The sequence below is a fragment of the Panulirus ornatus genome, chromosome 51, assembly GCF_036320965.1.
Source record: "Panulirus ornatus isolate Po-2019 chromosome 51, ASM3632096v1, whole genome shotgun sequence".
NCBI lineage: Eukaryota > Metazoa > Arthropoda > Malacostraca > Decapoda > Palinuridae > Panulirus > Panulirus ornatus.
The window spans coordinates 9,284,473-9,391,972 of NC_092274.1; the positions used below are offsets into that span (position 1 = coordinate 9,284,473).

General features: G+C 42.1%; 1 protein-coding gene across 3 annotated transcripts; it reads right to left on the reverse strand.

Moving 5' to 3' along the window:
* Positions 1-5,308: 5,308 nt before the first annotated feature.
* SerRS-m (Seryl-tRNA synthetase, mitochondrial) lies at positions 5,309-91,860 on the reverse strand. 3 transcript variants are annotated; one of them, XM_071692007.1, is made up of 7 exons: positions 91,648-91,850; positions 78,144-78,302; positions 76,846-77,398; positions 55,774-55,888; positions 51,108-51,289; positions 20,093-20,225; positions 5,309-5,518 (listed from the first exon to the last, which is right to left on the reverse strand). In XM_071692007.1, the coding sequence occupies exons 3-7, from the start codon at positions 77,388-77,390 to the stop codon at positions 5,324-5,326; spliced, it is 1,170 nt and encodes a 389-aa protein (XP_071548108.1). In that variant the 5' UTR covers positions 77,391-77,398; positions 78,144-78,302; positions 91,648-91,850; the 3' UTR covers positions 5,309-5,323. The 3 variants fall into 3 exon arrangements, with proteins under 3 accessions (XP_071548108.1, XP_071548107.1, XP_071548109.1); XM_071692006.1 differs by lacking the exon at positions 78,144-78,302 and having other exon boundaries at positions 91,648-91,860; XM_071692008.1 differs by lacking the exon at positions 78,144-78,302 and having other exon boundaries at positions 91,757-91,839.
* Between the last annotated feature and the right edge of the window lie 15,640 nt (positions 91,861-107,500).

The window sequence follows — 107,500 nt, forward strand, 5'->3', positions numbered from 1 at the left end:
AGGCCCAAATCACTCAAAAACTTTTTTACTCCATCTTCCACCTAAAATTTGGTTTCCTGCTTCTCCTCGTTCCCTCCACCTCTGACACATATATCCTCTTTGTCAGTCTTTCCTCACTCATTCTCCCCATATGTCCAAACCATTTCGACACGCTCTCTTCTGCTCTCTTAATCACACTCTATTTCCAAACATCTCTCTCACCTTTCCATTACTCAATCAAACCACCTCACACCACATATTGCCCTCAAACATTTCATTTCCAACACATCCACCCTCCTCTGCACAACCCTATCTATAGCCCATCTCTTGCAGCCATAAAATATTGTTGGAACTACTATTCCTTCAAACCTACCCATTTTTGCTCTCCAAGATAATACTCTCTCCTTCCACACATTTTTCATTGCTCCCAGAAACTTTGTTCCCTCCCCCACCCTGTGAGTCACTTCCACTTCCATGGTTCCACTCACTACTAAGTCCACTCCCAGACATCTAAAACACTTCACTTCCTCCAATTTTTCTCCATTCAAACTTACATCCCAATTAACGTCCCTCAACCCTACTGAACCTAATAACCTTGCTCTTATTCACATTTATTTGCAACTTTCTCCTTTCACATACTTTACCAAACTAAGTCATCAACTTCTACAGTTTCACACTCGAATCAGCCACCAGAGCTGTATCATCGGCGAATAACAACTGGCTCACTTCCTAGGCCCTCTCATCCTAAACAGACTGCATACGCACCCTTCTCTCCAAAACTCTTGTATTTACCTCCCTAACTACCCCACCCATAAACAAATCAATCAAACAACAATGGGGACATCCCACACCCTTGCTGCAGACCGACATTCACTGGGAACCAATCACTCTCCTCTCTTCCTACTCGTGCACATGCCTTACATCCTAGGTAAAAACTTTTCATTGCTTCTAGCAACTTACCTCCCACACCATATATTCTCAAGACCTTCCACAAAGCATCTCTATCAACCCTATCATATGCCTTCTCCAGATCCATAAATGCTACATACATGTCCATCTGTTTTTCTAAGTATTTCTCACACACATTCTTCACAGCAAACACCTGATCCACACATACTCTATCACTTCTGAAACCACATACTGCTCTTCCCCAATCTGATGCTCTGTACATACCTTCACCCTCTCAACCAATACCCTCCCATAGAATTTCCAAGGAATACTCAACAAAGTTATGCCTCTGTAGTTTGAACACTCACCTTTATCCCCTTAGTCTTTGTACAATGACACTATGCATGCATTGCGCCAATCCTCAGTTACTTCACAATGATCCATACATACACTGAATATCCTTACCAACCAATCAAAAACACAGTCACCTCCTTCCTTAAAAATTCTACTGCAATACCATCTAAACCTGCTGCCTTGGCGGGGTAGCACTAGCAAAGGACAACAAAGGCCACGTTCATCCACACTCAGATTCTAGCTGTCATGTGTAATGCACCGAAACCACAGCTACCTTTCCACATCCAGGCCCCCAAAAAACTCTCCATGGTTTACCCCAGACGCTTCACATGTCCTGGTTCAATCCGTTGACAGTATGTCGACCCCGGTATACCACATCGTTCCAATTCACTCTATTCCTTATGCGCCTTTCACACTCCTGTATCTTCAGGCCCTGATCACTCAAAATCTTTTTCACTCTATCCTTCCACCTCCAATTTGGTCTCCCACTTCTCCTTGTTCCCTCCACCTCTGACACATATACCCTCTTTGTCAATCTTTCCTCACTCATTTTCTCCATGTGACCAAACTATTTCAATACACCCTCTTCTGCTCTCTCAACCACACTCTTTCTATTACCACACATCTCTCTTACCCTTTCATTACTTACCCGATCAAACCACCTCACACCACATATTGTCCTCAAACATCTCATTTCCAACACATCCACCCTCCTCTACACACCCCTATCTATCACACATGCCTCACAACCATATAACATTGTTGGAACCACTATTCCTTCAAACGTACCAATTTTTGCTTTCCGGGAAAACGTTCTAATCCCCCAAACATTTTTCAACGCTCCTAGAACCTTTGCCCCCTCCCCCACCCTGTGACTCACTTCCACTTCCATAGTTCCATCCGCTGCCAAATCCACTCCCAGATATCTAAAACGCTTCACTTCCTCCAGTTTTTCTCCATTCAAACTTACATCCCAACTGACTTGTCCCTCAACCCTACTGAACCTAATAGCCTTGCTCTTATTCACATTTATTCTCAGCTGTCTTCCTTCACACACTTTACCAAACTCATTCATCAGGTTCTGCAGTCCCTCATCCGAATCAGCCACCAGTGCTGTATCATCAGCAAACAACTGACTCACTTCCCAAGCTCTCTCATCCACAACAGACTGCACACCTGCCCCTCTCTCCAAAACTCTTTCATTCACCTCCCTAACAATCCCATCCATAAACAAATTAAACAACCATGGAGACATCAGCACCCCTGCCGCAAACCGACATTCACTGGGAACCAATTACTTTCCTCTCTTCCTACTTGTACACATGCCTTACATCCTTGATAAAAGCTCTTCACAGCTTCTAGCAACTCACCTCCCATACTATATGCTCTTAATACCTTCCACAGGGCACCTCTATCATCTCTTGTCATATGCCTTCTCCAGATCCATAAATGTTACATACAAATCCATCTGCTTTTCTAAGTATTTCTCACATACATTCTTCAAAGCAGACACCTGATCCACACATCCTCTACCACTTCTAAAGCCACACTGCTCCTCCCCAATCTGATGCTCTGTACATGCCTTGACCCTAGAGGATGTGTGGATCAGGTGTATGCTTTGAAGAATATATGCGAGAAATACTTAAAAAACAAATGGATTTGTATGTAGCATTTATGGATCTGGAGAAGGCATATGATAGAGTTGATAGAGAAGCTCTGTGGAAGGTATTAAGAATATATGGTGTGGGAGGCAAGTTGTTAGAAGCAGTGAAAAGTTTTTATCGAGGACGTAAGGCATGTGTACGTGTAGGAAGAGAGGAAAGTGATTGGTTCTCAGTGAATGTAGGTTTGCGGCAGGGGTGTGTGATGTCTCCATGGTTGTTTAATTTGTTTATGGATGGTGTTGTTAGGGAGGTGAATGCAAGAGTTTTGGAAAGAGGGGCAAGTATGCAGTCTGTTGTGGATGACAGAGCTTGGGAAGTGAGTCAGTTGTTGTTCGCTGATGATACAGCGCTGGTGGCTGATTCATGTGAGAAACTGCAGAAGCTGGTGACTGAGTTTGGTAAAGTGTGTGAAAGAAGAAAGTTAAGAGGAAATGTGAATAAGAGCAAGGTAATTAGGTACAGTAGGGTTGAGGGTCAAGTCAATTGGGAGGTAAGTTTGAATGGAGAAAAGCTGGAGGAAGTGAAGTGTTTTAGATATCTGGGAGTGGATCTGGCAGCGGATGGAACCATGGAAGCGGAAGTGAATCATAGGGTGGGGGAGGGGGCGAAAATTCTGGGAGCCTTGAAGAATGTTTGGAAGTTGAGAACATTATCTCGGAAAGCAAAAATGGGTATGTTTGAAGGAATAGTGGTTCCAACAATGTTGTATGGTTGCTAGGCATGGGCTATGGATAGAGTTGTGCGCAGAAGGGTGGATGTGCTGGAAATGAGATGTTTGAGGACAATATGTGGTGTGAGGTGGTTTGATCGAGTAAGTAATGTAAGGGTGAGAGAGATGTGTGGAAATAAAAAGAGTGTGGTTGAGAGAGCAGAAGAGGGTGTTTTGAAATGGTTTGGTCACATGGAGAGAATGAGTGGGGAAAGATTGACCAAGATGATATATGTGTCAGAGGTGGAGGGAACGAGGAGAAGTGGGAGACCAAATTGGAGGTGGAAAGATGGAGTGAAAAAGATTTTGAGTGATCGGGGCCTGAACATGCAGGAGGGTGAAAGGCGTGCAAGGAATAGAGTGAACTGGAACGATGTGGTATACCGGGGTCGACGTGCTGTCAATGGATTGAACCAGGGCATGTGAAGCGTCTGGGGTAAACCATGCAAAGTGTGTGGGGCCTGGATGTGGAAAGGGAGCTGTGGTTTTGGTGCATTATTACATGACAGCTAGAGACTGAGTGTGAACGAATGGGGCCTTTGGTGTTTTTCCTAGCGCTACCTCGCACATGAGGGGGGAGGGGGTTGTTATTCCATGTGTGGCGAGATGGCGATGGGAACAAATAAAGGCAGACAGTATGAATTATGTACATGTGTATTTATGTATATGTCTGTGTGTGTATATATATGTGTACATTGAGATGTATAGGTATCTATATTGTGCATGGGTGGACATGTATGTATATACATGTGTATGTGGGCAGGTTGGGCCATTCTTTCGTCTGTTTCCTTGCGCTACCTTCGCTAACGCGGGAGACAGCAACAAAGCAAAATAATAATGAAAAATCTCTTTTTAAATCTGGTATTCCCAATCATCAGTCTTTTTTCAGCACACAAATCCACAAGCTCTTCACCATTTCCATTCACAACAATAAATACCCCATGTACACTAATTATACCCTCAACTGCCAAATTACTCACCTTCACATTTAAATTACTCACTCCTAAAACCCAGTCTCATGCATCAAAGCAGCTGACACACTCACTCAGCAGCTCCCAAAACAATTGCCCCTCAAGATCTTTCTTCTCATGACCAGGTGCATAAGCACCAATAATCATCCATCTTTCTCCATCCACTTTCAGTATTACTCACATCAATCTAGAATTAGCTTTCTTACACTCTATCACATACTCCCACAACTGCTTCAGGAGTAGTGCTACTCCTTCTTTACCTCTTGTCCTCTCACCAACCACTGATTTTACTCCCAAAACTTTCCCAAACCACTCTTCCCCTTTACCCTTGAACTTCATTTCACTCACAGCCAGAACATCCAGGTTTCTTTCTCAAACATACTACCTATCTCTCCTTTCTTCTCATTTTGGTTAAATCCACACACATTCAGACATCCTAATCTGAGCCTTCGATGAGGATGAGCACTCCCCGCTTGACTCCTTCTGTATCCCTTTTTAGAAATTGAAATACAAGGAGGGACAAGCATTACATAATAAAAGCTTCTCATGTGTTCTACATTTACATGCTTCTCATTCAACAGAGTTTTCATGAGATTCCAACCTTTCTCTCTTGCATGACTGTATACAACTTAATCTCATTACAAACCTTACTGATCATCATTCCTAAAGACCTAAATTCACTAATATATTTTTCAATGATATTCAATATTCTAGATTTGTCTAAATAATTTTCAAATTCTAAATATGAACTTGAATAACTATGAAATAAATTTTACAAACCTCTGAATCCCTTCTTGATTCCTGTAGGTGATGTTTAGCCTACGAGCTTGGTAGTCTGTACAGTTGGATGCTGATGAAATTTCGCCATACATGTCCCTCCCTGGCATCCAGGCTTCCATGTCTGTCTTAGTATAGGCTGGTGCCCCAAGATCATGAAGAGGCATGTCTAATATCTGTAAATTAATACAATACAGAGTAACATATATTTCTGAGACATAAAACTGCTTTACTGATGACTTTCCCTTCATCAAAATACTTTATAATAGCTTACACTGTAAAATATACAGTTTTATCATTTCTTCCTATTCTGTCTGTATATGTTCTACATGCCTTTTTCTGTTACAGAGAAGGAATGTTCTTGTTCCTCCAAACACTAGTTTCTGCATTTCTCAAAAAAAGACATCCCTCTTACATTCACTCCCTAAATTTGTTTGTCCATCTTACCTTTGTTCTTCTTCCATTTAGTTTTCCAAATTTCTCATCTACTGTAACCCCTTAGTAATACAGTTCATGTCTACTTTCTTTCGACATCAATACTAACTTTCTAGACATCAATAATGACTTTATCAACTAATCTCTTCAAATCATAACTCTTCCAATGATTTCTTCATTTCCTACCTTACTGTTCATTCATGTAATTCCACATAAACTTCTTAAAAATCAATTCGCATTCTGCTTTTCCTGACCAAAGTTTCATCATCATACATTACTTTGGGTGACCACATCTGAAAGCTCACATCTTTTTTTCTACTACTTGTTTTTCTGGCTCTCCAAATATATGTTTATTTTCAATTTCAAGTAATGATATCTAGGTTATCATCCAACATCCTTGCTGAATGAACTACCAATAAGTGTAAATTCTGAATTCTTGTAGCCTGACCAACTTCCATCCATTTCATCATATTTCATCTACTTAACTTTTCTCAAAAAGAAATTATCCTGCTTTCCTTGCAACCTTATTCAATTTTCTTCTATGCACACCCTCATATTTCTTGACTACTGCTTTCAACTTGTAAATATCAACATTATCAAAATTATAACAAGCACATGGTAACATCTTTGAATTTCATTAAGTCCATACTACTTTCATAGCTCTCCGTCACTAAATTCATACCCTTCTCTCACTTTAGCATCCTTAGACTTGATACTCAACATTCGTACTCTTTTAAAGCTCCATTCTGGGGCACTTTATTCACAAGTCTGAAGCACTTGGCCAAAAACTTGAGCTTAGGTTCTATATATTGCCTATAACTTGATCTTGGTTGAAAAAGTCTTGAGATAATTTATCAGAAAGATTTGTAATGCATACTGAATAACCTGAAAAATGTTCAGTACCATACACAATCAAAGCTCCAGTGATGTTCTATAAGGACTAGTACCCTGAGGGATAATAAATATTTCTCCTGGGGAGACATCCTCTGTCTCGGTTTCCCCACTGCAGTGGTTTCCAACACATTGTCCATGGACCCCCAGGGGTTACGTGAAGCCTCATTAGGAGGTATGTCAGGTACATTTTGTGGAGCAAAAGGTATGTTGCTATTGGGCTGTTTTGTTTAAGCAGAACACTGCTCTATCACAAGAGGTTTGCTCAAAACTGCAAGATGTATCAATCTTCTTTCTACACTTAGTCACTGTTTCTCACGTCAGCAAAGGTAGCACTAGGAAACAGATGTATATATACATATAAGTACATACACATATATACATATATATATGTTGAGTATTCCTGGTAAATAATATGGGAGGGTATTGATTGAGAGGGTGAAGGCATGTACAGAGCATCAGATTGGGGAAGAGCAGTGTGGTTTCAGAAGTGGTAGAGGATGTGTGGATAAGGTGTTTGCTTTGAAGAATGTATGTGAGAAATACTTAGAAAAGCAAATGGATTTGTATGTAGCATTTATGGATCTGGAGAAGGCATATGATAGAGTTGATAGAGATGCTCTGTGGAAGGTATTAAGAATATATGGTGTGGGAGGAAAGTTGTTAGAAGCAGTGAAAAGTTTTTATCGAGGAAGTAAGGCATGTGTACGTGTAGGAAAAGAGGAAAGTGATTGGTTCTCAGTGAATGTAGGTTTGCGGCAGGGGTGTGTGATGTCTCCATGGTTGTTTAATTTGTTTATGGATGGGGTTGCTAGGGAGGTGAATGCAAGAGTTTTGGAAAGAGGGGCAAGTATGAAGTCTGTTGTGGATGAGAGAGCTTGGGAAGTGAGTCAGTTGTTGTTCGCTGATGATACAGCGCTGGTGGCTGATTCATGTGAGAAACTGCAGAAGCTGGTGACTGAGTTTGGTAAAGTGTGTGAAAGAAGAAAGTTAAGAGTAAATGTGAATAAGAGCAAGGTTATTAGGTACAGTAGGGTTGAGGGTCAAGTCAATTGGGAGGTAAGTTTGAATAAAGAAAAAATGGAGGAAGTAAAGCGTTTTAGATATCTGGGAGTGGATCTGGCAGCGGATGTAACCATGGAAGCAGAAGTGAATCATATGGTGGGGGAGGGGGCGAAAATCCCGGGAGCCTTGAAGAATGTGTGGAAGTCGAGAACATTATCTCGGAAAGCAAAAATGGGTATGTTTGAAGGAATAGTGGTTCCAACAATGTTGTATGGTTGCGAGGCGTGGGCTATGGATAGAGTTGGGCGAAGGAGGGTGGATGTGCTGGAAATGAGATGTTTGAGGACAATATGTGGTGTGAGGTGTTTTGATCGAGTAAGTAATGTATGGGTAAGAGAGATGTGTGGAAATAAAAAGAGCGTGGTTGAGAGAGCAGAAGAGGGTGTTTTGAAATGGTTTGGGCACATGGAGAGAATGAGTGAGGAAAGATTGACCAAGAGGATATATGTGTCGGAGGTGGAGGGAACGAGGAGAAGTGGGAGACCAAAAGGGAGGTGGAAAGATGGAGTGAAAAAGATTTTGTGTGATCGGGGCCTGAACATGCAGGAGGGTGAAAGGGGGGCAAGGAATAGAGTGAATTGGATCGATGTGGTATACCGGGGTTGACGTGCTGTCAGTGGATTGAATCAGGGTATGTGAAGCGTCTGGGGTAAACCATGGAAAGTTGTGTGGGGCCTGGATGTGGAAAGGGAGCTGTGGTTTCGGGCATTATTGCATGACAGCTAGAGACTGAGTGTGAACGAATGGGGCCTTTGTTGTATTTTCCTAGTGCTACCTCGCACACATGAGGGGGTAGGGGGATGGTATTCCGTGTGTGGTGAGGTGGCGATGGGAATGAATAAAGGCAGACAGTGTGAATTGTGTGCATAGGGTATACATGTATGTGTCTGTGTGTGTATATATATGTGTACATTGAGATGTATAGGTATGTATAATTGCGTGTGTGGACATGTATGTATATACATTGTGTATGGGGGTGGGTTGGGCCATTTCTTTCATCTGTTTCCTTGCGCTACCTCGGAAACGCGGGAGACAGCGACAAAGCAAAATAAATAATTAAAAAATATATATATATATATATATATATATATATATATATATATATATATATATATATATATATATATATATTATCCCTGGGGATAGGGGAGAAAGAATACTTCCCACGTATTCCCTGCGTGTCGTAGAAGGTGACTAAAACGGGAGGGAGCAGGTGGCTGGAAATCCTCCCCTCTCGTTTTTTTTTTTTTATTTATTTTTTTTCCAAAAGAAGGAACAGAGAAGGGGGCCAGGTGAGGATTTTCCCTCTAAGGCCCAGTCCTCTGTTCTTAACGCTACCTCGCAAACGCGGGAAATGGCAAATCGTATGAAAAAAAATATATATATATATATATATATATATATATATATATATATATATATATATATATATATACAGAGTCCATCTTGTCAGATTTCCTGATTATAAGTAAAGAACTTGCATTCTACTTATATTTTATCCCTGGGGATAGGGGAGAAAGAATACTTCCCACGTATTCCCTGCGTGTCGTAGAAGGCAACTAAAAGGGGAGGGAGCGGGTGGCTGGAGATACTCCCCTCTCGTTTTTTTTTTTTTTTTTTTAATTTTCCAAAAGAAGGAACAGAGAAGGGGGCCAGGTGAGGATTTCCCTCTAAGGCCCAGTCCTCTGTTCATAGCGCTACCTCGCTAATGTGGGAAATGGCGAATAGTACGAAAGAAAGAAAAATATATATATATCCCTGGGGATAGGGGAGAAAGAATACTTCCCACGTATTCCCTGCGTGTCGTAGAAGGCGACTTAAAGGGGAGGGAGCGGGGGGCTGGAAATCTTCCCCTCTCGTTTTTTTTTTAATTTTCCAAAACAAGGAACAGAGAAGGGGGCCAGGTGAGGATATTCCCTCCAAGGCCCAGTCCTCTGTTCTTAACGCTACCTCGCTAACGCGGGAAATGGCGAATAGTTTGAAAGAAAAATGAAAAATATATATATATATATATATATATATATATATATATATATATATATATATATATATATTTTTTTTTTTTTTTTTTTTTGCTTTGTCGCTGTCTCCCGCGTTTGCGAGGTAGCGCAAGGAAACAGACGAAAGAAATGGCCCAACCCACCCCCATACACATGTATATACATACGTCCACACACACAAATATACATACCTGCACAGCTTTCCATGGTTTACACCAGACGCTTCACATGCCTTCATTCAATCCACTGACAGCACGTCAACCCCGGTATACCACATCGCTCCAATTCACTCTATTCCTTGCCCTCCTTTCACCCTCCTGCATGTTCAGGCCCCGATCACACAAAATCTTTTTCACTCCATCTTTCCACCTCCAATTTGGTCTCCCTCTTCTCCTCGTTCCCTCGACCTCCGACACATATATCCTCTTGGTCAATCTTTCCTCACTCATTCTCTCCATGTGACCAAACCATTTCAAAATACCCTCTTCTGCTCTCTCAACCACGCTCTTTTTATTTCCACACATCTCTCTTACCCTTACGTTACTTACTCGATCAAACCACCTCACACCACACATTCTCCTCAAACATCTCATTTCCAGCACATCCATCCTCCTGCGCAAAACTCTATCCATAGTCCACGCCTCGCAACCATACAACATTGTTGGAACCACTATTCCTTGCCAGATCCACTCCCAGATATCTAAAACACTTCACTTCCTCCAGTTTTTCTCCATTCAAACTCACCTCCCAATTTGTATGTAGCATTTATGGATCTGGAGAAGGCATATGATAGAGTTGATAGAGATGCTCTGTGGAAGGTATTAAGAATATATGGTGTGGGAGGCAAATTGTTAGAAGCAGTGAAAAGTTTTTATCGAGGATGTAAGGCATGTGTACGTGTAGGAAGAGAGGAAAGTGATTGGTTCTCAGTGAATGTAGGTTTGCGGCAGGGGTGTGTGATGTCTCCATGGTTGTTTAATTTGTTTATGGATGGGGTTGTTAGGGAGGTAAATGCAAGAGTTTTGGAAAGAGGGGCAAGGATGAAGTCTGTTGTGGATGAGAGAGCTTGGGAAGTGAGTCAGTTGTTGTTCGCTGATGATACAGCATTGGTGGCTGATTCATGTGAGAAACTGCAGAAGCTGGTGACTGAGTTTGGTAAAGTGTGTGAAAGAAGAAAGTTAAGAGTAAATGTGAATAAGAGCAAGGTTATTAGGTACAGTAGGGTTGAGGGTCAAGTCATATATATATATATATACATATATATATATATATATATATATATATATATATATATATATATATATATATATATATATATATATATATATATATCCTCTACCACTTCTGAAACCACACTGCTCTTCCCCAATCTGATGCTCTGTACATGCCTTCACCCTCTCAATCAATACCCTCCCATATAATTTACCAGGAATACTCAACAAACTTATACCTCTGTAATTTGAGCACTCACTCTTATCCCCTTTGCCTTTGTACAATGGCACTATGCACGCATTCTGCCAATCCTCAGGCACCTCACCATGAGTCATACATACATTAAATAACCTTACCAACCAGTCAACAATACAGTCACCCCCTTTTTTAATAAATTCCACTGCAATACCATCAAAACTTGCTGCCTTGCCGGCTTTCATCTTCCGCAAAGCTTTCACTACCTCTTCTCTGTTTACCAAATCATTTTCCCTAACCCTCGCACTTTGCACACCACCTCGACCAAAACACCCTATATCTGCCACTCTATCATCAAACACATTCAACAAACCTTCGAAATACTCACTCCATCTCCTTCTCACATCACCACTACTTGTTATCACCTCCCCATTTGCGCCCTTCACTGAAGTTCCCATTTGCTCCCTTGTCTTACGCACCTTATTTACCTCCTTCCAGAACATCTTTTTATTCTCCCTAAAATTTAATGATACTCTCTCACCCCAACTCTCATTTGCCCTTTTTTTCACCTCATGCACCTTTCTCTTGACCTCCTGTCTCTTTCTTTTATACATCTCCCACTCAATTGCATTTTTTCCCTGCAAAAATCGTCCAAATGCCTCTCTCTTCTCTTTCACTAATACTCTTACTTCTTCATCCCACCACTCACTATCCTTTCTAATCAACCCACCTCCCACTCTTCTCATGCCACAAGCATCTTTTGCGCAATCCATCACTGATTCCCTAAATACATCCCATTCATGTGTGGATCAGGTGTTTGCTTTGAAGAATGTATGTGAGAAATACTTAGAAAAGCAAATGGATTTGTATGTAGCATTTATGGATCTGGAGAAGGCATATGATAGAGTTGATAGAGATGCTCTGTGGAAGGTATTAAGAATATATGGTGTGGGAGGAAAGTTGTTAGAAGCAGTGAAAAGTTTTTATCGAGGATGTAAGGCATGTGTACGTGTAGGAAGGGAGGAAAGTGATTGGTTCTCAGTGAATGTAGGTTTGCGGCAGGGGTGTGTGATGTCTCCCTGGTTGTTTAATTTGTTTATGGATGGGGTTGTTAGGGAGGTAAATGCAAGAGTTTTGGAAAGAGGGGCAAGTATGAAGTCTGTTGGGGATGAGAGAGCTTGGGAAGCGAGTCAGTTGTTGTTCGCTGATGACACAGCGCTGGTGGCTGATTCATGTGAGAAACTGCAGAAGCTGGTGACTGAGTTTGGTAAAGTGTGTGGAAGAAGAAAGTTAAGAGTAAATGTGAATAAGAGCAAGGTTATTAGGTACAGTAGGGTTGAGGGTCAAATCAATTGGGAGGTGAGTTTGAATGGAGAAAAACTGGAGGAAGTGAAGTGTTTTAGATATCTGGGAGTGGATCTGGCAGTGGATGGAACTATGGAAGCGGAAGTGGATCATAGGGTGGGGGAGGGGGCGAAAATTCTGGGGGCCTTGAAGAATGTGTGGAAGTCGAGAACATTATCTCGGAAAGCAAAAATGGGTATGTTTGAAGGAATAGTGGTTCCAACAATGTTGTATGGTTGCGAGGCGTGGGCTATGGATAGAGTTGTGCGCAGGAGGATGGATGTGCTGGAAATGAGATGTTTGAGGACAATGTGTGGTGTGAGGTGGTTTGATCGAGTCAGTAACGTAAGGGTAAGAGAGATGTGTGGAAATAAAAAGAGCGTGGTTGAGAGAGCAGAAGAGGGTGTTTTGAAGTGGTCTGGGCACATGGAGAGGATGAGTGAGGAAAGATTGACCAAGAGGATATATGTGTCGGAGGTGGAGGGAACAAGGAGAAGAGGGAGACCAAATTGGAGGTGGAAAGATGGAGTGAAAAAGATTTTGTGTGATCGGGGCCTGAACATGCAGGAGGGTGAAAGGAGGGCAAGGAATAGAGTGAATTGGAGCGATGTGGTATACCAGGGCTGACGTGCTGTCAGTGGATTGAATCAAGGCATGTGAAGCGTCTGGGGTAAACCATGGAAAGCTGTGTAGGTATGTATATTTGCATGTGTGGATGTATGTATATACATGTGTATGGGGGGGGGTTGGGCCATTTCTTTCGTCTGTTTCCTTGCGCTACCTCGCAAACGCGGGAGACAGCGACAAAGTATAAAAAAAAAAAAAAATATATATATATATATATATATATTGTTATGAACACGTGTGTTTGTGTCCACATGGTTTGTATATGTGTCTTGGTGTATCTCTGTGTATGGCGTGCCTGGGTGTAGGGAGCGGTTGCTATCAGCTCGGATCTCACCCTCCCTGACCGTGTCGATTGCCTTGGTAATTATGTTTTGACCCAGATCTTGACCTGTCCTCTAGCACCCAAACGTTAGGTCAACGGCATCAGGTCCAACCATGGGAACAGCTACGGTATGTCGTCACGTGCGTTCGCTGCCGGCATGGACAAAGGACAGAGGATTTTGAATGCACGCCACATATGTAGGCCGGACCTTAGGCCTCCTTCAGCCAATCACGTCGAGAAGAGGGTGTGACAACCAGTCTCTTGATCTATCAAGGGCAATTGTGTCATTGTGACCTATAGTAGAACTAGGTGGCGGGTCGAGGCATGGCCAGCTGTTCCTGCCTTGCTGGTCATTCAGATAAAAGCTCAGACAATCGTCTGAGACTTTGATTCCTTCAGCAGTCTCGAGCCCAGCAAGGTAATGTAGGCTTTCCCTGTCTTGAACCCCGTAGCCACCGCTGCCCTAGGTTGTAAGATGTTACTGTGTCAAGTCAAGCTTAACTAAGTGTAACGATATGTTTACTGAGTCACGTCAGATCAGCTAAGTGTACCGATTATGTTTACTGTGTCACGTCAAGTTTCACTAAGTGAATGATATGTTTACTGTGTCACGTCAAGCTTAACTAAGTATAACAATGATGTTACTGTTTCACGTCAGAATCTAACTAAATGTAATGCTATCGAACAAAGTGTCAAAGGAAAGAGATCTCCTGGTTTGAAATCTTATCTGGAAATTTAACTCGTGTTCAATGTTAAACTCATATTCAGTGTTAACTTAAATGATTCATGCCTGAGTTATGTGTTCACCTTATACATTTGAATTCTTTTCATTGTAAGTAATTCTAACCTTGGTGTTTGTTTTAACCCTATAACGTTAAGATAGCATTATCCTGAGTTGTGCTATATTACAAATCTACCGTCCTTGCAAACACGAGGACCAGTATAGTATTTGTAACAAATATATGTTACTGGCGACCTTGCTCCAATAAGTACTGAGTTCGTAACAATATATATATATATATATATATATATATATATATATATATATATATATATATATATATATATATATATATATATATATATATATATCTTTCTTTTTCTTTCAAACTACTCGCCATTTCCCGCATTTGCGAGGTAGCGTTAAGAACAGAGGACTGGGCCTTTGAGGGAATACCCTCACCTGGCCCAATTCTCTGTTCCCTCTTTTGGAAAATTAAAAAAAAACGAGAGGGGAGGATTTCCAGCCCCCCGCTCCCTCCCCTTTTAGTCGCCTTCTACGACACGCAGGGAATACGTGGGAAGTATGCTTTCTCCCCTATCCCCTATATATATATATATATATATATATATATATATATATATATATAACCCTTCTGTTTCTAAAAGGGGAAACAGAAGGAGTCACGCGGGGAGTGCTCATCCTCCTTGAAGGCTCAGATTGGGGTGTCTAAATGTGTGTGGATGTAACCAAGATGAGAAAAAAGGAGAGATAGGTAGTATGTTTGAGGAAAGGAACCTGGATGTTTTGGCTCTGAGTGAAATGAAGCTCAAGGGTAAAGGGGAAGAGTGGTTTGGGAATGTCCTGGGAGTAAAGTCAAGGGTTAGTGAGAGGAAAAGAGCAAGGGAAGGAATAGCACTACTCCTGAAACAGGAGAGGTGGGAGTATGTGATAGAGTGTATGAAAGTAAACTGTAGATTTATATGGGTAAAACTGAAAGAGGATGGAGAGAGATGGGTGATTGATTATTGGTGCATATGCACCTGGGCATGAGAAGAAAGATCATGAGAGGCAAATGTTTTGGGAGCAGCTGAGTGAGTGTGATGCAAAGGTGAGTAATGTGGCAGTTGAGGGAATAATTGGTGTACATGGGGTGTTCAGTGTTGTAAATGGAAATGGTGAAGAGCTTGTAGATGTATGCGCTGAAAAAGGACTGGTGATTGGGAATACCTGGTTTAAAACGAGAGATATACATAAGTATATGTTTGCAAGTAGGAGAAATGGCCAGAGAGTGTTACTGGATTACGTGTTAATTGATAGACGCACGAAAGAGAGACTTTTGGATGTTAATGTGCTGAGAGGTGCAACTGGAGGGATGTCTGATCATTATCTTGTGGAGGTGAAGGTGAAGATTTGTAGAGGTTTTCAGAAAAGAGAGCATGTTGGGGTGATAAGAGTGGTGAGAGTAAGTGAGCTTGGGAAGGAGACTTGTGTGAGGAAGTACCAGAAGAGACTGAGTACAGAATGGAAGAAGGTGAGAACAAAGGACGTAAGGGGAGTGGAAGAGGAATGGGATGTATTTAGGGAAGTAGTGATGGCTTGCGCAAAAGATGCTTGTGGCATGAGAAGCGTGGGAGGTGGGCAGATTAGAAAGGGTAGTGAGTGGTGGGATGAAGAAGTAAGATTATTAGTGAAAGAGAAGAGAGACATATTTGGATGATTTTTGCAGGGAAATAATGCAAATGACTGGGAGATGTATAAAAGAAAGAGGCAGGAGGTCAAGAGAAAGGTGCAAGAGGTGAAAAAGAGGGCAAGTGAGAGTTGGGGTGAGAGTATCATTAAATCTTAGTGAGGATAAAAAGATGTTTTGGAAGGAGGTAAATAAAGTGCGTAAGACAAGGGAACAAATGGGAACTTCAGTGAAGGTGGCTAACGGGGAGGTTACAACAAGTAGTGGTGATGTGAGGAGATGGAGTAAGTATTTTGAAGGTTTGTTGAATGTGTTTGATGAAAGAATGGCAGATATAGGGTGTTTTGGTCGAGGTGGTGTGCAAAGTGAGAGGGTTGGGGAAATGATTTGGTAAACAGAGAAGAGGTAGTAAAAGCTTTGCGGAAGATGAAAGCAGGCAAGGCAGCGAGTTTGGATGGTATTGCAGTGGAATTTATTAAAAAGTGGGTGACTGTATTGTTGGCTGGTTGGTAAAGTTATCTAATGTATGTATGACTCATGGTGAGGTGCCTGAGGATTGGCGGAATGCTTGCATAGAGCCATTGTACAAAGGCAAAGGGGATAAAAGTGAGTGCTCAAATTACAGAGGTATAAGTTTGTTGAGTATTCCTGGTAAATTATATGGGAGGGTATTGATTGAGAGGGTGAGGGCATGTACAGAGCATCAGATTGGGGAAGAGCAGTGTGGTTTCAGAAGTGGTAGAGGATGTGTGGATCAGGTGTTTGCTTTGAAGAATGTATATGAGAAATACTTAGAAAAGCAAATGGATTTGTATGTAGCATTTATGGATCTGGAGAAGGCATATGATAGAGTTGATAGAGATGCTCTGTGGAAGGTATTAAGAGTATATGGTGTGGGAGGCAAGTTGTTAGAAGCAGTGAAAAGTTTTTATCGAGGATGTAAGGCATGTGTACGTGTAGGAAGAGAGGAAAGTGATTGGTTCTCAGTGAATGTAGGTTTGCGGCAGGGGTGTGTGATGTCCCCATGGTTGTTTAATTTGTTTATGGATGGTGTTGTTAGGGAGGTGAATGCAAGAGTTTTGGAAAGAGAGGCAAGTATGCAGTCTGTTGTGGATGAGAGAGCTTGGGAAGTGAGTCAGTTGTTTGCTGATGATACAGCGCTGGTGGCTGATTCGTGTGAGAAACTGCAGAAGCTGGTGACTGAGTTTGGTAAAGTGTGTGAAAGAAGTAAGCTGAGAGCAAATGTGAATAAGAGCAAGGTTATTAGGTACAGTAGGGTTGAGGAACAAGTCAATTGGGAGGTAAGTTTGAATGGAGAAAAACTGGAGGAAGTGAAGTGTTTTAGATATCTGGGAGTGGATTTGGCAGCAGATGGAACCATGGAAGCGGAAGTGAATCATAGTGTGGGGGAGGGGGTGAAAGTTATGGGAGTGTTGAAAAATGTGTGGAAGTCGAGAACATTATCTCGGAGAGCAAAACTGGGTATGTTTGAAGGAATAGCGGTTCCAACAATATTATATGGTTGCAAGGCATGGGCTTTGGACAGAGTTGTGTGGAGGAGGGTGGATGTGCTGGAAATGAGATGTTTGAGGACAATATGTTGTGTGAGGTGGTTTGATCGAGTAAGTAATAATAGGGTAAGAGAGATGTGTGGTAATAAAAAGAGTGTGGTTGAGAGAGCAGAAGAGGGTGTTTTGAAATGGTTTGGTCACATGGAGAGAATGAGTGAGGAAAGATTGACAAAGAGGATATATGTGTCAGAGGTGGAGGGAACGAGGAGAAGCGGGAGACCAAACTGGATATGGAAAGATGAAGTGAAAAAGATTTTGAGTGATCAGGGCCTGAACATACAGGTGGGTGAAAGACGTGCAAGGAATAAGTGAATTGGAAAGATGTGGTATACCGCGGTCGACGTGCTGTCAATGGATTGAACCAGGGCATGTGAAGCGTCTGGGGTAAACCATGGAAAGTTCTGTGGGGCCTGGATGTGGAAAGGGAGCTGTGGTTTCAGTGCATTATTACATGACGAAGGCAAGCAAGTATGAATATGTACATGAGTATATATGTCTGTGTATGTGTATATGTATGTATATGTTGACATGTATATGTGTGTATATGGGCGTTTATGTATATACATATGTGTATACGAGTGGATGGTCCATTCTTCATCTGTTTTCTTATCCTACCTCGCTGACATAGGAAACAGTGATTATAATAATAGGGGAGAAAGAATACTTCCCACGTATTCCCTGCATGTCGTAGAAGGCGACTAAAAGGGGAGGGAGCGGGTGGCTGGAAATCCTCCCCTTTCTTTTTTTCTTTTAATTTTCCAAAAGAAGGAACAGAGAAGGGGGTCAGGTGAGGGTATTCCCTCTAAGGCCCAGTTCTCTGTTCTTAACGCTACCTCGCTAATGCAGGAAATGGCAAATAGTATGAAAAAAAAAGAAAAATAATAATAATAATAATAATAATAATAATAATAATTATTTTTTTTTTTTTATTATACTTTGTCGCTGTCTCCCGCGTTTGCGAGGCAGCGCAAGGAAACAGATGAAAGAAATGGCCCAACCCCCCCCCCATACACATGTATATACATACGTCCACACACGCAAATATACATACCTACACAGCTTTCCATGGTTTACCCCAGACGCTTCACATGCCCTGCTTCAATCCACTGACAGCACGTCAACCCCGGTATACCACATCGCTCCAATTCACTCTATTCCTTGCCCTCCTTTCACCCTCCTGCATGTTCAGGCCCCGATCACACAAAATCTTTTTCACTCCATCTTTCCACCTCCAATTTGGTCTCCCACTTCTCCTTGTTCCCTCCACCTCCGACACATATAACCTCTTGGTCAATCTTTCCTCACTCATCCTCTCCATGTGCCCAAACCACTTCAAAACACCCTCTTCTGCTCTCTCAACCACGCTCTTTTTATTTCCACACATCTCTCTTACCCTTACGTTACTCACTCGATCAAACCACCTCACACAACACATTGTCCTCAAACATCTCATTTCCAGCACATCCATCCTCCTGCGCACAACTCTATCCATAGCCCACGCCTCGCAACCATACAACATTGTTGGAACCACTATTCCTTCAAACATACCCATTTTTGCTTTCCGAGATAATGTTCTTGACTTCCACACATTCTTCAAGGCCCCCAGGATTTTCGCCCCCTCCCCCACCCTATGATCCACTTCCGCTTCCATGGTTCCATCCGCTGCCAGATCCACTCCCAGATATCTAAAACACTTCACTTCCTCCAGTTTTTCTCCATTCAAACTTACCTCCCAATTGACTTGACCCTCAACCCTACTGTACCTAATAACCTTGCTCTTATTCACATTTACTCTTAACTTTCTTCTTTCACACACTTTACAAAATTCAGTCACCAGCTTCTGCAGTTTCTCACATGAATCAGCCACCAGCGCTATATCATCAGAAAACAACAACTGACTCACTTCCCAAGCTCTCTCATCCACAACAGACTTCATACTTAACCCTCTTTCCAAAACTCTTGCATTCACCTCCCTAACAATCCCATCCATAAACAAATTAAACAACCATGGAGACATCACACACCCCTGCCGCAAACCTACATTCACTGAGAACCAATCACTTATATATTTCTTTCCCTCAAACTATTCGCCATAATAATAATAATAATAATAATAATATAATAATGATAATAGATCTTCAGGGTATATACCTTGGGATGAGCAGTATTAGGATATAAAAATTCTTTCAGATTAGAAATACTCATCTTTCGAGTTGGGCTTTCTGTTTTTTAGATGCAATTTGTACATAATATTTGTAAATGTGTACTATATGAAATACTCAAAAAAAATTTATTTGTTGCACTACCCTAAAATTCCTCCTTGTCTCTGCTTCTTTTGAACATCATGCAAACTATGGTAAAGCTTGACAGTTATGTGGAATATGAAGATGTTGGGGTGGAATAGCTGTTGGACACCAACATAAGGGCAATGCATAGGAAAAACACAAAAATTAGAAATACCTTAGAAGAGTACATTGCTACATTAAAACTTTGAAAACTTGAGCATCATTTAAGTAGGAATCTTACAGTTAACATATAGACATTCAGATTTTGAATGTTCATGGAGTGTGGACACTCAGTCTGGATGCTTTTTACCTGTCATTCTGATGTAACATTAAAGACAGAAATGTCATTATTATTCAAACATTTAACGATGACAGAGTTATAAACTACTTACTTGAAAATGAAACCCTAGCTGTGAAAATAGTTCTTTCTGAATCTGTATCATTTCTAAATATAGCTGATGACTTTCTTCTCCAGTTTCTACTGCTGTAACTCCAAACATTTCCACCTTCATGAATCCATGAACTCTGGAAAAAGCACACATAGTCTTATCAATAGTATTCTACATTTGAAAATAACCACTGTTGATCCTTATTATCCATTCCAATGCAAGCCACAACTTTCATAAACACAAGTGACTGAGACATAACAATTATTCACCTGCCCCATTTACAGGATCTTTCATGTCCACCACCACACTGACTATCACAGCTGGTTATATCTCTAAGCAACTTTTCCTGTGCACAGTATTACAATTTTTAAGTCTACTATTATTCTCTTTTTGTTCACCAGACACTTCACCTTATATATTTCTGATATATAAAAGCACTAGATTATTATAATCATATCACATACTCTTACAAGCAAAGATAAGAGCCAAATCTAAATATGCTTTTTAAGTGAAAACTATACCACATTCTTTTTTTATGCTTATATTTCCTGCATTCATGATATACCAAATGACCTGTGAAGAAACTTTTTTTCTTGGCTTTTTCTATTCCTGCTTTTAGAAAATGATAACAAAGGATGGGAGGATTTCCAGTTTCCAATTCCTAACCTTCTATAGTCACCTTTTATGATGTACAGGAGATAAGAATATAGTGTTCTTTTCCCCTTTCCCAAAGGATGATATATATATCAAGAAAAAATTCACCCCCAAAAGAAAAATAATATTTTCCCTCTAAAAGAGACTTCATTTGGTATGTCACTTGTTTAATGACCTCACGTTCATTAAACAAGAATCTATGCCATACATACAAAGTACAAAAGCTGTTTGATATATAATAATTGGGTACTCTTAATATTCAATTTCTTTTTTGCCCAATTCTCATAATCAATTGAATAAAAAGTATCTTATCTTTACCTCCCAGCCCCAGGATACCCATCAATGGGGTTCCCACAGCGCTCTGGAAGTCAGCAACATCCACTACGTGGGATCACAGGTCAAAAATGTACAAAGGAATATGAAGGAATTCATATGGCAACAGACTATTGGGTACTCTCGAGGGTGTTTGTGATTATGGAAGACATCAAAAACTCACAGATAAGTGTGGCAAAAGTTAGATATGTAGATAATCTAAAGAGATTAACCTGCAAATCGCCATAATTGGCATAAATAACATACGTTGTGGACTTGTAGCAAAATAGCTAACAGGTCTAATGTCAACTGTATCTATAATTCTGTTTCAACCATTCTAACCAGCAAATCAATCCAAATGTTAACAATCCTGTTGAAGGAAAAGTTCTTCGCCTAATTCAAAGTAAAACATCTGTCCATGAATTTGTATCCACTACAGCAAGTGAAATTAGATGACTCAAACCTTAAGTAACTTGAAAGATCAAGATTACTGAAGCCTTTGCTCATTTTGAAGACTTGTATTAGATCACCTTTTAGCCTTCTCTTTTCTAAGCTAAACAGATTCAAATCATTTGATTTGTTCTCATAAGATTTGTTTCTCAGCTTTGGAATCATCTTGGTAGCTCAACACTGCACTCTCTCCATTGTTTGTGTCAATTTTTAGGCATGATGACCAAAACTGAACACAATATTCAAGTGAGCACAATATTCATGTGAACACAATATTCAATGAATTGCAAAGGGTAAGGATGACTTCCCTGTACTTCAATTCAAAGGGCCTACCTATGAATATAAGAATGTTGCTCACCTGTTTCCTTGCTTCTGTGCACTGCTTTCTTGGTTTTGGGTAATCAGAAATTATTATGCCTAAGTATTTTTCCTCATTTACCTTTTGCAGTTCAACAGAATTCATACTGTTGCTTGCATGTAATAGCAAAATTCATTTGTCACCTATGAGCCCATCCCATCAATTTGTCTAATTCAGTTTGAAGCTATAGACATTTGAGCTTATTTGTAAAACTATTTCCCAGCTTTGTATCATCAGCAAATTTTGATATCTTGCATTGCAGCTCATTATCAATATCATCTCATATATGAAAGAGAACCAGTCCCAAGAGTGATCCTTGTGGCACTCCCCTTGTCACATCTAATCATTCTAATGCTTAACCATTAATCACAACTCTTTGTTTACGGCCGGTCAACCAATTTCCTATCCAACAATCTAAACCTCCATTAATGCCATGTGACCAAATTTTTGCTAGGTACCTTTGATGTGGAGCTTTATTGAATGCTTTCAAAAAATGTAGATGGATGACATCATCTGCTTCACTTTTGTCATACATGCTAATTATATCATAAAAGAAATCAAGCAGATTTGTTAGACATGAGCAATTTTACCAAAAATCATGCTGAGAATCATTATTATGTGGTGGTCCATTAATATTTATTCATTCATATTTCATTTTGCTTTGTCGCTGTCTCCCGCATTAGCGAGGTAGCACAAGGAAACACACGAAAGAATGACCCAACCCACTCACATACACATGCATATACATACACATCCACACACACAAATACACATACCTATACATCTCAACGTATACATATATATACACACACAGACATATACATATATACACATGTACATAATTCATACTGTCTGCCTTTATTCATTCCCATCACCATCCCGTCACACATGAAATAACAACCCCCTCTTCCCTCATGTACGCGAGGTAGCGCTAGGAAAAGACAACAAAGGCCACATTCATTCACACTCAGTCTCTAGTTGTCATGTAATAATGCACCGAAACCACAGCTACCTTTCCACATCCAGGCCCCATAGAACTTTCCATAGTTTACCCCAGACGCTTCACATGCACTGGTTCAATCCATTGACAGCACGTCGACCCCGGTATACCTCATCGTTCCAATTCACTCTATTCCTTGCACGCCTTTCACCCTCCTGCATGTTCAGGCCCCGATCACTCAAAATCTTTTTCACTCCATCTTTCCACCTCCAATTTGGTCTTCCACTTCTTGTTCCCTCCACCTCTGACACATATATCCTCTTTGTCAATCTTTCCTCACTCATTCTCTCCATGTGACCAAACCATTTCAAAACACCCTCTTCTGCTCTCTCAACCACAATCTTTTTATTACCACACATCTCTCTTACCCTATTATTAATTACTTGATCAAACCACCTCACACCACATATTGTCCTTAAACATCTCATTTCCGGCACATCCATCCTCCTCCGCACAACTCTATCTATAGCCCACGCCTTGCAACCATATAACATTGTTGGAACCACTATTCCTTCAAACATACCCAGTTTTGCTTTCCGAGATAATGTTCTCGACTTCCACACATTCTTCAACACTCCCAGAACTTTCGTCCCCTCCCCCAATCTATGATTCACTTCCGCTTCCATGATTCCATCCGCTGCCAGATCCACTCCCAGATGTCTAAAACACTTCACTTCCTCCAGTTTTTCTCCATTCAATCTTACCTCCCAATTGACTTGTCCCTCAACCTTACTGTACCTAATAACCTTGCTCTTACTCACATTTACTCTCGGCTTTCTTCTTTCACACACTTTACCAAACTCAATCACCAGCTTCTGCAGTTTCTCCACGAATCAGCCACCAGTGCTGTATCATCAGCGAACAACAACTGACTAGCTTCCCAAGCTCTCTCATCCACAACAGACTGCATACTTGCCCCTCTTTCCAAAACTCTTGCATCCACCTCCCTAACAACCCCATCCATAAACAAATTAAACAACCATGGAGACATCACACACCCCTGCCACAAACCTACATTCACTGAGAACCAATCACTTTCCTCTCTTCCGACACATACACATGCCTTACATCCTCGGTAAAAACTTTTCACTGCTTCTAACAACTTGCCTCCCACACCATATATTCTTAATACCTTCCACAGAGCATCTCTATCAACTCTATCATATGCCTTCTCCAGATCTATTAATACTACATACAAATCCATTTGCTTTTCTAAGTTTTCTCACATACATTCTTCAAAGCAAACACCTGATCCACACATCTTCTACCACTTCTGAAACCACGCTGCTCTTCCCCAATCTGATGCTCTGTACATACATTCCCCTTCTCAATCAATGCCCTCCCTTATTATCTCCCAGGAATACTCAACAAACTTATACCTCTGTAATTTGAGCACTCACTCTTATCCCCTTTGCCTTTGTACAATGGCACTATGCAAGCATTCCACCAATCCTCAGGCACCTCACCATGAATCATACATACATTGAATAACCTTACCAACCAGTCAACAATACAGTCACACCCTTTTTTAATAAATTCCACTGCAATACCATCCAAACCTGCTGCCTAGCCGGCTTTCATCTTCTGCAAAGCTTTTACTACCTCTTCTCTGTTTACCAAATCATTTTCCCTAACCCTCTCACTTTGCATACCACCTCGACCAAAACACCCTATATCTGCCACTCTATCATCAAACACATTTAACAAACCTTCAAAATACTCACTCCATCCCCTTCTCACATCACCACTACTTGTTATCACCTCCCCATTAGCCACCTTCACTGATGTTCCCATTTGTTCTCTGGTCTTACGCACTTTATTTACCTCCTTCCAAAACATCTTTTTATTTTTTTTTTTATTATACTTTGTCGCTGTCTCCCGCGTTTGCGAGGTAGCGCAAGGAAACAGACGAAAGAAATGGCCCAACCCCCCCCATACACATGTATATACATACGTCCACACACGCAAATATACATACCTACACAGCTTTCCATGATTTACCCCAGACGCTTCACATGCCTTGATTCAATCCACTGACAGCACGTCAGCCCCGGTATACCACATCGCTCCAATTCACTCTATTCCTTGCCCTCCTTTCACCCTCCTGCATGTTCAGGCCCCGATCACACAAAATCTTTTTCACTCCATCTTTCCACCTCCAATTTGGTCTCCCTCTTCTCCTCGTTCCCTCCACCTCCGACACATATATCCTCTTGGTCAATCTTTCCTCACTCATTCTCTCCATGTGCCCAAACCACTTCAAAACACCCTCTTCTGCTCTCTCAACCACGCTCTTTTTATTTCCACACATCTCTCTTACCCTTATGTTACTGACTCGATCAAACCACCTCACACCACACATTGTCCTCAAACATCTCATTTCCAGCACATCCATCCTCCTGCGCACAACTCTATCCATAGCCCACGCCTCGCAACCATACAACATTGTTGGAACCACTATTCCTTCAAACATACCCATTTTTGCTTTCCGAGATAATGTTCTCGACTTCCACACATTCTTCAAGGCCCCCAGAATTTTCGCCCCCTCCCCCACCCTATGATCCACTTCCGCTTCCATGGTTCCATCCACTGCCAGATCCACTCCCAGATATCTAAAACACTTCACTTCCTCCAGTTTTTCTCCATTCAAACTCACCTCCCACTTGACTTGACCCTCAACCCTTCTGTACCTAATAACCTTGCTCTTATTCACATTTACTCTTAACTTTCTTCTTCCACACACTTTACCAAACTCAGTCACCAGCTTCTGCAGTTTCTCACATGAATCAGCCACCAGCGCTGTATCATCAGCGAACAACAACTGACTCACTTCCCAAGCTCTCTCATCCCCAACAGACTTCATACTTGCCCCTCTTTCCAAAACTCTTGCATTCACCTCCCTAACAACACCATCCATAAACAAATTAAACAACCATGGAGACATCACACACCCCTGCCGCAAACCTACATTCACTGAGAACCAATCACTTTCCTCTCTTCCTACACGTACACATGCCTTACATCCTCGATAAAAACTTTTCACTTCTTCTAACAACTCTCCTCCCCCACCATATATTCTTAATACCTTCCACAGAGCTTCTCTATCAACTCTATCATATGCCTTCTCCAGATCCATAAATGCTACATACAAATCCATTTGCTTTTCTAAGTATTTCTCACATACATTCTTCAAAGCAAACACCTGATCCACACATCCTCTACCACTTCTGAAACCACACTGCTCTTCCCCAATCTGATGCTCTGTACATGCCTTCACCCTCTCAATCAATACCCTCCCATATAATTTACCAGGAATACTCAACAAACTTATACCTCTGTAATTTGAGCACTCACTCTTATCCCCTTTGCCTTTGTACAATGGCACTATGCACGCATTCCGCCAATCCTCAGGCACCTCACCATGAGTCATACATACATTAAATAACCTTACCAACCAGTCAACAATACAGTCACCCCCTTTTTTAATAAATTCCACTGCAATACCATCCAAACCTGCTGCCTTGCTGGCTTTCATCTTCCGCAAAGCCTCCACTACCTCTTCTCTGTTTACCAAATCATTTTCCCTAACCCTCTCACTTTGCACACCACCTCGACCAAAACACCCTATATCTGCCACTCTCTCATCAAACACATTCAACAAACCTTCAAAATACTCACTCCATCTCCTTCTCACATCACCACTACTTGTTATCACCTCCCCATTTGCGCTCTTCACTGAAGTTCCCATTTGCTCCATTGTCTTTTTATTCTCCCTAAAATATAATGATACTCTCTCACCCCAACTCTCATTTGCCCTCTTTTTCACCTCTTGCACCTTTCTCTTGACCTCCTGCCTCTATCTTTCATACATCTCCCAGTCATTTGCATTATTTCCCTGCAAAAATCATCCAAATGCCTCTCTCTTCTCTTTCACTAATAATCTTACTTCTTCACCCCACCACTCACCACCCTTTCTAATCTGCCCACCTCCCATGTTTCTCATGCCAAAAGCATCTTTTGCGCAAGCCATCACTGCTTCCCTAAATGCATCCCATTCCTTCCCCACTCCCCTTACGTCCTTTGTCATCACCTTTTTCCATTCTATACTCAGTCTCTTCTGGTACTTCCTCACATGTCTCCTTCCCAAGCTCACTTAGTCTCACCACTCTTTTCACCCCAACATTCTCTCTCCTTTCCCGAAAACCTCTACAAATCTTCACCTTCACCTCCTGGTTTATAATTCTATTTCAAATGATGGTTTCTATAAGTTTTCCAACTACAGACATTTAACTACAAAAATCTCTGCTAATTGGCCAATAATTTCTGGGCAGTGACTTACTACCTTTTTCAATATCAGTGTTACATTGCCAAACTACCAGTCATCTGGAAATTTTCCTATAAGAAGTAACATATTGAAATGGGCAGTCAAGGGATTAACTATCTCATTTTTCACCTCATTCATCACCCTCGGATAAAACTTATCAGGGCCTGCCGTTTTATTCATTTTCATTTAGTTTATTGCTTATAGTAATCCTTCAGCATTTATATCAGTTTGTTGAAGAACATTCCCCTCTCTTATCAATGAAATTGGATTTGAGACATGGGTTGTGTCTCTGATTGTAAATGCAGATGCAAAAGTCATTTAAGATTTTTGCAATTTTCAGCAATATACCCTTCATATTGACCTTTACTTTGCTGTATAACTCTTTTACTTTCTCTACACAAATCAACATAACTTACTCTATTATGTTGGTTGTTGGTATCTTTGAAATTCTTATGAGCTACCATCTTAGACAACAGACAGTTTTTCACTTCACCGTTCTGCCACCTTGGCTTCATTTTAGAAACAGACTATGCATTGGCACGTATGTTCTCTCTAGTGCTTTGAATGTTTTATGAAAGCTTTTCCAGGCTAAGCTCATATTGTTTTCATCGACCACATCATCCCAAGTTTGACTGTCAAGAGCAGTGCAAAGACTATTAAAATTTGCATGTTCAAAATAGTATATTTTTCACAAGTCATAGTATCAAAATTTGCATGATTAAAATAGGATATCTTTTTGCAACTGTCATGTTGACCAACATTACATGCAATGTTTAAAGTGACTTCAAAAGTGATTTGTTGATGATCACCAGTACTGAACTCTTCTCCAACTTCAACATTATCAATGAGACCCTCATTTGTAGTCAGAACTAAATCTAATATTTTCTTGGCACAAGTAAGTTTCTCAACTGATTGAATTAGGGGACTATCAAACAAACTTAGGTAAAGTCAGGTAAAGTCCATGCCTAGAGCTACTGTATCTCCATTCAGTTACCAGTATGTTATAATCTACTTTTGTTTACCTCTGGTGTCTGTGCCAGGAGGATTATAAACTAGAACTAACGTTATTTTCTTCCAAAGTTTATCTTCAATTTCCACAAAAAAGTAGTCGACATTCTCAACGGCTACAATATTTTCTTTGACAAGATTTTAATGAACTTTTAACAAAGAGCAGGACACCACCACTTACTTTGTTTCCCGTATCCATGTCAAACAGGGTGTACCCAGGAAATGATTATTCAGCAAGGAAATCTCTATTGTTGATCTCTAACAAAGAGTCAGAAATGGCATTCTTATCATAATTTCCTTATAATGCTGTTGTCTCTAACTCTGAGATTTTATTGCACATATGCTTAGCATATATGCAACATAACAGGGCTTAGCATAGGATGACTGCAGAATCAGTGTTCAGTGTCCTCAGTATGGAAATTGCACCTTAGGCATGATGGGTCTTGTGACATGTTGAATTAATGTTTATAGCAATGAAGAAATGGATGGTGTTCTGACAACAGACAATAAAGGTTAACTTGTACAAGTCCAGGAAGTGTAGCTTTAGATGAGTTTAGGTTGGAACATTCAGCTGACACAATAGGTAATACTTGGCAGGCACATTAGGCAGAAGCCTCTCAAAACACTAAATTAGAGTTGCCCTCTGTCAGTAGCCTATGAAAGTGGCTAAGAAGTGGCATAAGAGTTCAACAGTTATGGAGACTTACTGTGGCCACACCCTTATAGAAGTTCCTAAAGGGAACAGATATCAGAGATATTGATAGGTGAATAGAGTGATGTTTAAGACTGGGTTGGGAGGGCAGTTGTTTATTACTTGTTGAGTCATTCTGAAGTGTATCTGTTTTGACAGAATCATATGGATTGAGAGACGAGGATATGTAACTATCCTGGGTTAAGTTTTCTATCAGAGGTAAACCACCGATTTTCCGGCAACTGATGGTTCAGTACCTCCTTCAGTCAGGACAAAATTACGTGAACTTGAAATTACCATGGCCACCAGACTAGTTTAGTGGGCGGCCAAAGATGGCGTTGTGTGAAGGGTGCACTTATTCACATTCTTTACACTGCACTTGTTGGTGGTGATACTGCAATTCTGAGAGATTCTTAGCTTATTTTGCTTAAATCTAACCCTACCTATGGCTTCTAAGACATGAGAATGTCGGTCGTGGTGTCAAATGTAAACTCCAGTCTGTGTCGATCTAAGATAAAGTAGAACTGTCAAAAAAATGGACCGTGGTGCTTCGGTGCATAAGCTGTGTGACATCTACAGTACTGGTTCATCAACTGTTTATGATATAAAGAAGCAAAGGGAGAAAATATTGAAATTCTATGCAGACAGCGATTTCAAGAAACAAATGATGATTAGAAAAACCGTGAGAGATGGTAAAAGTACTGAGCATGATCGAGTGATGATGGAATGGCTTCAACAGCATCCTAGTGATGGAGTGAACTTGTCAGGTAGCATGATAATGGACCAAGCTTAGTTGTTCCATAAAAACTTACATTACAACATGAGCGTGACTATAGTGAAAAATGGCTTCAAAGATTCAAGAAGCGTTGTGGATTTTCCATGAATAGTGTGCAGAGAAAAGTGGTCTGCAAACCAAGAAGGAGCTGCCAAGTATGTTGATGAATTTGTGAAAGTCGTAGCTGACAAGCACTCCAGTCCTCAGCAGGTGTATAGTGCAGACGAAACTGCATTTCTCTGGTGATGCGCACCTAGCAAAACACTAACAACAGAAGATGAGGAAGATCCCACAGGATTCAAACAATCTAAGGACAGACTTACCATCTCAGGGTGCTCAGACATTTAGTATTTGTTTAATTCAAATTTCTAGCAGTTCATGGTATACTTTAGACACATGGGAGATGTATAATTAGTGGGTTAGAGGTGTGTTGATGAATTATCATTACGTGACCACAGTTGGTCTGGCAAAATGGTATATCTGGTAAGGCTTTGGAACCAAGAGTGCCAGATAATCGGTGTTGTACCTGTATTACTTGGAGGTTGGTAGTTGGTCATTGAGCAGTTTGGATGGAAAGAGTCTGATACAGTTGCAAGGAAGTGAGGTCTCAGCATCTTCAGAAGGGATTGTATCAGAAGTATTTGGTTCGTTGTGCAGGTGTTGAGTATTTGTGGTTACTCAGCAGCCAGTAATTGTTTTGATTCCTTTGAAATTATGTGGTCTGATATTTTGTTCTGAAGGAATTAAATTTGTTTTATGGCCTTTGTGTGTAAGTTATGTGTAAGTGTTGTATGTGGTATCCAGCATGGTAGGAGTTTTGTTGAATGTTTTGTGTGTGTGTGTGTGTGTGTGTGTGTGTGTGTGTGTGTGTGTGTGTGTGTGTGTGTGTGTGTGTGTGCATTTTGTTTGTGATACCCAGTATGGATGGAGTCCTGTTGGGTGGAAGTGGATCACCATTTTGGGACATGGGAGAGTGCAGGGTGCCAATTGGATTCATTCTGTCTGAGTTTAAGAGGGTGACAGTGGATGCCTATTAAGATGCAGATATACTATTTGGGTGAGCTAGTGTTCCAACAGCGTAATATAATGATGCATATTCATTGTTGCTTGAGCACTATCTTGTGCTGTGATATGATTGCAAGATCATCTTAGTATGAAAGAACCTTCAAGATGTCATCTGCAGGAGGTGATGGAAAGTCATTTAGGAAGAGACTGAAGGAGTTGGACAAATTATCGGGGGTGAGCTGTGACATCAGGTAAACATTCATTGTCATTTTTGTGGAGGATAATATCAGGTATCTTTTGGGAGCAGAAGTGCTGGGATACAGCATCAAATGCTTTGTTGATATCCATTGCCTTTATTCATATGCATGAGGGGGTTGTGAGTGACTGAAGCCATCTAAAATGTGTTTCATGAGAGTTGTAGTAGTGGAGTGACTGGGGTCTAAAGCTGTGCCGTAAGGATGAGAGTGGTATATTTTGGCCAACTCTGTTGTGGATCAGTTTTTTGAAGAGTTTGGATAATGATGACAGTGCAGGGAAATAAAAGGAAGCTTCTATATGTTTGGAAGTTTTTGTGCACACAATCATAATCTTAAAGAAGTTCCTGTTGCTGACCTAACAACACATCAAACTTTCAAATAGAATACTTCAGTGCTACTTCAATAAATGTACTCATAGTTATCATCAGATAATGATAACTACAAGTACATAAATTAAAGTAGGGCTGAAATGCTCTACTTGAAAATGTGATTTGTTGTCAGGTTAGCTGCAGGAACTTTTTTAAGATTGTAAATGTGTTTTGAATGTTGGTGGGGTAAAGGTAGGCGAACAGTAGTTTTGGGGTGCATATTGTGGAATCTTCATGACTGTTCTCCTCTGGGGTGTGGATGGCTCATGACCTGTTTTTGAAGAATGTTCCAGGAGCATGTTTGTGTGTTGTTTGGGATAGTGGATGTTGTTGATCTGGGTTAGATGTGCTTCATGTGACGGAGCTGGAATGATGTGCATTTTCTTTATCATTCACCAGAGCTGGTTGCTCTCCATTCTCTGGTTCAGTGTTCAGGAATGAGTGCCAATATGCTCCTGAATTCCAGTGATTAGGTTGGTGATAGTGTAGTTGGACTCATTAATATGGTTGGCATGCAGTTCACCAAGCTGTTCTACCTTCATTTCCTTGGGGTTAAAGGAGTCCCTTTAAACATTTCGAGGCTCCTGTAGTACATAGGAAGCTGGCCATGTCCATCAGCTGGGACCACAAGTCAAAAAGTGTTGTGATGCTGTGTGTGCATCTATGTTCAGTGAGTGCTGAGCAACTGAGCAGCAATTGCTCAATGTCTTCCTTATAGTAGTTACATCATAGGCAAGGAAGGTCTTGGGATATGTTGAAGTGGTATCTGTACTGGACTAGTGCAACATTTATTGGTCATCCCACAAAATTCACTTTTTTTTTATCCCAATGGAATATAACAGCAAATTGGTGATAACCTTGGCAGTATTAGCATGTCATATATGTTCTGCCTATCTTAAATTCCACTCTGAAGGAGAATCACAGAAAAATATTCTACATAAAAACACTTTTCCTTAATACTTCATTATTGTGTATATCATTAAACATTTAAAAATTATGTCCTTCAGTAAAACCATCATTTGTACCTAAGATGTAGTATACTTTCCAATCCTGTTCATTGGGAAGGACAATTACATATTTCACAAGAGACCGACCATTTCATTGCATAAGTTTTACCCATAAATTAACATTACAGTAGTTTTTAAAGCATGCGATACAATCTAGTCATTTTTCAACTTCAAGGAATTTATTCCTGTGGAGTTGCAGTCATCACTGTCTATCAGAAACAACTGTAACAACTGTGATGATTTGATACTGGAAAGACAAAGTAATACCTCAGGATGCAAATTCATAAACATAGTAACAGACAGGCAGACAGTATGAATTATGTACATGTGTATATATTCCTTTGAGTCCACGGGGAGAATGAAATACGAAAAGTTCCCAAGTGCACTTTCGTGTAATAATCACATCATCAGGGGAGACACAAGAGAGAAATATAACAGTCAGTTGATATACATCAAAGAGACGAAGCTAGGACGCCATTTGGTGATGATGTGATTATTACACGAAAGTGCACTTGGGAACTTTTCGTGTTTCATTTTCCCCGTGGACTCAAAGGAATATCTTGATCACGCGCAAAATTGTGATCCTTTCCAAAATGTGTATATATGTATATATATGTCTGTGTGTGTATATAAATGTATATGTTGAGATGTATAGGTATGTATATTTGCGTGTGTGGACGTGTATGTATATACATGTGTATGTGGGTGGGTTGGGCCATTCTTTTGTCTGTTTCCTTGCACCACCTCACTAACGCGGGAGACAGTGACAAAGCAAAATAAATAAATATAAATAGTAACACCTCAGGATGCACATTCATAAACATCTTGATCAGTCAATAAAAATGAACAGTTTAATCACCAAAACCACCTTCTCAGCAATACAGAATTATGATTACAATAATGACCACCCAACGTCGGCAGCGACCTTTCCTGTACAAGCCATTAGCTTATCAAACACTGATCTGCTAATACTGGGGTCCTTCATGTCCTACAGGAACAAATCCACTATAAGTAACAGTGAGGTATCAACGGTTACAGTGCTTTTAGGTAAGTTACATTAGGTTTGGCATAGAACTGTCAAATTGTTTTTAAATGTATTTTTCAATGTTAGAATCATGAACTGTAGAATACCATTTTCCACTTGGAGATATTGTCTCTGATGAAATACTTAGCATTTATGGATCTGGAGAAGGCACTTGATAGGGCTGATAGAAATGCTTTGTGGAAGGTCTTAAGAGTATATGGTGTGGGAGGTAAGTTGCTAGAAGCAGTGAAAAGTATTTACTAAGGATGTAAGGCATGTATATGAATAGGAAGAGAGGAGAGTAAGTGGTTCTCAGTGAAGGTCGATCAGCAGTAGAGGTGCGTGACATCCCCATGGTTGTTTAATTTGTTTATGGATGGGGTGGTGAGGGAGATAAATGCAAGAGTTTTGGAGAGAGGGATGAGTATGCAGTCTGCTGGGGATGAGAGGGCCTAGGAGTGAGTCAGTTGTTGTTTACTAATGATACCGTTCTAGTGGTGGATTCAAGTGAGAAACTACAAAAGTTGGTCACTGAGTCTGGAAAAATGTGTGAAAGGAGAAAGTTGAGAGTAAATGTGAATAAGAGCAAGGTTATTAGGTTCAGTAGGGTTGAGGAACAAGTTAATTGGGATGTGAGTTTGAATGAGAAAAATTGGAGGAAGTTAAGTGTTATAGATATCTAGGAGTGGAATTAGCAGCGGATGGAACCATGGAAGCAGAATTGAGTCACAGGGTAGGGGAGGGGTGAAGATTCTGGAAGTGTTGAAGAATGTGTAGGAGAAAATGTTGTCTCAAGGAGCAGAAATGGGTATGTTTGAAGGAATAGTGGTTCCAACAATGCTATATGGTTGCAAGGCATGAGCTATAGATAGGATGGTTTGGAGGATGGTGGATGTGTTGAAAATGAAATCTTTGAGGACAATATGTGGTGTGAGGTGGTTTAATCGAGTAAGTGATGAAAGGGTAATGGCGATTTGTGGAAATAAAAAGAGTGTGGTTAGGTTAGGTTAGGTGTTAAAATGGTTTGTTCATATGGAGAGAATCAGAGAAGAAAGACCAACAAAGAGGATAAATGTGTCTGAGGTGGAAGGAACAAGGAGGAGTGGGAGATCAAATTGGAGGTGGAAGGATGGAGTGAAAAAATTTTGAGCAATCCAGGCCTGAACATACTGGAGGGTGAAAGGCATGCAAGAAATAGAATGAACTGGAGCAATGTGGTATACTGAGGTCAACATGCTGTCAATGGACTGAACCAGGGCATGTGAAGCATCTTGGGATAAACCATGGAAAGATCTGTGGGGCCTGGATATGGATAGTTAGCTATAGTTTCAATGCATCACAAATGACACGTAAAGAATGAGTGTAAACAAATGTGGCCTTTTTTGTCTGTATTTCCTGGAGCTACCTCGCTGAAACGGGGGGTAGCAATGGTGTTTCCTGTGCGGCAGGGTAGCGACAGGAATGGATGAAGGCAAGCAAGTATGAAAATGTACATGTGTATATATGTATATGTCTGTGTATGTGTATGTATATGTATGTATATGTGTATATGTTATATATATATGTGTATATGTGCATGTATTGGCGTTTATGTATATGTCTGTTTTTCCTGGAGCTACCTTGCTGAAGTGGGGGTAGCGATGCTGTTTCCTGTGCGGCAGGGTAGCGAAAGGAATGGATGAAGGCAAGCAAGTACGAATATGTACATGTGTATATATGTATATGTCTGTATGTATATGTATATGTATGTATATGTGTATATGTTATGTATATGTGCATGTGCATATATTGGCATTTTTTTTTTTTTTTTGCTTTGTCGCTGTCTCTCGCGTTTGCGAGGTAGCGCAAGGAAACAGACGAAAGAAATGGCCCAACCCACACCCATACACATGTATATACATACGTCCACACACGCAAATATACATACCTACACAGCTTTCCATGGTTTACCTCAGACACTTCACATGCCCTGATTCAATCCACTGACAGCACGTCAACCCCGGTATAATTCACTCTATTCCTTGCCCTCCTTTCACCCTCCTGCATGTTCAGGCCCCGATCACACAAAATCTTTTTCACTCTATCTTTCCACCTCCAATTTGGTCTCCCACTTCTCCTCGTTCCCTCCACCTCCGACACATATATCCTCTTGGTCAATCTTTCCTCACTCATTCTCTCCATGTGCCCAAACCATTTCAAAACACCCTCTTCTGCTCTCTCAACAACGCTCTTTTTATTTCCACACATCTCTCTTACCCTTACGTTACTTACTTGATCAAACCACCTCACACCACACATTGTCCTCAAACATCTCATTTCCAGCACATCCATCCTCCTGCGCACAACTCTATCCATAGCCCACGCCTCGCAACCATACAACATTGTTGGAACCACTATTCCTTCAAACATACCCATTTTTGCTTTCCGAGATAATGTTCTCGACTTCCACACATTCTTCAAGGCTCCCAGGATTTTCGCCCCCTCCCCCACCCTATGATCCACTTCCGCTTCCATGGTTCCATCCGCTGCCAGATCCACTCCCAGATATCTAAAACACTTTACTTCCTCCAGTTTTTCTCCATTCAAACTTACCTCCCAATTGACTTGACCCTCAACCCTACTCTACTGTACCTAATTACCTTGCTCTTATTCACATTTACTCTTAACTTTCTTCTTTCACACACTTTACCAAACTCAGTCACCAGCTTCTGCAGTTTCTCACATGAATCAGCCACCAGCGCTGTATCATCAGCGAACAACAACTGACTCACTTCCCAAGCTCTCTCATCCCCAACAGACTTCATACTTGCCCCTCTTTCCAAAACTCTTTCATTCACCTCCCTAACAACCCCATCCATAAACAAATTAAACAACCAGGGAGACATCACACACCCCTGCCGCAAACCTACATTCACTGAGAACCAATCACTTTCCTCTCTTCCTACACGTACACATGCCTTACATCCTCGATAAAAACTTTTCACTGCTTCTAACAACTTGCCTCCCACACCATATATTCTTAATACCTTCCACAGAGTATCTCTATCAACTCTATCATATGCCTTCTCCAGATCCATAAATGCTACATACAAATCCATTTGCTTTTCTAAGTATTTCTCACATACATTCTTCAAAGCAAACACCTGATCCACACATCCTCTACCACTTCTGAAACCACACTGCTCTTCCCCAATCTGATGCTCTGTACATGCCTTCACCCTCTCAATCAATACCCTCCCATATAATTTACCATGAATACTCAACAAACTTATACCTCTGTAATTTGAGCACTCACTCTTATCCCCTTTGCCTTTGTACAATGGCACTATGCACGCATTCCGCCAATCCTCAGGCACCTCACTATGAGTCATACATACATTAAATAACCTTACCAACCATTCACTAATACAGTCACCCCCTTTTTTAATAAATTCCACTGCAATACCATCCAAACCTGCTGCCTTGCCGGCTTTCATCTTCCGCAAAGCTTTTACTACCTCTTCTCTGTTTACCAAATCATTTTCCCTAACCCTCTCACTCTGCATTTATATACATATATAAATATATATATATATATATATATATATATATATATATATATATATATATATATATATATATATATATATATATATATATGGGTACAGGAGTTGATGGGCCACTCTTCATCTGTTTCCTTGCGCTACCTTGCTAACACGGGAAACAACAATTAAGTATACAAATAAATTAAGATAGTGGTCTGACATCCCTCAAGCTGCCCTTCTCAGCACATTAACATCCAATAGCCTCTCTTTTACACACCTATCAACACATAATCCAATGATTCTCTTTGACCATCTCTCCTACTCACATACATATATTTATGTATATCTCTCTTTTTAAACCAAGTATTCCCAATCACTAGTCTTTTCTTAGCACACAAATCCATGAGCTCTTTACTATTTCCATTCACAACACTGAACACCCAATGTACACCAATTATACCCTCAACTGCCACATTACTCACCTTTGCATTTAAATCATCCCTCACTAATATCCGGTCTCATACACCAAAGCTGCAGATACTCACCCAGTTGCTCCCAAAACACTTGTCTCTCATGATCATTCTTCTCACGACCCACATCAATCTAGAACTTTCTTACAATATCACATACTCCCACAACTCCTACTTCAGGAGTATTGATGCTCCTTCCTTAGCTCTTGTCCTCTCACCAACCCCTGTCTTTACTCCAAAGACTTTTCCAAACCATTCTTCTTCTTTACCTTTGAGTTTCGTTTCACTCAGAGCCAGAACATCCAGGTTTCTTTCCTTATACATATTACCTATCTCTCTTCTCATCTTGGTTACATCCACACACATTCAGACACCCAATCTGAGCCTTTGAGGAGGATGAGCACTCCCCGTTTGACTCATTCTTCTGTTTTCCATTTTAGAAATTGAAATACAAGGAGGAATGAGTTTCCAGCCCCCACTCCCATCCCCTTTAGTCATCTTCTGCAACATGCAGGAATACGTAGGAAGTATTCTTTCTCTACTAACTCTATCTCCTATCCCTAGGCAAAGGTGAAGATTTGTAGAGGTTTTCAAAAAGAAAGAGAGAATGTTAGGGAGTGGTGAGAGTAAGTGAACTTGGAAAGGACACTTGTGAGAGGAAGTACCAGGAGAGATTGAGTGTAGGATGGCAAAAGGTGAGAGCAAATGATGTGATGGGAGAAGTGAGGACTGGGATGTATTTAGGGAAGCAGTGATGGCATGTGCAAATGATGCATATGGCATGAGAAAGGTGGGAGGCGGGCATATTAGAAAGGGGAGTGAGTGGTGGAATGAAGAAACCAAGTTGTTAGTGAAAGAGAAAAGAGAGGCGCTTGGATGATACTTACAAGGAAGGAGTGCAAATGACTGGGAGATGTACAAAAGAAAGCAGCAAGAGGTTAAGAGGAGGGTGGAAGGGGTGAAAAAAAGGGCAAATGAGAGTTGGGGTGAGAGAGTATCATTAAATTTTAGGGAGAATAAAAAGATTTTTTCAAAGGAGGTAAATAATGATCATATGACCAGTAATAACTGGTAGTGATGAAGTGAGAAGGAGATGAATTGAGTCTTTTGAAGGTTTGTTGAATGCGTTTCATGATGGAATGGCAGATGTAGGGTGTTTTGGCTGGGGTGTTGTGCAAAGTGAGAGGGTCAAGGATTATGAATTGGTTAAGAGAGAAGAGGTAATGAAAGCTTTGCAGAGGATGAAATCCAGCAAGGTGGCAGGTTTGGATGGTACTGCATTAGAATCATTAAGAAAGGGGGTGACTGTGTTGTTGATCAGTTGGTAAGGATATTTACTGTATATATGGATCAGGGTGAAGTACTTGAGGATTGGCATAATGCATGCACAGTCCCACTGTACAAAGGCAAAAGGGATAAAGAGGAGTGTTCAAACTAAAGAGGCATAAGTTTGTTGAGTATTCCCAGGAAATTGTATGGGAGGGTAATGATTGAGAGGGCGAAGGTATGTACAAAGTGTCAAATTGGGGAAGACCAGTGTGGTTTCAGAAGTGATAGAGGATTTGTAGATCAGGTGTTTGCTCTGAAGAATGTGTGTTAGGAACAGGTACATTTGTATGTCACATTTATGGGTCTGGAGAAGCCATATGATAGGGCTGATAGAGATGCTTTCTCGAAGGTCTTAAGAGTATATGGTGTGGGATGAAAGCAGCTAAAAGCAGTGAAAAGTTTTTATCAAGGAAGTAAGGCAAGTGTACGAGTAGAAAGAGAGGAGAATGATTGGTTCCCAGTGAAGGTCAGTCTGCTGCAGGATTGTGGAATGTCACCATGGTTGTTTAATTTCTTTATGGATGGGGTGGTTAGGGAGGTAAATGCAAGAGTTTTGGAGAGAGAGGTGAGTATGCAGTCTGTTGGGGATGAGAGGGTTTTCCTCTTCTCCTTGTCCCATCCACTTTTGACACATACATCATCTCCGTCAAACTCTCCTCACTCATTCCCCATATGTCCAACTATCTCTCCTCACTCATTCTCTCCAATTGTCCATACCATTTGAGCACATTCTCTTCAACTCTTTCAACCATTCTCTTCTCATTATCACACTTCCCTATTAACCTGTCATCACTTACTTGATCAACCCCCTCACACAACGTGTTGTCCTCAAACATTTCATTTCCAATGCATCCATCCTCCTCTGTACATTCTCATCTATAGCCCATGCCTTGCATCCATACAACATCATTAGGCCTACTATACCTTCAAAAATACCAATTTTCTCCCTCCCATTCAGAGTCCATGCCATCTCAGCTAAACAAAGAAAAGAGTTAAGTTTCTGAAATATGAATGAATATGTTTAGGGTCATGAGTATCAAATTCAGACAAAGAGGAGTTTTAGTGCCAGCAGCAAAGAAAGCACATTTGTCCAAATCTAAGACTGCACATGCTGATAGAGTAGTTTTCTGTGTAAACACTTTAGAATTTGCATAAAATTCATAAGTGGAGTGACAGATGATAGAGCCTACAAACAGTGGGTATATATTGTAATGAAGTCTTATCCTCATATATCTTGGGCTAACTATGTGCTGAAATCACTGAACTAATATAAGGTTTGGAAAAACCTTATATTATGCAACTACTCACCCACGAGTATCAAAAATGGCAAATGCAACTATATAGCTCAGCTATGTATGTTAGTCATAACACTGTTGTATATTTTCGGTATATAGAGGGGAGAAAGAATACTTCCCATGTATTCCCTGCGTGTTGTAGAAGGTGACTAAAGGGGGCAGGAGTGAGGAGGCCGGAAACCCTTCCCCCTCTTTGTATTAAACTTTCTCAAGGGGAAACAGAAGAACAAATCATGCTGGGAGTGTTCATCCTCCTCAAAGGCTCAGATTTAGGTGTCTGAATGTGTGTGGATGTAACCAAGATGGGAAAAAAGGAGAGATAGGTAGTATGTTTGAGGAAAGGAACCTGGACCTTTTGGCTCTGAGTGAAACGAAGCTCAGGGATAAAGGGGAAGAGTGGTTTGGGAATGTCTTGCGAGTAAAGTCGGGGGTTGGTGAAACTACAAGAGCTAAGGAACTCCTGAGGCAATTGTTGGAGTATGTGACAGAGTGTGAGAAAGTAAATTCTAAAATGATATGGGTAAAACTGAAAGTGGATGGAGAGAGATGGGTGATTATTGGTGTCTATGCACCTGGTTATGAGAAGAAAGATCATGAGAGGCAAGTGTTTTGGGAGCAGCTGAGTGAGTGTGTTAGCAGCTTTGATGCATGAGACTGGGTTATAAAGATGGGTTATTTGAATGCAAAGGAAGTAATGTGGAAGTTGAGGGTATAATTGGTGTATATGGGATGTGCAGTGTTGTAAATGAAATTGGTGAAGAGCTTGTGGATTTGTGTGATGAAAAAGGACTGGTGATTGGGAATCCCTGATCTAAAAAGAGAGATATACATAAGGAAACGTAGGTGAGTAGGAGAGATGGTCAGACGGCATTATTCAATTACGCGTTAATTGATCAGTGTGTAAAAGAGAGACTTCTGGATGTTAATATGCTGAGAGGGGAAGCTGGAGGGAAGTCTGATCATTATCTTGTGGAGGCAAAAGTAAAGATTTGTAGAGGTTTTCAGAAAAGGAGAGAATGTTGGGAAGAAGAGAGAGGTGAGAGTAAATGAGTTTGGAAAGGAGACTTGTGTGAGGAAGTACCAGGAGAGATTGAGCGTAGAATGAAAAAGGTGAGAGCAAATGACGTAAGGAGAATGGGGGAGGAATGGGATGTATTTAGGGAATTAGTGATGACTTATGCAAAAGATGCCTGTGGCATGAGAAAAGTGGGAGGTGGGCAGATTAGAAATGGTAGTGAGTGGAGGGATGAATAAGTAAGACTGTTAGTGAAAGAGAAGAGAGAGGTGTTTGGGCGATTTTTGTAGGAAAGTAGTGCTAATGACTGGGAAATGTATAAAAGAAAGTGGCAGGAGGTCAAGAGAAAGGTGCAAGAGATGAAAAAGAGGGCAAATGAGAGTTGGGATGAGAAAGCATCAACAAATTTTAGGGAGATTAAAAAGATGTTTCGAAAGGAGGTAAATAATGTGCGTAAGACAAGGGAACAAATAGGAAAATCAGTGAAGGGGGCAAATGGGGAAGTAATAACAGGTAGTAATGAAGTGATAAGGAAATGGAGTAAGTCTTTTGAAGGTTTGTTGAATGTGTTTGATGATAGAGTGGCAGACATATGGTGTTTTGGTCGGGTTGGTGTGCGAAGTGAAAGGATCAGGGAGAATGGTTTGGTTAACAGAGAAGAGGTAGTGAAAGCTTTGCAGAAGATGAAAGCTGGCAAGGCAGAGGGTTTGGATGGTACTGCTGTGGAATTTATCAAAAAAGGGGATGACTGTGTTGTTGATTAGTTGATATGGATATTCAGTGTATGTATGGATCATGGTGAAGTGCATGAGAATTGGCGGAATGCATGCATAGTGCCAGTGTACAATGGCAAAGGGGATAAGAGTGAGTGCTCAAACTAAAGAGGCATAAGTTTGTTGAGTATTCCTGGGAACTTATATGGGAGGGTACTGATTGAGAGGGTAAAGGCATGTACATAGCATCAGATTGAGGAAGAGCAGTATAGTGTCAGAAGTAGTAGAGGATGTGTGGATCAGGTGTTTGCTTTGAAGAATGTATATGAGAAATACTTAGAAAAACAGATGGATTTGTATGTAGCATCTATGGATCTGGAGAAGGAATATGACAGAGTTGATAGAGATGCTTTGTGGAAGGGATTAAGAGTATATGGTGTGAGAGGTAAGTTGCTAGAAACAGTGAAAAGATTTTACCAAGGATGTAAGGCATGTGTGTGAGTAGGAAGAGAGGAAAGTTATTGGTTCCCAGTGAACGTCAGTATGCAGCAGGGGTGCATGATGTCTCCATGGTTGTTTAATTTGTTCATGGATGGGGTTGTTAGAGAAATGAATGCAACAGTGTTGGAGAGAGGAGCAAGAATGCAGTCTGTTGTGGATGAGAGGATTTGGGAAGTGAGTCAGTTGTTGTTCATTGATGATACAGCGCTGGTGGCTGATGCAAGTGAGAAACTGCAGAAGTTGGTGACTGAGTTTGATAAAGTGTGTGAAAGGAGAAAGTTGAGAGTAAATGTGAATAAGAGCAAGGGAACTAGGTTCAGTAGGGTTGAGGGACAAGTTAATCGGGAGGTAAGTTTGAATGGAGAAAAACTGGAGGAAGTGAAGTGTTTTAGAAATCGGGAGTGGATTTAGCAGCAGATGGAACCATGGAAGTGGAAGTGACTCACAGGGAGAGGGAGGGGGGTAAAGGTTCTTGGAGCATTGAAGAACGTGTGGAAGTGGGTGTGTTTGTAGGAATAGTGGTTCCAACAATGTTATAAGGTTGCGAGGCATGGGCTACAGATTGGGTTGTGTGGAGGAGGGTGGATGTGTTGGAAATGAAATGTTTGAGGACAATATGTGGTGTGAGGTGGTTTGATCAAGTAAGTAATGAAGGGGTAAGAGAGATGTGTGGTAATAAAAAGTGTGGATGAGAAAGCAGAAGAGGATGTGCTGAAATGGTTTGGACACATGGAGAGAATGAGTGAGTAAGATTGACAAAGAGGATATATGAGTCAGAGGTGAAGGGAACAAGGAGAAGTGGGAGACCAAACGAGTGAGAAAGATTGACAAAGAGAATATATGAGTCAGAGGTGAAGGGAACAAGAAGTGGGAGACCAGACTGGAGGTGGAAGGATGGAGTGAAAAAGATTTTGAGTGATGGGCCTAAACATACAGGAGGGTGAAAGGCATGCAGGAATAGAGTGAATTAGAACGATGTATACCAGGGTTGACATGCTGTCAATGGATTGAACTAGGGCATGTGAAGCATGTGGCGCCTGGATGTGGAAAGAGAGCTGTGGTTTCAGTATATTACACAGGAAAGCTAGAGACAGTGTGAACAAATGTGGCCTTTTTGTCTTTTCCTTATGCTACCCCACTGGAAGGGGTGGGGAGGGATGCTATTTCATGTGTGGCGGGGTGGCATCAGGAATGGATGAAGGGAGCAGGTATGAACATGTACATGTGTATATATGTACGCGTCTGTGTATGTATATGTATGTATACGTTGAAATGTATAGGTATGTATATGTGCATGTGTGGGCGTTTATGTATATACAAGTGTCTGTGGGTGGGTTGGGCCATTCTTTCATCTGTTTCCTTGTGCTACCTTGCTAATGCAGGTGACAGTAACTAAGTACAATAAAATAAAAAATAAATGTGTATGTGGGTGGTTGGGCTATTTTTCGTCTGTTTCCTTATGGTATCTCGCTGACTCAGGAAACGGCAGTTAAGCATAATAATATAATAATACTTTTTCACACTAGCTTCTAAAAGCTGGATTGTATTCCACCTGGTTCTCTTTGAATATTCTAGTATATCAATATCTCCCCTATCCCCAGGGATAGAGGAGAAAGAATACTTCCCAGGCATTCCTCACGTGTTGTAGAGCACAACTAAAGGGGATGGGAGCGGGGGGCTAGAAACCCTCTCCTCCTTGTATTTTAACTTTCTAAAAGGGGAAACAGAAGAAGGAGTCACACGGGGAGTGCTCATCCTCCTCGAAGGCTCAGATTGGGGTATCTAAATGACTGTGGATGTAACCAAGATGAGAAAAAAGGAGAGATAGGTAGTATGTTTGAGGAAAGGAACCTGGATGTTTTGCCTCTAAGTGAAATGAAGCTAAAGGGTAAAGGGGAAGAGTGGTTTGGGAATGTCTTGGGAGTAAAGTCAAGAGGTTAGTGAGAAGACAAGAGCAAGGGAAGGAGTAGCACCACTCCTGAAACAGGAGTGGTGGGAGCATGTGATAGAGTGTAAGAGAGTAAACTCTAGATTGATATGGGTAAAACTGAAAGTGGATGGAGAGAGATGGGTGATTATTGGTGCATATGCACCTGGGAATGAGAAGAAAGATAATGAGGCAAGTGTTTTGGGAGCAGCAAAGTGAGTGTGTTAGTAGTTTTGATGCACGAGACTGGGTTACAGTGATGGGTGATTTGAATGCAAAGGTGAGTAATGTAGCAGTTGAGGGAATAATTGGTGTACATGGGGTGTTCAGTGTTGTAAATGGAAATGATGAAGAGCTTGTAGCTTTATGAGCTGAAAAAGGACTGGTGATTGGGAATACTTGGTTCACATGAGTAAGTGGGAGAGATATACATATGTAAGTAGGAGAGATGGCCAGAGAGCATTACTGGATTACATGTTAATTGGTAGACACGCGAAAGAGACTTTTGGATGTTAATGTGCTGAGAGGTGCAACTGGAGGGATGTCTGATCATCATTTTGTGGAGGCAAAGGTGAAGATTTGTAGAGGTTTTCAGAAAAGAAGAGAGAATGTTGGGGTGAAGAGAGTGGTGAGAGTAAGTGAGCTTGGGAAGAAGACTTGTGTGAGGAAGAACCAGGAGAGACTGAGTACAGAATGGAAAAAGGTGAGAACAAAGGACGTAAGGGGAGTGGGGGAGGAATGGGATGTATTTAGGGAAGCAGTGATGGCTTGTGCAAAAGATGCTTGTGGCATGAGAAGCATGGGAGGAGGGTAGATTAGAAATGTAATGAATGGTGGGATGAAGATGTAAGATTATTAGTGAAAGAGAAGAGAGAGGCATTTGGACGATTTTTGCAGGGAAAAAATGCAAATGACTCAGAGATGTATCAAAGAAAGAGGCAGGAAGTCAAGAGAAAGGTGCAAGAGGTGAAAAAAAAAGGGCAAATGAGAGTTGGGGTGAGAGAGTATCATTAAATTTTAGGGAGAACAAAAAGATGTTTTGGAAGGAGGTAAATAAAGTGCGTAAGACAAGGGAACAAATGGGAACATCAGTGAAGGGGGGCAAATGGGGAGGTGATAACAAGTAGTGGTGATGTGAGAAGGAGATGGAGTGAATATTTTGAAGGTTTGTTGAATGTGTTTGATGACAGAGTGGCAGATATAAGGTGTTTTGGTCGAGATGGTGTGCAAAGTGAGAGGGTTAGGGAGAATGATTTGATAAACAGAGAAGAGGTAGTAAAAGTTTTGCGGAAGATGAAAGCCAGCAAGGCAGCAGGTTTGGATGGTATTGCAGTGGAATTTATTAAAAATGGGGGTGACTGTATTGTTGACTGGTTGGTACGGTTATTTAATGTATGTATGATACAGCGCTGGTGGCTGATTCATGTGAGAAACTGCAGAAGCTGGTGACTGAGTTTGGTAAAGTGTGTGGAAGAAGAAAGTTGAGAGTAAATGTGAATAAGAGCAAGGTTATTAGGTACAGTAGGGGTGAGGGTCAAGTCAATTGGGAGGTGAGTTTAAATGGAGAAAAACTGGAGGAAGTGAAGTGTTTTAGATATCTGGGAGTGGATCTGTCAGCGGATGGAACCATGGAAGCGGAAGTGGATCATAGGGTGGGGGAGGGGGCGAAAATTTTGGGAGCCTTGAAAAATGTGTGGAAGTCGAGAACATTATCTCGGAAAGAAAAAATGGGTATGTTTGAGGGAATAGTGGTTCCAACAATGCTGTATGGTTGCGAGGCGTGGGCTATGGATAGAGATGTGCGCAGGAGGATGGATGTGCTGGAAATGAGATGTTTGAGGACAATGTGTGGTGTGAGGTGGTTTGATCGAGTAAGTAACGTAAGGGTGAGAGAGATGTGTGGAAATAAAAAGAGCGTGGTTGAGAGAGCAGAAGAGGGTGTTTTGAAATGGTTTGGGCACATGGAGAGAATGAGTGAGGAGAGATTGACCAAGAGGATATATGTGTCGGAGGTGGAGGGAACGAGGAGAAGAGGGAGACCAAATTGGAGGTGGAAAGATGGAGTGAAAAAGATTTTGTGTGATCGGGGCCTGAACATGCAGGAGGGTGAAAGGAGGGCAAGGAATAGAGTGAATTGGAGTCATGTGGTATACAGGGGTTGACGTGCTGTCAGTGGATTGAGGCAGGGCATGTGAAGCGTCTGGGGTAAACCATGGAAAGCTGTGTAGGTATGTATATTTGTGTGTGTGGACGTGTGTATGTACATGTGTATGGGGGGGGGGGGTTGGGCCATTTCTTTCGTCTGTTTCCTTGCGCTACCTCGCAAACGCGGGAGACAGCGACAAAGTATAAAAAAAAAAAAAAAAAAAAAAAAAAAATGATTCATGGTGAGGTGCCTGAGGATTGGCGGAATGCGTGCATAGTGCCATTGTACAAAGGCAAAGGGGATAAGAGTGAGTGCTCAAATTACAGAGGTATAAGTTTGTTGAGTATTCCTGGGAAATTATATGGGAAGGTATTGATTGAGATGGTGAAGGCATGTACATAGCATCAGATCATGGAAGAGCAGTGTGATTCCAGAAGCGGTAGAGGATGTGTGGATCAGGTGTTTGCTTTGAAAAATGTATGTGAAAAATACTTAGAAAAGCAAATGGATCTGTATGCAGCATCTATGGATCTGGAGAAGGCATATGGGAGAGTTGATAGAGATGCTCTGTGGAAGGTATTAAGAATATATGGTGTGGGAAGTAAGCTGTTAGAAGCAGTGAAAAGTTTTTATCGAGTATGTAAGGCATGTGTAAGTGTAGGAAGAGAGGAAAGTGATTGGTTCTCAGTGAATGTAGGTTTGCAGCAAGGGTGCATGATGTCTTCATGGTTGTTTAATTTGTTTATGGATGGGGTTGTTAGGGATGTGAATGCAAGAGTTTTGGAAAGAGGGGCAAGTATGTAGTCTATTGTGGATGAGAGAGCTTGGGAAGTGAGTCAGTTATTGTTCACTGATGATACAGCACTGGTGGCTGATTCAGGTGAGAAACTGCAGAAACTGGTGACTGAGTTACTGAGTTTGGTAAAGTGTGTGAAAGAAGAAAGCTGAGAGTAAATGTAAATAAGAGCAAGGTTAGTGGTACAGTAGGGTTGAGGGACAAGTCAATTGGGAGGTAAGTTTGGATGGAGAAAAACTGGAGGAGGTGAAGTGTTTTAGATATCTGGGAGTGGATTTGGCAGCAGATGGAACCATGGAAGCGGAAGTGAGTCATAGGGTGGGGGAGGGGGCGAAAGTTCTGGGAGCGCAGAAAAATGTGTGGAAGTTGAGAACGTTATCTTGGAAAGCAAAAATGGGTATGTTTGAAGGAATAGTGGTTCCAACAATGTTATATGGTTGCAAGGCATGGGCTATAGATAGAGTTGTGTGGAGGAAGGTGGATGTGCTGGAAATGAGATGTATGAGGACAATATGTGGTGTGAGGTGGTTTGATTAAGTAAGTAATGAAAGGGTAAGAGAGATGTGTAGTAACAAAAAGAGTGTGGATGAGAGAGCAGAAGAGGATGTGCTGAAATGGTTTGGTCACATGGAGAGAATGAGTGAGGAAAGATTGACCAAGAGGATATATGTGTCAGAGGTGGAGGGAATGAGAAGTGGGAGACCAATTGGAGGTGGAAAGATGGAGTGAAAAAGATTTTGTGTGATCGGGGCCTGAACATGCAGGAGGGTGAAAGGCATGCAAGGAACAGAGTGAATTGGAACGATGTGGTATACCGGCGTCGACGTGCTGTCAATGGATTGAACCAGGGCATGTGAAGCGTCTGGGGTAAACCATGGAAAGTCTTTTGGGGCCTGGATGTGGAAAGGGAGCTGTGGTTTTGGTGCATTATACATGATAGCCAGAGACTGAGTGTGAACGAATGTGGCCTTTGTTGTCTTTTCCTAGTGCTACCTCGTGCACATGCGGGGGAGGGGGTTTTCATTTCATGTGTGGTGGGGTGGCGATGGGAATGAATAAAGGCAGACAGTATGAATTATGTACATGTGCATATATGTATATGTCTGTGTGTGTATATATATATATATATGTATATGTTGAGATGTATAGGTATGTATATGTGCGTGTGTGGACATGTATGTATATACGTGTGTATGTGGGTGGGTTCGGCCATTCTTTCTTCTATTTCCTTGCACTACCTCGTTAACACAGGAGACAACCACAAATATAATAAATAAAAAAAATAAATTGATATCTATATACAGCACCTATCAGATACTGGATATTTGACCAGATATTTGATAATCAGCAATCTGTAAATTCATAATCAATCCATTCCTAAACAATCAGCCTCATAAAACTGGGCAGGTTGTTGTTTGCAGAAATGACATGAGATGATAAAGAATTCCATAGCTTAATAACACAACAGGCACAACAATAGCTCAACAGATTGCTGAGAATTAGGTGATCTAGCTAATGGTGAGAGCACAAAAACAGCCAGTTCTTTGAAAAAGAAACCGAAGTAATATCTAAAGAAGACTGAAAGAGAACAAATACTGTGGTGTAGGGAAACTTGTGTCAAGCTTCAAGGTCAGTTTGGAGCTGATAAGTCTGACTGCTTTGGACTTCCATTATGAAAGCTCTTAACAACTTTCAGAAGTCTTCCACATACACAAAAGTCTATATATCTACCTATATCTCTGATGCCTATTCATTCCTTAGAACTCCCATCAAAGGGGTGGCCAAGGCAAAAGTGCCTCCACTTATCCCCATCCTTACCTGCCTGGTATACACAACTCCATGTATTCTTATAACATTTCTTACTCTACAGTACTTTTCCACTCTATTTTCCATATCACAAGTGGTCTTCCTCTCATACCAAACCCTTTCATCATACTATAATACACTCTCCTTGTAAAGTCATGCCTTGCATTCTTTCCACACGCCCAAACCACCACAAAGTTTTAACTTTCACCCACTCCACTACTCCACAATTCATACCCTTTGCATTCCCTGCCATACCAAATCTCTCATATACCCACTCATTTCTTTCTTCATTCCATCTTGTCATACATTTCTTTCTTCATTCCATCTTGTCATACACTCTCCTTGTAAAGTCATGCCTTGCATTCTTTCCACACGCCCAAACCACCACAAAATTTTAACTTTCACCCACTCCACTACTCCACAATTCATTCCCTTTGCATTCCCTGCCATACCAAATCTCTCATATACCCACTCATTTCTTTCTTCATTCCATCTTGTCATACCTCATGCTCCTCTCATATAGCTCATTTCCATACTTACACCTCTGCTCTTCATTTTTCTGTTTAGGGACCCAATGACTCTTCTATTCTTTCTTGCTCTATCCCCCATCTCTCCTTCCATATCACCACCAAACTTACCCATGATAACTCCCAAATACTTATATTCTACCACCTCTTCCAATGTTTCTCTCAGAATATCTTAACACAGTTCAGTACACTTTCTTCTCTCACTCTATAGGACTTTGCAAAGTTATACTTTCTCTCTGTTTCCTTTCAAACACCACTGCTTTACTATTACTAGCAATTACCTTTGATCACATATGCTGACACACACCATAAAATGCTAATAAAGTTTGATCACATATGCTTACTCACACCATAAAATGCTTACAACCTGCTGCCACTCCTCTTCACTCTCAGCAAACAACACAGTATCATCTGCAAATAGGCTTGTCACTGACAACCATAACTCACCATCACACTCCATCTCTGCACCCCTTTTCCCTAATTTTGCTTTCAACTCTCTTATCACTTCATCCATAAATATGACATCACACAGCCCTGCCTCACACCTACATGTATCCCAAAATTTTTGCTCTGCTCACCATCCATTCTTACACATGCACTTGCTCCTCCATACAAGGCTTTCACACCATCCAACAGCTGTCCCCCTACCCAATATAACCTTAAAACATCCTACACAGCATCCAATTCAACTCTGCATACAGCCTTTCACCTTTAGCTGGATAGTTTTTCACTCATTCTCAATGCAAAAATCTGATCCATACATCCCTTATTCTACATTCAGTCACTTCCATCACTCTTCAATCAATACTCTTGCATACACTTTTCCTGGTTTACTTAACATACCCATTCCCCTATAACTGCCAAACACATCCTCAGCATCCTTTCTTTTGAATAAAAGAACAATGATAGTTTTCACCCAACTGTCAGGCACAGCCTCCTGCTTCCATGCTGAATTACATATCAAATGCATCCACTGTAATCCCATCTACTCCAGGTGCCTTTCCTACCTTCAACGCCATTATCAGACTTTTTACCTCCCTTCTTGCTATAGGCCTCTGCGCTTGTATCCTCTTCCTTCCATCCTCCATACTCATGCATGTATAAACTGCTTCTCCCATACTCATCAGTTCTTCAAATTACTCTTTCCATCTTCTTTTCACTTCCTCCTTTTGATTCAGCAACTCCTTTTCCTTACTCCTCACATTTACACTCTTTGCTTTTTCACCTCATTCCAGTACAATTTCTTATTTTCCTTAAACTTTTCATTCAACTTTCTTCCAAAATCCTCATCTGCTCTCTCTAGGCTTTTCCCTATCAGCTTCTTAACATTCCTCTTACAATTCTTCCCTCCTCCTTTGGTACATTCCTCCACAGCATTCCTAATCTCATCCACTGACCATGCAATTCCACTCTTATTCTAATATCTTCCAACCTTGTATCCAACTGCTATTTCTACAACCTTTACAAGTCTCTCTAAACATCATAAACACCAAAGTCAAAACCTTCTAGAAGTACTTTCCAATTCATTCTAACATATGTATTTTCTAAATCTACATATGCTTCATATACACCTTCTCTAAGTGTACATGTTTATAGTGCAAAAATCTAATCCAAGCACTCTCTTCCCTTCCAGAACATTTTAGTGGAAAACATGAATGGCTCAAACTTACAATTTAATATTACTACAATTTTCAGAGAATTCAAAGAACCCAACACAATTATATTTGGTGAGATACCTATAAATTCCTCTTTCTTCCTGAGCTGAAGATCCCTCTGCTCGATAGCATCGTGACATAGCAGCCAGTTTCAGTGGAAGCTCTTGAAGTGCCAGTTCCCTGTTTCTCAAGTACCCACCAATTGCCATTTCAGCCGTTCCTGCCAGACAGACATCTTCCTCAGGATCAATAATGTGATACACCTAACAAAAAGAAATTAATGCACTGATAATCACATAACTTTTTGAGATATTATAATCAGTGAAAAGTAAAACATCTTACAGGTAACATAAGCCAATGGTGAGAGTTACAGATATTTTTTAACTAGATTCTAGATTCCTGTCTATGTTTCATTTAAAACTGTATTACAAAAAAAAAAATGAAGTAACCAAATCATCACCACAAACAAACTAACATTGTGTAGGTAGTAGGCAAATAACGTAAGCTTTCAAGAACAAGGTATATAAAATATAAGATTACCTATCATAATTACCTACCTGTATTGTACAGGAGCCCTATCTCTTTAAACACTTTAGACTATCATAGGATCATGTCCTTAATCATTCTACTTCATTCATCTAACAAACTTAAAGTACATAAGTACTTCTTTACATCTTTTTTTTACAATTTTCTTGATTGTTGTATCCCTACACCTCTTGAAGATCTGTTCACTATCAATGTCATCGATCTGTTTCAAAACCTCAAAGGTATGTTATCAGGTCAACCCTCACTTTTCTCTCTACCAAGGTAAGCAAATCTGAATGCTCTAGACTTTTCCTATAACCTGAGTGTGTCGTGTTCAGTGATGCAGACCACTTAAAGGTAAATGTAAAATCAAAATGACTTGTGAAGAGCAAGAGCATAAGATGGACCTTTTGAGAAGCACTGTGTTTGAAGAAGAATCTGTGCAACACATCCTGTTAAACAGCTGCAAAAGTGTAAAATGCATGAAAGTACTTTGACTGCTTGGCATCCATATCTCATTTTTGACAAAAAAGCAGTGAATAATTGAATTTTCCTAATCAAAACAGCTGGAGGAACTAAAAAGTGAAGAGACTGATCTCCAGAGGAAAAATCTTGTCTGTTTGTGTTTCAAAATGTTCTAAGTTTGCACTGCCAAACTATATTGATAAAACTAATTCAGTGAACCATCACTGTCCAGTACATGCATGATAAACAGCTGATACCTACAGCCTATAGACCATGGAGAAAAGTTAAGCCAACTGCCAAGAAATGAAAAGGTCAGGCCTTAATTGAAATACACCCCCCTCTCAACATAAATCCAAGTTCCATTCTGACTGACCAGTCAGATCTAGAAATGGATATAAGTCAGACACACGTCACCAATTCTATCATGATTATCTGGTTTTTCATTAACCAGCTTGATATGATTCTGCAGTTTCTTTTTACCTTTTATTTAAGATTCTTTAGTTCATATTTCATCATTTCTATTTTTCATTCTTATTTTTCCGGTCATATGTACGGATGGTCGTAAGTTGCATAGGTTGTAAGTGGGGAATCAGGTGTATAAAGAAAATTATGAAAGGGAAAAAGAAAAGACAAAAGCATTTATGAATTTTAAAGGAAGTGAAAAACCTATCTTTTAAATTGTGCCGGGTCATTGTTATTGGGAAAAACAAGAGAAGGAATAGGTCTCCTAAGCTTTGACATGCAGGGTAAGAAATGGTTATCAAAATGACCCATCCTTGAGTTACCGACAGCCACACAATAATCATGTGATACAGCAGATTGCTGAGGACTGCATAGTGTACCTAGTGGTGGAACCACACAAACAGCCAGCTCTTGGAAGCAAAAACCAAAGTAATACCTACAGAAGAGGGAAAGTGAGCCAACATTGCAGCATAGGGCAAGAGAGTCAAGTTTGGAAGTTATCCTAAGACAGCTGGTAAGTCAAACTGCTTTTGACTCAACTCTGTCAAGCAAGGATGCACAGCTAGAACTACCTAAGATGTGAAAGTAGTACTTCATACAAGGACGAATCAATCCTTTGTATAAACAGAGCAACTGTTCTGAAGAAAAGAAGTTCCAACATCTAAACAGGACACCCAGTTTCTTTAAGGCAGACAGCTATTCCCATAATGTGAGGTTTCCATGAAAGAATGGATGTTACAGTATGAGTCAAGAAGTGGAATTACAGAACCATCAAAGGAGAGACGAAATCTGTGACAAGTTTTTGATTGAGGGATTGGTAGAAACTTGGTCCCGGAGGCATTAAGCTTGACTAGACTTTGTCTACCCCACTGAGATATCCTGTCCAAGTGTGAGTCTAATGAGGAAGCTGTGTTAAGACAAGATGCATATCCAGTAAGAAAAGAAGGAGCAGAATTGAAGAGTGTGGATGAATACAGTGTTGTCATCAGCATATAAGAGCATCTGATTATTTGTGGAGGAGAGAAAATCACTGAAAAAAAGGATAAAAAATGTAGGGGACAGGACAGACCCTTGAAGGACACCAATGCTGATGGAGAAAGGGGTGAAGGCTGATCCATCAATCACAAAGACAGATCGGCAAGAAAGAAAGCTACATATGAAGAAGCAAAGTAAGGGAGGGAAGTCAAAAGAGGGGAGCTTAGAGATTAGACCCCAATGCCACATCCTGTCAAAAGCTTTGGAACTATCAAGGGAAACTACGAATAACTGACCAAAATCTGTCAGGGATAATGACCAGACATTAGTAAGAAAGAACATAACTGATGGATCTCGCCTTATGGAAGCCAAACTGGTGATCAGAGAGACGATGAGTTTCAAGGTGTCTAATGATATGGGAGGTGAGGGGGGATTCAAAGACTCTGGAAATGGTAGATATTAAAGCAATAAGATGATAGTTAGAGGGTTCAGAATGATCATCCTTCTTAGGAAGGGGATGTATCAATGCAAGCTTCTAAGGAGGAGAAGTTTTGGTTTCTAAATAGAAACAGACCTAACAAGCAAGCACAGGTGCAAGTTCAGAGGCACACTCTTTCCATAAACAGGGATGGATATCAGAGAGAGGTATCCAGAGAGAAAAATGCTCTTCGTGCAGTCCAAAAAGAGATTTCAGGCAAGGGAACAGGATTAGTAAGAGGAGCATCAGGGGGTGAAGGAATGTTAGAATCCCCTAAGGTGGAGTTAGAGGAGAAATGAGAGCCAAAAAGAGTTGCTTTGTGTACAGGAGAGACAGCTATAGTTCCCTCAGAACTGAACAGTGAGTGACAGAAGTTGTCAGAGGTGCCCATAGATAAAGATCAGGACATATCATTGGATGACAAGGAAAGGTCATCACACTTCCTTTGAATAAAGGAATCTTTGCCTCACAGATAATGTGCTTGCAATGATTATGGGGAGTGATAAAGGTGAATGGGAGTCAGAGAAAAGAGAGCTTTTCTTAGCCCAACATGTCTGATCCCTTGCCTGAAAGGCCTCAGAATAGGAACAGGTGAACCATGGATTGGATGAAGAGACTGTCTTAAAGGAAGAGGGGATAAATGCATCCATTCTCGCGAGAATAACCCCTGCTATGCATCTGAGAGAGACAGTACCATCACCAAATATGAGACACGAATTAACCCAAGGAAAGTCAGAACAGATGCTTTGTAAGTTATTCAAGTCAGTTTTGTTGAAGTGCCAGTATTTACACTTAGAAGGGATTGCAGGAAGGAGAGGTGCCATTAAAATAGGTACATTTATGAGAGTACTTTCAGATGGGCCAATTAGGAGTGAGGCCGTGTACTTACAGTGAGATGGACTTAAAGTGAAAAACAAATCCAGAATATTTGGAAAAAGGTCACAGCAGTCAGGAATATGGATAAGGTGGAAGATAATTTGCTCTAAATCATTGCGAATGGAGAAAATGAGGGTTTCAATCCCTCTACCATCCATATGGGAGGAATTCAAACTTTCCCTATGGTGAACAGTATATCCCTAAGGTCTGCAGGTGAAAGGATGCCACAGTCTCATGGCACAATTTTAGATAGTCAAAGAAAGAGATAAAATTTGTAGAATTAGGAAAGCAATAAGCTAAACAGAGGAAAAGTGTGGTAGTTGAAAGACAGACCTTGAGCCACATAACATCAAAGTTTGGGGACTCAAGGTCCTTGAGGCATGCAACACATGTGTTGATGTTGGAATAAACATAAACACCACATCTGAACTAAAATGATGAGTGTAGGTTATAGCTGGATACAAAAAAGGGACTAGTGAGAACATCATTAAGCAACTGTGTCTTAGTGAGAAGTAAGATAATAGGGGAAGTACTAGATAGATGATGTTCAACAATGGAAAGAGAGACATCATGAACAAAAAAAGAGGAAGGTGTGACAAAGAGGGAAAGGTCGTGAGAGGGGCCAGTACTAATACTGTCAGAGCCCTTCCTCTCATTGGCAGTAGAATTGGGTGGAAACCCAGAGATTCTTAGCATCCCCATGATGCCATGGACTAGGGGCTATAGATTTGTTGGACTGTCATAATAATACTTAAAAATGTTTGAGTGGGGGGCATGTTTCTGACTACAGAAAATAATCCTATAATTAATGCACACTAGAACATCTCTAAAGGTTACATGTGATGCAAAAAGTAACACAAGTGTTTACGGTAGCCACAGTGCCATGCCTGGGAATGTTCACCTCTAGTGTTCATTCTATAACCTTCAACTAACATACCAGTGTGTATGGTATTCACTGTCACTTACTTGGGAATGTTCGCCTCTTGTGTTCATTCCACAACCTTCAATTATGTGAGAATAAAGAAGGTCAGGCACAGACATAAGGGTAAATCCTTTTTTTAGCAAGTATGAGACTGTGTACCTGAAATAAAAAGGAACATATATGTAGTCATTATTCATATTCTTATTCATGTTGAAGGCTTCTGTCATGGACAAAAGTCCACACCAAAGTCAGGCCTCAATTGATATATAGAGAATTATGAAATGGACAAAGAATACAAGGGAAAGTATTTATGATTTTCTGAGGACATGAAAGACCTGTCCTTTGAAATGTGCTAAGTCTTAGGTATTGGGAAAGACATGAGAAGGTAGGGAGTTCCAAAGTTTTTACATGTAGAGAAAGAAGCAGGTATCAAAATGACCTACCCTCGAGTTGCCGATGGCCACACAATAATCATGTGACACAGCAGCTTTCCAAGTATTGCATGGTCTAGCTAGAGGTGGGGGCACACAAGCAGCCAGCTTTTGGGATCAGAAATTAAAGCAATACCTACAGAAGAGGGAAAGTGAACCAACTTTGCAGCATAGGGCATGAGAGTCAGTTTTGAGTTTGAAAGTTAGCCTGGGACAGTTTATTAGTCAGATCACTTTCGACTCGACTCTGTCAAGTAAGAACAGTAAGACAGAACCACCCCAAATCTGATAGCAGTATTCCATACAAGGACAAATCAATCATTTTATATAAACAGAACAACTGTTCAGAAGAGAGGCTTCGACATCTAAACAGGACACCTGGTTTCTTAGAAGCAGACTTAGCTATTCTTGTAATGTGGGATTTCCAAGAAAGAGTGGATGTTACAGTAATACTATGTATGTCTATTCAGTCAAGAGATGGAATTACAGAAGTGCCAAAGGAGAGGTATGAGTTGTGAGGAACACTTGCTCAGCAGAGTTAAAATACTGCTCCACTATCTAATGTCATACTTCATTTTTATAGTGACCAAATGGCACCAGCAAAACATACCCCAATTGAGACCAACTCATGTGAAAGACAAAGTAAAAAGGAAAAGATAGTAAAAATCAATCAGGGCTCCACAGATATTTGGAGACCTACCTCTTACATGAAGAAAGGTTTTATGAAGAGGGAAAGACAAAAGAATGAAGAGAATTCCACAACCTTGCTGTTCAAGGGAAGGAGGATTCATAACAACCAATCCTTGAGTGGCCGGACTCTACCTAGAAACTGCATGAAGCAGCAATCGTAAAACATATGTGGTTCGATGATGCTCACTCACAGAGACTTAACAACTACAATGTAACCAGACCAAATCTATAATGATATGCCACTGTGAGGTAGCACCAAGCTGTCAACCACTTTCAAAGGAGGTCAGGAGACAGCTGAAAATATTCATGAAAATATTCAACAAACCTCTATCAGATGATCAGGTGCCAACTGACGAAACTAGCAAACGTTACTCCTACATATAATAAAGGAGACAAAAAGTGTGCCTTGAACTACTACTACATCAGCCTTACGTCAGTGTTAGGTAAAATGATGGAAAAGGTAATACAAGATAAAATTGTCATGTTTCTAGAACACAAAATTATATTAGACAACCAACAGTTTCTGCTATAGAAGATCCTGCCAAACAAATTTGCTGGAACTTTGTTAATGTTATTTATCTGAATTGGGATGAAAAATTACCATCTGACATAGTATATTCGGATTTCCAAAAAGCTTTCGATAAAGTACCTCACAAAAAGCTTTTACATAAATTCAAAGCAAGGGGGTGACTGTATTGTTGACTGGTTGGTAAGGTTATTTAATGTATGTATGACTCATGGTGAGGTGCCTGAGGATTGGCGGAATGCGTGCATAGTGCCATTGTACAAAGGCAAAGGGGATAAGAGTGAGTGCTCAAATTACAGAGGTATAAGTTTGTTGAGTATTCCTGGTAAATTATATGGGAGGGTATTGATTGAGAGGGTGAAGGCATGTACAGAGCATCAGATTGGGGAAGAGCAGTGTGGTTTCAGAAGTGGTAGAGGATGTGTGGATCAGGTGTTTGCTTTGAAGAATGTATGTGAGAAATACTTAGAAAAGCAAATGGATTTGTATGTAGCATTTATGGATCTGGAGAAGGCATATGACAGAGTTGATAGAGATGCTCTGTGGAAGGTATTAAGAATATATGGTGTGGGAGGCAAGTTGTTAGAAGCAGTGAAAAGTTTTTATCGAGGATGTAAGGCATGTGTACGTGTAGGAAGAGAGGAAAGTGATTGGTTCTCAGTGAATGTAGGTTTGCGGCAGGGGTGTGTGATGTCTCCATGGTTGTTTAATTTGTTTATGGATGGGGTTGTTAGGGAGGTAAATGCAAGAGTCTTGGAAAGAGGGGCAAGTATGAAGTCTGTTGGGGATGAGAGAGCTTGGGAAGTGAGTCAGTTGTTGTTCGCTGATGATACAGCGCTGGTGGCGGATTCATGTGAGAAACTGCAGAAGCTGGTGACGGAGTTTGGTAAAGTGTGTGGAAGAAGAAAGTTAAGAGTAAATGTGAATAAGAGCAAGGTTATTAGGTACAGTAGGGTTGAGGGTCAAGCCAATTGGGAGGTGAGTTTGAATGGAGAAAAACTGGAGGAAGTGAAGTGTTTTAGATATCTGGGAGTGGATCTGTCAGCGGATGGAACCATGGAAGCGGAAGTGGATCATAGGGTGGGGGAGGGGGCGAAAATTTTGGGAGCCTTGAAAAATGTGTGGAAGTCGAGAACATTATCCCGGAAAGCAAAAATGGGTATGTTTGAAGGAATAGTGGTTCCAACAATGTTGTATGGTTGCGAGGCGTGGGCTATGGATAGAGTTGTGCGCAGCAGGATGGATGTGCTGGAAATGAGATGTTTGAGGACAATGTGTGGTGTGAGGTGGTTTGATCGAGTAAGTAACGTAAGGGTAAGAGAGATGTGTGGAAATAAAAAGAGCGTGGTTGAGAGAGCAGAAGAGGGTGTTTTGAAATGGTTTGGGCACATGGAGAGAATGAGTGAGGAAAGATTGACCAAGAGGATATATGTGTCGGAGGTGGAGGGAACGAGGAGAAGAGGGAGACCAAATTGGAGGTGGAAAGATGGAGTGAAAAGGATTTTGTGTGATCGGGGCCTGAACATGCAGGAGGGTGAAAGGAGGGCAAGGAATAGAGTGAATTGGAGCGATGTGGTATACAGGGGTTGACGTGCTGTCAGTGGATTGAATCAAGGCATGTGAAGCGTCCGGGGTAAACCATGGAAAGCTGTGTAGGTATGTATATTTGCGTGTGTGGACGTGTGTATGTACATGTGTATGGGGGGGGTTGGGCCATTTCTTTCGTCTGTTTCCTTGCGCTACCTCGCAAACGCGGGAGACAGCGACGAGGTATAAAAAAAAAAAAAATAAATAAATTCAAAGCACACGGAATCGATGACGAACTCTGTACATGGATCAGAGACTGGCTTACCAGAAGAAAGCATCGTGTAGTATCAAATGGTGAAGCCTCAGATTGGCTAGACGTAACAAGTGGTGTGCCACAGGAGTCAGGCCTAGGCCCAATTCCTTTCATATCATACATTAATGACCTAGATCTCAGTCTCATATTTAAGATCTCCAAGTTTGCTGATGGTCCTAAATGAAGAGGTAGAGCTGTGAACAGGCAGGACTGCAAAGTGATTCAAAGAGATCTTGATTTACTAGCAGAGAGGTTAGACAGATGGCAAATGAAGTTTAACGTAGGCAAGTGTAAAGTTATGCACTTTGGTGACAAGAATATACGTTATGAATACAAACTATTCTGAAACTCTCTCACAAAAATAAATGAAGAAAAGGACCTTGGAGTTGTCATTAGCAATAAACTGAAATACATTAAACAGTGTCAAGCAGCAAGTAAAAAAGGCAACAAATGTTGAGTTTCATAGCTAGGAACATTGATTACAAGACACCAGAAACAATTCTTACACTTTATAATTCTCAAGTAAGACCACACCTTGAATATGCAGTCCAGTTTTGGTCCCTGAACTTAATAAGATGAGGAAAAATTAGAGCAAGTACAAAGACACATGACAAAATTGATCCCATCCCTTAGAAATCTGGCATGTGAAGACAGGCTAAAGCGATTGGACCTCTTCTCCCTTAAAAACGTAGACTTCATGGGGGCTTAATCCAATTGTTCAAATTCTGAACAAGTCTGATAATGTAAACCACAAGCATCTTTTTGAAATACAAGAAAATACAGTTACTAGGACAAACGGTATAAAACTCAAAGCTAAAAGATGCAGTACGGACGTGGGTAAAAGCTTCTTTTCCTATAAATGTGTTGAGCACTGGAATAAGTTACTGTCAGACATAGTAAATGTTAAAACTATAAATAACTTCATGCGGGGGGAGGGGGTTGTCATCTCATGTGTGGCGGGGTTGCGATGGGAATCAATAAAGGCAGCAAGTATGAATTATGTGCATGTATATATATGTATATGTCTGTGTATGTATATATATGTATACGTTGGAATGTATAGGCATGTATATGTGCGTGTGTGGATGTGTATGTACATACATGTGTATGTGGGTGGGTTGGGCCATTCTTTCGTCAGTTTCCTTGCACTACCTCATTAACACGGGAGACAGTGACAAAGTACATTAAATATAAATATAACCTTCAAAAGTTGTTTAGACAAATATTTCATAAATTCAGGTATACTCTGAGAAAAATGCCAGAAACAAATGTATAAATGATAGCAGTAACTGGGACACTAGAAGACTAATGTGCAGCAGTGGGGAGTCAGTGATAGCTTAAAAACTAATGAAAGGAATTACATTTTTTGTGAAGTCAATTTTTTTCTTTTTTTTCATACAACCCAGTCATGGGCCAATCAGGCCTCCTGTTGTCTGTCTTTCTCATGGAAACATGTAATCCAATGGAGACAGTGCCTTAAGCCTGTTACTCTTAGGAATGGTGATGTGGTTCATGAAAAAGGAAAGACAGAAAGAAACGGAAGGGAAATAAATGGAAACCCAGAGGGTTCTACCTAAAGTAGATAAATTGTTCTTCATCCTTCAAAACTTACATTTCTCATCCTCACACAGAACCCGAAAAGCACTGAGGGCATATCGACATGAAGGAGGAGGAATGTACTGTTAAAAGTGTACAGAGCAAGTTATGCTTATGTGAGCTTTAATTCCTCCAATCAACCATTCCTAGTTTAGGAGAAATATCATTTACTGGAATGGCCTATAAATCAAGTACACAAAAATCTTTACCATTTTACTGATATTATTATGTTCACAAAAAACACAAACAAACATCATTTTTTCTTAGGAATTAAGAGCTTAGCATTCCTAGTTTAGGAAAAGCTCAAAATTTACTAGATTTGTCAATTCTATGTATGAGCAGTGAAAAATTTATATTCTCATATGTATAGCTATGTGATGCTGGGAAAGAGAAGACTAACTGTGTAACATACCAGAAAAACAATGACTATTAAGATTCTGATGGCTTACTTTTGATGTGAAAGTTTTGGAAAATGCTGTGTAGTGAGTTGGGCTTGGGAATGTGTTCACTTAGACTGTTTCCTCAAAGCATATTGCAATGTTAATCTTATGAAAAATAAAATGTGGTAAAGATGAAAATTTATATTCTTTTTTGTATATTCATTTTTTCTTTTTTTTTTTTTTTGCTTTGTCGCTGTCTCCCGCGTTTGCGAGGTAGCGCAAGGAAACAGACGAAAGAAATGGCCCAACCCACCCCCATACACATGCCTTGATTCAATCCACTGACAGCACGTCAACCCCGGTATACCACATCGCTCCAATTCACTCTATTCTTTGCCCCGATCACACAAAATCTTTTTCACTCCATCTTTCCACCTCCAATTTGGTCTCCCTCTTCTCCTCGTTCCCTTGGTCAATCTTTCCTCACTCATTCTCTCCATGTGACCAAACCATTTCAAAACACCCTCTTCTGCTCTCTCAACCACGCTCTTTTTATTTCCACACATCTCTCTTACCCTTACGTTACTTACTCGATCAAACCACCTCACACCACACATTGTCCTCAAACATCTCATTTCCAGCACATCCATCCTCCTGCGCACAACTCTATCCATAGCCCACGCCTCGCAACCATACAACATTGTTGGAACCACTATTCCTTCAAACATACCCATTTTTGCTTTCTGAGATAATGCTCTCGACTTCCACACATTCTTCAAGGCTCCCAGAATTTTCGCCCCCTCCCCCACCCTATGATCCACTTCCGCTTCCATGGTTCCATCCGCTGCCAGATCCACTCCCAGATATCTAAAACACTTCACTTCCTCCAGTTTTTCTCCATTCAAACTCACCTCCCAATTGAATTGACCCTCAACCCTACTGTACCTAATAACCTTGCTCTTATTCACATTTACTCTTAACTTTCTTCTTTCACACACTTTACCAAACTCAGTCACCAGCTTCTGCAGTTTCTCACATGAATCAGCCACCAGCGCTGTATCATCAGCGAACAACAACTGACTCACTTCCCAAGCTCTCTCATCCCCAACAGACTTCATACTTGCCCCTCTTTCCAAAACTCTTGCATTCACCTCCCTAACAACCCCATCCATAAACAAATCAAACAACCATGGAGACATCACACACCCCTGCCGCAAACCTACATTCACTGAGAACCAATCACTTTCCTCTCTTCCTACACGTACACATGCCTTAAATCCTTGATAAAAACTTTTCACTGCTTCTAACAACTTGCCTCCCACACCATATATTCTTAATACCTTCCAGAGAGCATCTCTATCAACTCTATCATATGCCTTCTCCAGATCCATAAATGCTACATACAAATCCATTTGCTTTTCTAAGTATTTCTCACAAACATTCTTCAAAGCAAACACCTGATCCACACATCCTCTACCACTTCTGAAACCACACTGCTCTTCCCCAATCTGATGCTCTGTACATGCCTTCACCCTCTCAATCAATACCCTCCCATATAATTTGCCAGGAATACTCAACAAACTTATACCTCTGTAATTTGAGCACTCACTCTTATCCCCTTTGCCTTTGTACAATGGCACTATGCACGCATTCCGCCAATCCTCAGGCACCTCACCATGAGTCATACACACATTAAATAACCTTACCAACCAGTCAACAATACAGTCACCCCCTTTTTTAATAAATTCCACTGCAATACCATCCAAACCTGCTGCCTTGCCGGCTTTCATCTTCCGCAAAGCTTTTACTACCTCTTCTCTGTTTACCAACTCATTTTCCCTAACCCTCGCACTTTGCACACCACCTCGACCATAACACCCTATATCTGCCACTCTATCATCAAACACATTCAACAAACCTTCAAAATACTCACTCCATCTCCTTCTCACATCACCACCACTTGTTATCACCTCCCCATTTGCGCCCTTCACTGAAGTTCCCATTTGCTCCCTTGTCTTACGCACTTTATTTACCTCCTTCCAGAACATCTTTTTATTCTCCCTAAAATTTAATGATACTCTCTCACCCCAACTCTCATTTGCCCTTTTTTTCACCTCTTGCACCTTTCTCTTGACCTCCTGTCTCTTTCTTTTATACGTCTCCCACTCAATTTCATTTTTTCCCTGCAAAAATCGTCCAAATGCCTCTCTCTTCTCTTTCACTAATACTCTTACTTCTTCATCCCACCACTCACTACCCTTTCTAATCAACCCACCTCCCACTCTTCTCATGCCACAAGCATCTTTTGCGCAATCCATCACTGATTCCCTAAATACATCCCATTCCTCCCCCACTCCCCTTACTTCCATTGTTCTCACCTTTTTCCATTCTGTACTCAGTCTCTCCTGGTACTTCCTCACACAAGTCTCCTTCCCAAGCTCACTTACTCTCACCACCCTCTTCACCCCAACATTCACTCTTCTTTTCTGAAAACCCATACAAATCTTCACCTTAGCCTCCACAAGATAATGATCAGACATCCCTCCAGTTGCACCTCTCAGCACATTAACATCCAAAAGTCTCTCTTTCGCGCGCCTGTCAATTAACACGTAATCCAATAACGCTCTCTGGCTATCTCTCCTACTTACATAAGTATACTTATGTATATCTCGCTTTTTAAACCAGGTATTCCCAATTATCAGTCCTTTTTCAGCACATAAATCTACAAGCTCTTCACCATTTCCATTTACAACACTGAACACCCCATGTATACCAATTATTCCCTCAACTGCCACATTACTCACCTTTGCATTCAAATCACCCAACACTATAACCCGGTCTCATGCATCAAAACCACTAACACACTCATTCAGCTGCTCCCAAAACAATGAATACATATTCATTTTATTTATATATATTTTGCTTTGTCGCTGTCTCCCGCGTTAGCGAGGTAGCACAAGGAAACAGACGAAAGAATGGCCCAACCCACCCACATACACATGTATATACATACACGTCCACACACAGCACATATACATACCTATACATCTCAATGTATACATATATATACACACGCAGACATATACATATATACCCATGTACATAATTCATACTGTCTGCCTTTATTCATTCCCATCGCCACCCCACCACACATGGAATAACAACACCCTCCCCCTCATGTGTGCGAGGTAGCACTAGGAAAAGACAACAAAAGCCCCATTCGTTCACACTCAGTCTCTAGCTGTCATGTAATAATGCACCGAAACCAAAGCTCCCTTTCCACATTCAGGCCCCACACAACTTTCCATGGTTTACCCCAGACACTTCACATGCCCTGGTTCAATCCATTGACAGCACGTCGACCCCGGTATACCACATCGTTCCAATTCACTCTATTCCTTGCATGCCTTTCATACTCCTGCATGTTCAGGCCCCGATCACTCAAAATCTTTTTCACTCCATCTATCCACCTCCAATTTGGTCTCCCATTTCTCCTCGTTCCCTCCACCTCTGACACATATATCCTCTTGGTCAATCTTACCTCACTCATTCTCTCCAAGTGACCAAATAATTTCAAAACACCCTCTTCTGCTCTCTCAACCACACTCTTTCTATTACCACACATCCCTCTAACCCTTACATCACTTACTCGATCAAACCACCTCTCACCACATATTGTACTCAAACATCTCATTTCCAGCACATCCACCCTCCTGCGCACAACTCTATCCATAGCCCACGCCTCGCAACCATACAACATTGTTGGAACCACTATTCCTTCAAACATACCCATTTTAGCTTTCCGAGATGATGTTCTCGACTTCCAAACATTCTTCAAGGCTCCCAGAATTTTCGCCCCCTCCCCCACCCTATGATTCACTTCCGCTTCCATGGTTCCATCCGCTGCCAAATCCACTCCCAGATATCTAAAACACTTCACTTCCTCCAGTTTTTCTCCATTCAAACTTATCTCCCAATTGACTTCACCCTCAACCCTACTGTACCTAATAACCTTAATCTTATTCACGTTTACTCTCAACTTTCTTCTTTCACACACTTTACCAAACTCAGTCACTAGCTTCTGCAGTTTCTCACATGAATCAGCCACCAGCGCTGTATCATCAGCGAACAACAACTGACTCACTTCCCAAGCTCTCTCATCCACAACAGATTTCATACTTGCCCCTCTTTCCAAAACTCTTGCATTCACCTCCCTAACAACCCCATCCATAAACAAATTAAACAACCATGGAGACATCACACACCCCTGCCACAAACCTACATTCACTGAGAGCCAATCACTTTCCTCTCTTCCTACACGTACACATGCCTTACATCCTCGATAAAAACTTTTCACTGCTTCTAACAACTTGCCTCCCACACCATATATTCTTAATACCTTCTACAGAGCATCTCTATCAACTCTATCATATCCCTTCTCCAGATCCATAAATGCTACATACAAATCCATTTGCTTTTCTAAGTATTTCTCACATACATTCTTCAAAGCAAACACCTGATCCACACATCCTCTACCACTTCTGAAACCACACTGCTCTTCCCCAATCTGATGCTCTGTACATGCCTTCACCCTCTCAATCAATACCCTCCCATATAATTTACCAGGAATACTCAACAAACTTATACCTCTGTAATTTGAGCACTCACTTTTATCCCCTTTGCCTTTGTACAATGGCACTATGCAAGCATTCCGCCAATCCTCAGGCACCTCACCATGAATCATACATACATTAAATAACCTTACCAACCAGTCAACAATACAGTCACCCCCTTTTTTGATAAATTCCACTGCAATACCATCCAAACCCGCTGCTTTGCCGGCTTTCATCTTCCGCAAAGCTTTTACTACCTCTTCTCTGTTTACCAAATCATTTTCCCTAACCCTCTCACTTTGCACACCACCTCAACCAAAACATCCTATATCTGCCACTCTATCATCAAACACATTCAACAAACCTTCAAAATACTCACTCCATCTCCTTCTCACATCACCACTACTTGTTATCACCTCCCCATTAGCCCCCTTCACTGAAGTTTCCATTTGTTCCCTTGTCTTATGCACTGTATTTACCTCCTTCCAAAACATCTTTTTATTCTCCGTAAAATCTAATGATACTTCCTCACCCCAACTCTCATTTGCCCTCTTTTTCACCTCTTGCACCTTTCTCTTGACCTCCTGCCTCTTTCTTTTATACAGCTCCCACTCATTTGCATTATTTCCCTGCAAAAATCATCCAAATGCCTCCCTCTTCTCTTTCACTATTTTGTATATCATCTAACTATTAAAGAAAAAAGTGTAAAGAGTAACAGAAAACATCCCACCTGATTCTGAAGCAATTATTGTTCTATAATACAAAGGAAAAGGTGCTAAGGATTTACGCAGCAATTATAGGGGATTAAGTCTGTTACAGATAACAAGAAAACCAGGAAAGATGTATGCAAGAGTGTTAAGTGATAGTCATGTAAGTGACTGAATATAGATCTAATAGTGTACATGCCTGATGATTCTACTGATCATTCTGCTTTGTGGGTTATAATCATACGATGTTGAAACTGTGTGTAAGGCAGATTAATCATGGTGTTCCAACAGGAGGTTTTCCATAAACAGTGACTGAAATAATCACTGTGTTCAAGCAGGAGGTTTACCATAAACAGCAATTGAAATAAACATTTTATTATATGATCATGTTAAGTAACAGGATATAATAAGTGGTGTGAGTTTTTGAGTCAGAAATATCAACATCATAAGAAGCGATTCATTAATCAACATCAAACCATTCTAAAGCCTGTGTTTCACTCAGTGAAATAAGTCAAACCATATATATATACCTTCAAGGCTTCAAGGGTTCTACTCATTATTCAATCTGGGACCTAATACTCCTTTGCTCCTTCAGGTTACTGGAGGTCACAGCCAATAAAACAATGCATCCATTACATCCTGGCTGGTTTGGCACATTTTGTATGTGTCAAGGTCCGTTTCAAATATATCTACTAAGCAATTACAGGTACAATCCATCTGGGTATCAGGAGGGTCTGTAATAGCTGCATAATAAACCAGCACTTCAGTGGTTACTAACCTGCACTCCTCTAACCCATGTAGCAGTCTTTTCTTGCTGTCTTACATACACATAGACTGCTGGCATTCTGTCTCCAAAACTACAATCTCTCCTTGTCACCCATAACACTTAACAACACATAACTCACACAACTCATTCTTCATATCTCTAGATTTTCCTGCAATGAGTACTACGTGCTAGCTCTGCTTTTTGGTAAAATGGTCAGAGCAACATGTAGAAGTAGTAGATATGAACATTAAGACAGAAGCCTTAGGTAGAAACATTAGGTTAAAACAGTAGGTCAGAACATCAAGTGGGAGCATTAGGTAGAAGTAGTAGGTTGAAGCATTAGGCAGGAAATAAGTAAATACATTAGGTAGGATCAGATTGGGGAAGAGCAGTGTGGTTTCAAAAGTGGTAGAGGATGTGTGGATCAGGTGTTTGCTTTGAAGAATGTATGTGAGAAATACTTAGAAAAGCAAATGGATTTGTATGTAGCATTTATGGATCTGGAGAAGGCATATGATAGAGTTGATAGAGAAGCTCTGTGGAAGGTACTAAGAATATATGGTGTGGGAGGCAAGTTGTTAGAAGCAGTAAAAAGCTTTTATCGAGGATGTAAGGCATGTGTACGTGTAGGAAGAGAGGAAAGTGATTGGTTCTCAGTGAATGTAGGTTTGCGGCACGGGTGTGTGATGTCTCCATGGTTGTTCAATTTGTTTATGGATGGGGTTGTTAGGGAGGTGAATGCAAGAGTTTTGGAAAGAGGGGCAAGTATGAAGTCTGTTGGGGATGAGAGAGCTTGGGAAGTGAGTCAGTTGTTGTTCGCTGATGATACAGCGCTGGTGGCTGATTCATGTGAGAAACTGCAGAAGCTGGTGACTGAGTTTGGTAAAGTGTGTGAAAGAAGAAAGTTAAGAGTAAATGTGAATAAGAGCAAGGTTATTAGGTACAGTAGGGTTGAGGGTTAAGTCAATTGGGAGGTAAGTTTGAATGGAGAAAAGCTGGAGGAAGTAAAGTGTTTTAGATATCTAGGAGTGGATCTGGCAGTGGATGGAACCATGGAAGCGGAAGTGAATCATAGGGTGGGGGAGGGGGCAAAAATTCTGGGAGCCTTGAAGAATGTGTGGAAGTCGAGAACATTATCTCGGAAAGCAAAAATGGCTATGTTTGAAGGAATAGTGGTTCCAACAATGTTGTATGGTTGCGAGGCATGGGCTATGGATAGAGTTGTGCGCAGGAGGGTGGATGTGCTGGAAATGAGATGTCTGAGGACAATATGTGGTGTGAGGTGGTTTGATCGAGTAAGTAATGTAAGGGTAAGAGAGATGTGTGGAAATAAAAAGAGCGTGGTTGAGAGAGCAGAAGAGGGTGTTTTGAAATGGTTTGGGCACATGGAGAGAATGAGTGAGGAAAGATTGACCAAGAGGATATATGTGTCGGAGGTGGAGGGAACGAGGAGAAGTGGGAGACCAAATTGGAGGTGGAAAGATGGAGTGAAAAAGATTTTGAGTGATCGGGGCCTGAACATGCGGGAGGATGAAAGGCGGGCAAGGAATAGAGTGAATTGGATCAATGTGGTATTCCGTGGTAGACGTGCTGTCAATGGATTGAATCAGGGCATGTGAGGCGTCTGGGGTAAACCATGGAAAGTTCTGTGGGGCCTGGATGTGAAAGGGAGCTGTGGTTTCGGGCATTATTACATGACAGCTAGAGACTGAGTGTGAACGAATGGGGCCTTTGTTGTCTTTTCCTAGCGCTACCTCAGACACATGAGGGGGGAGGGGGATGTTATTCCATGTGTGACGAGGTGGCGATGGGAATGAATAAAGACAGTGTGAATTGTGTGCATGTGTATATATGTATGTGTCTGTGTGTATATATATATGTATATGTGCACAATGAGATGTATGGGTATGTATATTTGCGTGTGTGGACATGTATGTATATACATGTGTATGGGGGTGGGTTGGGCCATTTCTTTCGTCTGTTTCCTTGCGCTACCTCGCAAACGCGGGAGACAGCGACAAAGCAAAATAAATAAATAAAAAATAAATATATTAGGTAGGAAGGAACATTAGGTAGAAGCCTCTGAAAAGACTGCATTAGAATTGCCCTCTGCTAGTGATGGCATGCGCAAAAGATGCTTGTGGCATGAGAAGCGTGGGAGGTGGGTTGATTAGAAAGGGTAGTGAGTGGTGGGATGAAGATTTTTGGACGATTTTTGCAGAGAAAAAATGCAAATGAGTGGGAGATGTATAAAAGAAAGAGACAGGAGGTCAAGAGAAAGGTGCAAGAGGTGAAAAAGAGGGCAAATGAGAGTTGGGGTGAGAGAGTATCATTGAATTTTAGGGAGAATAAAAAGATGTTCTGGAAGGAGGTAAATAAAGTGCGTAAGACAAGGGAGCAAATGGGAACTTCAGTGAAGGGCGCAAATGGGGAGGTGATAACAAGTAGTGGTGATGTGAGAAGGAGATGGAGTGAGTATTTTGAAGGTTTGTTGAATGTGTTTGATGATAGAGTGGCAGATATAGGGTGTTTTGGTCGAGATGGTGCGCAAAGTGAGAGGGTTATGTATGACTCACTCGAGGTGGTGTGCAAAGTGAGAGGGTTAGGGAAAATGATTTGGTAAACAGAGAAGAGGTAGTGAAAGCTTTGCGGAAGATGAAAGCCGACAAGGCAGCAGGTTTGGATGGTATTGCAGTGGAATTTATTAAAAAAGGGGGTGACTGTATTGTTGACTGGTTGGTAAGGTTATTTAATGTATGTATGACTCATGGTGAGGTGCCTGAGGATTGGCGGAATGCGTGCATAGTGCCATTGTACAAAGGCAAAGGGGATAAGAGTGAGTGCTCAAATTACAGAGGTATAAGTTTGTTGAGTATTCCTGGTAAATTATATGGGAGGGTATTGATTGAGAGGGTGAAGGCATGTACAGAGCATCAGATTGGGGAAGAGCAGTGTGGTTTCAGAAGTGGTAGAGGATGTGTGGATCAGGTGTTTGCTTTGAAGAATGTATGTGAGAAATACTTAGAAGCAGTAAAAAGCTTTTATCGAGGATGTAAGGCATGTGTACGTGTAGGAAGAGAGGAAAGTGATTGGTTCTCAGTGAATGTAGGTTTGCGGCACGGGTGTGTGATGTCTCCATGGTTGTTCAATTTGTTTATGGATGGGGTTGTTAGGGAGGTGAATGCAAGAGTTTTGGAAAGAGGGGCAAGTATGAAGTCTGTTGGGGATGAGAGAGCTTGGGAAGTGAGTCAGTTGTTGTTCGCTGATGATACAGCGCTGGTGGCTGATTCATGTGAGAAACTGCAGAAGCTGGTGACTGAGTTTGGAAAAGTGTGTGGAAGAAGAAAGTTAAGAGTAAATGTGAATAAGAGCAAGGTTATTAGGTACAGTAGGGTTGAGGGTCAAGTCAATTGGGAGGTGAGTTTGAATGGAGAAAAACTGGAGGAAGTGAAGTGTTTTAGATATCTGGGAGTGGATCTGGCAGCGGATGGAACCATGGAAGCGGAAGTGGATCATAGGGTGGGGGAGGGGGCGAAAATCCTGGGGGCCTTGAAGAATGTGTGGAAGTCGAGAACATTATCTCGGAAAGCAAAAATGGGTATGTTTGAAGAAATAGTGGTTCCAACAATGTTGTATGGTTGCGAGGCGTGGGCTATGGATAGAGTTGTGCGCAGGAGGATGGATGTGCTGGAAATGAGATGTTTGAGGACAATGTGTGGTGTGAGGTGGTTTGATCGAGTGAGTAACGTAAGGGTAAGAGAGATGTGTGGAAATAAAAAGAGCATGGTTGAGAGAGCAGCAGAGGGTGTTTTGAAATGGTTTGGGCACATGGAGAGAATGAGTGAGGAAAGATTGACCAAGAGGATATATGTGTCGGAGGTGGAGGGAACGAGGAGAAGAGGGAGACCAAATTGGAGGTGGAAAGATGGAGTGAAAAACATTTTGTGTGATCGGGGCCTGAACATGCAGGAGGGTGAAAGGAGGGCAAGGAATAGAGTGAATTGGAGCGATGTGGTATACCGGGGTTGACGTGCTGTCAGTGGATTGAAGCAAGGCATGTGAAGCGTCTGGGGTAAACCATGGAAAGCTGTGTAGGTATGTATATTTGCGTGTGTGGACGTATGTATATACATGTGTATGGGGGGGGGGGTTGGGCCATTTCTTTCGTCTGTTTCCTTGCGCTACCTCGCAAACGCGGGAGACAGCGACAAAGTATAATAATAATAATAATAATGACTCATGGTGAGGTGCCTGAGTATTGACGGAATGCGTGCACAGTGCCATTGTACAAAGGCAAAGGGGATAAGAGTGAGTGCTCAAATTACAGAGGTATAAGTTTGTTGAGTATTCCTGGTAAATTATATGGGAGGGTATTGATTGAGAGGGTGAAGGCATGTACAGAGCATCAGATTGGGGAAGAGCAGTGTGGTTTCAGAAGTGGTAGAGGATGTGTGGATCAGGTGTTTGCTTTGAAGAATGTATGTGAGAAATACTTAGAAAAGCAAATGGATTTCTATGTAGCATTTATGGATCTGGAGAAGGCATATGATAGAGTTGATAGAGATGCTCTGTGGAAGGTATTAAGAATATATGGTGTGGGAGGCAAGTTGTTAGAAGCAGTGAAAAGTTTTTATCGAGGATGTAAGGCATGTGTACGTGTAGGAAGAGAGGAAAGTGATTGGTTAATGTAGTTAATGTAGGTTTGCAGCAGGGGTGTGTGATGTCTCCATGGTTGTTTAATTTGTTTATGGATGGGGTTGTTAGGGAGGTGAATGAAAGAGTTTTGGAAAGAGGGGCAAGTATGAAGTCTGTTGGGGATGAGAGAGCTTGGGAAGTGAGTCAGTTGTTGTTCGCTGATGATACAGCGCTGGTGGCTGATTCATGTGAGAAACTGCAGAAGCTGGTGACTGAGTTTGGTAAAGTGTGTGAAAGAAGAAAGTTAAGAGTAAATGTGAATAAGAGCAAGGTAATTAGGTACAGTAGGGTTGAGGGTCAAGTCAATTGGGAGGTAAGTTTGAATGGAGAAAAACTGGAGGAAGTAAAGTGTTTTAGATATCTGGGAGTGGATCTGGCAGTGGATGGAACCATGGAAGCGGAAGTGGATCATAGGGTGGGGGAGGGGGTGAAAATCCTGGGAGCCTTGAAGAATGTGTGGAAGTCGAGAACATTATCTCGGAAAGCAAAAATGGCTATGTTTGAAGGAATAGTGGTTCCAACAATGTTGTATGGTTGCGAGGCGTGGGCTATGGATAGAGTTGTGCGCAGGAGGATGGATGTGCTGGAAATGAGATGTTTGAGGACAATGTGTGGTGTGAGATGGTTTGATCGAGTAAGTAACGTAAGGGTAAGAGAGATGTGTGGAAATAAAAAGAGTGTGGTTGAGAGAGCAGAAGAGGGTGTTTTGAAATGGTTTGGGCACATGGAGAGAATGAGTGAGGAAAGATTGACCAAGAGGATATATGTGTCGGAGGTGGAGGGAACGAGGAGAAGTGGGAGACCAAATTGGAGGTGGAAAGATGGAGTGAAAAAGATTTTGTGTGATCGGGGCCTGAACATGCAGGAGGGTGAAAGGAGGGCAAGGAATAGAGTGAATTGGATCGATGTGGTATACCGGGGTTGACGTGCTGTCAGTGGATTGAATCAGGGCGTGTGAAGCATCTGGGGTAAACCATGGAAAGCTGTGTAGGTATGTATATTTGCGTGTGTGGACGTATGTATATACATGTGTATGGGGGTGGGTTGGGCCATTTCTTTCGTCTGTTTCCTTGCGCTACCTTGCAAACGCGGGAGACAGCAACAAAAAAAAAAAATAAAGTAGCATATTTGAGGAAAGGAACTTTGATGTTTTGGCTCTGAGTGAAAGAAAGCTCAAGGGTAAAGGAGAAGAGTGGTTTGGGAATGTCTTGGGAGTAAAGTCAGGGGTTAGTGAGAGGACAAGAGCAAAGGAAGGAGCAGCACTCTCCTGAAGCAGAAGTTGTGGGAATATTTGATAGAGTGTAAGAAAGAAACTCTAGATTGATATAGGTAAAACTGAAAGTGGATGGTGAGAGATGGGTGATTATTGGTACCTATGCACCTGGTCATGAGAAGAAAGATCATTAGAGGCAAGTGTTTTCGGAGCAGCTAAGTAAGTGTTTTAGCAGCTTAGATGCAAATGTGAAGGTGAGTAATGTGCACTATAATTGGTGTATATGGGGTGTTCAGTATTGTAAATGAAAATGGTGAAGAGCTTGTAGATTTGTGTGCTGGAAAAGGACTGGTGATTGAGAATACCTGGTTTGAAAAGAGAGATATACATAAGTATATGTATGTGAGTAGGAGAGATGGCCAGAGGGCATTAATGAATTATGTGTTGATTGATAGGCGTGTAAAAGAGAGACTTTTGGAAGTGAATGTGCTGAGAGGGGCAGCTATATGGATGGGGTAATTAGGAAGGTGAATGGAAGAGTTTTGGAGAGAGGGGCAAATGTGCAGTCTGTTGTGGATGAGAGGGTATGGGAAGTTTTTCTAAGTGTTTCTGACACATTCTTCAAAGCAAACACCTGATCCACACATCCTCTACCCCTTCTGAGACCACACTGCTCCTCCCCAATCTGACAATCTGTATATACCTTCATCCTCTCAATCAATACCCTACCCTCCGATAGAATTTCCCAGGAATACTCAACAAACTTATGGCTCTGTACTTTGAACACACCTTTATCCCCTTTGCCTTTATACAATGGCACTATGCATGCATTCCGCCAATCCCAAGGCACTTCACCCTGGTCCATATATACAGCGAATATCCTCGCCAACCAATCAACAACACAGTCACCCCCTTTCTTAATAAATTCTTCTGCAACGCCATCTAAATCTGCTGCCTTGCTGAATTTCATCTTCCACAAAGCTTTCACTACCTCTTCTCTCTTAACCAAACCATTCTCCCTGACCCTCTCACTTCCCACAACACCCCGACAAAAACTCCCTGCATCTGCCACTCTATCATTAAACACATTCAACAAACTTCCAAACTAATCACTCCATCTCCTTCTCACTTCATCACCAGCGGTAATTACTTCCCCCCTTGTCCCCTTCATCGATGTTCCCATTTGTTCTCTAGTCTTATGCAAACTGTTGATCACCTTCCAAAAAATCTTTTAATTTTTCCTAAAATCTAATGATACTCTCTCACCCCAACTCTCATTTGCCCTCTTTTTCAAACCTTGCACCTTTATCTTGACCTCCATCCACTCTCTTCTATACATTTCTCAGACATTTGCATTCCTTCCTTATAAGTATCATCCAAATGCCTCTCTTCTCTTTCACTAGCAACTTTACTTCTTCCTACAACTCAGTACCCTTTCTAATCTGCCCACCTTCCACATTCCTCATGCTACATGCATCTTTTGCATATACCATCAATGCTTCCCTAAATACATCTCATTCCTCACCCACTCCCCTCACACAAGTCTCTTTTCCGGGCTCACTTACTCTCACCACTCTTTTCTCCCAACATCCTCTCTTCGTCTTTGAAAACCTCTTCAAATTTTCACCTTTGCCTCCACAAGACAGTGGTCAGACATCCCTCAATCTGCACCTCTCAGCACATTAACATCCAAAAGTCTCTCTTTTACACCCCTACCAACTAACACATAGTCCAATAATGCCCTTCGACCATCTCTCCTACTCACACACATATACTTATCTATATCTCTCTTTTTAAACCAGGTATTCCCAATCACCAGTCTATTTTCAGCACACAAATCCATAAGCTCTTCACCATTTCCATTCACAAAACTGAATACCCCATGTACACCAATTATACCCTCAACTGCCACATTTCTCACCTTTGCATTTAAATCATCCATCACTAATACCTGGTTTCGTGCACCAAGCAGATGACACACTCAGTTGCTCCCAAAAAAGTTGTCTCTCATGATCTTTTTTCTTGTGGCCAGGAGAACATGCACCAATAATCACTCATCTCTCCCCATCCACTTTCAGTTTTAACCATGTCAATCTAGAATTTACTTTCTTACACTCTATCACACACCCCTACAACTCCTGCTTCAGGAGTAGTACTACTCCTTCCTTAGCTCTTGCCCTCTCACAATTATTAGACACCTCAATGTTGTTATTGCTCAACTTAGAATGGGCTATAAACAATCATGGGAGTTTCCCCCTCCTGTTGATAAGGAACAGACCAAATGTAAACTTTGCCAACAAAGTAATTCCCACATCATTAAACATTATGTGCTTGGCTGTTATAAAATCAGTGAGTTTAGAGCTGATACTTGCCAAACATTTTCATCCATAATAATGTTCTACCTTGGATACTTGAAAAGTATCATAACTCTGCCTATTTCAAATGGTTCTTTTCTTATTCATCATGATACGTAATCCAATCAATGTTGTTCAATTGTAGAAACTTCACTTATCGTGCAAATTACCAAATCATTCATTAAGTTGCCCAAACCATGTAAAACATTTTCTCCCTTTGTTACCTATGATGTATCTCAATCATTGAAGCCAAGTCCCTGGACCATTTGTGCACTCTGTATCATCTTTTGTGTCACCACCTACAGGATGGGTAGGAATGCACAATGTATTAGGCACAACAACGACAAAAATAAAAAATTACTCCCCAAAACGAACAGGCATTAGACATACAGATAAGACAGATATAAAGCAATTCATCGTATTCCAAATGGCTGATGGCCATGTATCCAAAATTTTGGCCAATGGATGCTTACATAATTTTCTCTTATTGCACTATTGCATCTTAATATCTTAAGAGTCTTCCATGACAGGAGGGAACTATTTTCAAGCCGAGACTAGGAATTACGCCTTCCAGGATTTTCGAAGAGTAACATAACTCTCCTGCCTGTGGCACAGAGATTACAGCCAGTCTGTAGAACAGAAACAAGCCTCAGTCTGTGGCACAGAGATTACAACCTCAGTCTGTGGCAAAGAAATTACAGCCTCAGTCTATGCAACAGATCACAGCCTCAGTCTATAGAACAGAGATCACAGCCTCAGTCTGTACCACAGAAATCACAGCCACAGTCTGTACCACAGAGATTATGGCCTCAGTCTGTACCACAGAGATCACAGCCTCAGTCTGTACCACAGAGATTACAGCCTCTGTGTTTTCAGAAGTTTAGATTTTCACTAGATTCATGGGAGGCAAGTTTACAGTCATGATATAAAAAGGCTCTAAAAGGATATAGATCCACATAAGGCAAATGATCCAAATGATTTCTGAACATCTGTATTCATGGAGAATTAAGAAATATCTGACAATCCATCTGATAAGTTGTTTAAGAACATATTGGAAGTAGTGTGTGAGATAAAACATCATACCTCTTCATAAGAGAGAAAAATGCACTAGACTACATTCTGGTAACACTCTATTAAAGTGGCAAAGATAAACAGAAAGCAAGTGGAAGACCATTTGAATAGGAGAAACTATGTAAGTTATAGAGGTAATATGGGGCTCCCATTGTTCAAGAATTATTTCAAAATATTTCATGCAATACAGATAGCAAGTAAAATCTAGTTAAAATAAATTGAAAAATGCCTTACCTTGTCAGAGCTTGCTCAAGCTCAGCTAAAGGTCCTTTGAAATAGTAGCTGCGAGATCCAGTTAAATTTCCCAGATTTTCTGTTCGAAGGATGTCCAACATTTGTCCAAGTTCACTGAATTCTCTGGGTCTGAAATTGAACTTAGGCTTGGGATTGACATATTCTAAAATCTTGGGATCTTCTCCATACTCCCAGAGATGAGGACTTGCTTTATTTGGAATCTTGAGAGCTTCCCTTTCTAACTCTATTTGTAATGTTTCATATTCTTGTGAAGCTGAAGTGATGGATTTCAACTGCTTATGTATTTCTAGTACTTTCCAAATATCTCCCAAATTTTTTCTACTCTTAATTAATCTATCTATAAAATGTGCATTTTCTGGGTCACACAAGTAATCATAATCAAGTTTAATCTTTGGTTTTGGGTTTACGTCATTCAACTTTTGAGGTGTTGTACAGAAAGTTCTTACATAAGAACACACCTTTCTGGGCAGGCATTTCTTAAGCTTTGATTGTTGTCGAATATAATCTATAACAAATCTCTTCATATCTGCCTCTGGGGAAAAAAAATCATCAAATAACATCACAACCAGGAAATCAATACAAAATGAAATGCCAATAATGTTTTGCAAGAAATGAAAATTAAACACCAGTGTTATCAAGCTTTGTCATAATGTTAACAGAAAATAATATAATCATATGATCCCATAGGACTGATATAAGGTACTTTTGCAACACATGAAAGCCATGTGTGTATCTAAGACTACCATGGACATTAGACATCCCTGCTGAGCACTGAAATAGATTAAATTGTTTTTTCTTATCTTTGTACACAGCTTGAATAAAGTGATTATAGCAAGCTTTGTACTCAGCTTGAATAAAGTGATTATAGCAAGCTTTGTGCACAGCTTGAATAAAGTGATTACAGCAAGCTTTGTACACAGCTTGAATGAAGTGGTTAAAACAAGCTTTGTAAACAGCTTGAATAAAGTGATGATGGCAAGCTTTGTACATAGCTTGAATTAAGTGATTATATCAAGCTTTGTACACAGCTTGAATAAATCAATTATAGCAAACTTTGTACATAGATTGAATAAAAAGATTATAACAAGCTTTGTAAACAGCTTGTGCTTTGGATGTGCTTTGTGCACAGCTTGAGTTAAGTGATTATAACAAGCTCTGTGCACAGCTTGAATAAATTGATTATAGCAAGCTTTGTACACAGCTTGAATAAAGTGATTATAACAAGCTTTGTAAACAGCTTGAATAAAATTACAGCAAGATGTCAGTTATCAGAATACCTCGGGACTGCTGCTGTTGTAAGTATTAATCAGTAGGTACAGGAGATTACTCTCAGCCATCTATTTCCCACACAGCACTGGTTTCTCATCATGTATTCCTACTGCCATTAATATTACTTACAACAAGCAAATATCCATCATATAAACCATCTGCAAAGGCTGAAAATCAAAACTTTCATGAGACAGAAAGTATATGCTGAAAGGTTAAGTATCTGAAAAAGTCAAGGATATGTAACATATGCTTTACAGTCTCACATTTTGCATCTTTATTGTCTAAGCTTTAGCCACAACTGGGTAAGCATAAGAGCCTCAGCCACAGTTTTTCTCCTTTACTAGGCTAGTGTCTGAGACATTTCTTTTTGTGGTAGTTGAGGAGGCACAGGCAACTAAATGACTTAATTAAGACCTAATTAAGGGTGTATCAAATGGTTTGGACATTAGGAGAGAATGAGTGAGGAAAGACTGACAAAGAGGATATATGTGTCAGATGTAGAGGGAACAAGGAAAAGCAGGGGATGAAACTGGAGGTGGAACGATGAAGTGAAAAAGATTGTGAGAGATCAGGGCTTGAGCATACAGGAGGGTGAAATGCATGCATGGAACAGAGTGAATTGGAACAATATGGTATACTGGGGTCGGCATGCCATTAATGGACAGAACCAGGGCATGTGAAACATCCGAGGTAAACCATGGAATGGATGTGGGGCCTAGATGTGGATAGGAAGCTGTGGTTCACATGAATCACGACAGCTAGAGAATGGATGTGAGTGGATGTGGCCTTTCTTTGTAAGTTTCCTAGCGTTACCTCACTGAAGCAGGGGATGGTAATGCTGTTTCCTGTAGGGTGGGGTGGCAATGGGAATGTATAAAGGCAAACAAGTATGAATATGTACATGTGTATATATGTATATGCATGTGAATGCATATGTATATGTATGTGTGTGCATATATGTATATATGCATGTATGTTTATGTATGTGTATATATATATGTGTATGTGAGAGGATGGTTCTTTCTTCATCTGCTTCCTTGCACTACCTTGTTAATGTGGAAAATGATCAAGTATTATCATTACTATTATCATTATCATGATCACTATTATCATTATCATCATTATCATTATTATTATTATCATAATTATCATCATGATACTCGATCTCCATTTCCCGCACATACATGTACATATACATACATATCTTTTATTTATTTTATTATACTCTGTCGCTGTCTCCCGCGTTTGCAAGGTAGCGCAAGGAAACAGACGAAAGAAATGGCCCAACCCACCCCCATACACATGTATATACATACGTCCACACACGCAAATATACATACCTACACAGCTTTCCATGGTTTACCCCAGACGCTTCACATGCCTTGATTCAATCCACTGACAGCACGTCAACCCCGGTATACCACATCGCTCCAATTCACTCTATTCCTTGCCCTCCTTTCACCCTCCTGCATGTTCAGGCCCCGATCACACAAAATCTTTTTCACTCCATCTTTCCACCTCCAACTTGGTCTCCCTCTTCTCCTCGTTCCCTCCACCTCCGACACATATATCCTCTTGGTCAATCTTTCCTCACTCATTCTCTCCATGTGCCCAAACCACTTCAAAACACCCTCTTCTGCTCTCTCAACCACGCTCTTTTTATTTCCACACATCTCTCTTACCCTTACGTTACTCACTCGATCAAACCACCTCACACCACACATTGTCCTCAAACATCTCATTTCCAGCACATCCATCCTCCTGCGCACAACTCTATCCATAGCCCACGCCTCGCAACCATACAACATTGTTGGAACCACTATTCCTTCAAACATACCCATTTTTGCTTTCCGAGATAATGTTCTCGACTTCCACACATTCTTCAAGGCCCCCAGAATTTTCGCCCCCTACCCCACCCTATGATCCACTTCCGCTTCCATGGTTCCATCCGCTGCCAGATCCACACCCAGATATCTAAAACACTTCACTTCCTCCAGTTTTTCTCCATTCAAACTCACCTCCCAATTGACTCCTCAACCCTACTGTACCTAATAACCTTGCTCTTATTCACATTTACTCTTAACTTTCTTCTTCCACACACTTTACCAAACTCAGTCACCAGCTTCTGCAGTTTCTCACATGAATCAGCCACCAGCGCTGTATCATCAGCGAACAACAACTGACTCACTTCCCAAGCTCTCTCATCCCCAACAGACTTCATACTTGCCCCTCTTTCCAAAACTCTTGCATTTACCTCCCTAACAACCCCATCCATAAACAAATTAAACAACCATGGAGACATCACACACCCCTGCTGCAAACCTACATTCACTGAGAACCAATCACTTTCCTCTCTTCCTACACGTACACATGCCTTACATCCTCGATAAAAACTTTTCACTGCTTCTAACAACTTTCCTCCCACACCATATATTCTTAATACCTTCCACAGAGCATCTCTATCAACTCTATCATATGCCTTCTCCAGATCCATAAATGCTACATACAAATCCATTTGCTTTTCTAAGTATTTCTCACATACATTCTTCAAAGCAAACACCTGATCCACACATCCTCTACCACTTCTGAAACCACACTGCCCTTCCCCAATCTGATGCTCTGTACATACATTCCCCTTCTCAATCAATGCCCTCCCTTATTATCTCCCAGGAATACTCAACAAACTTATACCTCTGTAATTTGAGCACTCACTCTTATCCCCTTTGCCTTTGTACAATGGCACTATGCACGCATTCCGCCAATCCTCAGGCACCTCACCATGAGTCATACATACATTAAATAACCTTACCAACCAGTCAACAATACAGTCACCCCCTTTTTTAATAAATTCCACTGCAATACCATCCAAACCTACTGCCTTGCCGGCTTTCATCTTCCGCAAAGCTTTCACTACCTCTTCTCTGTTTACCAAATCATTTTCCCTAACCCTCTCACTTTGCACACCACCTCGACCAAAACACCCTATATCTGCCACTCTATCATCAAACACATTCAACAAACCTTCAAAATACTCACTCCATCTCCTTCTCACATCACCACTACTTGTTATCACCTCCCCATTTGCGCCCTTCACTGAAGTTCCCATTTGCTCCCTTGTCTTACGCACTTTATTTACCTCCTTCCTGAACATCTTTTTATTCTCCCTAAAATTTAATGATACTCTCTCACCCCAACTCTCATTTGCCCTTTTTTTCACCTCTTGCACCTTTCTCTTGACCTCCTGTCTCTTTCTTTTATACATCTCCCACTCAATTGCATTTTTCTCCCTGCAAAAATCGTCCAAATGCCTCTCTCTTCTCTTTCACTAATACTCTTACTTCTTCATCCCACCACTCACTACCCTTTCTAATCAACCCACCTCCCACTCTTCTCATGCCACAAGCATCTTTTGCGCAATCCATCACTGATTCCCTAAATACATCCCATTCCTCCCCCACTCCCCTTACTTACATTGTTCTCACCCTTTTCCATTCTGTACTCAGTCTCTCCTGGTACTTCCTCACACAGGTCTCCTTCCCAAGCTCACTTACTCTCACCACCCTCTTCACCCCAACATTCACTCTTCTTTTCTGAAAACCCATACAAATCTTCACCTTAGCCTCCACAAGATAATGATCAGACATCCCTCCAGTTGCACCTCTCAGCACATTAACATCCAAATGTCTCTCTTTCGCACGCCTGTCAATTAACACGTAATCCAATAACGCTCTCTGGCCATCTCTCCTACTTACATAAGTATACTTACGTATATCTCGCTTTTTAAACCAGGTATTCCCAATCATCAGTCCTTTTTCAGCACATAAATCTACAAGCTCTTCACCATTTCCATTTACAACACTGAACACCCCATGTATACCAATTATTCCCTCAACTGCCACATTACTCACCTTTGCATTCAAATCACCCATCACTATAACCCGGTCTCGTGCATCAAAACCACGAACACACTCATTCAGCTGCTCCCAAAACACTTGCCTCTCATGATCTTTCTTCTCATGCCCAGGTGCATATGCACCAATAATCACCCACCTCTCTCCATCAACTTTCAGTTTTACCCATATTAATCGAGAATTTACTTTCTTACATTCTATCACATACTCCCACAACTCCTGTTTCAGGAGTATTGCTACTCCTTCCATTGCTCTTGTCCTCTCACTAACCCCTGACTTTACTCCCCAGACATTCCCAAATCACTCTTCCCCTTTACCCTTGAGCATACATACATACATACATACATACATACATACATACATACATACATGCATACATACATACATACATACTTACATATACATATATATGTACACATAAATATACATATCCCTGGGGATAGGGGAGAAAGAATATTTCCTACGCACTCCCCGCGTGTCGTAGAAGGCGACTAAAGGGGACGGGAGTGAGGGGCTAGAAACCCTCCCCTCCATGTACTTTAACTTTCTAAAAGGGGGAACAAAGAAGGAATCATGCAAGGAGTGCTCATCCTCCTTGAAGACTCAGATTGGGGTGTCTAAATGTGTGTGGATGTACCAAGATGAGAAAAAAGGATAAATAGGTAGTATGTTTGAGGAAAGGAACCTGGATGTTTTGACTCTGAGTGAAAGGAGGCTCAAGGGTGAACGGGATGAGTGGTTTGAGAATTTCTTAGGATTAAGTCAGGGGTTGGTAAGAGGACAAGAGCAAAGGAAGGAGTAAGGAAGGAGTAACAATACTCCTGAAGCAGGAGTTGTGGGAGTAAGTGATAGAGTGTCAGAGAGTAAACTCTATAGTGATATGGCTTAAACTGAAAGTGGATGGAGAGAGATGGGTGATATCTGGTGCCTCTGCACCTGGTCATGAGAAGAAAGATCATGAGAGGCAAGTGTTTTGGGAGCAGCCGAGTGAGTGTGTTAGCAGTTTTGATGCACGAGACTGGGTTATAGTGATGGGTGATTTGAATGCAAAGGCGAGTAATGTGGCAGTTGAAGGTATAATTAGTGTACACTGGGGCGTTAAGTGTTGTAAATGGAAATGGTGAAGAGCTCGTAGATTTGTGGGCTGAAAAAGGACAAGAGATTGGGAATACCTGGTTTATAAAGAGAGATATACTTAAGTATACGTATGTAAGTAGGAGAGATGGCCAGAGAGTGTTATTGGATTACGTGTTAATTGATAGGCACACAAAAGAGAGACTTTTGGATGTTAATGTGCTGAGAGGGGCAACTGGGGGGATGTCTGACCGTTATCTTGTGGAGGCATTGGTGAAGATATGTAGAGGAATTCAGAAAAGAAGAGAGAATGTTGGGGTGGTGAGAGTAAGTGAGCTTGGAAAGGAAACTTGTGTGAGGAAGTACTAAGAGAGATTGAGCGCAGAATGGAAAAAGGTGAGATCAAATGACGTAAGGGAAATGAGGGAGAAATGGGATGTATTTAGGGAAGCAGTGATGGCTTGTGCAAAAGATGCCTGTGGCATGAGAAAGGTGGGAGGTGGGCAGATTAGAAAGAGTAGTGAGTGGTGGGATGAAGAAGTAAGATTGTTTGTGAAACAGAAGAGAGAGGTATTGGGATGATTATGGGCAGGGAAATAGTGCAAATGACTGGGAGTTGTATGAAAGAAAGAGGCAAGAGGTCAAGAGAAAGGTGCAAGAGCAAATGAGAGTTGGGGTGAGATAGTATCATTAAATTTTTGGGAAAATAAAAAGAGGTTTTGGAAGGAGGTAAATAAAGTGCATAAGACAAAACAACAAATGGGAACATCGGTGAAGGGGGCAAATGGGGAGGTAATAACAAGTAGTAGTAAAGTAAGAGGGAGATGGAGTGAGTATTTTGAAGGTTTGTTGAATGTGTTTGATGACAGAGTGGCAGATACAGGGTGTTTTGGTCTAGGAAGTGTTTGAAGTGAGAGGGTCAGGGAAAATGATTTGGTAAACAGAGAAGAGGTAGTGAAAGCTTTGCAGAAGATGAAAGCCGGCAAGGCGGCGGGTTTGGATGGTAGTGCTGTGGAATTTATTAAAAAAGTGGGTGACTGTGTTGTTTACTGGTTGGTAAGGATATTCAATGTATGTATGGTTCATGGTGAAGTGCCTGAGGATTGGCGGAATGCATGTATGGTGCCACAGTACAAAGGCAAATTACAGAGGTATAAGTTTGTTGAGTATTCCTGGAAATCATATGGGAGGGTATTGATCGAGAGAGTCAAGGCATGTGCAGAGCACCAGATTGAGGAGGAGCAGTGTGGTTTCAGAACTGGTAGAGGATGTGTGGATCAGGTGTTTCATTTGAAGAATGCATGTGAGAAATACTTAAAAAAGCAGATGGATTTGTATGTAGCATTTATGGATCTGGAGAAGACATATGATAAGAGTTGATAGAGATGCTCTGTGGAAGGTATTAAGAGTATATGGTGTGGGAGGTAAGTTGCTAGAGGCAGTGAAAAGTTAAGGTTTTATCGAGGATGTAAGGCATGTGTACGAGTAGGAAGAGAGGAAAATGAGTGGTTCCCGATAGTTGTCGGTTTGCAGCAAGGGTGTGTGATGTCTCCATGGTTGTTTAATATGTTCATGGATGGGATTGTTTGGGAGGTGAATGCAAGAGTCTTGGAGGAAGGGGCAAGTATTTAGCCTGTTGTGGATGAGAGTGTTTGGGAAGTGAGTCAGTTGTTGTTCGCTGATGATACAGCGCTATTAGGTACAGTAGGGTTGAGGGACAAGTAAATTGGGAGGTAAGTTTGAATAGAGAAAAACTGGAGAAAGTGAAGTGTTTTAGATATTTGGGAGTGGATTTGGCAGCGGATGGAACCATGGAAGCAGAAGTGAGTCACAAGGTGTGGGAGGGGGCAAAGGTTCTGGGAGCATTGAAGAATGAGTGGAAGGCAAGAATGTTATTTAGGAGAGTAAAAATGGGTATGTTTCAAGGAATAATGGTTCCAACAACGTTATATGGTTGTGAGGCATGGGCGATAGATAGGGTTGTGCAGAGGGGGTGGATATGTTGGAAATGAGATGTTTGAGGACAATATATGGTTTGAGGTGGTTTGATCGAGGAAGTCATGAAAGGGTAACAGAGATGTGTGGTAATGAAAAAAAAGTGTGGTTGAGAGAGCATAAGAGGGTGTACTGAAATGGTTTGGTCACATGGAGAGAATGAGAGAGGAGAGATTGACAAAGAGGATATATGTGTCAGAGGTGGAAAGAATGAGGAGAAGTGGGAGACCAAATTGGAGGTAGAAGGATGGAGTGAAAAAGATTTTGAGCGATCAGGGTCTGAACATACAGGAGGGTGAAAGGCTTGCAAAGAATAGAGTGAATTGGAACGATGCAGTATGCCGGGGTTGGCATGCTGTCAATGGGTTGAACCAGGGCATGGAAGCATCTGGGGTAAACCATGGAAAGTTTTATGGGGCCTGGATGTGGAAAGGGAGCCATGGTTTTGGTGCATCATACATGACAGCTAGAGAATGAGTATGAACGAATGTGGCCTTTGTTGTCTTTTCCTAGTGCAACCTCGAGCATGCAGGGGGAGGGGGGGGTGCCATTTCATGTGTGGCAGGGTGGTGATGGGAATGGATGAAGGCAGCACGCCTTTCACCCCCCTGTACATTCAGGCCCCAATCACTCAAAATCTTTTTCACTCCATCTTTCCACTGCCAAATTGGTCTCCCACTTCTCGTTCCCTCCACCTCTGACACATATATCCTCTTTGTCAATCTTTCCTCACTCATTCTCTCCATGTGACCAAGCCATTTCAAACCACCCTCTTCTGCTCTCTCAACCACACTCTTTTTATTACCACACATCTCTCTTACCCTTTCATTACGTAATCGGTCAAACCACCTTACATCACATATTGTCCTCAAACTTCTCATTTCCAGCACATCCACCCTCCTCCGCACAATTCTATCTATAGCCCACACCTCGCAACCATATAACATTGTTGGAACCACTATTCTTTCAAACATACCCATTTTTGCTTTCCGAGATAATGTTCTCACCTTCCACACATTTTTCAACACTCCCAGAACTTTCCCCCTCCACCACCCTATGACTCACTTCAGCTTCCATGGTTCCATCCACTGCCAAATCCACGCCCAGATATCTAAAACACTTCACTTCCTCCAGATTTTCTCCATCTAAACCCACCTCCCAATTGACTTGTCCCTCAACCCTCCTGTACCTAATAGCCTTGCTCTTATTCACATTTACTCTCAGCTTTCTTCTTTCACTCACTTTACCAAACACAGTCACCAGCTTCTGCAATTTCTCACCCAAATCAGCCACCAGCGCTGTATCATCAGCGAACAACAACCGACTCACTTCTCAAGCTCTCTCATCCACAACAGACTGCATACTTGCCCCTCTCTCCAAAACTCTTGCATTCACCTCCCCAACAACCCCATCCATATACAAATTAAACAACCATGGAGATATCACGCACCCATGCTGTAAACCTGACATTCACCGAGAACCAATCACTTTCCTCTCTTCCTACTCGTACACAAGCCTTACATCCTCGGTAAAAACTTTTCACTGCTTCTAACAACTTGCCTCCCACACCGAATATTCTCTATCAACTCTGTCTTATGCATTCTCCAGATCTATAACTAATCCACACATCCTCTACCACTTCTGAAGCCACACTGCTCTTTCCCAATCTGATGCTCTGTACATGCCTTCACCCTCTCAATCAATACCCTCCCATATAATTTACCAGGAATACTCATCACACTTATACCTCTGTAATTTGAGCACACACCTTTATCCCCTTTGCCTTTGTACAATGGCACTATGCAAGCATTCCGCCAGTCCTCAGGCACCTCATCATGAGTCATACATACATTAAATAACCTTACCAATCAGTCAACAACACATTCATCCACTTTCTTAATAAATTCCACTGTAATACCATCCAAACCCACTGCCTTGCTGGCTTTCATCTTCCACAAAGCTTTTACTAACTCTTCTCTGTTTACCAAATCATTCTCCCTAACCCTCTCACTTTGCACACCACCTCGACCAAAACTCCCTATATCTGCCACTCTATCATCAAACACATTCAACAAACCTTCAAAATATTCACTCCATCTCCTTCTCACATCACCACTACTTATCACCTCCCCATTAGCCCCCTTCACTGATGTTCCCATTTGTTCCCTTGTCTTACGCACTTTATTTACCTCCCTCCAAAACATCTTTTCATTCTCCCTAAAATCTAATGATACTCTCTCACTCCAATTCTCATTTGCCCTCTTTTTCACCTCTTGCACCTTTCTCTTGACCTCCTGCCTCTTTCTTTTATTCATCTCCCAGTCATTTGCATTATTTCCCTGCAAAAATTGTCCAAATGCCTCTCTCTTCTCTTTTACTAATAATCTCACTTCTTCATCTCACCACTCACTACCCTTTCTAATCTACCCACCTCCCACGCTTCTCATGCCACAAGCATCTTTTGTGCAAGCCATCATTGCTTCCCTAAATGCATCCCATTCCTCCCTCACTCCTCTTACTTCATTTGTTCCCACCTTTTTCCATTCTGTACTCAGTCTCTCTTCGTACTTACTCACACAAGTCTCCTTCCCAAGCTCACTTACTCTCACCACTCTCTTCACCCCAACATTCACTCTTCTTTTCTGAAAACCTCTACAAATCTTCAACTTCACCTCCACAAGATAATGATCAGACATCCCTAGTTGCACCTCTCAGCACATTAACATCCAAAAGTCTCTCTTTCGTGCGCCTATCAATTAACATATAATCCAATAACGCTCTCTGGCCATCTCTCCCACTTACATACGTATACTTATGTATATCTCTCTTTATAACCAGGTATTCCCAATCACCAGTCCTTTTTCAGCACACAAATCTACAAGCTATTCACCATTTCCATTTACAATACTGAACACCCTATGTACACCCACCAATTATTCCCTCAACTGCCACATTACTCACCTTTGCATTCAAATCACCCATCTCTATAGCCCAGTTTCGTGCATCAAAACTACTAACACACTCACTCAGCTACTCCCAAAACACTTGCCTCTCATGATCTTTCTTCTCATGCCCGGGTATATATGCACCAATTATCACCCATCTCTCCCCATCCACTTTCAGTTTTACCCATATCAATCTACAGTTTACTTTCTTACACTCTATCACATACTCCCACCACTCCAGTTTCAGGAGTGGTGCTACTCCTTCACTTGCTCTTGTCCTCTCACCAACCCCTGACTTTACTCCCAAGACATTTCCAAACCACTCTTCCCCTTTACCCTTTAGCTTCGTTTCACTCAGAGCCAGAACATCCAGATCTCTCCTTTTTTCTCATCTTGGTTACATCCACACACATTTAGACACCCCAATCTGAGCCTTTGAGGAGGATGAGCACTCCCCACGCACTCCTTCTGTTTCCCCTTTTAGAAAGTTAAAATACAAGGAGGGGAGAGTTTCTAGCCCCCCGCTCCCGTCCCCTTTAGTCGCCTTCTACGACACGTGAGAAATGCATGGGAAGTGTGCACGATGTAAAAGATCTATTGATATTCATCAACAGCACTCACATTTGACTCCCAGAGCATACAGGGGAGAGACCACTGTTCCTTTGTTGCCATTGAGAAGGGACGAGATGAGCCTTTAAACTATGGATAATCCAGTCACATTTGTTTTTCCCCATGGTAAAAATAAGGCCCCTGGGACCTCCTTTGTGACTCCAACCAAGGCCTTGGATAATCCACCAAAACTACCTCCCCATGCATCTGTTAGGCCTTCTCCTATAAGGATGCAGTACAGATAACCATTATCAACCTTGGAGTTGATAATTCTCACATTTTATCAATGTGTTCATGTTTAGACCATAATGATTGTAAACAGCCTGAGTTCTATGGCTTACACGAGGGGTGCAATATGAGTCTAAAAATATACTTCTTTGGACTCACACTTAAACTTTTTACCAGAAAATCTTGGGGCAGTCAGTGATGAACTTGACGAAAGAATTCACCATGACATTTTGGACATGGAAAAGCCATACCAAGGAAAGAGCCCTTCTATCTTGGCAGATTACTGCTGGACACTAAGCAGGGATGTTCCTGAGGCCAAATATAGCCAAAAATCATACACTTCTACATTTCAGAGTTAATGTTTTTAAGTGTAATATCAGCCTTATTAATGAATGAGTAATATATATACTCATTGTAAAATTTAATTGCTCTGTCATTTGAAAACAATGTCTGATAGAAAAGTTTTAAAAGTAGATTCATATTCAGTGTAACAATACTATAAGGTCCACCTATATCAGTTCATGGAACAAAAAAAAAGTTAAAATTTTGTTGATCAATCCATAGATGTCTCTACCATTCTTCCAAAAAGGCTGGAAAAAATATAAGCTTTAGCCACCCACACATATCATCACAAAAACTGTATATTATGCAAGCTCACACTTCTCTCCAAGTAAAACTCACAATGAATAAAATATAGTTAGTTTTACAAAAATCACTGTTGTAATACTGCTTATTCTGAATTTTAGTAATAAAAAAATATTTTCATCAATTATGACATGAGAAAATTGCTTCATTATACATTTAAGTAAAAATTAAGGTTTTCTAAGAGTAAGGCTACACAGAAAATGTGTGTGTGTGTGTGTGTGTGTGTGTGTGTGTGTGTGTGTCGTATTTCTAATATATGCAATGTAAATCAATTCCCAAAATAAAATGTGTATTGTGATTAGGTATATATCTATCAATGTAAATCTATGTGAAAACATGTCGGGGAAAAATTACTTGTTCACCTTAGTGCAGTCCATTCAAATATACAATTTAAGGTGTCTCACAGGAAAAAAGAAAAAACTTGAACTGAATACCTTAATGATATCCTTTAGTTAATGATGACTGTATGAACTTTCATGTGGTATTTCTGAGCATTTAATGTATGATTAAATTTTACTATTTTGGGGTTTTCATGAACTTTACATGTTGGCTTTATCATGTATTGCTGGCTTTCATACATGTCACAGTTATGTATAAAAAACTATAAATTTCTCAATGTGCATAAATAAAAATGTTATCTACTCTTTTTTTTGAAAAAAGAGTGGACAACATTTTGATTTTTCATGACTGATTTCACACAGAAATACTGGCACTAATTTCTCGAGTTTCTTTTTTTCTCACTTCTTTGCCATTTCCCACATTAGTGAGGTAGCTCCAGGAACAGATGAATAAAAGTCCTCACTTGCTCATATAAGCATCAATTCAAATTAAATTTTACATTAAGTTTTCAGATCCCTTTGAAAAAAAATTGCATCTGCATATCTGTAAGAACGCTTTTATCAAAAACATGTAAACAAGTTTGTGGCAAGCATGAAACACCTGAACAAGAATCTGAGACTCCAGACACCGAGTTAGTGGAAGAGATACTTGACCAAAGACCCTAAAAGGTTTAATACACCCCAATCCTATGTTGTATTAATAACATAATTCATAACTGTGACAAAAGTTCACTGAATTTCAAATGATTTCACCAACAAATTATGGGTTTTCAGGATGAAAGATCTGAATTTTCAGGAGGGCAAAAGGCAGGCATTAGATAGAATGATTGAAATGAATATGGTAAATGGGAGGCAACTTGCTGTCAGTGAGCTGACTTTGGGTAGATGAAGTGCTGAAGATACCATGAATACTGTGCTGCCGGTGTATTATAAATAACGATAAAAGTCTAGGTCAGAGACACCACTTTTACTGGTTTGATATCTTCGTTTTCCTCTTGTGAAATCTTTGTTGCTATTGTAAGAAATGAAGTCACAACGTGAGATTTTGCTTTACTAACCATTTTTTAAACAATCTTTCGTAATCATCCAACTCCTTTGAGGTAGGGTCATGAGGGACAGGGAAAATGGGTATAATTTAACTATAATGGAGAGGTTAAAGTGTTGGGAAGGAGAGGATGGATCAGAAAGAACACAAGAACTGTGAAAGAAAGTGAAGATAAAAGATCAAAGTTCAGTAAATGTAGAGATGCAATCACGTGTGAATAAGGTCTTGAAAATGTTTAAAAAGACTGTTAGGGTCATAGAACTGGTAGTTGGATAAAAGGTCGCGAGTTATAAAAACAAAAGTGGAATAATTTGGTGGATAGACAAGATTTTAAATGATGTGGAAGAAAAGAAAACGGCGTATGGTAGTTTGCTCGAAAGGAATGTACCATTGACAGTTTAGTAAAGGTAGAAACAAGAATAGAAGACTGATAGAGAAAAACTGAGATAGAATAAATGAAGATTTTGGAGGAAAACTGAGAGGAAAGTTTAGGGAAAATAAGAAACTGTACTGAAAGAAAACAAGAGAGAAAATAAGAGGATGTAAGGGGTGGTGGGGGGGGGGATCAATAGGTGATTCAGTACGATTTTATTACCATCAAGTATAGAAAAACATCCTGGTTAAGTGTCCATCATAAGCAACTATAAACTGGTACGATTCATTTATATCATTTTCCAGTACAGAGGTCACAGCTCCATGTTACCGGGGTCATCATAGGTTACCTGGGCCGGGAGAGCTGGCAGGGCTTCTACGTCAAGATAGGAATATCATGACAAATTATTGATCATTTCTTCCATAATCACTCATCTTCAGACGCTATATGACATACACCTCGTAATGTGATGATCTATAACGAAGGATGATAATAATAATGATGTGAAGTAACTTCTGTTTCACCACGACTTTGTTTACATGAACGTTCGTTTGTATCGCTCAAAAGCTTGATTTCATTTTGTTTCGTCTGAAAGCATCTGAAAAAGCCAATATTTACCCCTAAAATCCATATAATTTTTGATAATTATTTTTCTTACTTATATCTGATATTTTCAAGTTATTAGAAAGGATAAATTGGCCGTTCTTCGTTAATGTAATTTACTGGACAGTAACGAAAGTCGTTGTTGTCAAGCAAACGAAGAAAATTACACTTAATGTAAGGGATGACATTATACCACTTACATACAATTACACCTAATGTAAGGGATGACATTATACCACTTACATACAATTACACCTAATGTAAGGGATGACATTATACCACTTACATACAATTACACCTAATGTAAGGGATGACATTATACCACTTACATACAATTACACCTAATGTAAGGGATGACATTATACCACTTACATACAATTACACCTAATGTAAGGGATGACATTATACCACTTACATACAATTACACCTAATGTAAGGGATGACATTATACCACTTACATACAATTACACCTAATGTAAGGGATGACATTATACCACTTAACATACAATTAAATTTCAAGTTATGGCGCCACTTCCTCGTGAACATTGTCATAAGAGGTAATGGTAAAAGCTCATTGGCAATATTATTAGTTTTGTATTAGTGTCCACACGGGAGCCGCCCAGGCCCAGGACGTATTAACTTATCCTGACTTAATTAAGGAAGTCAGCGATGACCTGAGTCATACTGATGATGACCTGAGTCACACTGATGATGACCTGAGTCACCAGGCTTGACAATGGTCTTCCCTTCTGTACCACCAGAATCAACCTACCTGCCTGGCTAGATCTAATATGTCTTCCTAACATTGTTCTCACCTGATCCATGTCGGGCCGACCCCTCCATAACTGCAACCTTCTCCGTAAGAATCATTAGACATGTTTGTCACGTTTTCTTTGTAAAAGAACGGAAGTCAGTGGGCGAACCCATGTACCATGAACACAGTGGGCGAACCCATGTACCATGAACACAGTGGGTGAACCCCTATGCCATGGACACAGTGGGTGAACCCCTATACCATGGACACAGTGGGTGAACCCCTATACCATGGGCACAGTGGGCGAACCCATGTACCATGAACACAGTGAGCGAACCCATGTACCATGAACACAGTGGGCGAACCCATGTACCATGAACACAGTGAGCGAACCCATGTACCATGAACACAGTGGGCGAACTCATGTACCATGAACACAGTGAGCGAACCCATGTACCATGAACACAGTGGGCGAACCCATGTACCATGAACACAGTGGGCGAACCCATGTACCATGAACACAGTGAGCGAACCCATGTACCATGAACACAGTGGGCGAACCCATGTACCATGAACACAGTGAGCGAACCCATGTACCATGAACACAGTGGGCGAACCCATGTACCATGAACACAGTGGGCGAACCCATGTACCATGAACACAGTGAGCGAACCCATGTACCATGAACACAGTGGGCGAACCCATGTACCATGAACACAGTGAGCGAACCCATGTACCATGAACACAGTGGGCGAACCCATGTACCATGAACACAGTGGGCGAACTCATGTACCATGAACACAGTGAGCGAACCCATGTACCATGAACACAGTGGGTGAACCCCTATACCATGGACACAGTGGGTGAACCCCTATACCATGGACACAGTTGGTGAACCCCTATACCATGAACACAGTGGGTGAACCCCTATACCATGGACACAGTTGGTGAACCCCTATACCATGGACACAGTGGGTGAACCCCTATACCATGGACACAGTGGGTGAACCCGTATACCATGGACACAGTGGGTGAACCCCTATACCATGGACATCATGGGTGAACCCCTATACCATGGACATCATGGGTGAACCCCTATACCATGGACACAGTGGGTGAACCCCTATACCATGGACACAGTGGGCGAACCCATGTACCATGAACACAGTGGGTGAACCCCTATACCATGGACACAGTGGGTGAACCCCTATACCATGGACATCATGGGTGAACCCCTATACCATGGACATCATGGGTGAACCCTTATACCAGGGACATCGTGGGTTAACCCCTATACCAGGGACATCGTGGGTGAACATATATGAAATGGACATCGTGGATTAACCCCTATAACAGGGACTCACCGGGTGAACCCCCATACCATGGACATTGTGAGTGAACCCCTATACCATGGACATCGAGGATGAAACCCCATCCATGGACATTGTGGGTGAACCCCTGTACCATGGACATTATGGGTGAATCCCAATGTCATGGACTTCGTGTGTGAACCCCTATACCATGGACATCGAGAATGAAACCCCATCCATGGACATCGTGGGGTGAACCTCTATACCATGGACATCGTGTGTAAACCCCTATAACATGGACATCGTGGGTAAACCCTTATACCTGTGAAAGATCAGATTATGATTATCATGTCAGCTCAAAAGCTTGTGATGACTGTGTCAGCTCAAAAGCTTGTGATGACTGTGTCAGTTCAAAAGCTTGTGATGACTGTGTCAGCTCAAAAGCTTGTGATGACTGTGTCAGCTCAAAAGCTTGTGATGACTGTGTCAGTTCAAAAGCTTGTGATGACTGTGTCAGCTCAAAAGCTTGTGATGACTGTGTCAGTTCAAAAGCTTGTGATGACTGTGTCAGCTCAAAAGCTTGTGATGACTGTGTCAGCTCAAAAGCTTGTGATGACTGTGTCAGCTCAAAAGCTTGTGATGACTGTGTCAGCTCAAAAGCTTGTGATGACTGTGTCAGCTCAAAAGCTTGTGATGACTGTGTCAGCTCAAAAGCTTGTGATGACTGTGTCAGCTCAAAAGCTTGTGATGACTGTGTCAGTCAAAAGCTTGTGATGACTGTGTCAGCTCAAAAGCTTGTGATGACTGTGTCAGCTCAAAAGCTTGTGATGACTGTGTCAGCTCAAAAGCTTGTGATGACTGTGTCAGCTCAAAAGCTTGTGATGACTGTGTCAGCTCAAAAGCTTGTGATGACTGTGTCAGTTCAAAAGCTTGTGATGACTGTGTCAGCTCAAAAGCTTGTGATGACTGTGTCAGCTCAAAAGGTTGTGATGACTGTGTCAGCTCAAAGCTTGTGATGACTGTGTCAGCTCAAAGCTTGTGATGACTGTGTCAGCTCAAAAGCTTGTGATGACTGTGTCAGCTCAAAAGCTTGTGATGACTGTGTCAGCTCAAAAGCTTGTGATGACTGTGTCAGCTCAAAAGCTTGTGATGACTGTGTCAGCTCAAAAGCTTGTGATGACTGTGTCAGTTCAAAAGCTTGTGATGACTGTGTCAGCTCAAAAGCTTGTGATGACTGTGTCAGCTCAAAAGACTGATTGTGGCAGCTCAAAAGGGTGTGATGACTGTCAGTTCAAAAGCTTGTGATGACTGTGTCAGTTCAAAAGCTTGTGATGACTGTGTCAGCTCAAAAGCTTGTGATTGTGGCAGCACAAAAGTGTGTGATGACTCTGGCAGCTCAGAGGGTTGTGATGACTCTGGCAGCTCAGAAGGTTGTGATGACTCTGGCAGCTCAGAAGGTTGTGATGACTCTGGCAGCTCAGAAGGTTGTGATGACCTGGCAGCTCAAAAGGGTTGTGATGACTCTGGCAGCTCAGAAGGTTGTGATGACTCTGGCAGCTCAGAAGGTTGTGATGACTCTGGCAGCTCAGAAGGTTTGTGATGACTCTGGCAGCTCAGAAGGTTGTGATGACTCTGGCAGCTCAGAAGGTGTGAATGACTCTGGCAGCTCAGAAGGTTGTGATGACTCTGGCAGCTCAGAAGGTTGTGATGACTCTGGCAGCTCAGAAGGTTGTGATGACTCTGGCAGCTCAGAAGGATGTGATGACTCTGGCAGCTCAGAGGGTTGTGATGACTCTGGCAGCTCAGAAGGTTGTGATGACTCTGGCAGCTCAGAGGATGTGATGACTCTGGCAGCTCAGAAGGTTGTGATGACTGGCAGCTCAGAAGGATGTGATGACTCTGGCAGCTCAGAAGGTTGTGATGACTCTGGCAGCTCAGAAGGATGTGATGACTCTGGCAGCTCAGAAGGATGTGATGACTCTGGCAGCTCAGAAGGTTGTGATGACTCTGGCAGCTCAGAAGGTTGTGATGACTCTGGCAGCTCAGAAGGTTGTGATGACTCTGGCAGCTCAGAAGGTTGTGATGACTCTGGCAGCTCAGAAGGTTGTGATGACTCTGGCAGCTCAGAAGGTTGTGATGACTCTGGCAGCTCAGAAGGTTGTGATGACTCTGGCAGCTCAGAAGGTTGTGATGACTCTGGCAGCTCAGAAGGTTGTGATGACTCTGGCAGCTCAGAAGGTTGTGATGACTCTGGCAGCTCAGAAGGATGTGATGACTCTGGCAGCTCAGAAGGTTGTGATGACTCTGGCAGCTCAGAAGGTTGTGATGACTCTGGCAGCTCAGAAGGTTGTGATGACTCTGGCAGCTCAGAAGGTTGTGATGACTCTGGCAGCTCAGAAGGTTGTGATGACTCTGGCAGCTCAGAAGGTTGTGATGACTGGCAGCTCAGAAGGATGTGATGACTCTGGCAGCTCAGAAGGTTGTGATGACTCTGGCAGCTCAGAAGGTTGTGATGACTGGCAGCTCAGCTCAGAGGGTTGTGATGACTCTGGCAGCTCAGAAGGTTGTGATGACTCTGGCAGCTCAGAAGGTTGTGATGACTCTGGCAGCTCAGAAGGATGTGATGACTCTGGCAGCTCAGAAGGGTTGTGATGACTCTGGCAGCTCAGAAGGTTGTGATGACCTGGCAGCTCAGAAGGTTGTGATGACTCTGGCAGCTCAGAAGGTTGTGATGACTCTGGCAGCTCAGAAGGTTGTGATGACTCTGGCAGCTCAGAAGGTTGTGATGACTCTGGCAGCTCAGAAGGTTGTGATGACTCTGGCAGCTCAGAAGGTTGTGATGACTCTGGCAGCTCAGAAGGTTGTGATGACTCTGGCAGCTCAGAGGGTTGTGATGACTCTGGCAGCTCAGAGGGTCTGTGATGACTCTGGCAGCTCAGAAGGTTTGTGATGACTCTGGCAGCTCAGAAGGTTATGATGACTGGCAGCTCAGAAGGTTGTGATGACTTGGCAGCTCAGAGGGTTGTGATGACTCTGGCAGCTCAGAAGGATGTGATGACTCTGGCAGCTCAGAAGGATGTGATGACTGGCAGCTCAGAAGGTTGTGATGACTCTGGCAGCTCAGAAGGTCGTGATGACTCTGGCAGCTCAGAAGGTTGTGATGACCTGGCAGCTCAGAAGGATGTGATGACTTGGCAGCTCAGAGGTTGTGATGACTCTGGCAGCTCAGAGGGTTGTGATGACTCTGGCAGCTCAGAGGTTGTGATGACCTCTGGCAGCTCAGAAGGTTGTGATGGCTGGCAGCTCAGAGGTTGTGATGACTCTGGCAGCTCAGAAGGTTGTGATGACTCTGGCAGCTCAGAAGGTTGTGATGACTCTGGCAGCTCAGAAGGTTGTGATGACTCTGGCAGCTCAGAAGGTTGTGATGACTCTGGCAGCTCAGAAGGTTGTGATGACTCTGGCAGCTCAGAAGGTTGTGATGACTCTGGCAGCTCAGAAGGTTGTGATGACCGGCAGCTCAGAGGGTTGTGATGACTCTGGCAGCTCAGAAGGTTGTGATGACTCTGGCAGCTCAGAAGGTTGTGATGACTCTGGCAGCTCAGAAGGTTGTGATGACTCTGGCAGCTCAGAGGGTTGTGATGACTCTGGCAGCTCAGAAGGTTGTGATGACTCTGGCAGCTCAGAAGGTTGTGATGACTCTGGCAGCTCAGAAGGTTGTGATGACTCTGGCAGCTCAGAAGGTTGTGATGACTCTGGCAGCTCAGAAGGTTGTGATGACTCTGGCAGCTCAGAAGGTTGTGATGACTCTGGCAGCTCAGAAGGTTGTGATGACTCTGGCAGCTCAGAAGGTTGTGATGACTCTGGCAGCTCAGAAGGTTGTGATGACTCTGGCAGCTCAGAAGGTTGTGATGACTCTGGCAGCTCAGAAGGTTGTGATGACTCTGGCAGCTCAGAAGGTTGTGATGACTCTGGCAGCTCAGAGGTTGTGATGACTCTGGCAGCTCAGAAGGTTGTGATGACCTGGCAGCTCAGAAGGTTGTGATGACTCTGGCAGCTCAGAAGGTTGTGATGACTCTGGCAGCTCAGAAGGTTGTGATGACTTGGCAGCTCAGAAGGTTGTGATGACTCTGGCAGCTCAGAAGGTTGTGATGACTCTGGCAGCTCAGAAGGTTGTGATGACTCTGGCAGCTCAGAAGGTTGTGATGACTCTGGCAGCTCAGAAGGTTGTGATGACTCTGGCAGCTCAGAAGGTTGTGATGACCTGGCAGCTCAGAAGGATGTGATGACTCTGCAGCTCAGAAGGTTGTGATGACCGGCAGCTCAGAAGGTTGTGATGACTCTGGCAGCTCAGAAGGATGTGATGACTCTGGCAGCTCAGAAGGTTGTGATGACTCTGGCAGCTCAGAAGGTTGTGATGACTCTGGCAGCTCAGAAGGTTGTGATGACTCTGGCAGCTCAGAAGGTTGTGATGACTCTGGCAGCTCAGAAGGTTGTGATGACTCTGGCAGCTCAGAAGGTTGTGATGACTCTGGCAGCTCAGAAGGTTGTGATGACTGGCAGCTCAGAAGGTTGTGATGACTCTGGCAGCTCAGAAGGTTGTGATGACTCTGGCAGCTCAGAAGGTTGTGATGACTCTGGCAGCTCAGAAGGATGTGATGACTCTGGCAGCTCAGAAGGTTGTGATGACTCTGGCAGCTCAGAAGGTTGTGATGACTCTGGCAGCTCAGAAGGTTGTGATGACTGGCAGCTCAGAAGGTTGTGATGACTGGCAGCTCAGAAGGTTGTGATGACTCTGGCAGCTCAGAAGGTTGTGATGACTCTGGCAGCTCAGAAGGTTGTGATGACTCTGGCAGCTCAGAAGGTTGTGATGACTCTGGCAGCTCAGAAGGTTGTGATGACTCTGGCAGCTCAGAAGGTTGTGATGACTCTGGCAGCTCAGAAGGTTTGATGATGACTCTGCAGCTCAGAAGGTTGTGATGACTCTGGCAGCTCAGAAGGTTTGTGATGCTCTGGATAAAAAAAAAAAAAAAAAAAAAAAAAAAAAAAAAAAAAAAAAAAAAAAAAAAAAAAAAAAAAAAAAAAAAAAAAAAAAAAAAAAAAAAAAAAAAAAAAAAAAAAAAAAAAAAAAAAAAAAAAAAAAAAAAAAAAAAAAAAAAAAAAAAAAAAAAAAAAAAAAAAAAAAAAAAAAAAAAAAAAAAAAAAAAAAAAAAAAAGGGGGGGGGGGGGGGGGGGGGGGGGGGGGGGGGGGGGGGGGGGGGGGGGGGGGGGGGGGGGGGGGGGGGGGGGGGGGGGGGGGGGGGGGGGGGGGGGGGGGGGGGGGGGGGGGGGGGGGGGGGGGGGGGGGGGGGGGGGGGGGGGGGGGGGGGGGGGGGGGGGGGGGGGGGGGGGGGGGGGGGGGGGGGGGGGGGGGGGGGGGGGGGGGGGGGGGGGGGGGGGGGGGGGGGGGGGGGGGGGGGGGGGGGGGGGGGGGGGGGGGGGGGGGGGGGGGGGGGGGGGGGGGGGGGGGGGGGGGGGGGGGGGGGGGGGGGGGGGGGGGGGGGGGGGGGGGGGGGGGGGGGGGGGGGGGGGGGGGGGGGGGGGGGGGGGGGGGGGGGGGGGGGGGGGGGGGCAGCTCAGAAGGTTGTGATGACTGGCAGCTCAGAAGGTTGTGATGACTGGCAGCTCAGAAGGTTGTGATGACTTGGCAGCTCAGAAGGTTGTGATGACTGGCAGCTCAGAAGGTTGTGATGACTCTGGCAGCTCAGAAGGTGTGATGACTGGCAGCTCAGAAGTTGTGATGACTGGCAGCTCAGAAGGGTTGTGAATGACTGGCAGCTCAGAAGGTTGTGATGACTGGCAGCTCAGAAGGTTGTGATGACTGGCAGCTCAGAAGGTTGTGATGACTGGCAGCTCAGAAGGTTGTGATGACTCTGGCAGCTCAGAAGGTTGTGATGACTCTGGCAGCTCAGAAGGTTGTGATGACTCTGGCAGCTCAGAAGGTTGTGATGACTCTGGCAGCTCAGAAGGTTGTGATGACTCTGGCAGCTCAGAAGGTTGTGATGACTCTGGCAGCTCAGAAGGTTGTGATGACTCTGGCAGCTCAGAAGGTTGTGATGACTCTGGCAGCTCAGAAGGGTTGTGATGACTCTGGCAGCTCAGAAGGTTGTGATGACTCTGGCAGCTCAGAAGGTTGTGATGACTCTGGCAGCTCAGAAGGTTGTGATGACTGGCAGCTCAGAGGGTCGTGATGACTCTGGCAGCTCAGAAGATTGTGGCGACTCTGGCAGCTCAGAAGGTTATGATGACTGGCAGCTCAGAAGGATGTGATGACTGGCAGCTCAGAGGGTTGTGATGACTCTGGCAGCTCAGAAGGATGTGATGACTCTGGCAGCTCAGAAGGTTGTGATGACTCTGGCAGCTCAGAAGGTTGTGATGACTCTGGCAGCTCAGAAGGTCGTGATGACTCTGGCAGCTCAGAAGGTTATGATGACTGGCAGCTCAGAAGGATGTGATGACTGGCAGCTCAGAGGGTTGTGATGACTCTGGCATCTCAGAGGGTTGTGATGACTCTGGCAGCTCAGAAGGTTGTGATGGCTGGCAGCTCAGAGGGTTGTGATGACTCTGGCAGCTCAGAGGGTTGTGATGACTCTGGCAGCTCAGAAGGTTGTGATGACTCTGGCAGCTCAGAAGGTTGTGATGACTGGCAGCTCAGAAGGATGTGATGACTCTGGCAGCTCAGAAGGTTGTGATGACTCTGGCAGCTCAGAAGGTTGTGATGACTCTGGCAGCTCAGAAGGTTGTGATGACTCTGGCAGCTCAGAAGGTTGTGATGACTCTGGCAGCTCAGAAGGTTGTGATGACTCTGGCAGCTTAGAAGGTTGTGATGACTCTGGCAGCTCAGAAGGTTGTGATGACTCTGGCAGCTCAGAAGGTTGTGATGACTCTGGCAGCTCAGAAGGTTGTGATGACTCTGGCAGCTCAGAAGGTTGTGATGACTCTGGCAGCTCAGAAGGTTGTGATGACTCTGGCAGCTCAGAGGGTTGTGATGACTCTGGCAGCTCAGAAGGTTGTGATGACTCTGGCAGCTCAGAAGGTTGTGATGACTCTGGCAGCTCAGAAGGTTGTGATGACTCTGGCAGCTCAGAAGGTCGTGATGACTCTGGCAGCTCAGAAGGTTGTGATGACTCTGGCAGCTCAGAAGGTTGTGATGACTCTGGCAGCTCAGAAGGTTGTGATGACTCTGGCAGCTCAGAAGGTTGTGATGACTCTGGCAGCTCAGAGGGTTGTGATGACTCTGGCAGCTCAGAAGGTTGTGATGACTCTGGCAGCTCAGAAGGTTGTGATGACTGGCAGCTCAGAAGGTTGTGATGACTGGCAGCTCAGAAGGTTGTGATGACTCTGGCAGCTCAGAAGGATGTGATGACTCTGGCAGCTCAGAAGGTTGTGATGACTCTGGCAGCTCAGAAGGTTGTGATGACTGGCAGCTCAGAAGGTTGTGATGACTCTGGCAGTTCAGAAGGTTGTGATGACTGGCAGCTCAGAAGGTTGTGATGACTGGCAGCTCAGAAGGTTGTGATGACTGGCAGCTCAGGAGGTTGTGATGACTCTGGCAGCTCAGAAGGTTGTGATGACTTTGGGAGCTCAGAGGGTTGTGATGACTCTGGCATCTCAGAGAGTTGCGATGACTCTGGCAGCTCAGAAGGATGTGATGACTCTGGCAGCTCAGAAGGTTGTGATGACTGGCAGCTCAGAAGGTTGTGATGACTGGCAGCTCAGAAGGATGTGATGACTCTGGCAGCTCAGAAGGTTGTGATGACTCTGGCAGTTCAGAAGGTTGTGATGACTGGCAGCTCAGAAAGTTGTGATGACTGGCAGCTCAGAAGGTTGTGATGACTGGCAGCTCAGAAGGTTGTGATGACTGGCAGCTCAGAAGGTTGTGATGACTGGCAGCTCAGAAGGTTGTGATGACTGGCAGCTCAGAAGGATGTGATGACTCTGGCAGCTCAGAAGGTTGTGATGACTGGCAGCTCAGATGGTTGTGATGACTGGCAGCTCAGAAGGTTGTGATGACTGGCAGCTCAGAAGGTTGTGATGACTGGCAGCTCAGAAGGATGTGATGACTCTGGCAGCTCAGAAGGTTGTGATGACTGGCAGCTCAGATGGTTGTGATGACTGGCAGCTCAGAAGGTTTTGATGACTGGCAGCTCAGAAGGTTGTGATGACTGGCAGCTCAGAAGGTTGTGATGACTGGCAGCTCAGAAGGTTGTGATGACTGGCAGCTCAGAAGGTTGTGATGACTGGGAGCTCAGATGGTTGTGATGACTGGCAGCTCAGAAGGATGTGATGACTCTGGCAGCTCAGAAGGTTGTGATGACTGGCAGCTCAGAAGGATGTGATGACTCTGGCAGCTCAGAAGGTTGTGATGACTGGCAGCTCAGATGGTTGTGATGACTGGCAGCTCAGAAGGTTGTGATGACTGGCAGCTCAGAAGGTTGTGATGACTGGCAGCTCAGAAGGTTGTGATGACTGGCAGCTCAGAAGGTTGTGATGACTGGCAGCTCAGGTGGTTGTGATGACTGGCAGCTCAGAAGGTTGTGATGACTGGCAGCTCAGAGTGTTGTGATGACTGGCAGCTCAGAAGGTTGTGATGACTGGCAGCTCAGAAGGTTGTGATGACTGGCAGCTCAGAAGGTTGTGATGACTGGCAGCTCAGAAGGTTGTGATGACTGGCAGCTCAGAAGGTTGTGATGACTGGCAGCTCAGAAGGTTGTGATGACTGGCAGCTCAGAAGGTTGTGATGACTGGCAGCTCAGAAGGTTGTGATGACTCTGGCAGCTCAGAAGGTTGTGATGACTGGCAGCTCAGAAGGTTGTGATGACTGGCAGCTCAGAAGGTTGTGATGACTGGCAGCTCAGAAGGTTGTGATGACTGGCAGCTCAGAAGGTTGTGATGACTGGCAGCTCAGAAGGTTGTGATGGCTGGCAGCTCAGAAGGTTGTGATGACTGGCAGCTCAGAAGGTTGTGATGACTCTGGCAGCTCAGAAGGTTGTGATGACTGGCAGCTCAGAAGGTTGTGATGACTGGCAGCTCAGAAGGTTGTGATGACTGGCAGCTCAGAAGGTTGTGATGACTCTGGCAGCTCAGAAGGTTGTGATGACTGGCAGCTCAGAAGGTTGTGATGACTGGCAGCTCAGAAGGTTGTGATGACTCTGGGAGCTCAGAAGGTTGTGATGACTGGCAGCTCAGAAGGTTGAGATGACTGGCAGCTCAGAAGGTTGTGATGACTGGCAGCTCAGAAGGTTGTGATGACTGGCAGCTCAGAAGGTTGTGATGACTCTGGCAGCTCAGAAGGTTGTGATGACTGGCAGATCAGAAGGTTGTGATGACTCTGGCAGCTCAGAAGGTTGTGATGACTGGCAGATCAGAAGGTTGTGATGACTCTGGCAGCTCAGAGTGTTGTGATGACTCTGGCAGCTCAGAAGGTTGTGATGACTGGCAGCTCAGAAGGTTGTGATGATGAGAACCGTCTTAGTTGTAAGATTCATGTTGAATCTCTTCTGAAAATGAAAGATGTATAAGCATAAAGAAATCTTTATCTCCTGTTCTTCCCTTCGAGGGCAATAGCTCTATATTTACCTCTTGTTCTTCCCCTGTAGGGCAATATCAATATATCTATCTCCTGTTCTTCACCTGGGGACCAATAGCACTACATCTCCTGTTCCTCGCCTAGAGGGCAGGAACACTATATTCATGTCAAGTTCTTTCCCTGGAGGGCAATAGCACTATATCTATCTCCTATTCTTCCCCTGGTGGGCAATAGCACTATCTCCTGCTCTTTCTTCGGAAGGTAATAGCTATATATTCATGTCGGCCTTCCCCTGGTGGGCAATAGCTCTATATTTACCTCCTGTTCTTCCCCTGTAGGGCAATATCAATATATCTATCTCCTGTTCTTCACCTGGGGGCCAATGGCACTACATCTCCTGTTCCTCCCCTAGAGGGCAATTGCACTATATTCATGTACTGTTCTTCCCCTTGAGGGCATTAAAGCTATAATCATCTATTCTTCCCCTGGTGGGCAATATCACCATTTCCTTCACTTCCCCTGGAGGATATTGGCAACACATTTATATCCTGTTATTCCCCTGGAGGGCAATACCACTATACTTTTCTCATAACCTTCCCTTGGTGGGCAATAGGACTATCTCCTGGTCTTCCCCCTGGAGAACAATAGTAGTATATCTATCTCCTGTTCTTCCCGTAGAGGCCAATAATACTATATTTCCCTCCTGTTCTTTCCTGGAGGGCAGCAATACTTTATCAATCTTCTGTTTCCCCCTTGAGGGCAATAGCACTATATCTTCTGGCTTTCCTTCGTGGGCAATAGCAATATACTTATCTCCTGTTCTTTCCCCGGAGGTCAATACAACTATATTTGTCTCGTGTTATTCCTGTGGAGGACAGTAACACTATATTTATCTCTTGCCCTTTCCCTGTTGGATAATAATGATATATTTATCCTGTTCTTTCCCTGGAGGGCAATAGCACTATGCTCATCTCATGTTCTTCCCATGGAGGACAACAGCACTATATTTATCTCGTGTTCTTCCCATGAGGGCAATAGCACTATATCTATCTCCTGACCTTCACCTGGAGAGCAATAGAGCTCTATTCATCTCCTGTTCTCCCAGTGGTGGGCAATAGCACTGTACTTATCTCCTGTTCTTTCCCTGGTTGGCAATAGCACTACATGCATCTCCTGTTCTTCCCTTGGTGGGCAATAGCTCTAACTCTTGATCATCCGCTGGAGGGCTATAGCACTATATTTATTTCCTGTTCTATCCCTCCAAAGGATAGAACAGGAGAGAAGAGAGAATGTTGGGGTGAAAAGAGTGGTGAGAGTAAGTGAGCTTGGGAAGGAGACTTGTGAGAGGAAGTAGCAGGAGAGACTGAGAACAGAATGGAAAAAGGTGAGAACTAAGGAGATAAGGGGAGTGGGGGAGGAATGGGATGCATTTAGGGAAGCAGTGACGGCTTGCGGAAAAGATGCTTGTGGCATGAGAAGCGTAGGAGGTGGGCAGATTAGAAAGGGTAGTGAGTGGTGGGATGAAGAAGTAATATTATTAGTGAAAGAGAAGATAGAGGCATTTGGACGATTTTTGCAGGGAAATAATGCAAATGAGTGGGAGATCTATAAAAGAAAGAGGCAGGAGGTCAAGAGAAAGGTGCAAGAGGTGAAAAAGAGGGCAAATGAGAGTTGGGGTGAGAGAGTATCATTAAATTTTAGGGAGAATAAAAAGATGTTCTGGAAGAAGGTAAACAAAGTGCATAAGACAGGGAAGCAAATCGGAACTTCAGTGACGGGGGCTAATGGGGAGGTGATAACAAGTAGTGGTGATGTGAGGAGATGGAGTGAGTATTTTGAAGGTTTGTTGAGTGTGTTTGATGATAGAGTGGTAGATATAGGGTGTTTTTGTCGAGGTGGTGTGCAAAGTGAGAGGGTTAGGGAAAATGATTTGGTAAACAGAGAAGAGGTAGTAAAAGCTTTGCGGAAGATGAAAGCCGGCAAGGCAGTGTGTTTGGATGATATTGCAGTAGAATTTATTAAAAAAGTGGGTGACTGTATTGTTGACTGGTTAGTAAGGTTATTTAATGTATGTATGACTCATGGTGAGGTGCCTGAGGATTGGCGGAATGCGTGCATAGTGCCATTGTAAAAAGGCAAAGGGGATAAAAGTGAGTGCTCAAATTACAGAGGTATAAGTTTGTTGAGTATTCCTGGTAAATTATATGGGAGGGTATTGATTGAGAGGGTGAAGGCATGTACAGAGCATCAGATTGGGGAAGAGCAGTGTGGTTTCAGAAGTGGTAGAGGATGTGTGGATCAGGTGTTTGCTTTGAAGAATGTATGTGAGAAATACTTAGAAAACCAAATGGATTTGTGTGTAGCATTTATGGATCTGGAGAAGGCATATGATAGAGTTGATAGAGATGTTCTGTGGAAGGTATTAAGAATATATGGTGTGGGAGGCAAGATGTAAGAAGCAGTGAAAAGTTTTTATCGAGGATGTAAGGCATGTGTACGTGTAGGAAGAGAGGAAAGTGATTGGTTCTCAGTGAATGTAGATTTGCGGCAGGGGTGTGTGATGTCTCCATGGTTGTTTTATTTGTTTATGGATGGGGTTGTAAGGGAGGTAAATTCAAGAGTTTTGGAAAGAGGGACAAGTATGCAGTCTGTTGTAGATGAGAGAGCTTGGGAATTGAGTCAGTTGTTGTTTGCTGATGATACAGCGCTGGTGGCTGATTCGTGTGAGAAACTGCAGAAGCTGGTGACTGAGTTTGGTAAAGTGTGTGAAAGAAGAAAGCTGAGAGTAAATGTGAATAAGAGCGAGGTTATTAGGTACAGTAGGGTTGAGGGTCAAGTCAATTGGGAGGTAAGTTTGAATGGAGAAAAGCTGGAGGAAGTGAAGTGTTTTAGATATCTGGGAGTGGATCTGGCAGCGGATGGAACCATGGAAGCGGAAGTGAATCATAGGGTGGGGGAGGGGGCGAAAGTTCTGGGAGCCTTGAAGAATGTGTGGAAGTCGAGAACATTATCTCGGAAAGCAAAAATGGGTATGTTTGAAGGAATAGTGGTTCCAACAATGTTATATGGTTGCGAGGCGTGGGCAGGAGGGTGGATGTGCTGGAAATGAGATGTTTGAGGACAATATGTGGCGTGAGGTGGTTTGATCGAGTAAATAATGTAAGGGTAAGAGAGATGTGTGGAAATAAAAAGAGCGTGGTTGAGAGAGCAGAAGAGGGTGTTTTGAAATGGTTTGGTCACATGGAAAGAATGAGTGAGGAAAGATTGACCAAGAGGATATATGTGTCGGAGGTGGAGGGAACGAGAAGTGGGAGACCAAATTGGAGGTGCGAAGATGGAGTGAAAAAGATTTAATGACCAGGGTCTGAACATGCAGGAGGGTGAAAGGCGTGCAAGGAATAGAGTGAATTGGAACGATGTGGTATACCGGGGTCGACGTGCTGTTAATGGATTGAACCAGGGCATGTGAGGCGTCTGGGGTAAACCATGGAAAGTTCTGTGGGGCCTGGATGTGAAAAGGGAGCTGTGGTTTCGGTGCATTATTACATGACAGCTAGAGACTAAGTGTGAACGAATGGGGCTTTTGTTGTCTTTTCCTAGCGCTACCTCGCACACATGCGGGGGGAGGGGGTTGTTATTTCATGTGTGGCGTGGTGGCGATGGGAATGAATAAGGGCAGACAGTATGAATTATGTTCATGTGTATATATGTAAATGTCTGTGTGTGTGTATATATATGTATACGTTGAGATGTATAGGTATGTATATTTGCGTGTGTGGACGTATATGTATATACATGTGTATGGGGGTGAGTTGGGCCATTCTTTCGTCTGTTTCCTTGCGCTACCTCGCTAACGCTGGAGACAGCGACAAAGCAAAATGAATATACATAAAATAAATCCCTTGGAGGGCATTAGCACTATATTTCTCTCGTGTTCTTCCTCTGGGGCAATAGCACTATGTTTATATCC

Excerpts from the sequence above, each read along its gene's own strand:
- SerRS-m (XM_071692006.1), bottom strand. The coding sequence starts at position 77,390 with ATGAAGAGATTTGTTATAGATTATATTCGACAACAATCAAAGCTTAAG. Across the intron at positions 51,290-55,773 it reads CAAGAGGCGAACATTCCCAA|GTGTATCACATTATTGATCC; the intron begins GTAAGTGACAGT and ends TCTTTTTGTTAG. Across the intron at positions 20,226-51,107 it reads GAAGAAAGAGGAATTTATAG|AGTTCATGGATTCATGAAGG; the intron begins GTATCTCACCAA and ends TGCTTTTTCCAG.